We start from the raw sequence: 141,602 nt of genomic DNA, 5'->3' as shown, positions 1-141,602 counted from the left end.
CCATGCCCCCTGACACCCATAACCAGCCCAGCAATAATCACTGAGCCACCACAGTAAGTGCCGTGGGGTCCTAAGCTGGGGCAGTGGGGGGGGGGGCGAGGGCTTCAGCTACACCCACCTGACATCTGCACCCATCCCAGCAATGACTAGGACACTGCTGGAAGCTCTCTGATTTCCCCTGCAGGAATGAGGGGGGTGCCACAGGCTTGAAACCCACCTCTCCTTCTTCCTTCTTCCACCCTGTTTCCTTCCCCTGTCCTTCATCCCCCTCCCCCAAATGCTCCAAAACACTATCAAAGAATTTTTTAAAATATTAATAAATAAACCATAAAAAGAACAAAGTTTTGATCAATTTGAAAAGGGTTTGATTTATGATATTACTTACAAAGAGTTTCTATTATAAATTTTGTGATATAAAATAAGAGAACATAATGGCCTATAAATGGTTATTGTTGTAGATAATTATTTAAGTAAAATACTCCTTCTCAAACATGCTCTCACATATTCAATCATTTCTAAAAATAGAGTCCTCAAGTTCAAGTTTTATTACTTCTTAATCTGATTCCTTAATTTCTGGGTCACCTATTTAGTGCCCACTCTCCTGATTTCTGGGTTTGCATTAGCCCATTTTTCTGTTGCTATAACAGGATACCTGAGACTCAGTAATTTATAGGGAAAAGAGGTTTACTTGACTCACGAATCTGGGACAGCTGCATCTAGTGTGGGCCTCAGGCTACTTCTTCTCATAGCAGAAAGTGTCAGGGCAGCCAGTGGGTGCAAGATCACATACTGAGAGGAAGCAAGAGAGAAAGATAGGGGAGGTGCCAGTGTCCTTTAAACAACCACCTGTCATGGGAATTAATAGAGTGAAAACTCACTCATAAGCCCCCCTCCCATGGAGGGTATTAATCTATTCATGAGGGATCCACACCCCATGACCCAAAGCACTCCCAACACTGCCAAGTTGAGGATCAGATTTTGACATGAGACTTGTGGCAGGACAACATATCCAAACTCTATCATTCCACCCCTGGCTCCCCAAAACTCATGTCCCCCTCACATACAATATACAACCATTCCATCCCAATAGTCCCAAAAGTCTTAGTTTGTTCCAGCACCAAATTAAAAGTCTAAAGCTTAATCTTAGACTAAAGGCAAAACTACTTTCAGCTGTGAAACTGTAAAAATCAAAAGCAAATTTATCTACTCTCAAGATATAATCGTGGAACAAACATTGGGTACAAATTCTCATTCCAAAAGGGAGGAATAGGCCAGAAGAAAAGAGAAACAGGCCCTAAATAAGTCTGAAACCCATCAGGGCAGACATTAAATCTTAAAGCTCTAAAATAATCTCCTTTGACTCCAGTTTCTGCATCCTGGGCATTGTGGAGGGTTTAGACCTCCAAAACACCAGCAGTCCTGTCCCTATGGCCCTGCTGGGAGCCTCTCACTGGGCTGCACTGGTGCCTGTGGATTTTCCAGGCAGGCATTGCATGTTGCTAGTGACCCTACAGTTCTGAGGTTCTGGTGGTTGTCCCACTCCTTTGGCTCTACTAGACATTGCCCTAGTAGGGGCTCACTGTGGGGGCTCCAACTCCACATTTCTGTTCTGCATTGCTCTAGTAGATGCCCTCTGTGGTGGATCCACCCCTGTATCAGGCCTCTGTCTGGGCTCCCAGGCCTTTCCATACATCCTCCAAAATCTGTGTGGAGGCTGCCACACCTCCACCACTCTTGTATTCTGCTGGCCTGCAGACAACACCACATGGACGCCACCAAGGCTTTTGTTTTGTGCTCTCCAGAGCTGCAGCACAAACCACACTTAGTGCTGTTTGAGGCAAGGCTGCTCCAGCCTGAGTGGCCAGGATTCAGGGAGCATCTTTCCAAGACAGGGAAAATGGGGAAATTGGACAGTGGAGCCCCACATCTGTCCTCCAGAGCAGCTCAGTCCTCCTAAGGCCCTGGGTATGTGATGGGAGGAGCACCCTTGGAGACTTCTGAAATGCCTTTGTGGTCTTTCTCTCATTTTCTTGGCTATTAGAAGCCAGCTGCTTCATAGCCATCCTGATTCCTTTAGTAATCAGTCCCCTCTGCTGCACCATTAGATTTTTCTCCTGCAAATTCTCTCTCATTCTCTCCCACATGGCCAGGTTGCAAGTTTTCCAAATATTTATTCTCTGCTTCTCTTTTAATGATAAGTTCTGGCTTTATGTCATGCCTTTGCTGCCACAGCTAAGCATAGGCTGTTACCAGTAGCCATGCAGCTTCCAGAATGTTTTGCTACTTAGAAATTTCTTCTGCCAGATATTCTGGTTCACAACTCTTAAGTACTGCCTTCCACAAAGTCCTAGGGCATGGGAACAATGCAGCCAAGTTTCTTGCTAAGGTGTAGCAAGGGTGATCTTTTGTCCAATTCCCAATAAGTTCCTCATTTCTATCTGGGACCTCACTAGCACAGACTTTATTGTCCATATTTTTATCAGCAGTCTGGTCACAACCCTTTAACCAATCTCTAAGATGTTTCAAACTTTCTCTCATATTTTTGTTTTTTTCTGAGTCCTCCAAACTCCTCCAACATTTGCCTATTACCCAGTTCCAAAGACACTCCCACATTTTCAGGTATCTGTATAGAACATCTCACTCCTGGTACCAATATTCTGTATTAGTATGATTTTTGTTGCTATAACAGAATACCTAAGTCTGGGTAATTCATAAGGAAAAGAGGTTTCTTTGACTCACAATTCTGAGACTGCCACATTTGCTGCTTCTACTCATGTTGGAAAGTGGCAGGGAAGCTAGTGGGTGCAAGGCCATGTGGCAAGAAGTAAGTAAGAGAAAGAGTGGGAGGTGCTATGGTCTTTTGAACAATCAGCTCTCGTGGGAACTAATAGAGTGAGAACTCACTCATTACCCTCCACCTCAGGGAGGGCATTAATTCATTCATGAAGGATCTGTCCCCCAGGACCAAACCACTCCCAACATTGCCAAGTTGGCAATCAGATTTCAACATGAGCTTTTTGGGGAACAACATATTCAAACTCTGTCAGGGTCCAAAGGCATTCATCCAAAGTATGTTCCATACTTTCCCTCATCTCCTTGAGTCCTCTAAACTCCTTCAACTTTGCCTGTTACCCAGTTCCAAAGCTGCTTCCACATTTTCAGGTATCTGTATAGCAACACCCCACTCCTCACTACCAATTTTCTGTATTAGTCCATTTTGTTTTGCTGTAACAGAATATCTGAGACTGGTTAATTTATAAAGAACGGAGGTTTATGTGGCTTATGATTCTGCAAGAGCTGCATCTGGTGCAGGCTTCAGGCTGATTCAACTCATGGCAGAAAGTGGCAGACACCCAGAAGGTACAAGTAGATCACATGGTGAGAGGAAGTGAGAGAGAGAGAGAGAGAGAGGTTCCAGGGTCTTTTAAACCCCAGATCTGGCAGGAACTAACAGAGTTAGAACTCACTCACTACCCCAACACCCAAGGGAGAGCATTAATCCATTCATGAGTGGCCCACCCCCATGACTCAGACAGCTCCCAACACTGCCACATTAAGTTTTGGGGGGGGAACAACACATCCAAACTCTATCAGGAAAATAACCTTATTTGGTAAAATTACACATTAAAAACCTTCAATAGACATTAACTTGATATAGGAAGTTTAAATATATTAACTTTAAGATTGAAAATAAGGTAAGGATGCCAACCATCACCTCTACAGTTTAACATCGTATGGTGGGTCCTAACCCTAATAATCAAATGGCAGAATGGCAGAGCAGAGAGTCAGCTAATTCCTCATTCCTTCTCCTTTTAAAGCCCTCAGAACAACATCCATGACCACCATTAAAACATCAATGGATTAATCCATTTTACTTGGGCATGGTCCTCACAATCTAATCATTTCTTCAAGGCCCCACTTTCCAATTACTATAATAAGATTTCCCACCCTCTTAACACTGTCACAGTAGGGATTAAGTTTCTAATACATGGATTTGGAGGACACAATTCAATCCAAGGCATTCTGCCCCTGACTCCCAAAGTTCATGTCCTTTTCACACACAAATCTTTACAATCTGCTTCCCTTTTAATTACAAATTCCAGATTTACATAATGCCTTTTCTGCCATAACTCAGTATAGGCTATTGCAAGTAGCCATGTGGCTTGTTGAATGCTTTTCTATTTAGAAATTTCTTCTGCCGGGAGCTTCTGGTCAAGATGGTGGAATAGACAATCCCCAGTGTCACTCCCTCCAACAAATCAACCAATTTATAACTATAAAAAAGCAACAACAGCCAAGCTGGGGCCGCTAGAGCTCAGGGGAAGAGGAGGGGAGACCTACAGAGTGCATGAAGGTGGGAGAAGCTGTGATGAGAGAAAGAAAAAACTGCTCTGACCATTTTGTGCTGTGGCTGCTTTAAGGCTGGAGCTGCTGAGTGCACAGAGCAGGAGCTGGCAAAAGCCACAGCTGTGCCCTTCAGATGGAGCTGCATGGAGGTGGCAGGGGAGAAGAGGGCCTTAGTGGCCCCCAGGCCAGCGAGACTACTAATAGTGTTCCTGTGGACCCATATAGGAATGAGGAGATGCAACAATTGAAAAAAAGGAGCCACTCAGAGGCTGGTGAGTCATCACAAGGAACCAGTGCATGGCCTATCCCATGGGATGTGTTTGCAGCATAGGCAGTGGGGGAGACAGGCCCACCGGGGGAACCCTGGGGCATGGCAAAGACAACTGACCAGCACCCCAAATCAGTACAGGACCACTCAATGGATACTGGTCAGGAGTACAGAACTGCAAGGGGTGCAGTTTGATGAAAAGACTCAGGCCCAGAGCAGAGTTTCTAAACAACCCAGGTGCACTGGGTCTCTGGAGAGCCAGAAGTACCTATAAGGTCAACCATTAAAACCTAAGCTGCACAAAAAGCCTTCCTTAGGGAATCAGCAGCAAAGCATCAATTTAGCTAAACCACACAGCTCAAGTACTGGTCCCCACAGGAAGTTCCCCCATTTTAGAAGTAAGCAAAGACAAAAAATTGCTTCCTACCCCGGCATACCACCAGCACCTCAGGGCCCACCCAGGGACCAGAGGTATTGAGCCAGGCACCAGACCCCCCCCCCCACAACCAGGCACACTGCCAGCACCTTGGGGCCTGCCTGGGTCCTGAGGCATGCAGCCAGGGACCAGACACCCCACACACAACCAAGCACACTGCCAGCACCAAGGAGCATGCCAAAAACATCACCTCCATGTGGGTGGCCCACCACAGCCACCACAATAACCATGGCTGCTGCAAAAGTGGCCAGACATCACAACCACCATGCAGATGGCCCGCCATCCACTGGAGTGCATTGACACAAGGAGTGTCACCAACAGAGACCAAAGAAAAGAAGAGGATGTCTCTCTCCATAAAGCCCATTCCAGAGTGACAGAAGAAGTATCTGCTCTACGATAATATTGAGGGACCTGAACACACCTCTCAGCATTGGACAGATCATCTCAGTAACAAATCAACAGAGTAACCATTACTCTTTCAGAAGGAGAGAAGAAATCTAGGGTTATCAGAGGAGTGGGGAGGGAGAGGGGGATACGGAGAGATTGAACAAGGGGCATAAAAAATAAGTATGATTTGTAACTATACATGCTAGTAATATTGATTTGACCAACATATGTCAACATTGAACCCCCAAAATATGTATAATTAATTATGATTCAATAAAAAATGTTTTTTAAAAAGAAAATATAACAATAGTACTCTCAAAAAAAGAAAAAGACATTTCTTCTGCCAAATACCCTGGTTCATAACTTCAAAGTTCTACATTACATAAAACTGTTGGTCATGAACAGAATGCAGCCAAGTTCCTTGACAGTGCATATTAAGGGTGATCTTTTCCCCAGTTTCAATAAGTACTTTCTCATTTATATCTGCGATCTTCTCAAAATGGCCTTTACTGTCCTTATTTCTATCTCCATTGTGTTCATCACCATTTAACCAGTCTCTAAGAAGTTCTAAACTTTCCCTTGTCTTTTTTTCTTCTGAGCCCTCCAAATTCCTCCAACCTTTGTCCAACACCCAGTTCCAATGCCGCTTCCACATTTTCAAGTATTTGTTATAAGTCACTTCTCACTTCTCTGGTACCAGTTTTCTGTCTTAGTTTGTTTCTGTTGCTTATATCTAAATACCTGGAACTGAGTAATTTGTAAAGAAAATGAAATTTATTGCTTACAGTAGGAGGCTGGGCATACTACAGGCATTAAGAGATTACATACTAAGTAGACTACTGCCCAAGTTCAAGAATGACCACTGAGTGGCACACTTGCAGGCCTGTTGCAAATTGCACTACAATCACACTGGAAACTGAACAACTTTAGAGCCATATCCTAGAGAAAGCAGGTTAAAACTTGAGTCCTAAACCTAACCTGGTCAATTGCCTACTAAAATAAAACAAATGAAAAAAACACAAAAATCCTACAACATTCTCCTCATGAAAAAGATGAGATCCATATTCTTATAACATTCAAAGCATCCAGGATAAAATTCAAAATCATGTGGCATATGAAGAAACAAGAAATTCTCAAATCACAAGGGAAAATGCAATCAATAGACACGGAGTCCAAAGATGACTCAGCTGTTGGAATTATCAAAGATATTAAAGCAGAAATTATAACTGTGCTGTAGGAATTAAGAATGAACACTATTGAAGTGAATGAAAAGTTCCAACAGAGAAATAGAGATATAAAGAAGAACTAAATGAATACCTGTAGTGGATTGAATTATGTTCCCCCAAAGCTCACTGCAACTTTCACTGCATCTCCCAAGTTTTATGTATTGGTGGCTTGGCCCCAACTGTGACTGTTATGAGGGTGGGAAATCCTATTATGGACGTGGAGCCTTGAAGGTGTGATTCAATAGTAGGACCATGAAGTAGTGAATGGATTAAAAATGGTGGTCAGGGGCATGGTTCTGGGGGCTTTAAAAGAAGAGGAGAGTCTGTCTTTCTCTCTCTGCTCTCTTTGCTTCCACCATCCTGCAATGTGAGACCTTTGGATGGACTCTGGACTTCCCAGCCTCCAAAAGTGTAAGCAATAAATTTCGTTTTCTTTACAAATCACCCAGTTCAGTGTATTTTGTTATAAGCCACAGAAATGGACTAATACAAAACATTACAGATGAAAAATATAATTACCAAAATTTAAAATTCACTCGATAGGCTCTACAGTGGAATGGAAATGACAGAAAAAAGAGTCAGTGAACTTGGAGATAGATCAAGAGAAATTATACAATCTGAACAACAGAACCATGCTCCTGACCACCATTTTTAGTCAATTCATTATTGCATGGTCCTACAATCTAATCACCTCTTCAAGACTCCACCTTTCAATTACCATAATAGGATTTCCCACCCTCCTAAGAGTCACAGGGGGAGCCACGCCTCCAATACATAACACTTGGGGGATGCAATTCAAGCTTCTTTTTTTTTTTTTTTTTTTTTTGTTATTTTATTTTATTTTATTTATTTATTTATTTTTTTTTTTTAAATTTTATTTTGTCGATATACATTGTAGCTGATTAATGCTCCCCATCACCAAAACCTCCCTCCCTTCTCCCTCCCCCCCTCCCCCCCAACCACGTCCTTTCTGTTTGTTTGTTGTATCAACTTCAAATAATTGTGCTTGTTATATCTTCTCCCCCCCCCCCGGTCTGTGTGTGTATGTGTGTATGTGTGTGTGAATTTATATATTAATTTTTAGCTCCCTCCAATAAGTGAGAACATGTGGTATTTCTCTTTCTGTGCCTGACTTGTTTCACTTAATATAATTCTCTCGAGGTCCATCCATGTTGTTGCAAATGGCAGTATTTCATTCGTTTTTATAGCTGAGTAGTATTCCATTGTGTAGATGTACCACATTTTCCGTATCCACTCATCTGATGATGGGCATTTGGGCTGGTTCCAACTCTTGGCTATTGTAAAGAGTGCTGCGATGAACATTGGGGAACAGGTATACCTTCGACTTGATGATTTCCATTCCTCTGGGTATATTCCCAACAGTGGGATGGCTGGGTCGTATGGTAGATCTATTTGCAATTGTTTAAGGAACCTCCATACCATTTTCCATAGAGGCTGCACCATTTTGCAGTCCCACCAACAATGTATGAGAGTTCCTTTTTCTCCGCAGCCTCGCCAGCATTTATCGTTCATAGTCTTTTGGATTTTAGCCATCCTAACTGGGGTTAGATGGTATCTCAATGTGGTTTTGATTTGCATTTCCCGGATGCTGAGTGATGTTGAGCAGTTTTTCATATGTCTGTTGGCCATTTGGATATCTTCCTTAGAGAAATGCCTACTTAGCTCTTTTGCCCATTTTTTAATTGGGTTGCTTGTTTTCTTCTTGTAAAGTTGTTTGAGTTCCTTATATATTCTGGATATTAATCCTTTGTCAGATGTATATTTTGCAAATATTTTCTCCCACTCTGTTGGTTGTCTTTTAACTCTTTTAATTGTTTCTTTTGCTGTGCAGAAGCTTTTTAGTTTGATATAATCCCATTTGTTTATTTTTCCTTTGGTTGCCCGTGCTTTTGGGGTCGTATTCATGAAGTCTGTGCCCAGTCCTATTTCCTGAAGTGTTTCCCCTATGTTTTCTTTAAGAAGTTTTATTGTCTCAGGGTGTATATTTAAATCCTTAATCCATTTTGAGTTGATTTTAGTATACGGTGAGAGGTATGGATCTAGTTTCATTCTCCTGCATATCGATATCCAGTTATCCCAGCACCACTTGCTGAAGAGGCAGTCCCTTCCCCAGTGAATAGGCTTGGTGCCTTTGTCAAAGATCAGATGGCAGTAAGTGTGTGGGTTGATTTCTGGATTCTCTATTCTATTCCATTGGTCAGTTTGTCTGTTTTTATGCCAGTACCATACTGTTTTGGTTATTATAGCTTTGTAGTATAGCTTAAAGTCAGGTAGTGTTATGCCTCCAGCTTTATTTTTTTTGCTGAGCATTGCTTTGGTTATTCGTGGTCTTTTATTGTTCCATATAAATGTCTGAATAGTTTTTTCCATTTCTGAGAAAAATGTCTTTGGAATTTTGATGGGGATTGCATTGAATTTGTATATCACTTTGGGTAGTATGGACATTTTCAGTATGTTGATTCTTCCAATCCAAGAGCATGGAATATCTTTCCATCTTCTTGTATCCTCTCTAATTTCTCTCAGCAGTGGTTTGTAGTTCTCATTATAGAGATTTTTCACCTCCTTGGTTAACTCAATTCCTAAGTATTTTATTTTTTTGGTGGCTATTGTGAATGGGCAGGCTTTCTTGATTTCTCCTTCTGCATGTTCACTATTGGAGAAAAGAAATGCTACTGATTTTTGTGTGTTGATTTTGTATCCTGCTACTGTGCTGAAATCATTTATCAATTCCAACAGTTTTTTTGTAGAGGTTTTAGGCTGTTCGATATATAGGATCATGTCATCTGCAAACAGGGACAGTTTGACTTCATCTTTTCCAATCTGGATGCCCTTTATTTCCTTCTCTTCTCTGATTGCTCTGGTTAGTACTTCCAACACTATGTTGAATAGGAGTGGTGAGAGTGGGCATCCTTGTCTAGTGCCTGTTCTTAAAGGAAAAGCTTTCAGCTTTTCCCCATTCAGGATGATATTGGCAGTGGGTTTGTCATATATGGCTTTAATTATGTTGAGATACTTTCCCTCTATACCTAACTTATAGAGGGTCTTTGTCATGAACGAGTGCTGAACTTTATCAAATGCTTTTTCAGCATCTATAGAGATGATCATATGGTCCTTGTGTTTGAGTTTATTAATATGGTGTATCACATTTATTGATTTGCGTATGTTGAACCAACCTTGCATCCCTGGGATGAATCCCACTTGATCGTGATGAATAATTTTTCTTATGTGTTGCTGTATTCTGTTTGCTAGTATTTTAGTGAGGATTTTTGCATCTATATTCATCAAGGATATCGGCCTGTAGTTTTCTTTTTTGGTTATATCTTTACCTGGTTTTGGTATCAGGATGATGTTTGCTTCATAGAATGAGTTTGGGAGATTTGCGTCCGTTTCAATCTTTTGGAATAGTTTGTAAAGAATCGGTGTCAATTCCTCTTTGAATGTTTGGTAAAATTCTGCTGTGAATCCATCTGGACCTGGGCTTTTCTTTGTTGGGAGCCTTCTGATAACAGCTTCAATCTCCTTTATTGTTATTGGTCTGTTCAAATTTTCTACGTCTTCACGGTTCAGTTTTGGGAGCTTGTGTGTGTCCAGAAATTTATCCATTTCCTCCAGATTTTCAAATTTGTTGGCGTATAGTTGTTTATAGTAGTCTCGAATGATTCCTTGTATTTCACATGAATCAGTTGTAATATCGCCTTTTTCATTTCTAATTTTTGTTATTTGAGTCTTCTCTCTTCTTTTTTTTGTTAGCCATGCTAATGGTTTGTCAATTTTATTTATCTTTTCAAAAAACCAACTTTTTGATTCGTTGATCTTTTGAATTGTTTTTTGGTTTTCAATTTCATTCAGTTCTGCTCTGATCTTAATGATTTCTTTCCGTCTGCTAACTTTAGGATTGGATTGTTCTTGTTTTTCTACTTCTTTAAGGTGAAGTGTTAGGTTGTTCACTTGCCATCTTTCCATTCTTCTGAAGTGAGCATTTAATGCAATAAATTTTCCCCTCAATACTGCCTTTGCAGTATCCCACAGGTTTTGGTATGATGTATCATTGTTTTCATTAGTTTCAATAAACTTTTTGATTTCCTGCTTGATTTCTTCTTGGACCCATATGTCATTAAGTAGAATGCTGTTTAATTTCCATGTGTTTGTATAGTTTCCAGAGTTTTGTTTGTTATTAATTTCTAGTTTTAATCCATTGTGGTCTGAGAAGATACATGGGATAATTCCAATTTTTTTGAATTTATTGAGACTTGATTTGTGACCTAATATGTGATCTATCCTGGAGAATGATCCATGTGCTGATGAGAAGAATGAATATTCTGAGGTTGTTGGGTGGAATGTTCTGTAGATATCTGCCAATTCCAATTGGTCTAGAGTCTTGTTTAGATCTTGTGTTTCTCTACTGATTCTTTGCCTAGATGATCTGTCTAATATTGACAGTGGAGTGTTCAGGTCCCCTGCTATTATGGTATTAGTGTCTATTTCCTTCTTTAGGTCTAATAGAGTTTGTTTTATAAATCTGGCTGCTCCAACATTGGGTGCGTACATATTTATGATTGTTATGTCTTCTTGATGGATCAGTCCTTTTATCATTAAGTAGTGTCCCTCATTGTCTCTTTTTATGGTTTTTAGTTTAAAGTCTATTTTGTCAGATATAAGAATAGCCACTCCAGCTCGTTTTTCTTTTCTGTTTGCATGGTAAATCTTTTTCCAGCCTTTCACTCTTAGTCTGTGTGAATCTTTATGGGTGAGGTGGGTCTCTTGTAGGCAGCATATAGTTGGGTCCTGCTTTTTGATCCAGTCAGCCAGTCTGTGTCTTTTAATTGGGGAATTTAAGCCTTTAACATTAAGAGTTGTTATTGAAAGGTGTTGATTTATTCCTAGCATTTTATTGGTTGTTTGGTTGTCTTAGGTGTCTTTTGTTCCTTGCTTTCTGATTTACTGTTTGGTTTCTTTGTTTGTTGGTTCCTTAGGTTGTAGATAGTGTTTTTGTTAGCTTGTTTTCTCTTCATGAATGCCATTTTTATTGTACTAGCGGGTTTAGATTTTTCTTAGGTTTTTATGGCAGTGGTAGTTATTTTTCAGGAACCAAACCCAGTACTCCCTTGAGGATTTCTTGTAAGGGTGGTCTTGTGGTAGTGAACTCCCGCAGTTTTTGTTTGTCTGAGAAATATACTATTTGCCCCTCATTTCGGAAGGATAGCCTTGCAGGGTAGAGTATTCTTGGCTGGCAATCTTTGTCTTTTAGTATTTTGAAAATATCATCCCATTCCTTTCTAGCTTTTAGGGTTTGTGATGAAAAGTCTGATGTTAACCTGATTGGGGCTCCCTTATAGGTGATTTGACGCTTCTCTCTTGCAGCTTTTAAGATTCTCTCTTTGTCTCTGAGTTTTGCCAATTTGACTATGACATGTCTTGGAGAAGGCCTTTTTGGGTTGAATACGTTTGGAGATCGTTGAGCTTCCTGGATCTGAAGATCTGTGATTTTTCCTATACCTGGGAAGTTTTCTGCCACTATTTTGTTGAATATGTTTTCAATGGAATCTCCATTTTCCTCCCCTTCTGGAATACCCATGACTCGGATATTTGAGCGCTTGAGGTTGTCTGATATCTCTCTCAGATTTTCTTCCCTGTCCTTGATTCTTTTTTCTTTCTTTTTGTCTGCTTGTGTTATTTCAAACAGCCCATCTTCAAGTTCAGAGGTTCTCTCTTCAACTTCCACAAGCCTGCTGGTTAAACTCTCCGTTGTGTTTTTTATTTCGCTGAATAACTTCTTCAGTTCAGCAAGTTCTGCTACATTTTTTTTCAGAACATTGATTTCCTTGTATATTTCCTCTTTCAGATCCTGTATACTTTTCCTCATTTCATCATGATGTCTAGCTGAGTTTTCTTGTATCTCATTCAGTTTCCTTAGAATTATCACTCGAAATTCCTTGTCAGTTATTTCAAGGGCTTCTTGTTCTATAGGATCTAGAGTATGAGATTTATTAACTTTTGGTGGTGTACTTTCTTGATTTTTTGTATTTCTGGTGTCTTTTTTTTGGTGTTTATTCATTGTGGCAGGGGGTTTCACAGTCCACTGGTTTAAGACTAATGACTAACTAGGATGTTGCTGTGGTTGCCAATTTGGTATGGCTCCCGCCGTGACTGCTCAGTTGGCCTCTAGTGTCTTGTGTGTGTGGTTGCCTCGGGTCTTGGGCTTCTCCGGGGATCCACCTTTCTAGTCAGCTTGTACTCTGCTGGGCTGGTGGATCACGTACCACAGGGTGTGTGATCTCTGTTGAGCTTTCACTTTCTGTACAGGACTTCTCCCCGTTCCGTGTGCTCTGGCCCAGGCTGTTAGATCGTGCAGTGGCGACCCCACTGGGTGTGTGGTTTCTGTCGAGTCTCCGCCTCCCTGGCCGCACGTCTCCCCCCTCTGTGCACACTGTGCTGGGCTGGGGCGTGTCTGCTGCACCCCTCCTCTATCAGCTGGGCCTTCAAGACCCTGCTCAGCACCGCCTCGCCCAGGAAGTCTACCAGGTTTCTGCTAGGCACAGACGACCGGTCTCTCTGGGTGCCTTTGTAGCATTGTGTAGATCTTTCTCGGGTCTTGTTCACCTTTGTATCCCCCCCGGTATAAACGAGTCTAGTGCCTGCCTGCAGCCTGGTCTCCGGCAGGTTCAAGCGGACCCGGGAACTCTCCTACCACACTATTCCCAACCAGAAATTCGTTAGGCTTTTTTCCAAACTGGTGGTCGCAGAGATGGTATCTGCCTCCCAGTAACAGGAAGTTTACCGGGGCGGAGTCCAGGGTGTGGTGGAGTGACAGTCGGCCCGCCCGTACTTCCTAGCCCTCCCAAAACTGGTCGGGACGCCCCACACCCCCAGCCCTGCCAGAGAACCGCGGAGGGAGTGGGAGAGGAGGTCGGCCCACAGGGTCCGGAAAGCCCCGCGCCAGGCCAAGCAAATGGGCTCAGTGATGGCCGCGCAGGGCGGAGCTGCCCGCACCTGGGAAAATGGAGGCAGCACCGTGGCAGTGAGTGGCCTGGTGGTGCAGGCGGGAGCCGCGTGGGCATCCACCCCCCGAACAGAGCTGTGCCAGGGATCACTCACAGTGCTGTGCCAGGTCGGGCGCTCGCTCTGTCTCTGGTTTGTTGCCTTCCGTGTTCTCGGCGCTGCCGCCTCGGGCTGTTCAGTCGCGGCGCCGCTCGGGCGCTCCCAGGAATCTTCTTTAATGCCGGCCTGAAACCTCGAATCCTGAATAGGGCAGCTGGCCGCCTTCAGTGCGGCCCCAGCCTCCGGGATCCTGGCTGCATCCACAGCAGCCCTGGCGCCGTGTTCCCTGTTTCAAGACTCACTTTTGCAGCTAAGAATCAGTTCTTTTCCTGCTCCACACTTCAAAGCTGTTGCCTGTAAGTGAGGCAGCCTCTCCTGCCGGGAGCAAAGTGGCGTTGAGCCCCCACGACCGGCCAGCAGCAGCAGTCCTCCCTTAAGAAATGGCCAGAGGAAGGTCCACAAGTTTCCCGGCTGCCTGAGGCCCAGTGGCCACCTTTTCCACCTCAGCTACTCCGCGCCAGCCGCAGCAGCCGCCGCCATCTTGAAACCGCAATTCAAGCTTCAATGAGTTTGGGGGGACATAATTCAATCCACCACACCAATCTTAGTTGCTATGGCATAGCACCACGTTGAAAGTCAACCCACAGCTACAGCGCATTCTGCCCTAGGGGCCAGTGGAAACTGACTCTTTCCATTCCGAGGCCCCACCTTCATTCTGTCATGTGTACATGGCACTGGCAGAACCACAAACCCTGCTGCCTAAAGCCTAGGCCAAACAGAAAAACCAAGACCCCAGGGTCTGGATCCACACAGCACCTCCTCCCCCTTAGGAGAACAGGCAGACCTGCTCAGAGGGGAAGCTGCCAATAAGTGGCTGATCCACCACATTTGTGTGCATCCACCCTGCACAACCCACTGGCCTGCTGAGCCCACAGTACCCATGCCGACCTGACAGCCAGTCTGACATAGCTCTGTCTCTCCCTGGTGGCCCTCCACACAGCTGTCAGGCCCCGATGCACTAGAATACACCTGCTAACTGACTGACAGCAATCAGACAGCAGCTTTGCCTCCCCATGGCAGACCTTTATAGAGCTGCTGGGCCCAGTTGCACCAGTGCATGCCTCCTCCCAGCTGGACAGTGGATCAAGTAACAGCATTGCCTCACCCCAGCAGGCATCTACAGAGCTCTCAAGCCCTGCTGCACCCACAGGCCTGCTCGATTCTACAGCTGATCCAGTGGCCCTCCACAGAGCTGCTGAGCCCTGATGCATTGGTCCACTCCTACCCCTTGCCTGACAGCAGACTAGACAACAGCTTTGCCTCTACAGAGATGCTGAGCACTGTTGCACTCTTGCCAGCCTACTCCAGGCTAGAAAGCTGATTCAGTGGCCCTCCATGGAGCTGCTAGGCCCTACTCTGGTGGTATACATCTGCTTTCTGCTTGACAGTGAATCAAATGGTGTTTCTGCCTCCACCTGGCAGCCCTCCACAGAGCTGCTAGGCCCTGCGGCACCTGTGCATGCCTGCTCCCTGATTGACAGTGGATCAAGTGTTGGCTTTGTCTCCTCTGGTAGGTCTCTATAGAGCCATCTGGCCCTGCTGCACCCACACATGCAGCTCCGGCCCAAATAGTGGCATCCTGTCTTCTGGCATGCCTTGGAAGAGCCACTTGACTACTCTACCCTGCACCCAGGCTCACATGTTTCCAGAACAAAAGTTGATCAGGCAGTGAACCACATCCTGAGAGAGACAACCTCAGAGCTGCATACTGGCCTGACCGTTGGGAAGAAACTCTGCACTTCAGAGAGACCACCAAACAGTTGGTTGGCCCTCTGTGCTTGCACACACCTGGCCCAAAAACCAGCCTGGAGTCTTTAACACGGCAAAACAGCCCGTGTTGGCACAAACTCCTGCATTCCAGGCCACCGAGGCTTTCAAAAACATCACTGAAGAGAATACAACAAAAGAAACTGCACAGGGACTATGCTACTGAGTCCACCCAAAAGCAGTCAATGCAACACATCCAACAGACACCTTAGGACTCACATACGGGAAAAAGTCATTTCTTTGTAATCTACTCCATAAAGTTGGGAAAAGCAACTACTCCTTCAGATGCACAGATATCAACATAGGGACAAAAGAAACATGAGCAAGGAAACATGACACCCCCAAAGGAACAAAATAAGTCTCCAATAACAGATGCCAAAAAATAAAAGGACAGTTACAAAATGCTTGTAAAGGGATTTCAAATGACAATCTTAAGGAAACTCAATGAGAATACAAAAGAACACAGACAATTTAATGAAATTAGGAAAACATTCATGATCCGTATGAGAAATTTAACAAAGATATAGTTGTTATAAAAAGGGACCAAACAGAAATCTTGGAGCTGAAGAATTCAATGAATGAAATAAAAAGTACATTGAGAGCTTCAACAACAGACTAGATCTAGAAGAAGAGAGACTTTCTGAACTTGAAGACAGATCTTTTAAAATTGCCCAGTCAGAGTATTAAAAAGAAATAAGAATGAAGAGGGCTGGCTGGATAGCTCAGTTGGTTAGAGTGAGGTGTTGATAATACCAAGGTCAAGGGTTTTGATGCCAATCTGGCCATCCACCAAAAAAAAGAAAAGAAAAGAAAAGAAGAGGAAGAGGAGAAGGAAAAAAGAAAATTAAAAAGAATGAAGAACGCCTACAAGGAATATTGGACACCAGTTCATAAAATGTTCAAATAATAGGTGTTCCAGATGGGGAAGAGATGGAGAAGGGCACAGAAACTCTATTTCATGAAATAATAGCTGAAAACTTCCCAAGAATTTGGACAGATATGGACATTCAGAGTCAGGAAACTCAAAGGTCCCCAATTGGACTTGACCCAAAAAGATCTTCTCCAAGGCACATCATAATAAAACTACCAAAAGTCAAAGACAAGGAGAGAATTCTAAAAGCTGCAAGAGAAGTGTCAAGTCACATATAAGGGAACCCCCATTAAACTATCATCAGATTTCTCAAAAGAAACCTTGCAGGCCAGGAAAGAATGGAACGATATATTCAAAGTGCTGAAAGAAAAAAATAATACTAACAGCAAAGAATACTTTATCCAGCAAAGCTATCTTTCAAAATGAAGGAGAAATAAAGACTTTCCCAGACAAGCAAAAGATGAGGGAATTCATCACTGCTAAACAAGCTTTTCAAGAAATGGCTAAGGGATTGCTACAATAGGAAATGAAAAAATGATAATTACTATCATGAAAATATGAAAAAGTGAAAAATTTATTTGTAAAGGTAAATTCATAATTCAAATTAAGAAAATCCCAGTGAGGTAATGATGCTATGTAAATCCTTCAATCTTCTAGTATAAAGGCTGATAGTCAAAAGAGTCAAAAAAAACAACAGCTACAATTGGTGGCTAAGGAAAATACAATCAATACTGTGATGTTTAGGTGTCAACTTGATTAGATTAAGGACTACTGAGAAACCTGATAAAGATATATTTTTAGTTGTGTCCATGAGGGGGTTCCCAGAAGAGATTAGCATGAAAGCCTGAGTGGACAGGGTGGGAAAGATCCACCTTCCATATGGGTGGAAACTATTCAATTCACTGGGGGCCTAGAGAGAAAAAAAATGGAAAGAAAAGTTGAATCTCTCTCTGTCTCTCTCTATGCACTGTGGCTGGGATACACTGCTCTCTTGTTTGTGAGCATCAGAGCTCAAGACACTTCAGCTTTTGGGTTCCAGGACTTACACCAAGGACTTACATCAGCTTCCCTGGTTCTGAGGCCTTTGAACTTGGACTGAGCCATGATACCAGCATCCAGTTTGCAGACAGCCTATAGTCAGACTTCTGTCCACAACTAAATGAGCCAATTCCCCTAATAAATCCCTTATCATATATTTACAAACATATCCTATAGGTTCTATCTCTCTGGAGAACCCTGACTGATACAGATACAAAGGTAAATTAAAGCAACACAACTATAACTTCTGTATGTGGGGGGGGGGAGGAATCTGAAGAATTTTAATGTGACCAAAGTTAAGTTTCTGTCAGTTTAAAATGGTTTATTGTAACTACAAAACATTTTATGTTAGCCCCAAGGTAACTACAAAAAATGAAAATAACAGCAGATACACAAATGATAAAGTGAAAGAAAACAAGACTTAGCACCACAAAAAACCACCAATCCACTGAGATAAATAACAAGAGAAAAAGAAAGGAACTAAGGACCTAAAAATAACCAGAAAACAATTAGCAAAATGGCAGGAATAAGTTCTGAGATATCAGTAATAACCTTGAATGTAAGTGGATTAAACTCTCCAACTACGAGTTCCAGTATTTGATCCCTGTACCAGCCAACCACCAAAAAAAAACAACAAAACTCTCCAATTAATATAGAATGACTGCATGGATAAAAAAAAGAAAAACCCAGGGCTGTCCCCGTGGCTCACTTAGGAGAGTGCAGTGCTGTTAGCGACAAGGCCATGGGTTCAAATACTATATAGGGATGACCAGTGCACTCACTGGCTGAGCATGGCACAGACAACACCATGCCAATGGTTGCAATCCCCTTACTGGTCCAAAAAAAAAAAGGCAATGATATGCTCCCTGCAACAGATTCACCTTTTAAAGACAAGCATAGAATGAATGTGAAGGGCAGGAAAAAGATATTCCATGCAAATGGAAACCAAAAGCAATCAGGGGTAGCCATACTTACATCAGATAAAACAGACTTTAATCCAGAATTTGAAAAAAGAGACAAAGAAGGTCATTATATAATGATAAAGGGCTCAATTCAACAAGAGGATATAACAATTATTAATGTGTATACACCCAACATTACAGCACCCAAATAAATAAAGTAAGCATTATTAGACCTAAGAGGAGAAATAAATTGCAATTCAATAATTGTAGGGGACTTTAACACCCTGCTTTCAACAATGGATAGATCATCTAGACAGAAAGTAAACAAAGAAACATCTGGCTTAAACTGCAACATAAACCAAATGGTCCTTACAGACATTTGCAGAACATTCCCTCCAATAGCTGTAGAATATGTATTTTTCTCAACTGCACATGGAACATTCTCAAGGATAGATCATAGGCTAGGCAGAAAAAAAAAACAAGTGTACACAAATTTTAAAACATACAGATAATATCAGGTATCTCTTCTGACCACAATGAAACAAAGCTAGAAATTAACAAGAAAATCTTTGGAAATGTTACAAATACATGGAAATTATAGAACATGCTCCTAAATAAACAACAGGTTAATGAAAAAATGAAAACGGAAATTAAAAAATTCCTTGAGACAAGTAAAAATGAAAACACACCATACCCAAACCTATGGAATATGGCAAAAGCATTTATTCTTTTTTTAAAATAAATTTTATTTTATTTTATTTTATTTTGTCAATATACAACGTGGTTGATTATCGTGGCCTGTTACCAAAACCCCCCTCCCCCTCCCCCTCCACCTTCCCTCACAAAAACCTCATATCTGTTTGCTTATCATATCAACTTCAAGGAAGTGTAATTGTTGTGTCTTCTTCCCTCCCCCACCCCAGTTTATTTGTGTATTTATTTATTTATTTTTAGCTCTCACAAATAAGCCAGAACATGTGATATTTCTCTTTCTGTGCCTGACTCATTTCACTTAATCTAATTCTCTCTAGGTCCATCCATGTTGTTGCAAATGGCAGTATTTCATTCTTTTTTTACAGTAGAGTAGTATTCCATTGTGTAGATATACCACATTTTCCATATCCACTCGTATGGTGATGGACATTTGGGCTGGTTCCAACTCTTAGCTATTGTAAAGAGTGATGCAATGAACATTGGAGAAGAGGTATACCTTCGACTTGATGGTTTCCATTCCTCTGGGTATATTCCCAGCAGTGGGATAGCTGGTTCATATGGTAGATCTATCTGCAATTGTTTGAGGAACCTCCATACCATTTTCCATAGAGGCTGCACCATTTTGTAGTCCCACCAACAATGTATGAGAGTTCCTTTTTCTCTGCAATCTCACCAGCATTTATCATTCAGTCTTTTGGATATTAGCCATCCTAACAGGGGTGAGATGGTATCTCAGTGTGGTTTTGATTTGCATTTCCCGGATGCTGAGTGATGTTGAGCATTTTTTCATGTGTCTGTTGGCCATTCGTATATCTTCCTTTGAGAAATGCCTATTTAGCTCTTTTGCCCATTTTTTAATTGTGTTACTTGTATTTTTTGTTGTAAAGTTGTTTCAGATCCTTGTATATTCTGGATATTAATCCTTTGTCACGTACATATTCTGCAAATATTTTCTCCCACTCTGTTGGTTGTCTTTTAACTCTGTTAATTGTATCTTTTGCTGTGCAGAAGCTCTTTAGTTTGATATAATCCCATTTGTTTATTTTTCCTTTGGTTGCCCGTGTTTTGGGGGTCATATTCATGAAGTCTGTGCCCAGTACTACTTCTTGATGTGTTTCTCCTATGTTTTCTTTAAGGAGTTTTATTGTTTCAGGGTGTATATTTAATTCTTTAATCCATTTTGAGTTGATTTTAGTATACGGTGAGACATATGGGTCTAGTTTCATTCTCCTGTACATAGATATCCAGTTATCCCAGGACCATTTGCTGAAGAGGCAGTCTTCCCCGGTGTACAGGCTTGGTGTCTTTGTCAAAGATCAGATGGCTGTAGGTGGGTGGGTTGATTTCTGGATTCTCTATTCTAGTCCATTGATCAGTTTGTCTGGTTTTTTTGCCAGTACTATGCTGTTTTGGTTATTATAGCTTTGTAGTATACTTTAAAGTCAGGTAGTGTTATGCCTCCAGGTTTATTTTATTTATATATTTGTTTGTTTGTTTGTTTGCTTGTTTGTTTGTTTGTTTGTTTGTTTGTTTCTCAGAATTGCTTTGGCTATGCATGGTCTATTTTTATTCTATATAAATGTCTGGATAGTTTTTTCCATCTCTGAGAAAAATGTCAGTGGAATTTTGATGGGGATTGCATTGAATTTGTATATCACTTTGGGTAGTATGGACATTTTCACTATGTTGATTCTTCCAATCCAAGAGCATGGGATATCTTTCCATTTTCTTGTATCCTCTCTAATTTCTCTCAGCAGTGGTTTGTAGTTCTCGTTATAGAGATTTTTCACATCCTTGGTTAACTCAGTTCCTAGGTATTTTATTTTTTTGGTGGCTATTGTAAATGGGCAGGCTTTCTTGATTTCTCTTACTGCATGTTCACTATTGGAGAATAGAAATGCTACTGATTTTTGTGTGTTGATTTTGTATCCTGCTACTGTGCTGAAATCATTTATCACCTCCAAGTGTTTTTTTGTAGAAGCTTTAGGCTGTTCAATATATAGGATCATGTCATCTGCAGTCAGGGGCAATTTGACTTCATCTTTTCCAATCTGGATGCCCTTTATTTCCTTCTCTTCTCTGATTGCTCTGGCTACTACTTCCAACACTATGTTGAATAGGAGTGGTGAGAGTGGGCATCCTTGCCTAGTTCCTGTTCTTAAAGGAAAAGCTTTCAGCTTTTCTCCATTCAGGGTGATATTGGCAGTGGGTTTATCATATATGGCTTTAATTATGTTGAAATACTTTCCATGTATACCTAACTTGTAGAGAGTCTTTACCATGAACGAGTGCTGAATTTTATCAAATGCTTTTTCAGCATCTATGGAGATGATCATATGGTCCTTGTGTTTGATTTCATTAATATGGTGTATCACATTTATTGATTTGCATATGTTGAACCAACCTTGCATCCCTGGGATGAATCCCACTTGATCATGGTGTATAATTTTGTGTATGTGTTGCTGTATTCTGTCAGCTAGTATTTTTTTTTAAAGATGACCAGTAAGGGGATCTTAACTCTTGACTTGGTGTTATCAGCACCATGCTCTCCAAAGTGAGCTAACCGGCCATCGCTATAGGGATCTGAATCTGTGGCCTTGCTGTTATCAGCACCGCACTCTCCCAAGTGAGCCACAGGCTGGCCCTATGTTAGCTAGTATTTTATTGAGGATTTTTGCATCTATATTCATCAAGGATATTGGCCTGTAGTTTTCTTTTTTTGTTGTTGTATCTTTATCTGACTTTGCTGTCAGGGTGATATTTGCTTCATAGAATGAGTTTGGGAGAATTGCCTCTGTTTCAATCTTTTGGAATAGTTTGTAGAGAATTGGTGTCAATTCCTCTTTGAATGTTTGGTAGAAATCTGCTGTGAATCCATCTGGTCCTGGGCGTTTCTTTGTTGGGAGCCTTCTGTTAACAGCTTCAATCTCTTTTATTATTATTGGTCTGTTCAGATTTTCTACATCATCTTGGCTTGGTTTTGGTAGTTTGTGTGTGTCCAGAAAGTTATCCATTTACTCGAGATTTTCAAATTTGTTGGCATATAGTGGTTTATTGTAGTCTTTAATGATTCCTTGTATTTCAGAGATATCAGTTGTAATATCACCTTTTTCATTTCTAATTTTTGTTATTTGTGTCTTCTGTCTTCTTTTTTTAGTTAGCCATGCTAATGGCTTGTCAATTTTATTTATCTTTTCAAAAAACCAAATTTTGATACATTGATCTTTTGTATCATTTTTGGGGTTTCAATTTCATTAAGTTCTGCTCTGATATTAATGATTTCTTTCCGTCTGCTAAGTTTGGGTGTACTTGTTTTTTAAGATTGTAGTTCTTTAAAGTGAAGTCTTAGGTTGTTCACTTGCCATCTTTCCATTCTTCTGAAGTAAGCATTTAATGTGATAAATTTCTCCCTTACTACTGTTTTTGCAGTATCCCACAGGTTTTGGTGTGATGTATCATTGTTTTCATTAGTTTCAATAAACGTTTTGATTTCCTGTTTGATTTCTTCTAAGATCCATATGTCATTAAGTAGAATGCTGTTTAATTTTCATGTGTTTGTATAGTTTCCAGAGTTTCGTTTGTTATTAATTTCTAGTTTTAATCCATTGTGGTCTGAGAAGATACATGGGATAATTCCAATTTTTTTGAATTTGTTGAGACTTGATTTGTGACCTAACATGTGATCTATCCTGGAGAATGATCCATGTGCTGATGAGAAGAATGAATATTCTGAGGTTGTTGGATGGAATGTTCTGTAGATATCTGCCAAGTGCAATTGGTCTAAAGTTTAGTTTAGATCTTGTGTTTCTCTGCTGTTTCTTTGCCTAGATGATATGTCCAATATTGATAGTGGGGTGTTCAGGTTCCCTGCTATTATAGTATTAGTATCTATTTCCTTCTTCAGATCTAATAGAGTTTGCTTTATAAATCTGGCTGCTCTGACATTGGGTGCATATATATTTATGATTGTTATGTCTTCCTGATGGATGACTCCTTTTATCATTATGTAGTGTCCCTCATTATCTCTTTTTATGGTTTTTAGTTTAAAGTCTATTTTATCAGATATAAGAATAGCTACTCCAGCTCATTTCTCATTTCTGTTTGCATGGTAAATCTTTTTCCATCCTTTCACTCAGTCTATGCAAGTCTTTATAGGTAAGGTGGGTCTCTTGAAGGCAGCATACAGTTGGGTCCTCCTTTTTAATCCAGAGAGCCAGTCTGTCTTTTGATTGGGAAATTTAATCCTTTTACATTAAGAGTTGTTATTGAAAAGTGTTGATTTACTCCTCGCATTTTATTGGTTTTTTGTTTGGATGTCTTAAATGTCATTTGTTCCTTTCTTTCTGGTTTACTGCTTGTCTTCTGTATTTGTTGGTTTCTTGGGTTGTAGATAAACTTTTTTGCTTTCTCTTCATTGTTAGCATTTTTATTTTACCAATGGGTTTTGATTTTTCTTGAGTTTTTATGGCAGTGATACTTATTTTTCTGGTACCAAACCCAGTACTCCTGAGAATTTCTTGTAAGGGTGGTTGTGTGGTAGTGAACTTCTGCAGTTTTTGTTTGTCTGAAAAATATACTATTTGCCCTTCATTTTGGAAGGATAGCCTTGTGGGGTAAAGTATTCTTGAATGGCAATCTCTGTCTTTTAGTATTTTGAATATATTGTCTCATTCCTTTCTGGCTTTTAGGGTTTGTGATGAAAAGTCTGATGTTAGTGTGATTTGGGCTCCCTTATAGGTGACTTGACACTTCTCTCTTGCAGCTTTTAAGATTACCTTTGTCTTTGAGTTTTGCCAATTTGACTATAACATGTTTGGAGAAGACCTTTTTGGGTTGAATACAGTTGGGGATCGTTGAGCTTCCTGAATCAAAAGATCTGTTTTTTCCTACACCTGGGATGTTTTCTGCCACTATTTTGTTGAATGTTTTCAATGCAATCTCCTTTTTCCTCACCTTCTGGAATACCCATGACTTGGATATTTGAGCAGTTAATGTTGTCTGATAGCTCTCTTAGATTTTCTTCAATGTTTTTAATTCTTTTTTCTTTCTTTCTTTCTGGGTTTTTTTTTTTTTTTTTTTTTGTCTGCCTGTGTTATTTCAAACAGTCCATCTTCAAGGTCAGAAGTTCTCTCTTCTGCTTCTGCAAGTCTGCTTGTTAAACTCTCTGAAGGAAATGGTTAATGGACATCTGTGGTCAGCACCCAAGGTGTGTTCACTTGGTGAACTTGCATACGAGTAAACAACCAAGAAATATCAAGGATTGCAAACAATCCTTGAGAACATTTGAAATTGTGAGAACACTTTCTTGGGATACTCCCAGGAGGCGCATTATGGATAACCAAGTGCTTGAGAAAGGAGGTAATGGCCTTCCGCTCTTGAGAAAAATATAACAGAATTTATGCATTAATGCTTATCTCACATGCACAAGCTTGCTAAATGTAATAAATGCTGTAACAGTGGTTGGGTCGGGACTACTCACCTGAGAGAGCAGTGGCCCTCCGCCCTTCACCTGCATCTCGTCTGCTGTGTCTTCCTTCGCGTCTCCAATCATTTTAATCTACAATTCTCTGTTGTGTTTTTTATTTCATTGAATGAATTCTTCAGCTCGGCCAGCTCTGCTACATTCTATTTCAGGGCATTGATTTCCTTGTACATTTCTTCTTTCAGGTCCTATATACATTTCCTCATTTCATTATGCTGTCTAGCTGAGTTTTTTGTATCTCATTTTGTTTTGTTAGAATTATCACTCAAAATTCCTTGTCAGACATTTCAAGGGCTTCTTCTTCTATAGGATCTAGATCTTGGGAGTTATTACCCTTTGGTGGTGTACTTTCTTGATTTTTCATATTTCTGGTATCTTTCCTTTGATGTTTAGTCATTGTGACAAGGGATTTCATGGTCCACTGGTTTGACACTATTGTCTGGTTAGGATGCTGCTGGGGCTGCCAATTTGGTACGGCTGCCTCAGTGTCTGCTCGGTCACCTGCTGGTACCTTGGGCACATGGTCGCCTCGGATCTTGGGCCTCTCAGGGGAGGCGCCTCTCTGGTCAGTGCACACTTGGCCGGGCTGGGAATGGGGTCTGGCCCTGGTGAGGCCTTCCTGCTAGGTCACGTGCTGGTGCCACAGAGTACGTGGTCTCCATGGGACTCAAGCCTCTCTGGGGGGGCATCTCTCTGGTCAGTGTGCACTCGGCCTGGCTGGGCCAAAAGTATTTTTAAAAAGAAAGTTTATAGCAATTAATGTCAATACCAAAAAAGAAGAAATATTTCTAATAAACAACCTAAAGATGCACCTAAATTAACTAGAAAAATAACAGCCAGCTAAACCCAAAATTTGCAGGAGGAAAGAAATAATAAATCTTGGAGCAGAAATAAATGAAATAGAAACTGAAAAAAAAATGAAAATACTGGCAAAATGAGGAGTTGAAAAGATAAACATAATTGATCACCATTTAGCTAAGCTAGCCAAGAAAAAGAGAGTAGACTCAAATAAATAATATTAGAAATGAAAAAGAAGACATTACAACTGTTACCACAGAAATACAAAGAATCACAACACAATTATGAACATCTCTATGCCAACAAATTCAATAACATAGAAGAAATGGACAAATTCCTAGACAAATACAATCTACCAAGATTAAATTATGAACTAATAAGAACTCTGAGCAGACCAATAACAAGTGAGGAAACGGAATCAGTAATACAAAGTCTTCCATTAAAAAGAAGCTTGGGACTTGATGGCTTCACTGCTGCATTCTACCAAGCCTTTACAGAAGAATTAATACTAATTCACTTGAGATTATTTCAAAAAGTGGAGGAGGGGGAAATGCTTTCCATTTCATTTTATGAGACTAGCATTACTCTGATTCCAAAACTAGACAAGGACACAGCCAAAAATGAAAATTACAAGTCAATATCCCCGATGAACATAGATGCAAAAATTCTAAACAAGATACTAGGAAACCAAATTCAACAGTACATTAAGAAGATCATTCACTATGACCAAGTGGAATCTATCCAAGGGATTCAAGAATGGTTTAACATATGCAAATCAATAAATATGATACACCATATTAACAGAAATAAAGACCAAAACTCTATGATCATTCCAATTAATGCAGAAAAAGCTTTTGATGAAATTCAGTATTCCTTCATGATAAGAACTCTTAGCAAACTAGGTATAGAAGTATGCACCTCAATAAAATAAAGGCCATATATGACAAACATACAGGTAACATCGTATTGAATGTGGAAATGCTGAAAACTTTTCCTCTTAGATCAAGAACAAAACAATGGTGCCCACTTTCACCACTTCTATTCAATATAGTACTGGAAGTCTATATTGCTCTAGCCAGAGAAATTAGATGAGAGAAAAGAATAAAAGGCATTCAAATTGGAAAGGAGGAAGTCAAACTGTCTTTGTTTGCAGATGATGTGATCTTATACAGAGAAAACCCTAAAGACACTATCAAAAAAAATTTTTAAGCTGTTAGGACTAATAAACAAGTCCAGTAAAGTTACAGGATACAAAATCAACATACAAAAGTCAGAAGCATTTCTATATACCAATAGCAAACTATGTGAAAAAGAAATTCAAGAAAACAATCTTCCCCCACCTTTTTTTCATGGCTGGATGAAGAAAGTAATTCCTTCTGCAATAATTACCAAAAAAAAAAAAAAAATCCTAAGAATAAACTTAATGAAGGAGGTGAAATATGTCTACAATAAAAACTATAAAACTTTAAAGAAAGAAATTGAAGAGGATGCAAATAAATGGAAGGATATTCTTTGTCCATGGATTGAAAGAATTAATATTGTTAAAATGGCTATGCTACCTAAAGTGATCTACAGATTTAATGTAATTCTGTTCAAAATACAAATGCCATTCCTCACTAGGATTTATATCTGCTGCAGGTTGAATGTCCCTCCAGAGCTCATTGAAACTTAATCCCCCCATGATGGCTGAGAGGGTGGGAAATCCTATTTTGGTAGTTGAAAGGTGGAGCCTTGAAGAGGTGATTAGATTGTGAGGACTATGCCCTTGTGAATGGATTAATCTATTCATGGTGTAATGGGCATGTTTCTGATGGCTTTAAAAGGAGAGCTAGTAAGAAGCTTAGCTCTCTCTTTTGCTCAACCATTTCCCCTGTGTGATACCCTGTGTCAATGTGAAGATTCCCCACCCACCAAAAAGGCCCTCACCAGATGTGTTCCCTGGACATTGGACTTCCCAGCCTCTGAAACTGTAAGGAATAAATTTAAGTTTTTAAAAATTACCCAGTTTCAGGTATTTTGTTATAAGCAACAGAAATAGACTAATATAATACCTTTTATCCATTTTCTGCTGGGTTGCTTATTATTATCATAAATTTTTAGCAAGTGTTAATATACAGCTATTATAAATTCTCTGTCTTTAGAGATATTGCCTTTGGTGACTAAAATATTGTTTATATGGTCAAAGAAACCCCCAAATATTGAAGGATAGTGAGGAAATTCTCCCAGATTTTTTTTTTACCAGACTCCACCATATGATAAATCAGGTTCCAACCCAGAGCATTTAAGATGCCATTGAGATAGTGCCTTAAAAATATGAGCAGCTCCTTTCTTTCCATGCTTTTCATATCCTTTCTGAGGGCAACTCAAGAAGACCTGTGTCTTTTTTATTGCTCTGAGCCTCTAAGCCTGAGCTCCTCATCGCTCCAACACTCTACCTTGAGCTCCTTCTGTGGCTCAAAATCCAGAATGGACACTGCCTTCTCATCTTTTTCTCACTGAATGCTGTTCTCAAAACCATAAAGGAGATTAGGATTCATGTATTTTTGACAGGAGGAATGGTATTCACTATAATTTGTAATGGTAAATAAGTTATAGACATGGTTGGATCTTCCCAATTTGCAGAGTAGTTTGATAGGTGTAGGAGGCATCATAGAATCTTTCTGGGTCTGCTTGATTTGTGACAGCAGAGACTTGAGGAGAGTCTCCGTGGATAGACTGTTTTGCTACCGAAAGTGTTGTTGTCAGGCCAGTAGACTTGGTTTCACTGGGGAGCTTATTAAAAATGTGGAATCTTGGGCTCTACCCCAGCCTACTCAATTGAATCTGCATTTTAACAAGATTCTCAGGTGAATCAGCTGTCCATTAAAATTTCAGAAGTACTTCTGTAATGGTAAAAAGCAAGACTATAGAGCCAGTGGTTTCAAATACTAGTGCCACTCTTCACTTGCTGTTTAACCTGGGGCAATTTACTTCTCTGTGCCTCAATTTCCTCTTCTACAATATGAGACAAATAATAATACTATAATAATACTATATCTATTTTAGAGGTTGGTTATTTGTGTTAATACATGTAGTATTAAGAACAATGTACGGCAAATAATAAGTCCTATAATTGTTAGAGTTTATTAACGTTAACTATTTCCTTAGCTCTGCTAACCTAACTCCACCCACTCAACAAAACTTTCCCAAGCATTTCCTAGAGAGAGCTAGACGTAGTGATAAATTCCAGAGTCAAGGTCACCCCAGTGTTCCAGATTTCCACAGCCCTGGATTCAAGACATCCCACTAGACTTTCTTCCCCACATCTTCTGGTCTATTGCCTTACTCTTACTTCTTTAGGCAAACCCTGTTCAGAGATCCCTGTCTTTTCAGACCCTCCTCATCTCCACCCATAATGTTAATCTGGGTTCTCTATGAAAAAAAACCACCAATATGGAATTAAATGTGCAAGAATTATATTAGGGAAAATACCTATGAGAGAAAATACCAAAAAAATAGTAAAGTCTGGGAGGAGAGCTATGAGACCATAATCCAAGCCTGATCCTGATGAGGGGGTCACTGGGTAGGAAGGTTGGGTGGAAGCATTCGATATTCTCCTGCTGTCTAAGGAAGATTCATTAAGATGGTAGAAAGATCTGTTAAACCAAAGTTGGCTACAGATAGCCTCATGTCTCGCAGGAAGAGACCAGCTGTAGTACCCTTGCTTGGCTCAGTTCTTGGCCAGTAACAGACTGTGAGAAGCATGGCTTCTACCTGAAAATTTTGTGATGGATTTAGGACAATAGCTTGGTCAATTACTCCCCTTGCATTTGGAGATCCAAGAGCACATTCTCATAGTTGACACAATCTATAACCCATTATCTCAGAGGAGATAGTATAAGTGCCTCCCAGATTTGGAAATACTACAAGAAAAAGTTGTGCATTCTTATGATCACGTTTTCAAAGGAGGTGGCTAGCACTCTGTCAAAGGTTATAATGATTCTATGCTCTAGCAAAGAAGTAGGGAGTGATATCATTGGCTTAGCCATTCATAGACCCAACAGAGAGGTTCTCATTAGAGTTTAGAGAAAAATTCCAGCAGGGGTCCTCTATTACTTCTCTACCATTCTATTTCAGTGCTTATGTTGCACCAGGCACAGTGCTGGGTTCTAAGGAATCACAGAGAGAAAAAGAGAACAAATACCTGCACTACAGATCCCTCTTCAAATTGTTCTGAATTACATAAATAGATAAACTTCCAAATTCATTATTTGAAGAAAGTATAAAAAGACAGGATAGCAACAGCAGCAACAAAGAGACTTTCAGTTTCTGCTCTGACATGTACAAAGCTTAGAATTCATCACACTCACCCTGACAATAAGAATAAAATGGAATAAACTGAGAACCAAATCTTCTTATGTCTACCAGAGAATTCAGGTCACAGGTCAAGCTGCTGTACCAAAAACTGGATAGAGAGTTGGATACAGAGAATCACAGCATATCTGGAGCAAAAGCCAAGGAGTAAAAGCCCTCTGTTAGAGCTGGTAGCAGTAGAAACACTTAAATTGTAACTAATGAATTACTGGAGGCTCAATAACTTGAGAGTTAAAACTCTGGAGGGCCCAGCCTTAGAGGAATCCCCACAATTTCCTGAATTTTATCTCCAGGAGCCCCACCAGGCTCTTATTGTGAAGACTGGAGGGAAATCCCCTAATACTTCCAGAAGAAGGAGAAAAGTAATAATTTTAAAGTACAGCTTTTAAAAATAGAACAGAACCTTTTAAATAAAAGAGTTCTGCTCTCTTTAATAAATGGCTGCCCTGAAAAGAAACTATGTTACCAGAACATAACCAACATAGGTTCTACCAGATCTTAACCAACATGAAGAAAGGAAATACACAATTTCAGCCTCCTTTAGTCTTTGACATGGGGTAAGGGAATTACCAAATCCAACTCCCACTAGCCTTCTTGTTTTGCCTAAGATGGGGAATAGACAGGTGGGGAGAAACTGAGAAGGACATGTGAGAGTCACAGCCCAGGGGCATAGGCTCACTAAAACACTGGCATGTAATCAGGATCATAAACACATCCCCTTTGGTGGCAACCGGAATGAGACACCCACAGAACCCGTTATTATCGACAGGAAAAGGGTGACGTTTCTCCTTCTGGCTACTTCCTGCTGTAGTCTATTTAGTGGCGACAGCGGCAGCAGGGGGGAAGCGGCAGCAGCAGGAGCGACACCCTGTGGTACCGCCCCGTCACCCAGCAGCCCGGCAAAGTCCAAGCTGACCACAGAGGTGGCTCCCCCGAGAGGCCCAAGACCTGAGGCAACCACACACACAAGGAACTAGTGGCCAACTGAGTAGTCACTGAGGTAGCCATACCAAATTGGCAACCACAGCATCATCTTAGCCAGTCAATAGTGTCAAACCTGTGGACTGTGAAACCCCCTGCCACAATGAATAAACATCAAAGAAAAGATACCAGAAATACGAAAAATCAAGAAAGTACACCACCCAAAGATAATAAATCTCAAGCTCTAGATCCTAAAGAACAAGAAGCCCTTGAAATAACTGATAAGGAATTTCGAGTGATAATTCTAAGGAAACTGAATGAGATACAAGAAAACTCAGCTAGACATCATGATGAAATGAGGAAAAGTATACAGGACCTGAAAGAGGAAATGTACAAGGAAATCAATGCCCTGAAAAACAATGTAGCAGAACTTGCCGAACTTAAGAAGTTATTCAGCAAAATAAAAAATGCAATGGAGAGTTTAACCAGCAGGCTTGTGGAAGTTGAAGAGAGAACCTCTGAACTTGAAGATGGGCTGTTTGAAATAACATAAGCAGACAAAAAAAGAAAAAGAAAAAAGAATCAAAGGCATTGAAGAAAATCTGAGAGATATCAGACAACCTTAAGTGCTCAAATATCTGAGTCATGGGTATTCCAGAAGGGGAGGAAACAGGAGATTGCATTGAAAACATATTCAACAAAATAGAGGCAGAAAACTTCCCAGGTATAGGAAAAAACACAGATCTTCAGATCCAGGAAGCTCAACGATCTCCAAATGTATTCAACCCAAAAAGGTCTTCTCCAAGACATGTTATAGTCAAAGTATCAAAACTCAAAGACAAAGAGAGAATCTTAAAGCTGCAAGAGAGAAGTGTCAAATCACCTATAAGGGAGCCCCAATCAGGCTAATATCGGACTTTTCATCACAAACCCTAAAAGCCAGAAAGGAATGAGATGATATATTCAAAATACTAAAAGACAGAGATTGTCAGCCAAGAATACTCTACCTTGCAAGGCTATCCTTCCAAAATGAAGGGCAAATAGTATATTTCTCAGACAAACAAAAACTGCGGGAGTTCACCACCACACGACCACTCTTACAAGAAATTCTCAAGGGAGTACTGGGTTTGGTTCCTGAAAAATAACTACCACTGCCATAAAAACCCAAGAAAAATCTAAACCCACTAGTACAACAAAAATGGCATTCATGAAGAGAAAACAAACAAACAAAAAGGCTATCTACAACCTAAGGAACCAACAATCACAGAAAACAAACAGTAAATCAGAAACAAGGAACAAAACACACCTAAGACAACCAAACAACAATCAATAAAATGCTAGGAATAAATCAACACTTTTCAATAACAACTCTTAATGTAAAAGGCTTAAATTCCCCAATCAAAAGACACAGACTGGCTGACTGGATTAAAAAAGAGGACCCAACTATATGCTGCCTTCAAGAGATCCACCTCACCCATAAAGACTCACATAGACTAAGAGTGAAAGGATGGAAAAAGATTTACCATGCAAACAGAAAAGAAAAACGGGCTGGAGAAGCTATTCTTATATCTGACAAAGTAGACTTGAAAGTAAAACCATAAAAAAGAGATAATGAGGGACACTACATAATGATAAAGGGACTGATCCATCAAGACGACATAACAATCATAAATATGTACACACCCAATGTTGGAGCAGCCAGATTTATAAAACAAACTCTATTAGACCTAAAGAAGGAAATAGACACTAATACCATAATAGCAGGGGACCTGAACACCCCACTATCAATATTGGACAGATCATCTAGGCAAAGAATCAGCAGAGAAACACAAGATTTAACAATACTCTAGACCAATTGGAATTGGCAGATATCTACAGAACATTCCATCCAACAACCTCAGAATATTCATTCTTCTCATCAGCACATGGATCATTCTCCAGGATAGATCACATGTTAGGTCACAAATCAAGTCTCAACAAATACAAAAAAAATTGGAATTATCCCATGGATTTTCTAAGACCATAATGGATTAAAACTAGAAATCAATAACAAATGAAATTCTGGAAAATATACAAACACATGGAAATTAAACAGCATTCTACTTAATGACATATGGGTCCAAGAAGAAATCAAGCAGGAAATCAAAAAATTTATTGAAACTAATGAAAATAATGATACATCATACCAAAACCTGTGGGATACTGCAAAGGCAGTATTAAGGGGGAAATTTATTGCATTAAATGCTCACCTCAGAAGAATGGAAAGATGGCAAGTGAACAACCAAACCCTTCACCTTAAAGATCTAGAAAAACAAGAACAATCCAAACCTAAAGTTAGCAGACAAAAAGAAATCATTAAAATCAGAGCAGAACTTAATGAAATTGAAACCCAAAAAACAATACAAAAGATCAATGAATCAAAACGTTGGTTTTTTGAAAAGATAAATAAAATTGACAAACCATTAGCATGGCTAACAAAAAAAGAAGAGAGAAGATTCAAATAACAAAAATTAGAAATGAAAAAGGTGATATTACAACTGATTCATCTGAAATACAAGGAATCATTCGAGACTACTATAAACAACTATACGCCAACAAGTTTGAAAATATGGAGGAAATGGATAAATTTCTGGACACACACAAGCTCCCAAAACTGAGCCATGAAGATGTAGAAAATCTGAACAGACCAATAACAATAAAGGAGATTGAAGCTGTTATCAGAAAGCTCCCAACAAAGAAAAGCCCAGGACCGGATGGATTCACAGCAGAATTTTACCAAACATTCAAAGAGGAATTGACACCGATTCTTTACAAACTATTCCAAAAGATTGAAACAGACGCAAATCTCCCAAACTCATTCTATGAAGCAAACATCATCCTGATACCAAAACCAGGTAAAGATATAACCAAAAAAGAAAACTACAGGCCGATATCCTTGATGAATATAGAGGCAAAAATCCTCAATAAAATACTAGCAAACAGAATACAGCAACACATACGTAAAATTATTCACCACAATCAAGTGGGATTCATCCCAGGGATGCAAGGTTGGTTCAACATACGCAAATCAATAAATGTCGTACACCATATTAATCAAATCAAACACAAGGACCATATGATCATCTCTATAGATGCCGAAAAAGCATTTGATAAAATTCAACACTCATTCATGACAAAGACCCTCTACAAGTTAGGTATAGAGGGAAAGTATCTCAACATAATCAAAGCCATGTATCATAAACCCACTGCCAATATCACCCTGAATGGGGAAAAGCTGAAAGCTTTTCCTTTAAGAACAGGAACTAGGCAAGGATGCCCACTCTCACCACTCCTATTCAACATAGTGTTGGAAGTAGTAGCCAGAGCAATCAGAGAAGAGAAGGAAATAAAGGGCATCCAGATTGGAAAAGATGAAGTCAAATTGCCCCTGATTGCAGATGACATGATCCTATATATTGAACAGCCTAAAGCTTCTACAAAAAAACACTTGGAGGTGATAAATGATTTCAGCACAGTAGCAGGATACAAAATCAACACACAAAAATCAGTAGCATTTCTATTCTCCAATAGTGAACATGCAGTAAGAGAAATCAAGAAAGCCTGCACATTTACAATAGCCACCAAAAAAATAAAATACCTAGGAATTGAGTTAACCAAGGATGTGAAAAATCTCTATAATGAGAACTACAAACCACTGCTGAGAGAAATTAGAGAGGACACAAGAAGATGGAAAGTTATCCCATGCTCTTGGATTGGAAGAATCAACATAGTGAAAATGTCCATACTACCCAAAGTCATATACAAATTCACTGCAATCCCCATCAAAATTCCAGTGTCATTTTTCTCAGAAATGGAAAGAACTATCCAGACATTTATATGGAATAACAAAAGACCACGCATAGCCAAAGCAATGCTGAGCAAAAAAAATAAAGCTGGAGGCATAACACTACCTGACTTTAAACTACACTACAAAGCTATAATAACCAAAACAATATGGTACTGGCATAAAAACAGACACACTGATCAATGCAATAGAACAGAGAATCCAGAAATCAACCCACACACCTACAGCCATCTGGTCTTTGACAAAGGCACCAAGCCTATACACTGGGGGAGAGAATGCCTCTTTAGCAAATGATGCTGGGAGAACTGGATATCAATACGCAGGAGAATGAAACTAGACCCATGTGTTTCACCATACACTAAAGTCAACTGAAAATGGATTAAAGAATTAAATATACACCCTGAAACAATAAAACTTCTTAAAGAAAACATAGGAGAGACACTTCAGGAAATAGGATTGGACACAGACTTCATCAATATGACCCCAAAAGCACAGGCAACCAAAGGAAAAATAAACAAATGGGATTATATCAAACTAAAGTGCTTCTGCACACCAAAAGAAACAATTAACAGAGTTAAAAGACAACCAACAGAGTGGGAGAAAATATTTGCAAAATATACATCTGACAAAGGATTAATATCCAGAATATACAAGGAACTCAAACAACTTTACAAGAAAAAAACAAGCAACCCAATTAAAAAATTCGCAAAACAGCTAAGCAGGCATTTCTCCAAGGAAGATATACAAAAGGCCAGCAGACATATGAAAAAATGCTCAACATCACTCAGCATCCAGGAAATGCAAATCAAAACTACACTGATATACCATCTCACCCCAGTTAGGATGGCTAAAATCCAAAAGACTCTGAACGATAAATGCTGGCGAGGTTGTGGAGAATAAGGAACTGTCATACATTGTTGGTGGGACTGCAAAATGGTGCAGCCTCTATGGAAAATGGTATGGAGGTTCCTCAAACAATTGCAGATAGATCTGCCATATGACCCAGCTATCCCACTGCTGGGAATATACCCAGAGGAATGGAAATCATCAAGTCAAAGGTATACCTGTTCCCCAATGTTCATTGCAGTACTCTTTACAATAGCCAAGAGTTGGAACCAACCCAAATGTCCATCATCGGAAGAGTGGATACGGAAAGTGTGGTATATCTACACAATGGAATACTACTCAGCTATAAAAACAAATGAAATACTGCCATTTGCAACTACATGGATGGACCTAGAGAGAATTATATTAAGTGAAACAAGTCAGGCACAGAAAGAGAAATACCACATGTTCTCACTTATTGGTGGGAGCTAAAAATAAATAAATAAATTCACACACACACACACAAAAAAAAAAAAAAACCCGGGGGGGTGGGGAAGAAGACATAACAACTACAATTCCTTGAAGTTGATAGGACAAGCAAACAGAAAGGACATTGTTGGGTCGGAGGAGGGAGAGGGAGGAGGGAGGGGGGTTTCGGTAAAGGGCCACAATAATCAGCCACATTGCATATCAGCAAAATAAAATTAAGAAAATAAATAAATAAATAAATAAAGTAAACACATCCCCTTTCCCCATACTTTATCATCACATCAGTAGGGTTCCTGTATAATAATAAGGGGTTACAACCAAGTGAACTGCATGTCCCAGCCCTTATTTAAGAGAAAATCTCTAGGGAAACCCAAAGACAGCAAGGAAAACAAAAATGAGAACATCAGAGGAAATTCTAGCAGCTGACACCTATCTCAAGGTGTAAATACAGCTTCTAGGTAAATCAAGCAGCAAAAACAGCTTAACTCTTAGCCAAATAAAAATAAGCTTCACACAAAGGTCTATTTATCTCATTTCTTTTTATCCAGTGCACGTCCAGCTCTCAAGAAAAAATTACAAGGTATGCTAAAAGGTAAAAGACACAGTGGAAAGAGACAGAGTAAGCATCAGAACCAGAAATGATAGGGATGTTGGGATTATAAGGGTCAGAAGTTTAAATAATTATGATCAGTATGCTAAGGGTTCCAATGGAAGAAGTGAACACCATGCGGGAACAGATAGGCATATAAGCAAAGAGATTAAAAAAGAGAAAAACTCTAAGGAAGACTCAAAAAAATGCTAAGAAATGGATCCCAAATCAAATATATATGGGTTTTTGGTTCTTTTCTTTTACTGTTGTTGTTTTAAGCAAAAATCAAAACAACAAAACTTTCCTCCAGTTCTCCCAGGAAAATTTGCTTCCAGAATAGTGGCCATTGCAACTGCTGCAGTACAATCAGCTCAAATTAGTGTCTTTCATTAATTTGAAGATGTGATGGAAGAAAGGTGGCACAAGCAATGTGTAGCTTTAAGGGAAATCTGAAATTAGGAATTTGAGACCCAAAGGCCTCTTTCCCTGATGGACAAAATCTTTTTCCAAGTCATCTTTGTAAAAAGTTCTAGACTTGCAATGATCTATTGTGAGTATGTAACATGATCTGGTACTTTTTCTTCTTCTGCAATCAGTTTGGGAATTATTTAAGATGATAGATTTAACCTTCAACATTTCTTGAAGAAAAGTCTGATGATTCATTCTGCCATTTGAAACTCTTGTTTCATAAGGAGGTGAGCCAGGATGACTGTTATAAGGGTTGGAATTTCCAAAGTTGAGTAGGGTTCGTGTGATCACCACATATAATGTCATGCTGAAATTGTGTTTCATCTCTTGCTTGGGTTAAGAATGTAAACAACCTTGAAATCGTGCTTTGAGGGAAAGAAATCTTTGGAAGTGTTTAAAATATTTTAAATATGGATTTTAAAAGGCAAATAAATGTTCTAATTGACAAAAAAGGAAATCCTAGTAATAAAAACACTGTAATAGAAATGAAGAATGCCCTTGATGGGCTCATCAGTAAACTGGACACAGCTGAAGAATCAGTGAGCTTAAAGATACATCAATAGAAACTTCCAAAACTGAAAAGAAATGAGCAAAAAAAACCCAGAACAGATTACCCAAGAACTGTGCGACAATTACAAAAGCTGTAACATACACAAAATGAGAATACCTGAAGGAGAAGCAAGAAAGGGACTGAAGAAATACTTGAAGTAATAGTGGCTGAGAATTTTCCAAAATTATTGACAGACACCAAATCAGAAATCCACAAATCTCAAATAACACCACATAATATAAATATCTAAATCTCTACCCAGATATATCTTATTCAAACTTCTGAAAATCTACAACAAAGAGAAAATCTTGAAACAAGCCTGGGGCAAGGGAAGGAAAGACCTTACCTACAGAAGAACAAGGATAAGAATTACATCAGACTTCTATTCAGAAGTCATGTGTAGTAGTTAGGGATCTCCAGAGAACATAACCATGGGTTGTGTATGTGTGTTTGTGTGGGGGGGTATGCTTTTATTTTAAGAAACCAGATCATGTGATCATGAAGGCTAGCAAGTCCAAAACCTTCAGGGTGGGCTGTCAGGCTAGAGACCAGGAAAGAGCCAATGTTACAGTTCAAGTCTGAAGGCTATCTGCTAGCAGAATTCCCTCTTACTGGGGAAGGGCAGTCTTTTGTTCTACTCAGGCCCTCAACTGATTGGATGAGGCTGATCCATATGATGGAGGGTAACCTGCCTTAAACATGAAGCCTACTGATTCAAATATTAATCTCATCCAAAAACACCCTCATGGAAACATCCAAAATAATGTTTGACCACATATCTGGGTACGTGTCCCAGCAAAGTTAACACAAAAAATTAACCATCACATCATGCAAACAAAAGTAAAGTAAAGTGAAATATCTAAGGTGTTGAAATAAAAAAGAAATCAACTTGCAATTCTGTATCCAGTGAAATTTTTCTTCAAAAGTGAAGGAGAAAGAAAGACTTTCTCAGACAAACTAAAGATTTAGGGAATTTATTACTAATAGACCTGCCTTAGAAGAAATGTTAAAAAGTTATTCAAAGAAAAGGAAAATAATACAGGTCAGAAAATTAGATCTACATCAAAAAAGGAAGAGCATTTGAAAAGGAATAAATGAAAGTAAAATAAAAATTTTAAATGTTCCTTTTTCTTTTGTACTGGACAAAGGCCAAAAAAATGGCAGAAATATTTTTTATTCTTACTTGACCTATTAGATAAGTTTGTTGAAAATAATAATAGAGACTTCTGGTCAAGATGTCAGAATAGATGGTCCCCAGCATCACTCTCTCCCACATATCAACCAATTTACAATTAAAAGGCAATGACAGCCAAGCTGGAGCCGCTCGAGATCAGGAGAAGAGGAAGAGAAACCTATGGAGTGTCTGAAGGTGGGAGAAGCCATGACAAGAGAAAAAAATAAATGCTCTGACTGTTTTGAGCCCCAGCTACTTCAAGTCTGGCCCTGGTGAGTGCTTGGAGCAGAAGCTGGCAAAAGCCACAGGTGTGACATTTGGATGAAGTTGCTTGGAGGCTGCAAGGGAGAAGAGGGCCTTGGTGGCCCCCAGGCCAGCAAGACCACTTAATAGGGTTCCCATGGATCCACATAGGACCAAGGAGCCACAACAACTAAAATAATGAGCCACTTACAGTCTGGTGAGGCATCACAAGAGACCTGCACATGGCCTGTCCCATGGGAATTGTTTGGCACACAGATGGTAGGGGAGACAGGCCCACTGGGAGAAAATTGGGGCACAACAGTGACAGCTGATCTGCCCCCCCATCAGCATAGGATCACTCAGTGGAGACTGGTCGGGAATATAGAACTGCAGGGGGTGCAGTTTGCTGAAAAGACTCAGGCCAGAGTCTCTACACAACACAGGAGTACCAAATCTCATGAGACCCAGAAGTACCTATAAAGTCAACCATTAAAATCTGAGCAACACAAAAAGCCTTCCCCAGGGAATCAGCAGCAAAGCAACAATTTAGAACAGAGCTCAAGTACTGGTCCCCACAGGAAGTTTCCCCGTTTTAGAAGTAAGCAAAGGACAATTTAGGTCCAGTGCAGAGTTTAAATAGTAGGAACAGCAAATAATCCAACATAGAACCGAAAGAAAAAACAAAATACCCACAGACCAGAGACAAAGTTTGATATTAGTTAGTAAAGGTCTCACATCATCAAAGAACACCTATGAAACCTAGAAGGAACAGAAGTCACCTGGGCTACCAAGCCAGGGAAAGGGTAGGGATGGGGGCCTCAGCCATGCCCCCCAACACCCACAACAAATCCCAAGGGTGGGGCACCAAGAACCTCAGCCATGCCCCATTGACACCCACAACCAGCCAGCAATGACCACCGAGCTACCACAGGAAGCTCCCCAAGCTCTCCTGAGCTGGGGTGGGGGGGCAAAATGCCTTGGCCATGCCCCCTCGACACCCACAACCAGCCCAGTGATGACCACCAAGCCACTTGCAGGAAGTGCCCAAAGCTCTCCTGAGCTGGGGTGGTCGATGGCCAAGGACTTCAGCCACATACCCCCAACACCCACAAACAGCCCAGTGGCAACTACCAAGATGCCACAGGAAGCGCCCTGGGCTCTCAAGCTGGGGGGGGGGGTCTAGGGCTTCAGCCACACCCCTCTGACATCTGCACCCAACTCAGCAATGACCAGGCCACCACTGGAAGTCCCCTGGTCTCCCACACAGGAATGATGGGGGTGCTACAGGCCTCATCTCTGCCCTTTCTCCTTCCACTTTCTCCCAACCGATTTCCTTCCCCTTCCCCCCTCAGCTTCCCTGCAACATCATAGAATGTAATATATATATATATATACATAAACATAAAGGAAAATAACAATAGCAATAGTATGTTAAATAATTACAGTTTATGGATAAGTTAAATGAATGACAGAAGTGTTATAAGGGATGAAAGGAAAGAATTGGGAATGCTCTGTCATAAGATACCTGTACTACCAATGAAGTGGTATGGTGTTATCTGAAAGTGGATGTAGATTAGTTGTAAATATGTATTGCAAATTCTAGAACAACTGAATTCCTTAAAAAAAAGAGTAAATTCCAATAAAAATCTGAAATTTGAAAAAGAATAATAGATATTCTAAGAGAGAACAGAAACTAAAATCACATAGAATGCTCAATTAAAACTGAAAAAGGCAGGAAAAGATTAAAGAACCAAAAAGGAAATAAAGAACAAAAGCAACAACTAGAAGACAATCACAAACATGGCAGATATTAATTCAACTATATCAACAATTGCTTTAAACACAAATAGTGTAAATACACCAATTAAAAGAAAGACTAGCAGAGTGAATTTTTTTTAAAAGACAAACTATTTTTGTCCATGAGAAACCTACTTTAAATATGAAGACACAGATATATTAAAAGTAAATAAATGGAAAAATGTATATCACAATAACACTAATCAAAAGAAAGCTGGAATAGCTATTTTAATTTCAGACAAAAGATTTTAGAGCAAGGAAAATTATCAGGGATAAATACAGGCATTACATAATGAAAAAGGGGTCGATTCTACTAGACGTAATAATCCTGAATGTGTATGCTCCTAACAACAGAGCATCAAAATACATGAGACAAAAACTGAGAAATTCAAGGGAAAATAGCAAATGCACTATTATAGTTGGAGACTTCGACACCCCTCAATAAGTAATTGACAGATCCAGAAGGCAGAATATCAGTGAAGATACAGTTGAACTGAACAACCCATAAATAAACCAGATCTAACTGAAATTTATAGGACACAGAATTCAACAGCAACACATTCAATACAAATTCTTCAAAACACATTCTTCTCAAGATCATATGGAATATTCACCAAGATAGACAATATCTGGGGCCATAAAACACACCTTAACAAATTCAAGATAATAGAAATCATATAAAATAAGGTCTCAGGCCACAACGGAATTAAACTAAAAATCAGTAACAGAAAGAGAGCAAAAAATCCCAAAATATTTGTGCATCAAACAACACACCTCTAAATAGTATATGAGTTAAAGAAAAAGTCTCAAAAGAATTTTTAAGGTGTTTTAAACTAAATAAAAATGAAAATACCACTTATCAAAAATTGTGGAATGCAGCAAAAGCAGTGCTTAGAGGATAATCTATAGCATGAATGCATATATTAAAAAAGGAAGAAAGGTATAAAATCAATAATCTGAGCTTCTATCTTAGGAAAGTAGACAGAGAGGACTAAATTAAACCCCAAATAAGCAGCAGAAAACGTAATTATAATTAAAGTAGAAGTCAATAAAAATTTAAAGAAGACAATAGAAAAAATTCAGTGAAGCCAAAACCTGTTTTCTTTGAAAATATAAATAAAAGTGACAAACTTCTAGCTAGACTAGTTGAGAAAAAAAGAGAGAAGACACAAATTACTAATATTGGAAATGAAAGAGGAGCTATCCCTACTGATCCTATGGACATTAAAAGAATATTTAAAGAATACTACAAACAAGTTTATACCCATGAATTTGATATAACATAAAATGAGCCAATTTTTCTGAAAGACACAATCTACAAATATACACACTAAGAAAAATAGATAATCTGAATGAGCCTTTATTTATTAAAGAAATTGAATCAACAATTAATAACTTTCCAAAATAGAAAGTAACAGGCCCAAATGATTTCAAATCTACCATATGCTTAAAAAGAAAATGATAGCATTTCTGTACAATCTCCTCCAGAAAATACAAGCAGAGGGAGCACTTTATAACTCATTTTATGATGCCAGAATTATCCTAATACCAAAACCAAAGATATTTCAAAAAAAGAAAAAATTATAGATAAATATATCTAATGAACACAGGTGCCAAGACTTCAACAAAATATTGGTATTCTCATCCATTTTCTGTTGCTTATAGCAGAATACCTGAAACTAGATATTTATAAAGGAGTAAACTTATTTCTTACAGTTTTGGAGGCTGGGAACTTGTTTTTTCTATTTCCGTGAAGAATGTCATTGGTATTTTGATAGAAATTGTGTTAAATCTGTAGATTACTTTGGGTAATATGAACATATTGATGATATTAATTCTTCCAATCCATGAACACAGGATATCATTCTATTTATTTGTGTCTTCTTCAGTTTCCTTCACCAATGTTTGAAGTTTTCATTGTAGAGATCTTTCACCTCTTTGGTTAGATTTACTCCTAGGTGTTTCATTTTTTGATGGCTATTGCGAATGAGATTGCTTTCTTGATTTCTTCTTCAGATATTGTGTTATTGGCATATGGGAACACTACCGATTTTTGTATATTGATTTTGTATCCTGCTACTTTACTGAATTTATTTATTAGTTCTACTAATTTTTGGTGAAGTGTATAGTGTTTTCTATGTATATGATCATATCATCTGCTAATAGGGGTAGTTTGACTTTCTCTTTTCCAATTTGGAAGCCTTCTATTGTTTTCTCTTGCCTTATTGCACTGGCTAGAACTTCCAGTATTGTGCTGAACAAGAGTGGGGAAGATGGATATCCTGGTCTTCTTCCAGATCTTTTAAAAAAAGCCTTCAACTTTTGTCTATTCACTGATATTAGCTGTTGGTGTGTCATATATGACATTTATTGCAGAAGTACATTCTTTCTACACCTAATTTGTTGAGTGTTTTTAATCACGAAGTGGTGTTGAATTCTATCAAATGCTTTTTCTTCATCTATTAAAATCATCCTATTTTTTCCTTCATGCTGTTGATGTGATGTATCACATTTATTGCATTGCATATGTTGAACCATCCTTGCATCCCATGGACAAATCCAACTTGATCATGGTGAATGATCTTTTAAATGTGCTGTTGGATTTTGTGCATAAGCATTTTGTTGAGGGTTTCATATCTCTGTTCATTAGGGATATTGGTCTGTAGTGCGCTTTTTTGTGTGTGTCTTTTTCCATTTTTGGTATGAGGGTAATGCTGGCCTCATAGATTGAGTGTGGAAGTATTTCTTCCTCTTCAATTTTTTGGAGAATTTTAAGAAGAATTGATATTAGTTCTTCTTTACATGTTTGGTAGAATTTGGGCTTCTAGTCAAGGTTGAGGAATAGACAGTCCCCAGCATCACTCTCTCCCACAAATCAACCAATTTACAACTACTAAAAAGCAATGATATCCAAGCTGGGGCTGCTAGAACTCACAGGAAAAGGAGGAGAGACCTACAGAGTACAGGAAGGCAGAAGACACAATGGGAGAAAGGACTGCTCCTACCATTTTGAATCCCAGCCATTTCAAGGCTGGAACTGGTGAGTGCATGGAGCAGGAGCTGGCAAAAGCCACTACTATGCCCTTCGTATGAAGTTGCTTGGAGGTGGTAGAGGAGAAGAGGGCCTTAGTGGCCCTTGGGCCAGCAAGACCACTAACAGGGTTCCCATGGATCAACATAGGAGTGAGGAGCCACAACAATTGAAAAAAGGAGCCACTCAGAGGCCAGTGAGTCATCACAAGGGACTAGCACAAGGCCCATCCCATGGGAAGTGTTTGGAGTGCAGGCGGTGGGGGAGATGAGCCCACTGGGGGAACACTGGGGCACAGCAAGAACAGCTGATTTGCCCTCCAATCAGCACAGGCCCACTCTGTGTAGACTGGTCGGGAATATAGAACTTCAGGGGGAACAGTTTGCTGAAAAGACTCAGGTCCAGACCAGAGAATCTACACAACCCAGGTGCACTGGATCTCATGAGATGCAGAAGTACATACAAAGTCAACCATTTAAACCTGAGCTGGACAAAAAGCCTTCCTAAGAGAATCAGCAGCAAAGCAGTAATTTAGCTCAACAACAGGGCTCAAGTTCTGGTCCCCACAGGACGTTCCCACATTTTAGAAGCAAGCGAAGGACAACAAATTAGTATCAGTGCAGAATGTAAGCAGTGGAAACAGTTAATAATTTAATACAGGACCATGCCCCCTGACACCCATAACCAGCCCAACAATGACCAGTGAGCCACCACAGGAAGCACCCTGGGCTCCAAAGCTGGGGCAGTGGGGGGCCAAGGGCTTCAGCCACACACCCCTGACATCTGCATTCAGCCCAACAATGACCAAGCCACCAATTGAAGCCCCCTCATCTCCCCTGCAGGAATTAGGAGGGTGACACAGGTCTAAACAATGCTCCCCCTCTGTCCTCTTTCTCCCACCCTATTTCCTTCTGCCTTCCCCTCCCCCCTCCCACCCAACTGCTCTGCAACAATATCTTAGAACGTAAAAGCAGATGGAGACAGGGACTGACCCCTCCTCCCACAACCAGGCATGCTGCCACTGCCACGGGGCCTACCCCAGGTCCTGAGGTATGGAACCAGGGACCAACCCCTCCTCCCACATCCAGGCAAGGAGCATGCCAAGAACACAAACTTCCATGTGTGTGGCCCACCACAGCCATCATAATAGCCAGAACTGCCACAAAAGTGGCTAGATGCCACAACCACTGTGCAGATAGCCCACCAGCCACTCAAGTGCATTGACACAAGGAGAGTCACCAGCCAAGACCAAAGAAAAGAAGAGGATGTCTCTCTTCACAAAGCCCATTCCAGAGTGATAGAAGAAGCATCTGCTCTATGATAATACTGGGGGACCTGAACACATCTCTCTCAGAACTGGACAAATCATCTAGGCAACAAATCAGCAGAGTAACCATTACTCTTTCAGAAGGAGAGAAGAGATCTAGGGTTATCAGAGGTGGGGGGGGAGGGGGATGGGGAGAGATTGGATAAGGGGCATAAGGAATAAGTATGATTTGTAATAATGTGTATGCTAATAATTAAAAAAATAAAATTAAGAAAATGTACAAAAAAGGAAAGAAAGAATAAAGAAAATCCATATGTAGTAAAAATATAATAAATGTTTGGTAGAATTTGGCAATGAAGCCATGTGGTCCTGGGGTTTTCTTTGTTTGGGAGAGTTTAATTACTGCTTTAATCTCATTATTCCTTATTGTTCTGTTTAGGTTTTCTATTTCTCCATGATTTAACCTTCGTAAATTGTATGTGTCCAGAAATTCATCAATTTCTTCTAGTTCTTCCAGGTTGTTAGCATATAGTTGTTTGTAATAGTCTTTTATGATCCTTTGCATTTCTGTAGTATCAGTGGTAGTGTCTCTTTTTTCATTTCTGATTTTATTTATTTGTAACTTCTCTTTTTTTCTTCATTTGTCTAGCTAAAGGTTTATCAATTTTGGTTATCTTTTTGAAAAAACAACTCTTTGTTTCATTGATCTTTTGTATTTTTTTGAATCTCTAACTCATTTATTCCTGCTCTTATCATTATTATCTCTCTCCTTCTACTGATTTTGGGTTTGGTTTGTTCTTGTTTTTCAGTTCCTTGAGGTTTAACCTTAGGTTGTTTATTTGAAGTCTTTCTTCTTCTGTGATATAGGTATTTATTGCTATTAACTTCCCTCTCAGAACTGCTTTTGCTCTGTCACATAGGTTCTGGTATGTTGTGTTTTTATTTTCATTTATCTCCAGGAATTTTTAAAATTCTTTTTAAATTTCTTCTTTGACCCATTCATTGTTTAGGGCCATGTTGTTTCATTTCCATGTGTTTGTAGTTTCCAATATCCCTTCTGTTATGGATTTCTAGTTTTATTCCATTGTGGTCAGAAAAGATAGTTGGTATGATTTTGATTTTCTTAAATTTTTTGAGACTTGTTTTGTGACATAACGTATGGTCTATTCTAGAGAATGCTCCATGTGCTGCTGAGAAAATTGTGTATTCTGCAGCTGTTGGATGAAATGTTCTGTAAATGTCTGTTAAATCCACTCAGCCTAGATTGGAGATTAATGTTTCCTGGTTAATTTTCTTTCTGAAAGGTCTGTCCTTTGTTGAAAGTGGGGTGGTAACATCCCCAGCTGTTATTATGCTGGAGTCTATCCCTCCCTTTAGGTCAATTAGTATTTGCTCAATATATGGATGTCCTGGTGTTGAGTTTGTATATATTTAGAAGTGTTATATCCTCTTGTTGAATTGATCTCTTTATCACTATATTATAACCTTTCTTGCCTTTTTTCTTTTACATTCCATGACTTGAAGTCAATTTTATCTGATTTAAATACAGCTACACCTGTTCTCTTTTGGTTTCCATTTGCATGAAATATCTCTTTCCATACAGTTACCTTCAGTCAATGTGTCATTATAGGGGAAGTGAGTTTCTTGCAGGCAGTAAATTGTTGGTTCTTGTTTTATGATCCACTCAGCCACTCTGTGTCTTTTAATTGGGGAATTTAATCCATTTACACTTACAATTATTATTGATATATAGGGATTGTTACTGCCACTTTTGATACTTTTTTTCTTGCTGTTTTGCATTTTTTTTCTTGTCTTACTGTCTTCCTCTATGATTAAATGATTTTTGTCTTGTGGTATATTTTGATTTCTCACTATTTTTAGTATATCTATTATAGGTTTTTGTGTTATGGTTACCATGAGGATTACAAAAAGACATGTTATAGTTATAACAGATTATTTTCAACTAGTAACAATTAAACTTTGACTGATAAGAAGAAAGAAAAAACAAAGTCAAGTCTACACTTTGACATTTCCCCCCACTTCTTTTGTTGTTTCAAGTTATATATTTTAATATTGCCTGTATCATATATGATTGCTGTATTTGCTTTTATCTTAATAGGTTTGTCCTTTAGTCTTCATATTAAGGGTATAAGCGGTTTATTCACCATGCTTACAAAGTTGGAGTGTCCTGAGTTTATCTGTAACTTTCCTTTACTAGTGAGTTTTATGCCTTCAAATATTTTCTTCTTATATTTTAGAATTGTCTTCTTTCAGATGAAAGAACTCCATTTAGCATTTCTTTTAAGGCAGTTCTAGTGTTGATGAATTCCCCGAGATTTTTTTTTTTTTTTTTTGTCTGGGAAAGATGTTATTTCTCCTTTTATTTGAAGGTTAGTTTTGCTGGATACAGAATTCTTGATTGACAGTCTTTTTTCTTCAGCACTTTAAATACATCATTCCACTCTCTCCTGGCCTGTAGGGTTTGTATTGAAAAGTCTGCTGAAAGCTGAATTGGGGCTCTGTTGAATGCTATGTGTTTCTTTTCTTTTGCTGTATTCAATAGCCTTTCTTTGTCTTTCATTTTTGATAATTTAATTATGATGTGCCTTGGGGTATTCCTCCTGGGACTGAATTTGATTGGTAACCTCTGAACTTTCTGTACCTGTATGCTATCATATTTCTCCACACTTGAGAAATTTTCAGCGATTATTTACTTAAATTTGCTTTCTAGGTCTCCATTTATCATCTCCTTCAGGCATGCCAATTATACAAAGATTTCACTTGAAGGTGTCCCATAATTACTGCAATTCTGTTTCCTTTTTTTTCTTTTCACTCCTCTAATTAGAGTCTTCTCTCTCTCTCTCTCTCTCTTTTCAGTTGATGGAGTTTGGATGTGTTGTCACCTCCAAAATTCATGTGGAAACCTGATCCCCAGTGAGGCAGTGCTGGAAGCTGTTTCGGTCATGGAGGAAGATTGCTCATAAATGGATTAGTGCTTTCCCTGGGGGAGGAGGGGTAGTGAATGAGTTCTCACTCTATTAGTTCCCATGAGAGTTTATTGTTTAAAAGACCCTGGTGCCACATTTCTCTGTCTCTGGCTTCCTCTCTCTTGTTTCCTCTCACCATGTGATCTGCTTGTACCTGCCAGCTGCCTGCCACTTTTCACCATGAGTAGAAGCAGCCTGAGACCCATGCCAGATGCAGCTGTCCCAGAATTATAAGCCAAATAAACCTCTTTCCTTATAAATTACCCAGTCTCAGGTACTTCTGTTATAGCAACACAAAACAGACTAACACAGAAAATTGGTACCAGAAGTGGGGTGTTGTTATACAGACACCTGAAAATGTGGATGCAGTTTTGGAACTGGGTAATGGGCAAAGATTGGAGGAGTTTGGAGGACTTAGAAGAAGACAAAAAGATAAGAGAAAGTTTGGAATGTCTTAGAGATTTATGTGGTGGTGAGCAGAATGCTGATAGAAATGTGGACAGTAAAGGCCATGCAGATGATGAGGTCTCAGATAGAAATGAGGAACTTATCAGGAACTGGACAAAAGATAACACTTGCTACACCATAGCAAGGAATTTGGCTCATTGTGTCTATGCCCTTGGACTTTGAGGAAGGTGGGACTTAAGAGGTGTGAACCAGAGCATTTGGCTGAAGAAATTTGAAGTAGCAAAGCACTAAAGAAGCTACATGGTTATTTGTAACAGCCTACTCTGAGTTATGGTGGCAAAGGCATGATATAAAGCCAGAATTTAAAAGAGAAGCAGAGTGCAAAGATTTGGAAAATTTGCAGCCTGGCCATGCAGTAGAGAAGCAGAGAGCAGGAGAAAAACCCAAGGGTGAAGCAGATAAACTGTTTGCTAAAGACATTAGTTTGGTGATGAGGCAGCCAGATACTAATAACCAGGACAATGGGGGAAAAGCCCTAAGGGCATTTGAGAAGTCTGGAACGGTGCCCCACCCATCACAAGCCCAGAGGCCTAGAAGGACTGAGTTGTCCTGGAGGACAAGACCTGGGGCACAGCTGCCCTCAAGAACCTGCTCCCTGCATCCCAGCTGCTCTGGCATACAGGAACAGAATGTAGCCTGATATATGGCAATCCAGATAAGTTTCCAGGGGCCATAGTTCATATAGATGGCTATGGAGGACATACTATTGAGGTCAAAGCCGTGTCACTGCCATTGGACATAGGACAATTGCCTCCTCATGTATACTGTATATATATCCCCAGTAGCTGAATACATATGGGGTATGGATGTAATTTATGGTTTGCAACTGCAAACAACAGTTGGAGATGTTTGACTGCAAATATGGACAGTAAAGCCTGTCTCATGGGGATATGCTAAACATGACCCACAGGTGTTACCCAAGCCAAGACATGTAGTTAATGTAAAGCAATATCACCTACCAGGAGGACATGCAGAGATAGGTGCCACTATATTGGTGTTAGAGAAAGTTGACATTATTCATCCAGCTCATAGCCCATTTAATGCTCCAGTACGGTCAGTGAAAAAAACTAATGGTACCTGGAGAATGACTGTAGATTATTGAGAACTAAACAAAGTAGTGCCTCTTTTGCATGCAGCCGTGCCTTCAGTTCACAACTTGATGGATCAACTGATGACTCAGCTGGGAACTTTTCATTATGTATTAGACCTTGCAAATGCTTTTTTCTCTAGTCCAATCTTGGCTGATAGCCAAGATCAGTTTGCCTTCACCTGGGAAGGGAGGCAGTGGGCCTTTCAAGTATTGCCCTGAGGTTATCTGCATAGCCCAAAAATCTGTCATGGTTTAGTGGCTGGGTACCTAGCCAAGTGGACTAGGCCCAGCACGGTTACAATGTTTCACTACATTGATGATGTGTTACTAACCTCTGATTCTATTACAGATTTAACCCATGCAGCTCCAATGCTGCTAAGTCATTTGGAACAACGTGGGTGGGCTGTGAACACAGCCAAAGTGCAAGGACCTGGGCTGTCAGTCCAATTCCTAGGAGTGGTCTGGTCGGGTGAGATGAGAGTCATCCCAGATGCTATTGTAAACAAGATACAACTTTAGCTCAGCTACAGACATATTTTGGACTTCTGGGGTATTGAAGAGTTTTTGTACCCCATATGGCCCAAATGGCACACCCACTGTATGCATTAACAAAGAAAGGATCCCTCTGGGATTGGACTGAGGAAGTAGAACAGGCTTACAAGAACCAAGCTACAAAAGGGGCAATACAGCAAGTACAGGCTTTACAAGTGGCTGATCACACTAAGCCTTTTGAATTAGATGAGCATATAACCCAAGAGGGGTTAGGATGGGGTTTGTGGCAGAGACAAGACTGATTCTGAACACCTGTAGGATTCTGGTCTCAGCTCTGGAAGGGCACTGAAGTGCATTATTCTCTAATAGAAAAACAGTTAGCAGCTGTGTATTCTGCCTTGATGGCCACTGAAGCTATCACAGAAACTGCCAAAGTCCTAGTAAGGATGACATATCCCATACTAGGTTGGCTGCACATGTGGGCAACCAACCCTAAAATGGGCATAGCTCAGACTCTCACTCTGTCTAAAAGGGCAGCATATATAGAACAAAGAAGCACAGTGTCAAAGAGTCTTCTGTCCAAAGAGTTGCAAACTGTGTTCAGACCAGTAGAGGATGTAGAGGAAACTTTGACACAACCCTTACCCATGGAGGTGGAGGCTACACCTTTCCATGAGGGACAGGGCCCTATCACAGAGCAAGCTTGGTGTGCTGATGGCTCTAGCATGGGACCCTCAGCATCATGAACAGCTGTTGCTGTCCAGCCCTTAACAGATACTATGTGGTATGAAAATGGCACAGGACAAAGCAGTCAATGGCCTGAATTGAGAGCAGTGATAAAAAATGAGCCTGGGCCATTAACCATCTGTACTGACAGCTGGGCTGTGTACAAAAGTTTAACCCTTTGGATCTCTACTTGGAAGTATTAATGGTGGATGGTAGGCCACCAATCCCTGTGGGGAAAAGCCACGTGGCAAGAGTTATGGGAATTGGGGCATGAGAAAGAAGTAACTCTTTTCCATGTCACAGGACACTTCCCCTTATCCCGTCCAGGAAATGATGAAGCTGATGCCTTGGTTAAGGTAAGATGGCTGGAGAGATCCCCAGCTACTGATGTAGTCCAGTGGTTACATCAACAAATGCAGCATGCTGGCAGCAAAACCATGTGGATGGCAGCTCAAAGATGGGCCCTGCCTATAAAATGGGAAGATGTAGTGAATGCCTGTCGTGCTTGTCCAGTATGTGCTTAACAGAGGCCACACCCCCAGCAGTTGCCCCATACAGATGGGCAAATAACTCGAGGAAAGGTTTCCCTGACTTGATGGCAAGTGGACTTTGTCAGATCACTGCCAAGGTCAGAGAATTTCAGATAAATCTTCACTGCTGTTGATACAGCTACTGGTCTTCTGTTTGTATGACCTTGTAAGGCCCCAGACCAGGTAAACACTGTGAAGGCATTGAATAGCCTTATGGTATATATGGCCAGCCTATAATCATAGAGAGTGATAATGGAACCCACTTTACTGGACATGCAGTTCAGAGGTGGGCCTCCCAGTTGTCTATTCAGTTGAAGTTACATGTGCCATATCATCCCCAGGCAGCAGGAATGATTGAATAGTACAATGGTCTTTTAAAAGGGGGACTAAGGCTATCTGCCCCACCCCCATCCCTGAAGGTGTGGCTGACAGTCAGGATTCTAAATGAGAAACCCCACAAGGGCAGACCCTCTCCATTGGAAGCTCTGTTGCATAGGGCTGCAGCACCTATACAACTGCAAGTCACTACTAAAGATAAGCTTTTGAAGCCAGGATATGGCAAGAATGGAAATATTCTCTCACTGGCCCCAACCTTTTTGCAACAGGGACAGACAGTACAATGGGAATGTCCTTGGAGAATAGAACCCCCCCCCATATATGCTGGGTAGGCTTATTAGGGCCTTAAGGGAAAGGATTAGAAGAAAACTTGCAAGTTTCACCTTGGGTGACAGGTATCTGGCCTCGAGTAAAGGTAACATGGCCTGGAACAGAAAAGCACACTATTCCAAAGGGCACATTTGTATTATCATTATGGCCAATTATGAGTTCCCCTATACTCTTACATGCAGAACCTACAGATCCAACAGTGTTAATGGATAAAGTATGGTATCATAAACCAGGTAAGATACCTATTCCTGCAAACATCCTTTCTCAGGATGGCAAACTGGCATGTATCTTACCAGAGGGGTAAAAACTTCCCCTATTGGTACCAATAGCCCTTCTGTCTTTTCACCCATAGTATTCTGGCTGCAGGCACCACACCAGAGTCACATGGTCAATATGTCAGCCTACTGAATATGCATTGAACTTCCCATCAGTATAACTACAGGAGTCTCATGGAAAATCACACCAATGATGACTACTAATTGGACATGAGTGGCTAATAGTTGAAAAGACAGAACTACAGGACAAGCCTTAAGGCATATTAACCAGACAATAGGTTATATGAATGTAAGGGTTATTTATCATAGCTAAGGGAACATCACAGAAGATTCTGAACACATAGATTGTACAGCGAGGGACCCTGAAGCAGTGGATTCTTGGGAAAATATAAGGAAAATGGTCAGGGCTCCTCGGATGTTCAGAGTCTTGCCAAGCATCTCAGGTGGGCACACACATGCACATGGGTGTTCCTTGTTATTGTCTAATGTGATTGTGCATGTATATCTGGGTTTTTCTTTTTTTTGGATTATGGACTTGAGTAAAAAGGACTAATGGTACAGATGCACAAAGCTTCTAGAGGACGCTCTGGGAAGCCATATTAGGTTGACTGCTCCTAGCTCTGAATAATGCCTATTATTTCTTCACCCATGGCTCCAAGGACCTTTTCCTATTACCTAGCTCGTAGACCTGCATGTGAAACGTTTGTATCCCAGTCTGGACAATGGGCTCAAGGGGTCTGTGAGAACTAGCCCTAGCTCTACAGCTTTAAAGACACATACAGGCTGAAAGTAAAAGAATGGAGAAACACATTCCATGCAAATGATTACCAACAGACAGTAGGGGTAATGATACTCTATGAGGTAAAATAGTATGTAAGGAAAAAATTGTCAAAAGAGGCAAAGAAGGTTAACATATAATGATAAAGAAGTCAGTTCATCAAGAGGATATAACCCTTGTAGGCATATGTATGCATCCAACATCAGAGCACCTAAATATATAAGGCAAATATTAACAGAACTGACGAGAAAAAATAAACAGCAACATAACAATATTAGGAGACTTTTATATATATTTTCAATAATACACAGATCATCGATACAGAAAATCAATAAAGAAACCACAGAATTGAACAATACAATAGACCGAATGGATCCAACAAACATATATAGAACATTCCATCCAACAGCAGAGGAATGCATATACTTTTCAGGCGCACACAGAAATAACTCCAGGATAATTTATATGAGTATGTTTGACTACGAAACAAGTCTTAATAAATTAAAGATTATTGAAATTATATCAAGTATTTTTTCCAACAACAACTAGATATCAATAAATGAAAAAAAAATTGGAAAATTCAGAAATATGTGGAAATTTAAAAATATAATTTTGAATGACAGTGAGACAAAGGAGAAATCAAAAGGGAAATCAAAACATATCTTATGACAATGAAATGAAAATACAACATAACAAAACTTATGGGATGCAGCAAAAGCAGTTCTAAGAGGGAAATTTATGTCAATAGATGCCAACATTAAGAAAAAAGAAAGATTCCAAACAAACAACTAAACTTTACACCTCAAGGAACTATGAAAAGAAAAATAAACTAAGCCCAAAGACAGCAGAAGAACGTAGATAAAAATCTGAGCAGAGATAAATGAAATAGAGTCTAGAAAAAAATAGAAAAGATCAATGAATACAAGCAGTTTTTTAAATCAAAATTGAAAAACCTTTATGTAGACAAAGAAAAAAGAGAGAACTCAAATAAATAAAGTTATAAAAGAGGAGACATTACAACTGATACCATGGATAGAAAGTGTCATAAGAGACTACTCTGAAAAACTGTATACCAAATACTTGGATAACCTAGAAAAATAAATTTCTAGAAACATACAACCTACCAAGACTGAATCATGAAGAAATAGAAAATCTGAACAGACCAATAAGAGTAAGAAGATTGAATCAGTAATCAAAAACCTCCAAAAGAAAAGCTCAGGACGGATGGCTTTACTGGTGTATTCTACCAAACACTTAACACCAATCCTTCTCAAACTCTTCCAAAAAACTGAAGAGGATAGAACACTTCCAAACTCATTCTATGAAGCCAGCTAATGCTTTTTTTTTTTTTTTTTTTGAAATTTTCACAAGAGTGGAAACTGTTTAATAAACTTAGGAAGGTGAGATTATTAAAATATATCATATTTACAGCCATAATTCATCAACCACAAACACAATAAGGTGTTTGCATGGCATGCTACAACAGAAGCTTTATTCAATTCATTCACATACCATTGGCAAAATAAATTTCAGTTGCAAATTCAGATACAAGCTTCAAAGTATAAAGTTGTACAAACAAAAAATACAGATAAAGATTATAACAATAACTTACAGATACAAACTAATGATAAACTACAATTTCACAAAATATTGCAAACATTTTGCATACTTCTCAGTCCTTTCCTTTAGGCAAAGTGCTCTTTTGATGACAAATAAATTAAAGATACATGCTAGAGTGAACTATTTCCAGACAATACAAAAAAAAAAAAGGTTTGATTTGTTTTCTTCTTCTAAACATAAGTTTCATAAAAAATTAAGAATCAATAAAAGTGTCTTGCAGGCCAACTGACACCAAAGCCAGGCAGGGAGACTAAAAGGAAAGAAAATCACAGGTTAATATCCCTTATGAACATTGATGCAAAAATCCTCAACAAAATACTACCAAACCAAATTCAGTAGCAAATTACAAGAATTATATACATCATGACCAAGTTCGATTTATTTCTGGAATGCAAGGATGGCTCAAAATATGAAAATCAATCATGTAATATACTAAATTAACATAATGAAGGGAGAAAAAACACATGATCATCTCAATTGATGCATAATAAGCATTTGAAAGCATCCAACATCCTTTAAAAAAAAACTATCAACAAATTAGGTATAGAAGGAATGTACCTCAACATAGTAAAGATCATATATGACAAGCTCACAGCTAACATTATACTCAACAGTGAACAGCTGAAAGTGTTTCTCCTTAAATCAGAAACAAGACAAGGATGCCCACTCTTACCACTTTTATTCAATACAGTAGTAGAAATTCTATCCAGGGCAATTAGGCAAGAAAAATAAAGCATACAACTTGGACAGGAATAAGTAAAATTGTCTCTGTTCACAGATGAGATGATCTTATATATTAAAAACCTCTACAGATTCCATTAGAAACTGTTAGAACTAATAAACAAATTTAGTAACATTGGAGGATATAAAATTGACATACGAAAATCAGTTCTATTTCTATACACGAAAAAAAAATCTCATTTACAATAATATAAAAATGTAAAACACTTAGGAATAAATTTAACTAAGGAGGTAAAATACCTGTGTACTAAAATATATAAAACACTGGTGAAAGAAATTGAAGACATAAATGAATGGAAAGATATCCCATGTTCATGAATTAGAAGGACTAATATTGTTAAAACATCCATATTATCCAAAGTGATCTACAGATTCAGTGCAACCAATATCAAAATTCCAATGAAGTCTGGCCAGTTGGTTCAGTTAGTTAGAATGTGGTGTTATAACACCAAGGTCAAGGGTTCAGATCTCTGTACTGGCTAGCTACAAAAAAAAAAAATTCCAATGGCATTTTTTCACACAAATAGAAAAACAATAGAAACTAAAATTCATATAGAATTACAAAAAAGAAAAAAAATAGCTAAAGCAATCATGAGTGAGAAGAATAAATCTGGAGGCATTACACTACCTGATCTCAAAGTATACTACAAAGCTATAGCAATCAAAACAGTATGGTACTGGCATAAAAACAGACATATAGGCCAGTGGAACAGAATACAGGGCCCAGAAATAATCCGCACATTTACCGTCAATTGATTTTTGAAAAAGATGCCAGAAACACACCATAGGGAAAGGAGAGCCTCTTTAAAAAGTGGTTTTGGAAAAACTGAATATTCACATGCAGAAAAATGAAATTGGACCCTTATTTCACACCATGTACAAAAATCAACTCAAAATGGATTAAATACTTAAATGTAAGATCTGAAACTGTAAAACTACTAGAAGAAAACAGAGATAATGCTTCTTGACATTGGTCTGATAAAAGATTTCTTGCATATGACCCAAAAGTACAGGCAACAAAAGCAAAAATAAACAAATGGGATTGCATCAAACTAAAAAGTTTCTGACAGCAAAGGAAACAGAGTGAAGAGACAACCTACAGAATAGAAAAAATGTTTGCAAACCATACATCTGATAAGAGGTTAATATCCAAAATATATAAAAGCCTCAAAAACTCAATAGCAAGAAAACAAATAACCTGATTTTTAAAATAGGCAGTGGTTCTGAATAGACATTTCTCAAAAGAAGACATACAAATAGCCAACACGTATATGAAAATGCTCAATATCACTAACTATCCGGGAAATGAAAATCAAAACCCCAATGAGGTATCACCTCACACCTATTAGAACGCCTATTCTAAAAGACAAAAGATAACAAGTGCTGGTGAGGATATGGGAAAAAAGGGAACTCTTGTACACTGTTAGTGGAATGTAAATTGGTACAGCCATTAGAGAAAACAGTATGGAGAGTTCTCAAAAAATTAAAAATAGAACTACCAGATTATCTAGTAATCCCACTACTGGGTATATATCCAAAGGAAATGAAATCAGTATCTTGAAGAGATATCTGCACTCCCATGTTCATTGCAGAATTATTCACAGTAGCCAAGATATGGAATCAATCTAAGTGTCCATTAATGGATGAATGAAAAAAGAAAATATGATTTATATGTGTCACATTAAAGACACACACACACACACACACACACAATGGAGTATTATTCAGACTTAAAAAATAAGGAAATGCTGTCATTTGTGACAACATGGATGAACCTGAAGGACATCATGTTAAAATAAGTCGGACACAGAAATACAAATACTGCATGACCTCACTGTATGTGGAATCTAAAAAAAGTCAAATTCATAGAAGCAGAGAATAGAATGGTAGTTGCCAGAGGCTGGGGAGTGGGAGAAGTGGGGTGATATTGGTCAAAGGATACAATGTTTCTGTTATGTAAGATGAATAAGCTCTGGAAAGCTAATGTACTACGTGACATTATACGTACTCATGACTACGGCTCATAATATTGTATTGTATACTTGAAATTTGCTAAAAGAGTAGATCTTACATAGTCTCACCCCAAAATAAATGGTAACTATGTGAGGGGATGGATATGTTTTTTAAAAAAAGAAAAGAAATGAACTATCAAGCCATGAAAAAATATGGAGGAAGTTTAAATGCATATTGCTAACTGAAAAAGTCAGTCTGAAAAAACTATGCACTGTACAAATTCAATTTTGTGACATTCTGAGAAGGGCAAAACTATGAAGACAATAAAAAGATCAGTGGTTACCACAGGTTCAGGGGGAGAGAGGGATAAATAGGTGCAGCACAGGGCACGTTTTAGAGAAATGAAACTATTTTGTAAAATACTGTAATGATGGACACATGACATTATGCATTTGTCAAAACCCATAGAACTATAAAACAAATAAATCCTAATGTAAACTATGTTAGTAACGATATATCAAAACTGAGTCATCAATTGTGACAAATATACCATACTAATGCAAGATGTTAACAATAGAGGAAGCTGTGGGAGGGGAAGAAAGTGTATATGAGTACTCTATATTTTCTATATTTTTCTGTAAGCCTAAAACTGTTCTAAAAATAAAGTCTGTTAAAAATAGCATCAACAATATAACTTCAAATTAACCTCAATTATTAATATAGAAACAAAAATTTTTAAGTAAAATATTAGCAAACAAAATCCAACCACACATTATAAAAATAAGACATCATGACCGAGTTGGATTTATCCCAGATATGCAGGAATGAAATATTAGAAATTGCACTAGTATAATTCACTATATCAACAGATCTAAGAAGAAAACTCATGATTATTTCTAAATGTGCTAAGAGTATTCAGTAGTATTCAACACACATTTCAGATTTTTTAAAATACTCAAAATATGAATTAATGGATATATTTCTAACCTAATTATGTGTGTATATCATATCAGATATTCCATCATATATATTACATACATTATATATAATCATGTTAGGGATGCATTTTACTTAATGGGGAAACACTGGAGTAATTCCAATGAAGGTCAGAAACAAGGTAAGCATTCTTTCTATTTCTCTTATTAACATTAATTGGAGGAATTATCCAATGCAATCAGACAAAGAAAACAAGTAGGAGCTGGCTGGTTAGCTCAGTTGGTTAGAACACAGCCTTGTAACACCAAGTTCAGGGGTTCAGATTCCCATACCGGCTAGCCACCAAAAAAAAAAAAAAAAAATACAAGTATATAAGTTGGAAAAGAAGTATAATGATCTCTATTTATACACGATATAATACACCAAGAAAATCCAAGGATTCAATGACAACACTAATACAAACAATAAATCAATTTCATAAGGTGTCAGGACATAAAATTTACATATAAAAATCGACAATATTTATAAACATAAATAATAATAACCTATAAGGTATTAAGAAAGATAAGACCATATTTATAAATAAAAAATTATTATTACTCAAAAGTAAACCTATTCAAGAAGTGTGTAAAACTTCACGTGGAGAAATTTAATGCTCTTTTAAAAGAAATAAAAGGGGACTTGAACTAGTAGAAAATATCCCTTGTTATTAGATTAAGTACTTTGGATTTAATATCAGAAGGATGTCAATTGTCTCCAAATTAATAGATAAATTAAAATAATCCCAATAAAAATACCAACAATATTTGGACATGGACAAACTGGAAAAATAAACATGCAAGAACAGAGAGAAACCACTTCACACCCATTAGAATGACTACTTTAAAAAAATAAATAAATAACAGTGTTGGTGAGGATGTGGAGAAATTGGAACCCTTGTACATTGCTGGTAGTAATACAAAATGGTGCTGCTACTGTGGGAAACAGTGTGGCAGTTCCTCAGAAAATTAAATATAGAATTACCATATTATCCAGCAATTCCACTTCTGCGTATATACCCAAAGGAATTGAAAGCAGGATCTCAAAGAGATATTTCTCACCCATCTTCATAGCAGCATTATTCACAATAGCCAAGAGTGGAAGCAACCCAAATGTCCATAGATGGATTAATGAATAAATAAAATGTGGTATACACATACAATGAAATATTACTCTGCCTTAAAAAGGAAGGAAATTCTGACACATGCTACAACATGGATAAACTGTAAGGACATTATGCTAAGTCAATAAGCTAGCGACGAAAAGACAAATACTCTATGATTCCACTGATATGAGGTACCTAGAGTAGTCAAATTCATAACAGAAAGTATAATGGTGGTTGTCAAGGACTGGGGGAAGGGAGAAATGGAAAGTTGTTTAATGGGTACATAGTTTCGGTTTTGCAAGATGAAAAGAGTTCTGGAGATTGGTTGCCCAGCCATGTGGATGTACTTAACCCTGAACTGTACACTTAAAATGGTTAAGGTGGTAAAGTTTATGTTATGGGTTTTTACCACAATTTTTAAAAATTATTTAAAAACTGACTATGCCAAGAAAGGAAAAATGTCAGGCGAGATTGTTCTAGATTAAAGGAGACTAAAGAGACATGACAACCAAATGTAGTGCATAATCTTTAATTGGTTTGTAAATTTTTAAAAAATATATATGTATATGTGTGTGTCCAAATGTCCAAACAAGTAATGAATGTTATTCTCCATTTCTTGTAGGCACTTGTAGTCTCCACAGAAGAAAGAGTCTATTGGAGCCTCCTTCATCACGTGGCTCCCTGGATGAAAGGAAAAGGTCTCAAACTGTGACAACCTCTCCCCAACCCACTGCCAAGGATTTTGACAACTCTCCCTTTCCTTAGTCTTCTTCTACACGTTGGGAGTTTTGGGAGGTGAGGGGGTGATATGGTAATTGGTTATCAGAAAGCTAGCTTAGCAGGCCAGTCGGATCAGTTGGTTAGAGCATGGTGCTGACGAGGTCTGGGATTCAATCCCTGTACTGGCCAGCAAAAAAAAAAAAAAAAAAAAATAGTAAGCTGTATTAGCCACCAACTCTTGGCAGTCACTTAGAAGCTAGTCTTTTCCCCTTTTTTTTTTTTTTTTTTCTTTTTCAGGCTGCTCAAATATCTGTTCATTTGCTCTTCTCTGTATATGGACGTAGGAGAATGGCTCTGACATGTAGCCCTGCCAGATTTGCATGTATCTGCACAAGCCACATAGGCAAGGCTTAGCCACAGTTAATCTAAGTCTTGGCAGAACATCCTGTGACCATCCTGGAACAGGTGAACATGGGAAGCTTGTGAGGAACTTCTACAAGCCCATTTACCACTCACCTCCTTATCTTCCTTGAAGACCGTCATGAGGCAGTTCTCATCACTTCCCAGGTTCTGATAAGCTATGAGGCTTTCTGCCTCATCTCCCTTAGACCTGCAAGCTTTAAGCCTGCTTAGTTGCAGATGGACTCAGCTCCCCATCAACAAGGTGTCTCATCACTCATGCTGCAGCCATGCCCTTTAGTATTGATCCCATCCTGTGGGGCAAAGGATGTAGGGAGCTGGTAACTTTGCTCATCTTCCTTTTGTGTCTATTTAAGTAATGAACTGTTGGAATCAGACAAGAGCTGTTGTTTCTTTACTGGCCAAAACAGTCAGGATTTGTTGGAGAATCGGATCTTATCTTTCCTTGAAGTTCTACTTTGAAATAAAGTTTCTTTTTCAAACTTTGTAAACCTGTCTTGGCAGCTAGGGATTTAGGTCACACCTGGGAGAAAGGGTAGTAGAAAGAAGCTGCTTAGAGGGACCACGACAAGCTGAAAACTCTAAGGAGGGCAGATTTATCCAGAAAGTCTCAAAAGACCATCCCCAAACCTGACTTCCCTACTTTCTGTCCCAACCTTAAACCTCTTCAACTCCTCACCCAGCTAATTTGCTCAGGGATTCATGCCATTTTAGGCCTCTCTTTGAAAAGGCTCTCTCCCAATCTCCAAGGAAATGGTAAGCTGGGTGGTGATGTACATAGAGGACTAAAGAGAGCCCATGGGTATCAAACATGCCCACAAAATGTAGATTGGAAGAAGAAGCATGCAAAGAACCACTGAGATAGTGCAACCCGGAAAGTGGATTGAATTTGAAGTTCCTTGGCAAGTTAGAGACATGTGTCATTGGTATCCTTGGCTGTGGAGTCAGTGTAGGCCTGACTGGTTCAGTGACAATGCCGAGTTTGAAGGTTCCTTCCACTCACCTCGACTCTCAAACCAAAACACACAAACCTGGGAAGTGCTCATCTGGGACACACATCACCAATGGAAACCCATGTCTTCCCTTCCCCAGAGAGTTGTCCCCCCACTGTGTACTGTCGGAAGCCATGCGTCCATGGACTCCGGTGTGGGAATGTAAGGAGAACGGTTCTCCATTCAGCAGAGCTGCCGAGAATCTCTGTATGTGTGGCAAGGGGTCCCGTGGAAGTTTTCCCAAAACTCCGTATTCCGGTGTTCTCTGGATTGCGTGTACTCATCAACCTACCCGGAAATAATTGTATGTTTTATGGGAATGTTTATGCTCTTGTGCATCTGGTGTGAGGTAGCAGTTGTACCCTTTAATAATGATACAAATGAAATTACATTTTTCTTGGTTAACGAAACTGGCTTTTTGGAAAACTTCTCAGTTAATAAAAACAAGTTTGATTTGATTAATGAAACCCAGGCAAAAATGTTAAAAAGTACACCTGGGTCTGTGATTTGTTCCAACCATTGTTCCAAAAAACAGGTTCAGACAAGCCAAGAAGCCTTTCTGTACAGATGAATGGATGGGGCGGTGAGATAAAGTAAAATAACAATAAGTTTCCTGTAAATTTACCCGAGGTACAAGTTGCCCGGGTCATTATTTTACCATGCATGGGTTTGGCTTTCACTGTCAGAGATGACAATTGTTTGGTTAAATATTAAAAGTCTGGTGGGCTCTTGGAGGAAAAAATGGCATGCTACATGTAGGAGCTGATAGACCCCCCTCTTTCTTATACAGGGCCATATATAGAGGACAAATATATGATATGATAAGATTAAATATGAGCAAAACATTTAAGGTTTTGTTTATGAAAAAATCAGTTAGGTCTGGGCTTTTAAGTTGTTCAAAAAATTTTAAATAAAAAATTGTTTTACACAAATAGTTAAATCATATTATAAAAGGATGTGCCTTTTTTAATAATTGTTGCTTTTAGTTGATTAAGATAAAAAATTAAAATCAAAATAGGTGATGGATATATAAAAATCATATGTTGTAAGGGTTAAATGTTTTATTCAAAAACCTCATGTGCTGCCAACCATGAGGTCTCTGGCCACTGGCCACAGACCTCAGTTTGAAACTTTTGCTTGCTGGTTAAGTTTGTTTCACTTTAAGGAATGATATGTACTTTTCTGGGAGATTGGGATTTGTGACTGGTTGGGAACAATCGGTTGAGATGACTCATTACCTTTTTTAATTTGAAGAATAATATGTACTTTCCTAAAGATTATGATTTATAAGTAATGACATGTAGTTCCTTAAAAACTTATGATTCAGTATGATCAAAAGAAAAAGATTTAAGTATTGTATTGATCAATTTTATGTTCATAGTTTAATACTAACCTGATGAAAAATGCTTGCTTTGTGTAATTGGAGGATAGACATGATATAAATAAAGGAAAACAGCTTTTGTCCGTTGTCCACTGATGCACTAGACATCATTGGTCCGTCTTTTTCTTTCTTTCTTTTTTTTTTTTTTTCTCACCGACTCCACACATCCTTCTCGGGCTCTAAGAACCAGCTGGAGCTGGACTCCAGCAGTGTACAGACCTCACTCTCTCTCCAACCACTCAGTGCTTCACCTCCTACCACCTCCTGCCACCTACCACAAGTCTCCGTATGACTCTTTCCAGCCTCAACACTTCCCAGAAGACAAAACAGGGGTTATATTTTTGCTAAAGTCAACTTTCACAGCCAGTTCCTGGAATACTCACAAACTGTCAAATTCCAGCCTTGGATCTTTAGAGCTACCAGAGCTTCATTGTTAACTGGTCACTCGGTGATAACCCACAACCACTCCCGCCCTGGATTTGGGTCTAGACCTTTTGGTATCTTATAGTCCTTTTGTATTAATTCTTTTTCTGATTACCTGATAGGACATACCACCACATAGAAAACTGTACCAAGAGAGTTTTTGAAGAATGTGCAAAGAATTAGCAAGAGGTCCAGAGAAAACTAGGCACACAAAGAAATGGCAATTATAGACGATCCTTCACTTACAATGGTTTGACATAGGATTTTTTAAAAACTTTATAATGGGTTTATCGGGATGTAAAATCCCACAATAAGTTGAAGAGGATCTATAATAACTTCAGGAAAAATAGAAAGAAAAAGAGGAAACAATCATAGTATACTGTCATGTTCAGATGGGAACACTTGCAAAGGCATAACAGTTTAAATGAATATTCATCTAACTAAAAAATTGTTAGACAACTAATTTGAGCAAATGGGAGAAGGGAAGCCAAGGGGATAGCAGTGTTTAAAGTTAACTTCACATCTACCATAATAAAGACATACATAATGTCTCAAACAGATATCAAAATATTCCAGACAAACTTGGTGTGTATTTACATAGTCAGGGTGGGTCAGATAACCTCGATCCATGAACTTCTTCTGAAGTAGTCCGCAACTGATAGCATCCCACCGGCCTGAAAGATACAATGCAATGCCTCTCTGGAGGTGGGTACATTTATCGCAGGCCTTGGGGAATCACATAAATAGTTTGAAAGGTCATGAACCACAAGCAGTGAAGGATAACAACAAGTCAAATAACAAAAATGAAAAATTAGAAGCAGGAAAGGACAGAAACAGACTTGCACAGACTTCAGCTAGTAGAATTACCACATGCGTAATTTACAGCACCTTTTTTCCTTTATTGAAAAGCTAAGAGACAACTTGAAAATACCTGAATATAACAGGACGTTATAAAAAAAATGGCATTGTAGTATGAAAAAGAACCAAACAGAACATCTAGAAAAAATTAAAATAACAACCAAAATTAAAAATTCAAGGAAGAGCCAAAATTTCATTCATTTACACTCCTGACAACTGTTTCACCTGAGCTGACCAATCTGGAAAACAAGACTATTCTTCGGTGTACAAATTCTACCCATTCTGGCTATACATTAGGTAATTCACACAACTACCTTATGAAGTAGATACAATACATTTTTACAGCAGAGGAAACAAAAGTTTTAGTGTCATTAATTTGTACTAGTACATACAGCAAATTGGTGAAGCCAAGTTTGTCTCTCTGTAGACAAATTTGTACAGAGAATAGATATAAAATTGAACAATCAATTTCTAAGTTGATGTCATGTGCCACATGACACTTTGGTCAACCACGTACCACACAGACGGTGGTCCCATAAGATTATAATACAGCTGAAAATTTTCTATCGCCTAGTGACATCATAGCCATGTAATGTCGTAGCACAATGCATTACTCATGTAGGAGAAATGGCTATACCATATAGCCTAGGTGTGCAGTAGGCTATACCATGTAGGTTTATGTAAGTATGCTCTATGATGTTCACACAACTACAAAATTACCTAACAATGCATTTCTCAGAATGTATCCTCATTAAATGACACATAACTGTGTGTGGGAGTAAATACATATACATGTGTGTGTATGTGTATATGTATACATATATCACTGTATTAGTTTCCTATGGCTGCTGTAACAAATTACCACAGATTAGGTGATTTAAAGGAAGACATTTATTCTCTCACAGTTCTGAAGACCAGAAGTCCAAAATCAGTATCACTGTGCCAAAATCAAGGTATTGGCAAGGCCACACTCCCTCCAGAGACTCTAGGGGAAAATCTGTTCCTTGCCTCTTCCAGCTTCTGGTGGCTGCCAGCATTCTGTTGCCAATCTTCAAAGGCCAGCATCTTCGAATCTCTCTCTGCTCTCTCTTCATATCACCTTCTCCTCTGTGTTTATGAATTCTCCCTCCACCTCTCTCTTATAAGATACATTGATTGCATTTAGGGTCTACCTCGATAATGCAGGATCAGCTTACCATCTCAAACACTTTAACTTCATTACATCTGCAAAGACACCCCCTTCCCTCCCCCCACCCCGATTTTGCCCTATAAGGTAACATTCACAGGTTCCAGGGATTAAGACATAGATATCTTCTGGGGGCCATTTTTTCAGCCTGCCACAGCCACTGGCATGTATATTGCATTTTACAGTTTATAAATGTTTTCAGAAGCTTCAAGTTCTTGCTTTATCACAACAAATTTATAAGGCAGTTAAGACAAATATTCCCAAATCCTCCACCAAGTTTATTATCACCAGTGGTAAGTCATGTTGATAGCCTGTATCCCTGACTTGATAAAAAGGGTACCTCACCTCTGTTGGATTTGTCCCAAAACCCCATAATCTCAGTCATCAGACAAACCCAAATTGAGAAACATTCTACAAAATGCCTGATCAGTATTCTTCAAAACTGTTAAAGTCATGAAAAACAAGGAAAGACTGAGAACCTGTCAGAGACTAGAGGAGGCTAAGGAGACATGACAACTCAATGCAATGTGGATCCTGATGGGATCTTGAAACAAAAAAAAAAAGAAATTTGTGAAAACATTAGTGAAATTCAAATAAAGTCTGGAGTTCAGTTAACTTTAATGTAGCAATGTTGTTTCCTAGCTGTGACAAATAAGAGGGGACTTCAAAAAAGTTCTTGGAAAAATGGAAATAAGAGATATAAATAATATTACAAACTTTATTTCTCAATATAAACTCCATCAAGTTCAAGACACTTTTGTAAACGATGATACCAGCCATTCAGTCCGTCCCTAAAGACCTGAGGGTCTTGGGAACTTAACCATGTCCATGCAGTCTTTTTTACATTATTAACTGAAGAAAAACGGGTGCCCTTTAAAGATTCTTTTTAAATTAGGAAACAAAAAGATGTCAGAAGGAGCCAAATCAGGACTGTAAGGTGTATGCCTAATGATTTCCCATTGAAACACTGGCAAAATTACCTTGTTTGATGAAAGAAATGAGCAGGAACATTGTTGTTCGCGGTGGAGAAGGACAGGACTCTATGGCTACATTTTCCTGGGTGTTTTTCTGCTGAAGCTAACTTTCTCAAAACACTCTAGCAGATGTTATTGTTCTTTGGCCCTCCAGAAAGTCAACAAGCAAAATGCAGTCTGGCCAGTTAGCTCTGATGGTTACAGCATGGTGTTGTAACATCAAGGTCAAAGGTTCAGATCCCCATACCAGCCAGCTGCGAAAAAAAAAATTAAATTAAAATTAAAAAATAAAATAAGCAAAATGCCTTTAGCACTCAAAAACACTGTTATCATGACCTTTGCTCTTGACTGGTCCACTTTTGCTTTGACTGGACAATTTCCATCTATTGGTAGCCATGGCTTTGACTGTGCTTTGTCTTCACGACCGCACTAGAAAAGCCATGTTTCATCTCCTGTTACAATTCTTTAAAGAAATGCTCAGGATCTTGGTCCCACTTGTTTAAAATTTCCACTGAAAGCTCTGCTCTTGTTTGCAGCTGATCTGGGCACAACAGTTTGGGTACATAAGTGGAAAGTTCACTCAACTTTTTCAATCAGAATTGGGTAAGTTGAACCAATTGAAATGTCTATAATGTGGGCTACTGTTGCCGCTGTTAATCATTGATCCTCTTCAATTAGGGTATGAACAATATTAATTTTTTCCTTGCAAATTGATGTGGATGGTCTGCCGCTGCTGGCTTTACCTTCAACATCATCGAGTCCCTTCTTAAAACGACTTATCCACTTGAAAACTGCTGATTTGGGGGGGCATTGTTCTCATAAATTTTTCATTAAGCCTCAGTGATTTCACCATTCTTCCACCTAACCTTCACCATAAATTGCATGCTCATTCTTGCTTCAATTCTAGCAGAATTCATGCTTCTCTGATAGGGGATGTTTTCAACTGATGTCTTATCCTTCTTTGTACCTCAAATTAGATCCTGTTCAGACATGTTATAACAAGTTGGTACGAGATTATTTTGGTGCAAAAAAAATCGAAGTCCACATATAGTTTTTTCATAATATACATTTTCCATGAACTTTTTGAAGACCCCTCCTATATCACAGTAATTTAAGATATTAACAATGGGAGAAACTAGGTGAGGGGTATATGGGAACTCACTGTACTATCTTTGCAACTTTTCTGCAAATCTAAAATTATTCTAAAATTAAAAGTCTATTTGGAAAAATATACATGCATGCACGCATATATACTTACATACACATGTATATAAAATATAAAGACTTTGTCACTTCAGTTAAGAGACAGATTGTCAGACAATAATTTTTATAAAATCCAACTACATACTGCATAAATGAAATGTATCCAAAACATGAGTATATAGAAAGATTGAAAGTACAAACATGGAGAAGAATGCACTAACCAAATACTAACCAAGAGAAAGCTGTGAGGCTATAATAATAACAGATAAAGATGTTTTAAAACCAAAATCACTACCAGAAATAAAGAGGGTCATTTCAAAATTTAAAAAAGTTCATTTCACCCGGAAAATATAATAATTTAACATTTTTATCACCTAACAATATAGCTTCAAGATATGTAAAGCAAGAAATTAAAGAACAAAAAGAAAATAGCTTCAAAATATATAAAACAAAAAATTAAACAAAAAGGAAAAATTAAAGAACAAAAAGAAAAAAAAAACAGCTTCAAAATATGACATCCTTTGCAGTAACTGATAAAAAAAAAGCAGATAAAAATATCAATGCAGATTCAGTAGAATACATATATAGCTTTAAAAGGCTCAAAATTACACTAAGCTTTCATTTCAAAAGTTATTAAAAGAAAAGCAACACAAAACCAAGGAAAACAGAAGGAAAGAAATGTTAAAGAAAAGTAGAAATTGATGAAATATAAAATTAGCATTCAATAGAACTGACAAAATCAAAAGTTTGTTTTTTGAAAACACTAAAAAAATTGACAAATTCTTTAGTGAGATACATAAAAAAAGAAATGGCATAAGTAGCTAATATAAGGAGTGAAAAAGAAAATCACTACATGCATTGCATGTATTAAACAGATCATGTATTAAACACATGGTAATACAATTGAAAAGTTAAATAAAATGGCTAAATTCTTATAAGAAAACATATTTTACCCAACTGACTTAATAAATAGAAAACATAATGGATTTAAAATTAAGAAAGAAATTGAATCAGTAGTGAAAATATCTTCTGCAAAGAAAACTCAACTCCAAATGGCCATACTGGTGAGTTCTGTCAAACATTAAGAAAATAATTTCAATCATATACAAATTCTTTCAAATAATAGAAATAGAAGGAACACTTCCTAAGTATTTTCTTAACGTTTTGTTTGTTTGGTTGGTTTTCAGATTTTTTTTGGTGGCTAGCGAGTATGGAGATCCAAACCCTTGACTTTGGTATTATAATGCACTCTAATCAACTGAGCTAACTGGCCAGCCCCTAAATATTTTCCAATGCTAGAATAAGATTCATAGTGAATCCCAATTTTAAAAAAATACATACACGAAAGGAAAAGCCCAGTCTAATGTCATTAACGAGTAAAAAAATTTTATACTAATTATCAGCAAAGTAGCACATAACAAAATAATAATACAGCATAGGTAGGATTCCCAGGGATATGGGGTTGACCTATCATTACAAAAGTAAACAATGGTTATAACACCAAGGCCAAGGGTTCAGATCCCTGTACCGGCCAGCTGCCAAAACAAATGAACAAACAAAAAATAAGTAATGTATGTGCAATATTAACGAATTAAGGGGAAAATTATATGACTGTCTACATGCCGAAAAGTATCTGATAAAATTCAACATCCTTTCATGATTTGAAAATAATCTTAATTAATCTTAAGATCTTTTATAGATCTTAGCTGTATTTCCAGGAACAGAAGAGAACATTTTTTAACTTGATTAAGGGTATCCAGGAAAAAAGAAAAAAAGCCAAAGTAAACATTATACTTAATGGTGAAAATAAATATTAAATTGGTGGTGAGAGAATAACACAAAAATTATTCGATAACAGCAAATGTAATTATAAAGGCCCATGCGTAGAAGTCAGGTTGAAAGGTAACGGTTCTGCAGTGGAGGTGATCACAGTGGTAACTCTGAGAAGCCACAATGTCATTCTAAAAAGAATGAGTACAACTCAGAAACATATTTAGAGACAATTTACGAAAAAACAGAAGGTAAAACATCTGGTATTTAATCACCCGTAGGTAATCATAGAGAAGAATGAAAGGAAGGGAGGGAAAGAGGCATCAGGAGAATTGTTACGAAGGGAAATCTATGCTGTGTTGTATTTTCTGTTTGTTCTGATCTTCACCTCTGTTTTATTTTTCCTGTCTTCATGTTACTTCAACATTTTTTAGAATTCTATTTTGAGTTATTTACCTTGTTTTTGAGTACATCTTTTTGTATAGCTTTTTTAGTGGTTGCACTATACATAATTCATCACAGTCTCCTGATGTCATTCTACCAGTTCAAGTGAAGCAAAAAACTTTCTCTCTCTTTATGTCCCTTTATTCTCTCTGATTTATAATTGTGTTAATTTCCTCTAGATACATTTAGAACCACTTCAGACAATGTTATAATTTTTTCTTCAACCATCAAACACAATTGAGAAAAGTCAAAAAAAGAAAAAGCCCATTTTATTTACCCATATTTTTACTGACTGTTTTTTTGTTTTTGTTTTTGTTTTTTCTTGCTGGTGTTCCAAGGTTCCTTCTTTTGTCATTTTCTTTCTGTAAAGAATGTCTTTAGCCATTCTTTTAGGACAGGTCTGCTGGCAATAAATGGGGTTTTTGTTGTTGTTGTTGTTGTTGTTTTTCCTTCACCAGAGGATCTATTGATTTCCCCTTAATTCCCAAAAGATAATTGGCAGTAAAGGAGCCTGGGTTGACAATTCTTTTCTTTTAGCACCTGTGCCACTTCCTTCCAGTCTCCATGGTTTCTGAGGAAAAATCCACTGTCATTTTAATCCTTTTTCTCCTTTATGTAAGTTGTCATTTTGCTCTGACGGTTTTCAGGAATTTTTCTTTGTCTTCAGTTTTCAGAATTTTAGCATGGGTTTCTTTGGGTTTATCCTGTTTGGAGTTTGCTTAGCTTCTTGAATCTGTAGGTTTATTTTTCTTGCCAAAGTTGGGAAATTTTCAGCCATTATTTCACCAACTACTTTTTCAGCCCTGCTCTCTCTTTTCCTTCTAGAACTCTGATAACGTGAATGTTAGATGTTTTGTTATAGTCCTAAAGATCCCTGAGGTTCTTCTGCTCATTTCTTTTTCAGTCCATTTTCTCTTTGTTGTTTAGGTTGGGTAATTTTTTTTTATTTTAATTTATCAATATACAATGCAGGTGATTTTCATGTCCCTTTACCAATTCCTCCTTTTCCTCCCTCCTTCTCCCCTCTCCCTCCCCCATCAACATCATCTGTTCTTAACAAAATCAAGGGGACTGGGTAATTTTTATTATTCTTTTTTTTTTTTTTTAATTTAGAGCTCCCTTTGAAAGAGAAGGTAATTTCTATTACTCTGTCTTCCAGTTCATTCATTCTTTCCTCTGTTCCCTCCATTCTGCTGTTGAGCCCACACACTGAGTTTTTTTATTTCAGTTATTGAATTTTTCAGTTCTAAAATTTCCATTTAGTTCTTCTTTCTTTCATCTGTTGCTTTGCTTACAGTTTCAAATTTTTCACTTGTTTCAAGCGTGTTTATACTTGCTTGTTGAAGCATTTTTGCAATGGCTGCTTTAAATCTTTTTCAGATAATTCTAATATCTCTGTCATCTTAATGTTGGCATCTATTGATCATCTTTTTTTCATTCAGTTTCAGATCTTCTGGGTACAATGAGTGACTTTTCATTGAAACCTGGACATTTTCATATTATTTTCTGAGACTCTGGATATTGTTTACACCTTCTGTTTTAGTTGCCTTTCTCTGATACCATTCAGGCAGGGGAAGGGGGAGCAGGGGAAGAAGGGGATACCACCTCATTACCGCCAGGTGCAGGTAGAGGTCCAAGTTCCCCACAGAGCCTCCATTGCCACCTAAAGGAGGGAGCTCATTGTTACTGCTAAGTGTGGGAGTGCTGGCTCCCCTGACACCAAAATGGCAATGACCTCGTTACCACTAGGTAAAGGTAGCAGTCCAGTCTTCCCACATGCTCTCCACTGATGAGGAGAGGATAAAGGGGGAACTTCATTATTGTTCAGCAGGGATGAAAATCCTGGCCCACTATTTGGCCTTCTCTAACACCACCCTTGCAGAGTGTTGGGGTAACTTGTTATAGCCTCCTGAGGGTGGAAGTCTCAGGTTCCAACTCAGACTTTGCTGAAGCAGCTGGGGCCACAGTTTTTTCTGTGGTGTTTGGCTGGCATAGAGCAGTTACTGTTTAAAAATTTTCTGTCTTAAGGGCCGGCCCGTGGCTCACTCGGGAGAGTGCGGTGCTGATAACACCAAGGCCGTGGGTTCGGATCCCTATATAAGGATGGCGGGTTCGCTCACTGGCTGAACGTGGTGCTGACAACACCAAGCTCAGGGTTAAGATCCCCTTACCAGTTATCTTTTAAAAAATAGATAGATAGATAGATAGATAGATAGATAGATAGATAGATAGATAGATAGATAGATAGATAGATAGATAGATAGATTAGATAGATAAAAATTTTCTGTCTTGTTAGGATGTCCCTTTCCTGGTCCTATGACTAGAGAGAGCAGGATTTTGCTGGGGCATTTTAAAATCTGTGCCCATGGGATTTCCAGGTTGCCAGCTTCCTCAGCTCTAAGTCTGAGATACGTAAGGCAAAAAAGAAAATACAAGGAATTTATCACTGTGTTGTACCTTGGTCCCAAGATCCTACCTGGTCTGACTTTACTTTTCAGAATCGTATATTTCTTTCACACATAATGCCCAGGGTTTTCTGTTGTACTTTAACAGGATGAATAGGGAATATTATGTTTACTCATCTTCCTGGAAGTGGAAGTCTGTGCAATACTTTAAATAAATACCACAAACTATTCCAAGTGTCCGTAAAATACACAATTTCTCATTCACCAGTCTAAATGGCTTGATTCACCATTATAAAACTGTACATAAGTAAACAAAGTTATGTTTAGAAAAATTCAAACAAAAGTCAAAAGGGAGCTTCTCAAATGTAAAGATATTTGCCTGCAAATATAAGGAGTGCAGTTAGCACTTTCTGTGTTCCAACCCTCTTGGTAAGCATAGTGGTGACTCTTATAACCTATACTATATTGAGGAAATCAAACTGCTTTCCATACAGCAATGAAAATAAACAACTGCTGCATGCAATAAAATAGATGAATCTAGGAACATAATGAGTACTTTGAAAATCAGTCATCTATTATTGCATTAATGCAAAATTGAAAAACAAAACTAAACATAGTATTAGAAGTCACCTTAAGGTTTTCCTCTGGAGATGAGTATGGGCAAAGTGACCAGAAAAAGTTCTAGGAGGGCTTTACCAAACAGTTCTACTTACAGACTGTGTGGTGGTTACATGGGTTTGTTCACTTTGTATTAATTCATAAAGCTGTGACTTTATTATTTGAGTGCTGTTTTTGAAAATATATTATGTTTTATTAAAAAGTTTATGTTAAAAAAAGATGCAACCTATTCAGCACTCATGGTTAAATAATAAGGAAATATATTATCTAAATGTATTCTATACACTTTAAATGAATATTTTATCTTTTTCTCATGAAAAGAAAACACAATGAAGTACCACATTACAGCCATAAAACTAGCAAAACCTTTTTAAGTTGTATAATTCCAAATATTGGGGATAGTGTGGAGTAATAGAAACTCTGATACACTGCTAGTAGAAGTATTAATTGGTAGAAGTACATTAGGAAACCATCTAGCAGGAACCAGTGAAATTGAAGATATGCATCCACTAAATACGCAGCAATTTCACCCCTAGATATGTACCCTAGAGAAATGTACGCTAAAATGCAGAAGAATGCATGTACAAGACATGGACAATTATGGTTTTTTCTGGGTTTTGGTTATTATGAACAACTAACCAAAAACTGGAAAAGCCATAAATGTCCATCAATATTAAAATGAATAAATAAACTGTGCTATATTCATTAAATGGAATACTAAACAGCAACAAAAACAAATTAACTATAGCTACACAACACAAAATGAATAAATTTTACAAATATATTCTTGAACAAAAGAAGCAAAACAACACATACATTCAACATAATTCCATTTATGAAAAAAAATCAAAATAGGAAAACTAAATTATAGAGCTCAGGAATTCATATATAAGTGGTAAAGATACAAAGTGAGAAAGTTGTGATCATAAAAATCAGGCAAGTGGTTAATTCTAAAAGAAAGTGAAGGAGTTATGTGATCATCAAAAGAGAGTTAGAGGGAGTTGGCTGGTTAGCTCAGTTGGTTAGAGAGCAGCCTTATAACACCAAGGTCATGAGTTTGGATCCCTGCACGAGTCAGCCACAAAATAAATAAATAAATAAATAAATAAATAAATAAGGAGAGAGAGAGCAAGAGAGGACTTCTGGAATGTTGGCAATGTTTTATTTCTTGACCTTAGTAGTGGTTATTCACTTTATAAGTATTTCTTTAAATATACATATACGCTTTACAAACTTTCTGTGTGTATGTTATGTCTCATAGCTTTACAATGTTTAATTAATAAACAGTAGAAAATTGATATAATCATTATAAGCATACATCACCTACAATACAATCTTGACCTACATCAAATAAATAGAAAAAAATACATAAATCAACAATTGTGGTTGGAAATGTTTTAACATGCATCTCTAAGAAATGTAGACCAAGTAGACATGAAAATAATATGGATATGAATGAGATGAAAACAATTTTAAAATATATTTATGTACAAAATAAACACATTCTTTATGAACATACACGGACCATTTACAATAAGCCACGTATTAGTCCATAAAGAAAGCTTCAATAAATCCCAAAGATTCAGTCTCATTCAGACAATGTTCTCCTACTGTAACGCAATCATGAAATTAGCTTTTTTAAAAAGACAACTAAAATAAAATCCCACATGTTTAGAAACTAAATATTACCAAATAACATTCACCTTAAAAAATAAATAGAACTGAATAAAACACTACATGATAGAATTTGTGTAATATGGCTAAAGCAGTATTTAAAAGCAAATTTACAATTTTAAATACACTAATGAACTAGAAAGATTTTTTAAAAAATGAGCTGCCACAGGAAACACCACCCACATCCTTTAAGATAGCTACTATCAAAGTACACACACACACACACACACACACACAGAGAAAATAACAAGTGTTGTCAAGGATGTGGAAAAATTGGTGTGAATGTAAAATGATGTATCTGCTATGAAAAGCAGCATGGCAGTTCCTTAAATAATTAAAAATAGAATTACTATATGATCCAGCAATTCCACTTCTAGGTACATACCCAAAGTAACTGAAAGCTGAAGCTCAAACAGATATTTGTACACCCATGTTGACAGCAACATTACTCACAATAGCCAAAAAGTGAAAACAACCCAAATGTCCATCAATGGGTGAATGATTAAACAAAATGTACTACAAGGGGTTTTCAAAAAGTTCGTGCAAATATTCATATTATCTTTTAATTTTATTTTTTCATGAACTTTTTGAAGTACCTTCATATATACTTACAATGGAATATTACTTAGCCTTTTTAAAAGGAAGGTCTTACTCAAGCTACAACATAGATGAACCTTGAGGACATTATGCTAAGTGAAATAAGCCAGTCACGAAAAAGACTGTATGAATCCACTTCTATGAGATACCTAGAGTACTCAAACTTATAGACAGAAAGAATCGTGGTTGCCAGGCACTGGGGAGCACGGAAAATGGGACGTTACTATTTAACAGGTACAGAGTTTCCGTTTTTGCAAAATGAAAAGAATTCTGGAGATCTATGGTGGTGATGGTTGCATAACAATGTGAATGTACCTACCACCACTGAATTGAATACTTAAAAATAGTTAAGATGGTAAATGTCACGTTCTGTGTATTTTACCACAATTAAAATTTTTTTAAAGAAAATAAAAACAAATGAGCTGGCTTCCAGATTCCCATAAAATAATGTCAGCCACCTGAATGTGAATTTCTTCCTAGAAACAAACAAGGAGAGCAAATAAAAACCACCTATGGCTACAGTATTAACTTAGAAACAGAGAAAATTATAAACCGCATATTACATATAAGCAGGTAAATATACATCCAAAATCAGCAGATCCAGTTACAGAGCCATGCTACAAAAGAGAAGCCAAGATGGCACAGAAAAGACTAGAAAGCAGTAGCGACCTAGCAATGGCAGAAAACAGATAAAATCGCCACCAGAAAAAGATAGTCCCATCTTGAGTGGAGAAATATTGACGATAGGTCTGAGGCCTGGTGGATTAAAGGAACTCAGGAATATAAAAGAAGGTCTTAAAAGTGTTTGAGACTAGAGATGGCAATCTTGGGAAGGCATTGCTTCTGGAGGAAAAAAGTGACTTGAAGGAGAGGTGCCCCTTGAGGGCTTGATGATGAAGAGAAAGAAAGAAGCAAGCAGTGAAAATTAAGAGTACTACAGAAATGAAAGAGAATCAGAAAATCTGAAGACCTGGGCTCCACTCAAAAAAAAGGCGGGGGGTGGGGGGGGCATGGGGAGGGATGTTGCATTTTTGTTCTGCCAACACAAGAGGGCATTCTTGAACTAAGAAACCTGGTAAAGCACCCAAACTCCTGCCTCATTTGCAATTGCTAAAACTGGAAAATAAAACATTTCAAAATGCTCAGCAAATAATGCTCAGCAGGCATACTATTATATAAAGAAAATTAAAGATGAAAATCAGTACTTTTTTAAAAAACCTAACCATGAAACAGGAAAACTGAAACACAATACCCCAACCTAAATTAAACAACCCCAGTCATTTTTTTTTTTTTTTCCTGACCGGTAAGGGGATCGCAACCCTCTCTGCGCCACGCTCAGCCAGTGAGCGCACGGGCCGTCCCTATACAGGCCATCCTATACAGGATCCGAACCCTCGGCCTCAGCGCTACCAGCGCCGCACTCTCCTGAGTGAATCACGGGCCGGCCCAACAAGCCCAATCAATTAGTGACATGAAAAAATGCCGTGAATCAGAAAAATAACAGAACAGAAACGGACACGGAACAAAAAGATTAAGAAGAAAGTTAGTGAAAAGCAAGAGATATTGAAAAAACAAAATAAAACAAATCATCTCGGGGGCGAGGGGGACTAAATTATAAGATGTCCAAAGGGGAAGAGATTTTACTTAAAATATAATTGGTACTGAGGAAAGAAATTAGCCAAGAAAATCAAAAAAATCAAGAAAGCAGTAAGAAGGATCAGCGAGAAAGTGGTAGATACAGAGGCATCTGTATCAGATATAACACACACACACACACACACACACACACACACACACACACACACACACACACACACACACACACACACACACACACACACACACACACACACACACACACACACACACACACACACACACACACACACACACACACACACACACACACACACACCACAAACATCAGCTATAACACATATATTGAACCACCGCCGCGGGGGAAGTTCCCAGTTGGCTCTTTGTCGAAGGAACCGCTGAGCTAGAGCCATCTCAGAAACTGGCGCCAGATTATATAGTTTTGACTGGTAAGAAAGACGTGCGTCACAAAGAGTCAAGATAAATGCTCCAGGATATCTCAGCGTCCGAGACTGTCCAATCCGCCCCCATCTCCACAAACTTGGAGAGTGCCCATTTGAGGACTCAGGATCCCCCCTACCCTCTGGGGAGCTCTTCTGCAGTTGTGTCCCGGCTTATTCTCTCCTACGGTGCGGCGGTCACCTGGTCCACCACAAGTCTCTGGACGCCCCCTCCAGTCTCCGCGTACCCTAGCAACCATACAGCGTCACTCTGCGTGGCGAACTTTCGCAGCCAGTGCCAGAATCAGCGTAGTGGAATCTTTCACAAAGTGCAATTTGTATTTCAGGCCTTACCTTGAAACTTTGCTGCTAAACCAAATGAACCCCTAGCCCTCTAACAGGTGTGATATAGTTCTTACGTTACTTCCTGTTACTATTTTTAAAAATTAATTTTGAACGCCACACGTATTCCTTTCTGTACAGTCAACAGGTAAACTTTCTCTTCCCAAAATTCCTACTTTTCTGCAGTTAACTACTGTTAATATTTCCGTGTGTATCCTTCTAGTCCATTTCCTCAACCTATACATGTAAACTGTACACACGATATAGTTCACTGGGGGGCTTTTTGTTTTGCTTTTTTGGCTTGCTGGGAATCCGTTTGTTAGATATTTTTGTTTACTTAACAGTATGTCTTGTCGGTACATAGAGATCTAATTCATCATATACATTGTAATGACTACATTGTTCAAGTATAAATGTACTAATTTTATGTTTCACTATCATAAACAAAGCTGCAGTAAACTTCCTTGTCCATATATGTACACATACACAAGTACGCTTATGAGTATAATTGCTGGATTAAAGAATCTGCACATGTAAATTTTTGGAGCAGGTTATGGGAGAAATGCAAGACTCCCTGAGGGTGCCTGAAGCCACAAGATCATGTTTTTTCCCTAAGTACTTTAAAAGCAATTTTACCAGAATGCAAATTCCATGACATCTGAGACCTTGATGCCTTTTTCCAGAAGACACTACCAGTGCCTATAATATGCTCACCTACTAAGCACTTACTGAATAAATAAATACATGTAGGCCAATCACAGGCATATTCTTCAACCAGAATGCAAAATTTCCATGGATTTTAGAAAGACTTCAAACATCAAAGAAGCCTCTCACATCCAGAGATTTCTGAGTTACCTGAGATTGCTCTGGGCTCCTGACTTTCCATTCCATCTCCTTTCTCCCCTTTTCCAAGCCACCACCTTGAGCCCTTCCAAACACCTGTGACCTAGACACACCCCTTCAAGACTCAAACCATTTACCCAATCCCAAGAAAAAACCTGAAAATTCAGTTGCTTTTTAGTAGAAGTGACCAGAGTTAAGATCCCACTATATCAAATGGAGAAAAATAATTTGAAGCTAACTTGAATTAGATGGTTTTCTAATGAATATTGAACCATGAAGTTCACCTCACTAAAACCTTCTAAAGCCTGCCTTGAAAGGGGTAACAAAAAGACACAGTCAACTAAAGTAGACTCTTGCCCAAGGACCTAGAGCACACATATTCCTGCCAAGGAAAGCACCCACTAATATGTCCCCAATTGGCCAACAAATATTTACTGTATCTAAAACTTTCAGCCAAGCCTTGGGCCAATAGATGGAGACATATTCATGTAAGTGTTCTCAGTGGCAAGATTCAGCATCAGAAATTAATTAGGCAAAAAGCATGCCTGACAACAAGGGAATTTTGCACAAAAGTTCAAAGGGAAGAGTATGGTGCTTTGTGGGACCCACAGTGGTTTAGATGTCACAAAAAGGTTATGTGAAGAGCTAGATGGGGCAGAGAAAGAAAACTAGCCATATGGTAGCAGCTTTGTTAACCCATTTTTTCAGGGTATAGAACCAATAAAAGTAGTTATAGAATTCATTTGCTTAAGTTTGACTATTATTCTTTGTGCATATGTGACTTTTTTTTCCCTCCATATCCCCTGGACCCAGCATAGTAACCGCCCCAAGGTATAAAAAACCACAGGGATTTTTGTTTCGTTTTTATTTCACCAGTCTGTGCCATCTAATTCCTAAGTTAGTCCCTGATATGGAAGGCACCTTCTTCTCAGTGGTTCTCAAAAGGGAGTAGGGAGAGAGGATTTTGCCCCCCTCCCAGAGGACACAGACATCTTTAGTTGTCACAACTGGGGGAGGGGGTGCTACTGGCATCTAGTGGGTAGAGGTCAGGGATGCTGATAAACATCCTACAATGCACAGCAGTGCCCCCATAAAATGTTAATACTGTCAAGACTGAGTAAGGCACATAAGAAAAACACTAAGTTCAACCCTGAGCTCTGCTGTTCCAAAAAAAAGAAGTTCAACGGAGGCTGAAATTATAGGAATAGTTTTGTCCAGGCTCCTCTGGACACAGATCCCGTATCAGAGGAAAATACAACTCATGGTGAACGAACCTAGGCAAACATAAAATAAACTAGTGACAGGGTCAAATGAAGGAAGAAGAAAGAAAAAGCTCAATATGAAAATCCTCAGTATGGGAAGGAAAAACAAATATACACAGGTAAGAATATGGAATGTTCCCACCAAATGTGAAACAGGCCCAGTCAATGCCATTTATTATACAGGTTGAACAGCCTCTGAGACCCAAGGTCTCCCATATCGAGGTTTTGAGTTTGTTTTGGGGTTTGTTTTTTTTTTTTGCATCAAACAGGTCCTTTCAAGAGCCTGCTCACAAGGAAGACAAAAACAGAGAAATCCTCAGTAAAATGAAACAAACTAGAGAAGCTGAAAACAGTCTACATTTGAACAACTTTAAAAAACTCACCAGACACAAACCACACCAAACACTCATCCCATTTAATTTCCTGTTACATGCTCTGAGGAAGCCAAGAACATCAGGCCCCAGGGCAGCAATGTTCTGAGATTCTAGCTCAGGCCCCCTCTATATGATGGATTCATGCACACACATCCGCACACACCATTAACTCAGGCAGAAGTACACATGCATGCACAGGGCAGGATGGGAGGAGGGAGCTGGTCAAGGATATGTCACCAGCTGGAAACGGGGCCCTAAAGCACCCTCTCCTCTGCTGGAGGCTAAACAAGAGTAAAAATTAAAACAAGGCAGATCATAGGATAAAGGTAGGATGCTCAGACAAGAAGCTGGATAGATGAAGAGGTAAAGATGGAGGGGGAATTTTGGGAAAGCAGCCTCAGAAGGGGAGGTTTTTCTTTACTGGGAACTCAGATGGGCAGAGGTCTTGTGACTCCAGTGATATACTGAGGCTGAAGGAATATGCCACAGAATTACCTCTGTATCCTGTGCCCTCTCCCACAGTAGAGGGAAACCACAAACACTCACCCTTTAGCCCTCCCCATTGACACTCTTAAGGACTTTCCCCAGTACCCAAAAAGAAATAACCCCTCCCACACACAAAGTTAGGTCCAGCATAGGCCAAAGTTAGGCCAAGTATAGAAAGCCTCAGTAACTCTTCTTGGTGGAACCAAAGCCAGAGAAGCCCATCACAGCTGCCATCTCATCATCTTCCTCAAATGTCAAGTCCTCCTCAGCTCTCCTTTTCTTCTCCTTCTGTTTCTCTTTCTTGTACGCTTTGGCTTTTTCCTCCTAGAAGGGGAAAATCACTCAGAATCAGTTCAGACTCCTAAGTCAAATGAGGAAAGAGACATGTAAGCTTCAAGATTCCTTTCTACATTTAGGAAAAAATAATTAAAGACACATAAAATCTCAAGGGCAGAGTAAAAGCCACTGTAAAGATTATAAGAAAGAAGTTTTAGCCTCTGGAGAGTACTTATCAATCCTACGCTCCAGTTCATCTCTAGTTCTTAACAGGATTACAGAAGTAAAACCATACAACTAACATCCTGGGGCATGTAGTACATGCCAGAAACTATTCTGAGTACTTAATGTATATTATACTAAGATCTCTAATATGGGGAAACTGAGGCACAGAGCGATTATGTAACTTGCCAAAGAATCACAGCCAGTAAGTGGAGGAAACAAAATTCTGACCCAGTCAGCCTGGTTCCACAGGCCTCTGGTGGACTAGGTGTATTTAGTTAATCCCTCCTATAGTGTTAAAAAAAAAAAATTATGGGGGTGGATATGGATGTATCGGGGTAGGGGGTAAATGGGAAATCTCTGTACCTTCCTTTCAATTTTGCTGTGTATCTAAAACCACTCTAAAAAAGTTAAGTGTTTAATCAACCCAAAAAAGTATGGCCCAGAAAGTCCAGGAGAAAATGGTAAGTTTGAAGCATTTTCCTTCAGATCATGAGTGTCCCAAACAAAGGCAATAAAAATTTCCCCTATTATACAGAAATTCAGCAGATGCAACTCTGAGGGTGAGAGTGGAACGAGGAAGAGGTCCTTCCATGATTCACAACATAAAACTCAAAGCTGGGGGGTGTAGGAGGTGGGGAGTGGGGGAAGAGAAGGATAGAACAGCCCTACCTCTTCTCTGAGCTCCTTCATCCTTTCCTCAAAATCATAATCCTTCTGCTTCTCTTCCATTTTTTTCTTGTTAACTTCAAAACGTTTCTTCACCTGGTCCAGAGTGGAACGTTCCACACGCATAGACATGCCCAGGTTTCGCTGATCTGGGTGGGATCAACAGTGAAGAAGGAAAGGTATTAAAACAGCCTCAGCCCCTCAAAAAGTCTCCTCCTGGTTAGCTTAGTTGGTTAGAGCACGGTACTAATAACACCAAGGTCCAGGGTTGGATCCCTGTACCAGTCAGCAGCCCAAAAAAAAAAAAAATCTTCTCATAAAACTCAGCCAAAATAATTATGACTAAAATAAACTCCCTTGTCCTCACTTGTTCCAAGAAGCAGCAGTCCCAGATAAGATGCAAGTGGCATTCACCTGCCCTTACTGAGGAGATGAGCATCAGTAGGGCCAGCTGGGCCAAGGAGAACATGGTTTGGGCTTGCTGAGGGCCTAGAACAGTATCTTACCTCAGAGCCTCCAGAAATATTAGACTATGAAGTAAAAAATGGCCTGTGCTGAAGCCACTGGAGAGTTCCCCAGGCACCAAAAAAGCACCCAATGAAAACCACCTTTATCCTCTATCCCCACCTCTAAAATACAGTCCCAGCCCCAGTTACAAACTACTCCAAGCCTTACGTTTCTTTCCATTAATGTGATCCAGAAAATTGATGGAGTCCTTCACCACACAGTCACAGACATTGCAGTAATATCTAACAAACAGGAAGAAACAGCACATGCATCAAATCTGGTTTTAAGGATCTTATCATTTTCAACAAAGAAAGTCAAACTTTTAGGCAAACTTTCCTTTTAGAAGTTTTAAGGCTTCATTTCCATAAAGCCTTAGCTCTTGGAAAAGTGTGGTAGCCATCTTCCAAGACAGCCCCCACAATAAGCCCTGCCCTCCTGGAATTCCTACCCTGTGTAGTCTCCTCCCCATTTGTACCAGGGGTGGTCTGTGTGATCAATACAGTATGTCAAAAGTGATGGTATGTCCCTTCCAAAATTAGGTAATAAAAAGCCATGGCTTCTGGGCCGGCCCCATGGCTCACTCGGGTGAGTGCGGTGCTGTTAGCACCGAGTCCGCGGGTTCAGATCCTATATAGGGATGGCCAGTGCGCTCACTGGCTGAGCGTGGTGCAGACAACACCAAGCTGAGGGTTGCAATCCCCTTACCGGTCAAAAAAAAAAAAAAAGCCATGGCTTCTGTCTTTGTTTGTGTGGATCACTTGCTCTGGGGACATCAGTTGCTTTGTTGTGAGCAAATTCATGGAAAGACCCATGGGGTGAAGAACTTAGGCCTCCAAACCACATACATGTGAGAGAGCCTGGAAGCAGATCCTCCAGCCCCACCTAAACCTCGAATGAATGCAGACCTAGCAGATTCTTTGATTACAGCTTCATGAGAGACCCTGAGCCAGAACCACGTACATAAGCCACTCTCGGGTTCCTTACCTGAAGAAATGGTGAGCTATTTGTTGTTTTATCCTGCTAAACTGTGGATTAATCTTAATTTACATGGCAACAGATAACTAATACAGAGAGAAGTCACAACAGTGAATTTACTAAGCAGCTCAGAAAAGTGTCACTCATTGCTATCTGTGTTGTCCTCCTGTCAGAAAACCTAACTGGACAGAGAAGTAGTAGTGGGCAAGAGGGTGTCAAGTTCTTGTGGGACCCTTCTTCCTACAGGTTATAGTTTTGGCCTGGGAAGAAGCTACATAACTAGGCAATCCAAAACAACTACAACCTTTGCAACCAGTCTGGAACTTCAACCCCCTTTCTTCACTATTAACAACTCCCAGGCTCCATTCTAGCTCCATCTAATTTCCCCCCTAGAAATCTTCCCAGTAGTCCCTTCCTTTATTTGTTTCTCTGACAGAACAAATAATCCCTTTTAAGATATTAAGGAGTAGTTACACTATTAATATGAAGTCCAAAGTCACCCCTCCAAGAGGCACTATAGGCAACAAGGTTGTTATCCTGGGGCTGAGGACCCTCCTCAACACTTCCAAAAACCAACATAAGTAGTTTATTAGACCCACTCTTGGTCGTACAGAAAAATGAAAAGCCACTCACCCTCCCATCTCAGACTGTGGGGTGGTCTTGGTAATGACAATTGTCTTCCCAAGCTTGGATTCCAGGTCCACCTTGTAGTCCCTGTGCCGCAGGAGCTCCCGCTTGACTGGCTGCACTGGTTTTCCTGAAACATAAGGGTGGAAGGAAGTCACTTCAATGTTACAGTTCCTCAAACAGAAAGGAAAAGAAATGCACGAAACCCAAAATTCAGAGGTCTACTTCCATTTCTTTTTCGATTCGTGAAAGACCGGACACAACAGGCACTTCAAGCAGCAGCTAGGGAGAATCTGAATACAGGAAAAAATGACAAGCGATCCCTAACTCTCTAAAGCTTTCCCCCACCTTAAAGCCAGCAAGTTTAAAAGCAGTACGTTTTCTACTCATTGATTAACTTAATCGAGGGGAGGAGTTCTGAATATTCACTAGAATCAACCTTCTCAAAAGAAGCAGATATCCTGAGTATAAAAGAGAAAGGACCCAGCTGAAAGCTGGATCAAATTTTTAAAAGGGGACCAACAGTTAGGAACTAAGTGTTATGTGCCAAGCACTATTTATTATACATGTTATGTAAAAACTAAAAAGGTTAGTATGCAAGGTGTGAAAGTAAAGCGGAAGAATACAGTTTGAAAACAGATGCAAAAATAAGACATTTGTTCTTGTAAAGTGGAATCTATCTAAGCAAGGAGCACCAACTCCCTGACACTGTACAAAGCACCGAGAAACAGCACTAAGCACTAGCTGAAACAATCACATGTTCCTGTTGAGTATCCCCGCTTTTCTCAGACTATATGGGAAGGTCTTGATTGGGCGAGGAATGTTCTCCTCCCCCTCAAGAAATTTCAAGGGAAAGAGGAGTCCTCGACAGCAGTACTGCACAGCAGCAAAATACACCACTTAACTTCTCATCACTACTAAGAAGTCCACTCTTCTCTCTGTACTTCAAGGAAAGTACTGATTGAGCCAAGCAAAGGGAGGTCAAGGAAGTAGAAGACTAAAGAGCTGAAGAGCACCTCAAAACCACTACAGTCCACCTCTTCGCTCTCATTTTATATATATAAGAACCGAGGACCAAAAAGGCAACACTCTACCAGAGATTACACCGGGTAGGAGGGCAGCGCATTTCAACTCCCCACCCACTCTCCAGCCACTGTGATACCCTTAGCCCTTGATGCAGCAGGCACCTACCATCCTTCTTTTCTCTCTCTTCGGTGAGCCTCTTCTCGGCGAGCTTCTCGTATTCATCTTTGTCCCACTTCCGGCGAAAGTCCAAGTTTTTTGTCTGTGGAAGGAAAAAGGCGCTCAAGATCCGACGCTAATCGTATCCTGATCCCTAGAGAAACTGAGAAAACCGTGTCCTCACCGCCAAGGCGGCCCCAGGACCTTCCGAAAGCGAAGCCTCTCTGGACAGAACCTGAAGGCTGAGGTGGCCTCAGGACCCTAACCCTCAGGACCTCCACGATTCCAAGGACCCTGTGCCAGGGCCTTACGGGGGATTTCTCGAACCCGGTCCCTGGGATCGTGAGGAGGTGTCGGGAAGCCAGTCGGGTATCGGAGTCTGTCTATTCAGAGCTGAGCAGCCACCCTCACCCCTCAAACCTCCTCCTCACACACAACACCTACCCCACTGCCCGACGCCATCTTCACAACGAAGTGAATGGAAAGCCGGAAAATGCCGTAAAAAGCGGCCCGGAGCCGTAAGGCAAGATAGCGCTCCAATAAGCTTAGAGTCTCGTGCTCTAAACGAGCGAAGGACTGGAGGGCTTCTAAAACAGGTTGGCCCCGCCTCTGCTCCAAGGAGATGGCGCAGGCGCAAAGGGAATATGAAGTAACGCGGAAGTAAGGGCGCCTGAAAATGTTTCTGGCCCTTTCAAAATGTTTCTGGCCCTACCAGCATTGAAGGGCTGGTAGATTTTAGTCAACTTGTCTCTTACAAACTAGGAAACGAGGTTCGGAAACAGTGCCCTCTGATCTAGTCTAGTCAACTTTGCATGACTTGTCAAGAGTTTCTAAACCTTCCTTAAGGCTGAAGCACTATTAGGGGTTCTAGTTTCCCCACTCACTCTCACGCACTAGGGATATGGCCGGAAGCTACACCGAAGCTTGCGAGGCTGCGTCCTTTGTCAACGCACGAATGGAAGTAAGTACTTTTTGCAGTTGCGCTCTTTTTCTTGAAACAATGCTATCACCCTTTGGTTAACTCATTTTTCCTTCAACTGGGGAAGGTTATAGTCATTCAATCTGTAGGGCACAATCTAATCAACATGATTGGACTTGAGAAGGCCAGACATGGATGCTACACCCTAGAGAGCACTCTAGCAGATGATTTTTAGCGACGTGACTGTATCTTCAAATTGGGGGAGGAAGTGTGTGACTGTCACTGAATACAGAAGCATCACCCCAGGGAGATTACTTCTAGCTCACAGAATTCTCCAGTGTACACTCAAGCATTTTCTATGGCCTATGCAAAACAATTCCTTGACAACAAATTACCCAAACTACTACACTTAATATTTTATTTAACATATTAACCAACCACTTCTAGAACAGCCTCCATAGCAGGGCATAGAACAGTCGAAGCAGTGATTCCAGCATAGGAATCTATAATTTCAAAAGATCAGATCTCCATCTTGTCAATTCACCTATTCAGTGTTCAAGATGACTAAACAGGCAGCCCCATCCTGCTAATAGTGGATGGACTAGAGAGATGCCAGAACAATATGGGCACGGCCATGCTCTTGGTATAGCATCTCTGTCCTCAAACAAAGGAGAAAGCAGCCATTGCCCCTCTTTGCTTCCCCCCGCAACTCCCTGGACAGACCAAGAGCTAGTTGTGGACAAATTCGCAGAAACTGGTTCCAAAGCTATAGTGGAAGGCTTAGTATGTGGCTTCTGATCTCAGTGGTTCAGAATCTTCAGCCTGAGGTGACTCTCCCAGAGCCTTGCTCACAGCAACCATCTCAGCACCTCTTGGCAGCATTCAGCGGCACTTCAAATTTGCCTCTGTAGCTAAAGCATGTCTCTTTCACATACCAGCCATCTGCACCCATGCAGAATAGCTGCTTACACTAGCCCTGGAGTCCTCAGGGCCTTTTATAGTTCTGTACCCAGAAAGGATGGAGGAAGCAGAAAATACTTGTCACGTATCGTGGCCAGCGGTTGTGAAGTCCATTAGGAACTCAGTCCTAGGTGAAACCTTTTCTCCAAAGAGCAGTGGATGGCAATCAGGCAAGGATCAAGACTCAGACAGTCGCTTCTGAATTTCAGCCACAAGATTTTCCCGTTTAATGACCACCTGAAACATAAGGGAACCTTCATGTGACAAACTAGAAAGTGATAGTACTAGTTCCTTAGCCACTGTTTTTCCAGATTCATTTTATCTCGATTTGCTCCCACTATTCATACAACCAGGAGGGAGTAGTGTGGGCTTCAAGCTGACTTGGAGAATGTATAGTCTTAAGACTAAAGGGAATCAAACACCTGATCTATGTCTATTTTGTTGATTACTCACAAAACACCCATTCAGATTTCACTTTTCCTTCTTCTGCCCACCCAGCCAACACTCATTGGCTGCAATGGTTATTTGAGGTGGATCTTCATTCATTTCTATCACTATTAACCGTGAAGATAATTTCTCAGCCAAAAAAATATATTTTTCTTAAAGACTCTGGGAAAGGTAGAAAAACTTAGTCCCTTCTATTTCTGCCTGCCCCCACTCACCTCCTCTCTGCTGGCCACTGAACGGAGTTTGATGACCCCTTCCTTCAGTTCTTGCTCACCAATAATGACCACCAGTGGAATGCCCATGTTCTCACAATAGTGTAGTTGGGTTAATAGTTTAGGGTTGTTCTTGTATAGCATCTCTGTCTGAAAAGGGTCAAGAGAGAATAGGGGACTTAGAAGTGACCACAGCACACAAACCCCAGGAACATGTATTTCCAAGGAAGCAAGAAATAAGTGGGTAGCCCTCATACCCTAAGAAGCCACTTTAGTGGCTAGATGAAAAAGGTTTTGCATTCTACCCTAGGCACAGGGAGAAATGGGCCTGGCTTCTGAATTCCACATATACCCAGATGACTTAGATATCAGCTCCACTATACCTTGATCCCAGCATCCCAAAGCTCTGCAATTAGCTTCAACCGTTCTTGGAGAAAGTTCTTCTGTGGTGTGGCCACAAATACTTGGGTCTCTGTGGTTCGTACCTTCTCACCAAAAGACTAATAAATTGAGAGAGAATAAAGTAAAACTAATAAAAAAGTCCTTTGCATCAGCAATTCCAAAAAGCAAGACAAAAAGAAGCATCAGAAACTGTCCAACTGCATCCCAGAAACAGGAGTGTTTTTAGACCTCCAGTCCCACCTCACCCCTATTTAGGACCTACCTTCATCCTCTGCTCCACAATGTAGAAGATTCGCTCTACTCCAATGCTGAGCCCCACACATGGTACCTTGTGGCCCTTTGGGTCAAACATGCCCACCAGCCCGTCATAGCGTCCACCAGCAGCCACACTGCCCACGCTCAGAGGCTGCTCTCCTCCAGCCTGAACTGGGGTCTGTAGCAGCACTGCTTCATAGATTACTCCTGTATAGTAGTTTAGGCCCCGAGCCAGGCTTAGGTCAAAGGAGACCTGAGGGAATAAGGCTATAGTTAATCTCAGACTAGACTCAGAACCCAGACAACCCCAGAATAGAGCTTGATGACCTCAGCAGGAGGTCCACTCCCAACTCAGCTTACCTTCTCAGCGATTCCTAATAAAGTCAGGTATTCAAATAGCAGCTTCAGGTCCTCCAAGCCCTCTAGGGCCTTCTTGTTCTGGGATAGTCTGGGATCCTGGAACATTTGCTCTACCAGAGACACCCCACCTGTGGAGAACAGTAGGGAAAAATAAGGTCTGTAATGTTCATCCAGATGTGTTTCATCCAAATTTATTCCTAATGTGCTCTAGTTAGTCATCCTCATTTTCTTAAAAAAAAGATGATGATCCTGTCTCATATGACCAGACCCTCCTCCTCTGCCTCTACCTCTGCCATATGAAGCCACAAAGTGGTTACACTAAGTAAACGGAAAATTAAATTCAGGTCAGGCTGTGGAGCTTAGCACATCTACAGAAGGGAGCTGTTTCAGAGATATAAGTTGAACACGTCACCCTCAGCCTGGTTCTATCACAGCTCTGAAAACCCCCTTACCATGACATTGGACATAGTCCCCAATTCGATCAGCCACCTCAGGAGCCAGGCCTTTCTTTGCCACCATCTCATGTCTCACATCTTTCCAACACATCTGCATAAACACCCAAACATTAGTCCAGCCCCAAGATCTTTCTTCCTCTAACTGGAAAAGGACATTTCGCTTTCATTCAGTATGTATGTCACAAGTAGCTAATAATATACTGAGTCAAGTCAGAGGCAGCTTAAGAAATCCAGCCACAATCCCCACTGTACAACACAACTTAGATCTTGCTTCAGAATGTATCCTTACCTTGCTCCCATAAATAGATCATTTCCAGCCACCATCTCCTTATCTCTAGTGGTATGGATTTGAGGGCAAGGTAGAAAACCAGATAGGGTCTACTAAAGCATTTCTTCTTTGTTACCTTGTCTAGTTTGTCTATCGAGGAGCAGATGGCATGGAAGTTGCTTTCAGGAACACCACAAATGGCAAAAATTCCATCCACAATCCGCCGGTCATTAACCTGTGAACTCAATGTAAGCAACCCAAGTGCTCTGTCAATGCCCTTTCCCTCAATAGCAGTCCCTATTCTCCTGACTCATAAAAGGGATAGAAAGGAAATCTCACAGGAATTATAAATCTATTCACATATGTATGTGTGTGTGTGTGTGTATATATATACATAATGTACATATGAAATGTAATAGCTGTGCTAAGGAAGTTCTAGAGCTGCAGGCTTAAAGGCTAGAGTCACCTATGTTTGGGGATTTGTATAAACAGCATCAGGCCAAAGCTAGACTTCTCCCCCAGTCCTCAGCCCTGGCCTCACCTTAATGAGAAAGTCCCCCAGCTGCAACCCACTTAGAATTTCACACATGATCTTCAAACATTCTGCATCAGGGATCATAGGGTCAAACTGACCAGCAATGTCAAAATCCTATAGCAAAAAAAAAGACAAGAAAAAAAACCTCCACCTATCAGCCAATTCGCAGGTTGTAGCCCCTAGAACTATCAAACTGTGCTGCCCCCCATCAGGTCACTTACACACTGGCAGAACTCCCTGTAGCGCCCTTGGACTATGGTTGGGCTCTCCCTCCGCCACACCTTTCCAACATGGTAGCGTTTCATCTTCTTCACTTTATTCATGGCCAGATAGCGAGCAAAAGGGACCTCACATAAATAGGTTAAGAAAGAAGGATACTGCATCCAAAGCTTAGGCCCAGTATTAGGCATAAGCCTAATATTACTATCAGACATTAATATTAATTTAATATTAATGAATAATTGGTAATGATTATTCATTAATATTAATATTAAACATTAGGGAGAACTGGGCCTCTATCAATTGGATCTCATCCACTAGGATGAGAACTAGGACCTTCTCTGTCTTGTATCCCACTATCCCCTAGACCTAGCAGTACTTGCCATTCAATATATATTGAATGGTATCAAGTGAAGGAATTTCACCTAGCAAAACTGAAAGTTCAGGAAAAAGCAAAGGAAGCAGAGAAAGAAATGCCCAAGAACTTCAGGTTTGGGCCATTCTCTCCCACTCAGGTCAATTCCCAACCGTCTCAAAATAGTCAAGCTTCAGAACCTAGATTTGCTTACAACTTCTAAGCCATTGTTTCTGATACTGTAGGACAAGGGCCACATGCATCTTACTTACCTAGGATACCTGTTTAAAATGCAGATTGTTGAACTCCACTCCAGCTACAGAATTAAGAATTTCTGGGGCTAGGGCCAGGAATCTGTGTTTCTGCAAGCTTCCCCAAGGAATTCTGATACACATTAAAATGACAGGGCTCCAGACTACGCTCTGCTGGCAGAATTGCCTTCTAGGAAAAACTAGAAGTAAAGGCTGCTGCCAGTGGACTCATAGGGTCCCAGAGTCACTCTCCTCCCTTTTGTCAGAAAAAGCCCTCTGAATTTGGAAAGAGACAGGTTAGGCTCCAGTACTAAGAAGGATACAGTAAGGTCATAGCGAAGAGACAACAGCTCTCCACCTTGATCCTTCAGTTCATAGATGAGCCCAGACTCCTCTCCATACTTCTCAGCAAGCATTTCCTATAGTGGTAAAACAGAAGGAGCCACAGTTCAAAGAATGACTCCAGAACAAAGACAAGAAGCCCTCTGGGACACTAAAGGCAGGTGAAGAAATGGGAGTTCTAGGACACTCTTTCTTCTTCCCCTACCTTTAGTTCAAATGCTGGGGTATCCAACCTCTTTGCTCCATGACGTTTAAAGCAGCTGACAACCACATCAAGAATTTTCTCCCTCACAACCATCTGCTGGGGACTAAGATCCCTAGTGCCCTGGAAACCAAAAACAGCCACAGTGAAAACAAAAACAAAAACAAGCCCATTTAAAACAGAGCATTAAACTACACCTATAATCTAAGGTCTGGAGCTGAAATTTCTTGAGTTCAGACAACTGAGCCTCACCCAGTATCTCAACAGTAGAAAAGTTTTGGTTTTGTTTTTTAATTTAGTTTAAGAGGACATTAAAGGGGTCAGAGAGTCAAGAAAAGCAGAGATCAGTCCCCCAAGGCACTCTAATGGAACAGTGGGCAAAGAGCATTACCTTTGGGGTCTTGATAATAAAATTTGGTTTCTCTGGATGAGATTTCATTTGGGATGTTAACACTGCCTCCACAACCTGGCAAAAGAAGAAATGTGATATGTAGCTCCTCTGGACACTGGCCATACCTGTGGCATCTTTGACGTTGTGGACCACCAACCTGCAAACACCCTTGATTTTGAACAAAGGAAGCCTGAGCATCATTTTACCTACTGCAGTCTCAGCCCCTCACCCCAAGAACCCATGTTGTATCTACAATTGTACATGTAATATATACGATGTCAGGTGTTCACCACACAAGCTTTTTCACTGTATTTGGAATTTTTAAATGTCTGAAAATGTTTAAGCACCTGAGAACAATGAAGGCACAGAACAAGCCACCACTACCAACCATCTAGGGGTAAAGACTAGTATGATCTTCTCTACTTCTCAATTCCTACTCAAATGGTGAAAATAAGAATTTTTAATAAGGTAGCACTGGTTATCACACTTGGAGACAGGAAAACTGTAACTTGAAGACAGAAGAAAATCAGCCCCCAAACATGAAAGCCTCTGTAATAAAAAGGAATGGACAGATCCCCGGATCAGCCAGCCACCAAAAAAAAAAAAAAAAAGGAATGGATTTCATTATCAAACTAATAAACCCAGACTGGTAGGATGCTGAAAATTAATAAAAGATCTAAGCCCTGCTATAAGAGGATATTAGGATCTTTCTGAACCAGGGCAAAACAGAATCATTGACTTTATTACCAGCAGGCTGTATACCCTTCCAGAAATAGATGTGCGATTATGGCATACTATGGCTATTCTTTCCCCCAAGAGAAGTCCAAGTTTAAGTCCACAATCACTCATCTGCTATTCGAAAATCCAAAAATCTCTGAAAACTGAAAATGTTTTTTGAGATTCACTTTGAGGCAAATCCTAATGTGAACTCATGGTCTTTAGTCTACTTATGGTCTTTAGTCATCTCATTCAGTGGGAATATGCATATATTTTGCTTAAGAAATATTACTGTATTTGACTCCAAGAGTTTCAGATAAAAGAGTGTGCATCTGTATTAAAATACTCCCTTACTTTGTATCCACAGAAGTCCTTGAACCTTGCAGCCTCCGTTTTCTCAACTGTAAAATGGAAATTAAAACCCCAAGATTGCTCTAAGGATTGAAAGACAAAGGATTCAAGACGCTTAGTTCAGTGCCGGTATATAGGGGGAACTCAAATGAAAACAGACTGTAATACTACTATAATACTACAGACCACGAGTCCATGCTTTGAGACCTAGAGGCCCTGCCCCGACAGACCGGAGCTATCTCAGTCTGGCTCACCTGGCTATGACAACTGACAGCCCCAGTGCACGCAGCGCGGGGAGGTCGCAGGAGTTGGCTGAGCAGCGCAGCCCAGGTCCTCCTGGGCAGAAGTCCGAGCTGGGGCATTGTGCGGCAGGACGCCGGCTTTCCGTGATAGGTGTCAAAGGCCTGGGAACGAGGCAGGCCCGACCCCAAGAAGGATGCAAGGAGCCGTGGAGGCAAAGCCCGAGCCCCACGAAAGTACTGAGCGTTTATACACCTCAGAAGTCCTGTAGGCTATGCTCCGGTCCTGCCAGGCTCCCTTAGCAGCCGGGTTTGACACTTCCGGTAGGGCCCGGAAGTGACGTTTGTGCTCCGAGGAGACTCTCTAGGCATCCTGGCCAGCGACTCGATAGCCGGAAGTATTCCGAGCTGGGGCTGAGGACGCTAAGGCAGCTTTAGACAGTTCTCATCTCCAGTTGGCAGCGGGATGGCTGAGCGTGCTGCGCTGGAGGAGCTGGTGCGACTTCAGGGAGAGCGTGTGCGGGGCCTCAAACAGCAGAAGGCTAGCGCAGAGCAGGTGCGACTTAGGCGGCAGGGGAGGAGCCAAGGGAAAGCCAGAGAGGACATAAAGGGCTGGTGGAGAGGAAGATGGGCTGGGTGGGGAGATAGTCGGGTTGAGTCCGGAGAGAAGCAAAGCTAGGCCTGGGCAGAGAGATCTGCCCCAGAACCTGATGAGGGAGTGATATTGAATGAATGGCGGGGGAGGGAGAAAAAGTGACTGATTGATAGCCCAGCGCCTTCTTTCTCTCCACAGATCGAGGAGGAGGTGGCAAAACTCCTGAAATTGAAAACACAGCTGGGCCCTGATGAAAGCAAACAGAAGTTTGTGCTTAAAACCCCCAAGGTAATAGTATTTCTTTAAGGAGCCTCTGAGAAGGTCCCTAATTCCACTCGCAAGGGCGCATATGAGTGCTTCCTCGAACCAGGTCATTGAGGCGGTTCTGGAATGCCGCAGAGGACGCGACAGTTACTCTGGGCGCTGAGCTGGATTGGAATCTACCTGAGTCATTCTGGGATGGTAAAGTGTTGGCAGAAACTAGGCCAGCTGAGCGCTCAGGGCAGTCAGCCTACTGCTGCTACTCCTTTCATTCAGTAAATATTGAGTACTTGCTATGGCCCTAGCACTGTACCAAGCACTGAGTATACCATGGTGGACAATATGGCCTGCTCTCATGGAGCTGTTCCACTGAAGGAGACAGACTTAGGACAAATAATCCCACACAAGAATATGTAATTACAAATTGTGATAAGCGATATAAATAAATTAACAAGGATGCTCAGGAGAACTGGGGAGTCTGAGAAAGCCTCACTTTCTCAGAAATGAGAAAGATGTAGAAGTAATATACTAACTGGTGAGTGGGAGATAGCTGGGGTAAAAGTGTGAGAAAGATAGGTCCAGGCGGAGTATGGAAAGAAACCCTGAAGCAGGAAAGAACTTTGGTAGTTTCCAGTAACTAGAAAAAGACATACATGACTAGAACCAAATGGAGAGGGAGAGTAGAGTGGAATGAGATTGGAGATTCTTAGCTCATCCTCCAGGATTTCAGGTCAAATGCCACACTTTCTGTAAGTTTTATAAACAAAACTATTTGGCCCTTCATCTGGGTTCCCTTGGCACTACATACATATTCCTGTTAGTGAACCGACTTGTGTTAGTTATTCATGTGGTTTATTTACCCTAAGAAGCTGAGACTGGGTGCCTGGAAACGAATAGGTAGAGCTGGCTCTCCATATCAGCGTGTTCTGTATCCACAGATCAACCAACCGAGGTTCGAAAATATTCAGGAAAAAAAAATACGACAATAATAAATAATACAAATATAAAATACAGTGTGATAACTATTTACATAGTACTTACATAGTATTTGGTATTATAAGTAATCTAGAGATGATTTAACGTATATGGGAGGATATGTGTAGGTAATATGCAAATACTATGCCATTTTATATAAGGGACTTTTAAAAACTCTTTATGTGTTAGAGAATCATACTGAAGTATTTATGGATTAAATGATATGATATCTGGGATTTATTTTAAAATACTGCAGATAAAATGTCAAGGTTTCAATGAAATAAGAATAGCAAACATTAATGGTTGTTGATGTGGGGTAATGGATACATGGTGATCTATAATACTGTTCTCTATATTGTGTCTTTGAAAATTTCCATAACATGTGCTGGCCCATGGCTCTCTTGGGAGAGTGTGATGTTGATAACACCAAGGCCATAGATTTGGATCCCTATATAGGGATGGCTGGTTAGCTCATTTGAGAGAGCGTGGTGTTGACTACACCAAGTCAAGAGTTAAGATCCCCTTGCCAGTCATCTTTAAAAAATAAAAATTAAAATAAAGAAAATTTCCATAACATAGTGTTAAAAGAAAATAAGCTTATGTTGAAGAGTTAATATCCACTTTTGTTTGTTGAAACACATTTTTTCACATGTGATTCATATTATCAGAAAACGCAGTATGGTAGGTACAAGATTCTTTCAATGGGTCTTGCTGGTCAAAATCATTTTTGTAATAATACTAAGACCTTATTTGTCTTTTCACTGTGTCAACATTTGCACTGAGGGTGCAAAAGCACTGCTGATTAGAATTGCTGACGCCTTAGCTCGAATCAAAACAGTGGCACTGAACTGTACTAATAGCCAGTATGTTCTATACTACCATGCACTCACAGTAAAAAAATAATAATAATAATAATCAGTTTCACTTAATATCCTTGATAAAACAGTAAAAATTATTGATTTTATTGAGTCTCAACCCTTGCATACACTCTTTTTTAATATTCGCTACGATGAAAAAGAAAGTACACATAAAGCACTTCTGCTGCATTCCGAGGTAGAGAAAATGCTTATGCCATTGTTTGAGTTGAGCTGAATAGCTACTTTTCTCACAGAACACCTTTTTAATTTGAAAGAACTGAAAGACAAATTATGGTTTTTCAGACTTGGATATTTGGCAGACATTTTCTCAAAAATGAACAAAGTGGGTCTTGTCACCTCAAGGAAAACATCTGATAGCACTTGTTGCCAGTTATAAAATTCAAGTGTTTTCAAGTGAAAATTAGAATTTTAGAAGTCTTGTATCTTCTACCATGAGCTTCACAGCTTCCCAATACTTAAAGACTTCCCTGATGAGATCTGTGGTGATACTGACAAATACAGTTTTCTGATACTGTATAATGAAGTGTGTTGACATTTGGAAGATCTGTATAACTGTTATCAATGATTATTTTCAAAATGATCACTGTTTGAAGTTATAAAATCACACATGGGTAAAAGATCCTTTCAAAGTACAAGATACAGTAATGGATTTTTTTTTTATTGTGGTAAAATATATATTAACAAAATTTACCATTTTAATGATTTTTAAGTGTACAGTTCAGGAGCATGAAATACATTCATCCTGTTGTATAGCCATCATACTGTCCATCCCCAGAACTTTTTCATCATCCCAAACTGAAATTCTGTACAATAACTCCTCACTCTGCCCTCCCGCTAGCCCTGGTGACTACTATCCTTCTTTCTGTCTCTATGAATTCGACTATTCTATGTACCTTACATAAGTGAGAGACTAAAGGATTTTAATCAACAGTATGAAAAGTTCATTGATGGCTTTCAGATTACACATTGCAACCAATCTTTAAGAATTACTACTTGTTCGATATGGTGTATTATCAAAGAATATCCACAGTTAGCTGAAAAGCATATTAAAATACTCTTCCTTTCACAACTATATATTTGTGTAGGTTTAGATTTTATTCATATACTTCAGCACAACATATCACAACAAATTGAATACAAAATGCTATCTTCTATTAAGCCAGACATTAAAGATTTGCAAAGATGTAAATCAATGCCACTCTCCTAAGGTTTTTTGTTTTGGAGATTAGTTACATTTTCCTAAAATATTTGTGTTAACATGTAATGGATTTATTATTATTTGTTAAATAAATTAGTAAATATTTTAATTTTTTTGCAGTTTTAGTTTCTAATACAGTATGTATTGATAGGTATAATCCACTTTGGGGTCCTTAATACATAGTAAGAGTGGAAAGAGGTCCTGAGACCAACTGCTACTTTGGAGTAGGGTGTAAAAGCCCAGACTAGAAGCTCTGACCTGGAAGGAGAACAGAGTTCTAGTCCCAATTGCCACAAACTAGCTGAATGGCCTTAAGTAATGAATTAATTTATCAACATCTTGTAATTCATCTATAAAATGTATCTTCCCAGCCTACATCATAGGGCTGTTACCAGAAAGAAATTAGAGAACAAATAGTACTAATAAGGATTTGAAAGTAAAATTATATTGGAAGAGAAGAGTTGTTTGTAAAATTTGGAATTCAATTAGTTGAGCTGGTTTGAGTTGGTTATGTGCCTGTCATCAGGTAGGTGTTCTTTTATTCAGCAGGGAAATGTTCTGTTTTCCCAGAAAGAGGTTTTAGAAAAACTGCTTCAGAATTCTAGAAAATAGAACCAAGCTAAAAATGGAATGGAATTTAGAAAGGCTGATAGCAAAGGGTATGAGAATTAATAGGGAGTTGTTTGTACTCATTTTACAACTCAGTGGCCTGTAGGAAAATCTAAGTTTGGGGCAGGATTTGCTTTTCTCATTGTTGAGATCATCCTTTTATATTTCCAGAATTTATTGTACTTTGATTTTAAATCTCATCCCTGATTCTTTGGCTGATTTTGACTCAAAGGGCACAAGAGACTACAGTCCCCGGCAGATGGCAGTTCGGGAGAAGGTGTTTGATGTAATCATCCGTTGCTTTAAGCGCCATGGTGCAGAAGTAATTGATACACCAGTGTTTGAACTAAAGGTGAGGGATGGGTAAGGAAGAACATACACATTTGCATGGTGGAAGAGTGGGTATATGAATAACAAAGAGGTTGACAAGAGAGTGAGGGCCCAAAGGCCCCGGTCATATTGTGGACACAGGCCAGTATTTTCTCTAATGAGAAGGGGGACAGGACTGGCTTGGAGGGAGAGGCACTGCCTTTTATTTATCTTGATTGTGGCCGGCAGCTTCCAGACGAGACCCCTTAGGAGTGGAAGTTGTTCTGGATCCTGTCTACATTGAATTGCATGGCACCTGTACTTGAGATATTTTCTAGATATGTGCAAACCATGTGTATATAAAGTATAAATATGCAACCAGTCTTCTACTGATAGACATTGAGGTTGTTCTAGTTCTTTGCTATTAAAAACCAAATTGCATCACTCCCTGCTTAAAACCCAGTGATTCCCATTGCACTTATAATACAATCCAAACTCTTTATTCAGGTCTACAAAGCTCTAGATGATCTGGCCACTGCCTTTCTCACCTCATCCCATGCTATTCTTCCTCTTACTCACTGTGTTACTCTGTTCATCTTTTTATTCCTGGAACATATTAAATATGTTTCTACATCACAGCTTTTGTTCTTGCTCTTCTCTTTTCCTGAACTCCCTTTTCCCCAGCTCTTTGCATTTTAGATTAAATTAGAGACTGCAGATTTTAATTTTGGATCTCAGCTAAAAATGTTATTCCTCAAATAATCCTCTCCAGCTACCTTGAGTAATGTAGCCCTTGTCCTTCTATCACATCACCATTTTATCTCCCTTAAAGTAGCTATGATTATCTAAACTTATCTGTTAATTTGTTTTCTTGCATTAATGTAGTACCTGTTTCTTCTCATTATTGTAGAAAATCCTTGTGGGCATGGACTGCCTTTGTCTTGTTCACTGATGTATACTCAATGCTTAGAACGATGTCTACTAATTGTGGGCTTTTATCTGCAGGGTAAATTCATGTAAATAGAATTGCTGTGTTAAAAGATTGTACCCATTTATATTTTTACCAGCTGTGTTAGTTTTGCTAAGGTTGCCATAACGAAGTACCATAGACTGGGTGGCCTAACAACAGAAATTTATTTTCTCATAGTTCTGGGGGCTAGAAGTCTGAGATAAGGTATTGACAGGGACAGTTCCTTCTGAGGGCCACGAGGGAAGCATCTGTTCCAGGCCTCTCTCCATGACTTGTAGATGACCATCTTCTCCCATTGTCTTTACATCATCTTCTCTCTGTCTGTGTCCAAATTTTCTCTTCTTATAAGGACACCAGTTATATTGGATTAGGGCCCATCCAGTTGAACTCATTTTAGCTTAATTACCTCTTTAAAAACCATATCTCCAAGTATAGTCTCATTCTGAGGTTACAAGGGGTTAGGACTTCAATGTATGGATTTGGGGGGGGGGGAGAGACACAATTCAGCCCATAATACCAACCAGTGTATGAGAGTTTTCTGATTCTACACACTGGAAATTTTCAGGCTTTTTAATCTTTGCCAATCTGGTAAGTGAAATATGTTATCACCTGTTAAAGACATCACAGGGCAAGGATGGCTATGAAAGCCTTAAGACATTCTGTTTCGGCTTTTGACATTGTTCAAAACTCTGGTCTAATAACCCACTGCTAGGAGTTTATCCTCGAGAAAAATATTCAAAAAAAGAAAAAGCTATGTACCCAAATATTCTTATTGGAATGTTACAGAAATTTTTTTTTTAATTGGAATAACTTAAACATCTAGCAATATAACACTAGGAAGGAAGTCAATACAGAGCTTCTCACTGGAATATTATACAGCTCTTAAAAATAATACTTCAGCTCTGTCACAAAATGAAAATGTGATAAGCAGAAAATCAACACAAAATTGGTATTTTCTTTTGATTATAACAACATCAAACACATAAACATTAGGATAAAGAGCAGAGGGAAATGTAAACAAGTTGAAATCAGTCATGTTAGAGTGGTGGGTTTTTGTTTTCAAAAATTCCTTTTAAGTTATTAGATTTATTGTTGTGACCACATTTCTTTTTGTTTTCTCCAGGAAACACTGACTGGAAAGTATGGGGAAGACTCTAAGCTTATCTATGACCTGAAGGACCAGGGCGGAGAGTTGCTGTCCCTTCGCTATGACCTCACTGTATCTTTCTAAACTTGGGCTCTTGAGACTTTGGATGGATTGGCCCTCACTGGGCTGGGACTATGTTTACCCTCAGGTTTAGGGACAGGCATACTTAGGTAGATCAACTATGAGGCCTTTGGCAATTAGGGAACTTAACTTCTCTAAACCAGGAGTGGGACTTTGGCTTAATAGAGCACAGCCTCAGAAATCTTCTGAATCCTAAGTGACACCTCAGCCCATCTCTACAACAATCCCATGGCTCCAGAATATCTCTCCCCTAACCTGTCCAGTGGACAAAGTTCTCCTTAATTGACCAACTTCACATTTCCTTTATCTCCATGCTACACAGAGAATCATCTTCTTAGAGATACCACATGAGGCCCTTTTTCTGTTCCTTGGCCAATCTGTCCAGCCCCCTATCATGCCCAGCATAGTCCAGAAAAGAAACTACCAAAGAGAATTGAGCTTTAATCTTTTTGAGACTTCAGCTGCCCCTTTTGGTAGCACATTTAATTCATTCTGATGTTTAGAAATACTGTAAATTTTATGAGTGGTGGTTTTATGCACACAGGGTGGGTTTAGATGCCAGCTTCTGTTGGTGGTGATAATCAACTTCCAGACAGTGACAGGAAGGGCATTCTCCTTAACTCTTTGTCATCAGGTTCCTTTTGCTCGATATTTGGCAATGAATAAACTAACCAACATTAAACGCTACCACATAGCAAAGGTGTACCGGCGGGATAACCCAGCCATGACCCGTGGCCGATATCGGGAATTCTACCAGTGTGTAAGTGTTAGGAAACTAAGTGGCTGGATGGGTAACTCAAATACTCCATCCAGCCAGTAGAATCTGTTGAGTACTAATGGTGTCCTGAGCAAACTGGATATCCCAGATAAGTTTAAGGTTTCTGTGGTATCAGATTTCACAATGGCCATACGTGGAGGAGAGGGATTAATCTCCCCATTTTACATATGGGTAAACTTGATAGCAGATGAAGAGATCACAGGGATAAGAAAGGCAAAGTCTGGACTAGAACCCTTGTTCAGTGTTCTTCATGTTAAACCAGTGATAGGATCACAGAAGAGGATGAGGAAATTAGATTTGAGATACCAAATCATCCAGATTGATGGCAGGGCTTCTGGATGAATAGAGAAAATGGCTAAGGATTAAGGCCATATAATTGCCTCACATCAATAGGAGGAATTAAGGAAGATGATGAAGTAAGTTATGAAGGAATAGCCTAATAGATGGAAAGAAAACCAGGACTAGTGAGAGGCCCAAGAATGCTGGGGTCTTCCTCTGAGCTGATGATCAGACATAGAGAATGAAGGAGAAGATCTGTGCTTCTGTGCAAACAGGCCGTCACAGAGAGAGCAGAGATCCCAGGAGTCCCCTCTTAAGAAGGTTGGACCCCTGAGAACCTCTGGCTATCCCTCTGCCTGCAGGATTTTGACATTGCTGGGCAATTTGATCCCATGATCCCTGATGCAGAGTGCCTGAAGATCATGTGCGAGATCCTGAGTTCACTTCAGATAGGTGACTTCCTGGTCAAGGTAAAAGCTGAATGGGGTTGGAAAGGCAAAGGTGGGCCTGGCCTCTCACAGGAGAAGGTCTTTATGCAGAGAGACCAGTACCCTAAGTGACCAAGGAGAGTCATGTAAAAGAAAGGGAATCCCTCCTCACTATGCCTTGGGTCCCCACAGGTAAATGATCGGCGAATTCTAGATGGAATGTTTGCCATCTGTGGTGTTCCTGATAGCAAGTTCCGTACCATCTGCTCCTCAGTGGACAAGCTAGACAAGGTAACGACCCAATCACCTGACTCTTCTTTTCCGAGATCCCACCCCGCCTTGAGCAATGGAAAACAAGATTAGGAGAGCGAGGTGCCTGCCTCTGTACCCACCAGAGGAAGATTAGCTCCAGGATGTAGGTTGAAAGGCAGCTACTGCTCCAAAACTGCTCCCCAAGGAGAGTTCACACTTGCTGTGTTGTGCTGAAGCTGCCCAGGGTTCCCTGACTGGTGTCTGTCTGCCCAGGTGTCCTGGGAGGAAGTGAAGAGTGAGATGGTGGGAGAGAAAGGCCTTGCACCCGAGGTGGCTGACCACATTGGGGACTACGTCCAGCAGCATGGTAAGGAGCAGATCCCAGCATCCCCAGCAGCCATCCCAACATGTGTACATGCAGTTAGAGTCCAAGCAAAAAGTGGACCCCCTCCTTTTTTCTCCTGGTCAGTCTCACTCACTCACAAATCTGTCTCCCCAGGTGGGGTGTCCCTGGTGGAACAGCTGCTCCAAGACCCTAAACTTTCCCAAAATAAGCAGGCCTTGGAGGGGCTAGGAGACCTGAAGCTGCTATTTGAGTACCTGACCCTGTTTGGCATTGATGACAAGGTGAGTCAAGTTGGGGATGAGAGCCCTGGCTGAGCTCTGGGGCTTCAGGTCCCTGATCCTAATCTGGTGCTGACCATGTCCTTGTCTCCACAGATCTCCTTTGACCTGAGCCTTGCTCGAGGGCTGGACTACTATACTGGAGTGATCTATGAAGCAGTGCTGCTACAGACCCCTGCCCAGGCCGGGGAAGAGCCCCTGGGTGTGGGCAGTGTGGCCGCTGGAGGGCGCTATGATGGGCTGGTGGGCATGTTTGACCCCAAAGGGCGCAAGGTGCCATGCGTGGGGCTCAGTATTGGGGTAGAGCGGATCTTCTCCATAGTGGAGCAGAGACTGGAGGTAGGTCCTAGGGGGTGGGTAGAAGGCAGTCTGGGCAGGTGGTGGTACCCAAGCTATCTTTGATATCCAAGGGAGCAAGAGCTGCTTTGGGCAAGGAGCACCTCAGTGAAACGGAGAAAAGATCGTTGTCCTTCACAGATTCCTACCCAACATTATAGGCCAGTTTTATGGATCTTTGATCTGTCTTTTGCCACTAAATCTCTGCTCTGGGCCCCTACTTTCCCCCGGGGCTGTCAGAAATCAAGGCTTGTGTATCCAAAACCCAGATCTTCCTCACAATATAGAATACTTAACATTTTACTGCCATATGCCAGGCACTATGCTTGGTGCTTTCATGCATTATCTAATATATCTCTTGCAACAGCTCTCTGAGAGTAGATACTTTTATTATTTGCATTTTTCAGATGAGGGCACTAGAGCATTATAGATCAAATAATTTGCTCAAGGTCATGAAACATGGAAGTGGCAGAATCAAAAATTTGAATGCAGGCAATCTAACTCCAAACTCTTGCTCCTAACCACCCTGTAATATTGTCTCTAAGTGAGAAGCATGTGTCCAAGGCCCTGGGATCACTCAGATGGCTGGCTGCCTTGACCCTAGCACCTAGAGTAACACCAAGGAAGTTCCTCATGGCCGTAAGCCCTCCTTTGTTTCTGCTGCTCTTAAATGGGTGGTTGCATTTCATCCTCTGGGGAATGCTCTGGCAACCTTCCCACTGCTCCTATCCCTTTTCTCTAGGGTGGAAACCATCCATGCTTCCCAGTTGAAGTCATTGTTCCAATAGGTATCTTATGTTGTAAGAACTATGAAAATAGTTTTTCAGGGCTGGCCGGTTAGCTCAGTTGGTTAGAGCATGGTGTTATAACACCAAGATCAAGGGTTCAAGATCCCTATACCAGCCAGCCGCCAAAAAATATTTTTTTTGAATAGTTTTTAAGAAAAACACAAGGGGCAGCAGTAGCATTCTCACTAACCCCGACCCCCACCCCCAATCCACACATATTCTGGGTTGTGCCCTGTATCTGAAGTATGAAAGGCATAGTCTCATGAACAGACAGATAATAAGTAAGGACTAGAACTGCCAGAGGTGATTTGATTGCCTGGGGTGGGTTTATAGTACAGGTTGAGTATCCCTTATCTGAAATGCTTGGGACCAGAAGCATTTCAGATTTCGTTTTTCAGATTTGGGAATATTTTCAGAATACATATTGGTTGAGCATCATGTCGGCACTCAAAAAGCTTCAGATTTTGGAGCATTTTGGATTTCAGATTTTTGGATTAGGGATGCTTAATCTATACGACTTCTGTGTGGATGTTCTCATGGCCCCTTAGATGGTGATAAACCTGAAGTTACTGTAAATAAACTACCTTTGCCCTTGTTCTAGGTTATTTATTCTGGCAAGTCATGTGTACATTTCTTATACAGTATATTCTAAGAGCTACCTTATGCCCTGTTGCTAGATGGGAAGACTGGGCCCCTGCCCTGGTGGAGCTCACTGAGTTGGGCCTGGTCTCTCAAAATCCTGACTAGAGCTTGCTCTGTTTGTTCCTTGAAGTTGTTAGCCCAGCTCTCTGACTCCTATCTGCCCCTTCTCCAGGCTTTGGAAGAGAAGATAAGAACCACAGAAACACAGGTGCTTGTGGCATCTGCACAGAAGAAGCTGCTGGAGGAGAGACTGAAGCTTGTCTCAGAGCTGTGGGATGCTGGGATCAAGGTACAGGAGGCACACCCCAGGGTGGCAGCTAACTTGGGAGTTCTGGGCACAAACTAAATAAAAGCTCACCCATAGTGATTCCTGCCATTACTTTTTGGGGTGGAACTAAGAATAAAGAGCCAGCTTGGGCTCCCAGGAGGTTGTCCCTGAGGACAGGAGAAGCCAGCCTTCATCTTCTGCCCTGGTCCCCTGCAGGCCGAGCTGCTCTACAAGAAGAACCCAAAGTTACTGAACCAGTTGCAGTACTGTGAGGAGGCAGGCATCCCACTGGTGGCCATCATCGGCGAGCAGGAGCTCAAGGACGGTGTCATCAAGCTCCGTTCAGTGGCTAGCAGGGAAGAGGTGAGGGGGCATGCAGGAAGGCTAAGGGACAAGGAATATATGCCATGTAGGCAAGCCCGTGCCCATTTAAGACCTGAGCAAACCCCTGGCATTCATATTAGTACCAACTTGTAAAGGACATAGGGCATAAAGGTTTTTTTAGTATATGTGCTGCAGAAGCGAGCACAAGCTATAAGGGTTACTGTGGTCATGGTAGGGTAAGATCTCCATCCCCACATATACCCTGTGTCTTTCTGGCTTCCCTAAGAGGCACTATCTATCCTGAGGAGTATGATTGAGTTCCTGCTGCCATCTGAGCCAAGCCTGATGACTAGAGGAAGGAGTAGGCACTCGGGGAGCAGTGGAGTAGAAGCTGCTCATACCATCTTCTTCCTCCATCCTGGCCAGGTGGACGTCCGAAGAGAAGACCTTGTGGAGGAAATCAAAAGGAGAACAAGCCTAGCCTCTCTACATCTGCTGAACTGAGCAAACTGTCAGGAAAGAAAGTGGGACTGGCACTATTTGAGGCTAAGACAGAGAACTCTGCATATGTTCTTCAACAGCGTTGTGCCTTCCTGTTTCAGCAGGCCGACCTGAAAAGTGGTCAGAACAGAGACTTTTATTATTATGATTTGTTATTGGTTCACTGGCAAAAATGGCCAGGTACTACTCTATTTCCCATAGGAGGCCCTAGGGGCTTAGTCCCGTCTGTGCCTCTGGGCTACAGGGACCGGACCCCAGATGGAACAGATGCCTCCCCAAAACCAATCGCCAAAGGTCCAATAAAATGCCTCAACCACTGGAGCCTGCCTGTGTCACTAATGCCTAGTCCTACCTTCCTGTCAGAGCCTGAGCCTCCCATTCAGACCATTTTAGGGATGGAAAGGGAGAAAGACTTACAGTATGCCCCACGGACCTTTCCTCATAGTGAGGAACCTCCCTGAAGTTCATGAGCCACTCGGGAGGCTGCCAGCGTACTCGCCGCTAGACTACTTGTAGTTTTCACCTGAGAGTCCGACGCCGCGCGGCGCACGTGCGGTGGATAGCTCCACCCCCTCGGGGGGCGGGGTCGTGCTCAGAGCCAACGAGAGCTTGCTGGGTGGAGGGGTAGGGAAGTTTCCAGACTGCGGATAGGGAGGAAGTTATAAAAGGGGGTGCAGGCAGCCAGCGGGAGAGCCATGCAGTCCAAGCGGGAGTGTGAGGTAAGTGGCTGGCTTTTTGGCCCCCACCCGCGCGGGGGGGGGGGGGCGCTGCTACATGGACTACAACACCACAGGAGAGGTTGGGGAGGGCTCGGTGATCCGCCATTCCAACCTGCCTTTTCCCTCTCAGCTATGGTGTGAGAAGGTGAATCCAGAGAACAAGGCGGCGTTGGAGGCGTGGGTCAGGGAGACGGGCATCCGCCTGGTACAGGTGAACGGGCAGAGGAAGTATGGCGGGCCACCCCCAGGTACGGTAGCCCCAGTCCCCACGCCTGCCTACTCTATCCTTGACGGCCTCGCAAACCTCCCTTGGGGGGAGGGGCCTGCCCCCGGCGCCACAGTCTGAAACCTCGAACTACCCGGATTTACACCCCCAAGCAGGAAATCTGTCTGTGGTTCCCATCCGCCCGCCCCATCGAGGAATGGAGCCAGTCTTAAGGTGCCCCTACTGACTCTGCCAGCCCCGTTGTTAGTTCAGTCACCTAGATATCCAATGTCCCGAGGTGCGGGTGCTGTAACCATTTCACAGACGTTTGCTCACAGGGTGCTCTCCCGCGTTGAGTTCCTTGGGCCCCAAACTCGGAACCATCGGGGTGGATGACGGTTCCCCTCCTTACCCTATCCACCAGGCTGGGTAGGCAGCCCGCCGCCAGCCGGCTCGGAGGTGTTTATCGGGCGGCTGCCCCAGGACGTCTACGAGCACCAGCTGATCCCACTGTTCCAGCGCGTGGGCCGCCTCTACGAGTTCCGCCTGATGATGACCTTCAGTGGCCTAAACCGCGGCTTCGCCTACGCCCGCTACAGCTCGCGGCGCGGCGCGCAGGCCGCCATCGCCACGCTGCACAACCACCCGCTGCGGCCCTCCTGCCCGCTGCTCGTGTGCCGCAGCACCGAGAAGAGCGAGCTGAGCGTGGATGGGTTGCCGCCGGACGTGAGCCGCCGTGCGCTGTTGCTCGCGCTGCAGCCTCTGGGCCCTGACCTGCAGGAGGCGCTGCTGCTGCCCAGCCCCGGGCCGGTGCCCGCGCAGATCGCGCTGCTCAAGTTCAGCTCGCACCGCGCCGCCGCCATGGCCAAAAAGGCCCTGGTGGAAGGTAGGGTGGAAGCTGCGGGGGGCGGCTGGTTGGGGCCAAACACGTTCTGCCAGGCACTTTACATAGGCGTTAAAGTCACAAAATCTTAGGACCAAGCATGCCTGAGTTTCCGACCTTACACTATTTGTGCTGAGAGCCACTTACCTAAACTTAACTCTTAGCGTGCATTATTTCCTGCCTTAATCCTCAACATTCCAATGAAAAATAGAGATGAGCATATTGTAAGAAAAACTGACTTGGCCAAGGAAGTCCAACTCAGCCTACCTGTTATCTACCATAGAACCTGCTTTCTCAAGACAGCTGTGAGAAGTAACATAATGGGTTTAGGGCATTTAGCACATTTCATGATTCTTAGCAGGTATTCACAGTAAAGATCAGCTATTGTGATGGTTATGAAGTTGACAAAGCCTGCAATGACCAGTACTCTACAAGGAAACTTATGAAGGTAGCAGTTATTACCCCCCCTTTACAAATAAAGACAATGAAGCCTTATCTAGGCTTCCTAGTCTTACCCAAGGTCACACCACCATGAAATGGGAGGCTATAAATTAAACAGGCCTGTGTAACTACAAAGGGATCAGAGTCTTGGAGGCTTGGGCCCAGGGCTTAGACCTGCTCTTATCTCTTTTTTCCTGCAGGGCAGTCACGCCTCTGTGGAGAGCAGGTGGCTGTGGAGTGGCTCAAGCCAGACCTGAAGCAGCGACTCCGCCAGCACCTTGTGGGTCCCTCACTGCGGTGCCTACAGCCGCAGGGCAGCCGATTGGCCTGGGCTAGGGACAGGCTAGGGTCACAAGGGGCTCGGGCTGCCCTCCAGCTGCTGTGCCAACAAATGAAGCTGGGCAGCCCGGTGTTCCTCACCAAGTGTTTGGGCACAGGACCTGCTGGCTGGCACCACTTCTGGTACCAGGTGGTGATCCCTGGTCATCCAGTGCCTTTCAGCGGCCTTATCTGGGTTGTGCTGGCCCCAGATGGGCAGGATGGGCATGAGGTAGCCAAGGATGCGGTGTCCGCACAGCTGCTGGAGGCACTGAGTGAGTCTGGGGCCAGCTTCTTGTGGTCTGCTGGGGCTGAGGCAGGTACCTTCGTTAAGCAGTGACCCCACCCTCTCTCCACAGGCAGCCTAATAAACAAGTAGGCAGAGCCTGTGTCAGTTTCCAGCCCAGCAGGCCTGGGTGGCCACTATCTGATCCCATTGGGGGAGGGGCAGGGGTCCTGCTGCATGTCTGACACAGCCCCCCTGCTCGGGCAGGGCCTCCTAGCACCTGGGGCAGCTCAGGTTTGGCTTATGTTGTGGTGAAGGACCTTGCCCTCCCCCTCCCAGCCCAGGGTCAGACCTGACCCCATGGTGACACCCATACCTACCTTTGTCCCCTCACCCCTCTTCCTCCCACAGCTTAGTATGAATCGTGGTTATTTTCTTGATTTCTTTTGGTTGGATTTTATTTGGAGGGTCAGGTGAACCAAAGGGTCAGAAATTCTGCCTTTATCCCCACTTCTTGGCATTTGGTTTTGGTTTATGTATAGTTTTGAGTTTTTCTATGCTGGTTGTATTTATATTAAACCCCTGGTTGGTGTACACATGTCTGTGCTGTCCTGCGCCAACTTAGGGTTTGTCTTACACTGGTAGAGTGAGCAGCCGCTACAGGTGCTCTCATCAGTGCCCGGAGTCCTGGGCTTGTCTGCATCTTCTTAAGCTGCACAATAGAGTGTTATAAATTCATATTCTCTCTGGTGATCCATCCCAGGAAGCAAGACTCATGCCTGGTGAGGAGCTGTCCTGACTCAGCTCATCCCTTCAGTCACTGTCATCCTCACTCTCCTCCTCTTCCTCCCGAGCTGTGGAGTCCTCACCCTCCTCCCTCAGTCCTGAGAAGAAGTCATCATTGCTCCAGGCTTTGCTGCTCAGAGCCCGCAGTGGTCCTCCCTTCTTCTTGCGCCGTCGGTAATCATCCACCACCACAGCTCGCAGCTGGGCCATTTCCCAAAACTTGAGGCGCTGGTCATGGCCACTACTGGCCAGGAAGCGGCCACAGTGGGAGAGGGCCAGCTCTTCCACTGGCTGCCCAGCATGCTGGCCCACACTGCCCACCACACGGTTTGGCAGGATGTTCACAGCCCTGGACAGGGAAAGAACAGTGTTGGAGTACTGGCTAGCTGGGCCTCCCCTTCCTATGACCTGAGGGCTGTCTTGACTTCCCTCACCTGATGACTCCATCAGTGGAGCCAGTGCACAGCAGACTCTCAGTGACTGGAACCATGCAGTCAATGGATTCAGCTCTCAGGGCAAAGCGGTCACTTGTGGCCCCAAAGCCATTCCAGTTGAAGAGGTAGATGGTAGCTTCACTGGAGCCACAGGCCACCTTCTTCCCACACTGCCGGGAAGGGAAGGCAAACTATATCTTTGAGGCCACCTAGACCAAGCCTTTAGCACACACACCCCGCCATGCCACTATACTCAGCTGTACTTTCATGAGGGTGACAGTGGTCAGGTCCCCAGACTGAGGCTCTGAAAGTAGCTCGAACTGGCGTCGCTTGATGTTGAAGACGCCAAGGCAGCCATCCCCACTGTAGAAATGAGAGCAGCAGGCTTAGCTGGAAGCTAACTTAGAGGAAGACATTTCACACAGGGAGGGGTAGGGAAGGGAGGCAACTTGAGATTCTACCTGGCTGTCAGCAGCAGCTTCTTGGCTGGGTCCAGAGCCATGTCGGCGATGTACTCCTCATGCTGACGCATATCCATTAAGGGGCCCTCCTTCCGCTGATCCCAGAGCCGGACACCACCTGTGTCATCCCCAGTGGCCAGAACATTCTCATCCACCAGCAGCACACTGTTGATGGGGGCACTGGAGACACACACGCGTTGATTACTTTTTGGAGTATCTTTGTTGTCCCAGTAGCCCCAGTCCTTACCCCTCACCTCTGTGCACATACACACAACTGGCTCCCCTTACCCATGAGCCTTGGAAATACGTCTTTCCAGTCGGCCTTGCTCCACATCTAGAAAGTGGATGGCTTTGTCCTTGGAGACAGTAACAAGTTCTGGAGGAAAAGGTGCTCAGGTCATGGTGCTACTCACTGCTCCCTTTCCATCACCACACTGCTGGCTGCCTTCCCCAGTACTCACTCTGCCCATCTTCAGAGAAGACCACAGCTCGGCAGGACTTGAGGTGGTGACCTGAGGACCAGAGCTCCTTGGTTTCTCCTTCCTGGCAAGAGTAGGAAAAACTGGGGAGAGAGGGAGGAGAGTGAATAACTCCAGACACCACCTGGGATGCATGGAGTGCAGAGACCACATAGATAAGACCAAACTTCTCACCTACCTAGGAGTTCCTGCTTACACTTGCACATCTCTAACCCCAAAGATTTTACCATCCCATTTCTCCACTTTCAGTGTACTTCAAGTGTTACGGCTTATTTTCATTCAATATACATTAATTCAAGGTACATTTGCTCAGAACTTTTGTTACCTCACTCCACCCTGCCCCTCTTCACCATCCTTGAAAGCCCCAGACTAGGGAAAAATTGGGTCTGGACCACTGCGGAGGCACAGAAATATCTGTTAAATCAATGACATTAGATCAGCCCCAGAAGTTGGGAATGTAAAAAATCACCAAGGCAGGGCTCTTGCCCTCCAGATCTGCAGAAGTTAGAGAAAGCCACAATTAATTACAGCACATTGTGACCACATGCTGAAAAAGAGGTAGGATCAAAATGGAGGTGGTGCAGAGGGACCAGCCTGTAAACTCGGCTTTTTTTTTTTTTTTTTTTTTTTTTTTTGCTGCTAGCCAGTACAGGGATAGAACCCTGGACCTTGGTGTTATCAGCACCATGCTCTAAGCAAGTGAGCTAACCAACCAGCCATGTAAACAGCTTTGAGGCAAGTACCAGTCTGGAGAATATCCCCAATGCCTACCTCAGAGAAGATCCTCAAAAAGGGCTGAATGAATAAATGCTTAACTGTCAGTGAGTTGCAGGCGGGCAGAACTGGGTCTACTCATTGCTTTCTCAGTGCCTAGCATGAAAAAGTTGTTTAATATTCACAGATTGAATACTTGGGAAGGAAGGAGGAGAGCCCTGGAAAACTAACTAAAGTGATGACATGTGAGTTGGATCATAAGGAATAAGTAAGAGCTCACTTGGCGGAGAACAAGGGGTAGAGATACTGGAGGCAGACATTGATGTCCCTTCTAGAGCAGAGACAAGGAATGAGGAGGGTTCAAGTGGCAAGAGAGGGGCATTGCTGAATCTGGAAAGATGGGCTGAACTGGGCTTGAGACTATGTAGGCCAAGCACAAGTCTCAACCTAATCTGGGAAAAGGAACCTCTCTGGAATGGTCATAGGAGAAGTCAGAGGCCCACCAGAAGGCAGTGGCTGTGGAAGGGGAATGGGGAGACCCAAGGGGTGCCCTCCAGAATCTTTTCTGAGACTGAAACAGAAACTGATGACAAACCAAAGCAATGGGGGTTTGGAGGTGTATAGAAAAGTGGAGGTCTAGGTGACTCCCAAGTGTCTGGCACTGTAAATATGGACAGTATAGAAAGTAACCTATATTTGTTTAACTGCTCAGGCACTGTACTAAACACTGTCCCCCCTGCATGGTAGGTATTATTATTCCCATTTTCAAAGATGAAAATGAATAACACCAAAGTCAAGGGTTCAGATCCCTTTACCCACCAGCAGCCCTCTCCCCGCCCCCCCACAAAAAAGATGAAAATGCAGAAGTTAACTTGCCTAAGGCCATTACAGTTAATGAGTGATTAAATTTTAAAGTCATCAAGTAAATCTGATAGCACAATTCTCCTGGTTAAAACCTTTAGTGGCTTTGCAATGCTTCCTGCCTCCATTATTTTTTCAAAATCAAACATGTATTGGGCACCTACCCTGGACTAGAGGAAGGAGATAAACCAGGGAATAAAACAGACTACAGATTACGCTCCAGAACAGTGTTCTTCAAATTCCAGTCATAATCCATTAGAAAGTTGCAATCTGCACTGTGCATATGCATATGGGAATGATAGAATAAAATAAACCAGAAATTATCAGAGGGCATCACAAATAACATAAGAGGTATTTTTACTGTGGAGCAAGGTAAAAAATCTGAAAAACGTTTCTTTAATGGAAGAGGCAAGCATTCGAATAATTACACAAACGGATGTGTGGTTACAAACCATTATACCAGTGAAGTTTATGAAGGAAAAGTACCATGCTACCTAGAGCCATGGCAGTATCCAACAGGTAACCTAATTTAGTCTGGGGCATGGAGGAAGAGGGAAGAGATGCTGAGAACTCAGGATAGTAGGTAAAAGGGAGAAAGAGTTTTCAAGGAATAAGGAATGGGGTGTGCAAAGGAATTGAGGCTTCAAGATACATTTAAAAGATAAGGATGAGTGAGCACAGAAAGCAAAAGGAAGAACAGACAAGGGCCAGATGGTAAGGACTTAAAAGCCGGATTAAGGAGATTTTACTAAATTCTAAAAGTAGGCCATTGGAGGGTTTTAATCAATGAAGGGACTGGTTGGATTCGTGTTTTTGAAAGATCGATTAAAGGGGCAAGAAGCAAAAGCAATAGGCCCGTTGAGACTGTTTCAGGTTCAATATAATAATTCAGTGGGAAATAACGGGGCCTTAGACGCCTTCTTGTCTCCTAATGTCGCTGGGCTCCGTCACGACAATGCCAGCTACTTTGTCCTCCTTTCAGTTCGTTCAACAGGTTTGTGTGGTGACTTGTTGAAAGCCTAATGTTACTGGACGAACAGCGAGTCTTGCAAAATTCGTCTCCCTGCAACTTTCTCTCCTCCTTCCTCGTCCCAGCTCCATCCCTGGGGAGATTCCAGACCAGGAGCTCCGACGCCCCCACTCTCACCACGCCGCCGGCCCTGCCCCGCACTCACACGAACACGTCCCCGTCCACGTCCCCTGCTGCCAGGATGTCGCGGGCCGGATGGAGCGCCAGCCCACTGGCCGGCGCTTCCAGCAAGATGTCTTCGGGGGTGTCCCGGATCCGCGCCGGGGCTGCCATGGGGTCAGGGTCCTCCTCGTCACTCCCATCCTCTGCGGGCCTCTCCTCACACTTGCGGTCCATGCCAGGGAGGATTCCGAGGCGAGCTGCTGAAGGGCCGGCAGCCCGGGAACGAGTCACACGCTGGAGTGGCCCAGCACGCAGCTTCCGCGTCGCGGGGCGGAGCCGGAAATGTCGTCGGCATTCTCTATCTCCCAGAAGAGGTGGGCGGGCCACCGCGGTTGCGGCTGGAGAGGACTCGGGAGGTTGCGGTTCCGCGGTCCACCGCTTCCTTGTCCACCTGTGCCCAGTGCTTGAGCTAGCTTGAGCTAGCTTGACAGTGCGCTGTCAATCCCCTCCCTCCGTAGTCACTTCACGTGAAGTTGGGAACTGTGTAAAGTCCTTTCCCCTCATCCTGACCCATCCTGACAGTTTGGTGTTCCCTCCTACAACCAGGAGGACTTAATGACCTCGGGATAGGTGAGAGGGACGCCAGTCGTTCGTGGCTTGGTAAAACCCAAGATCATGGCAAGCGACAGCCAGAGCGGTCGGAAACAGCAAAAGCTCACGCCGTGAGATGACATACTGGGGGGTCACGGACAGTGGGCAGCCAGGGCACACACTCAAGCCGCTGCCGTCTACGCCCAAAGTCTTCGTGGCCAAACGAACAGCGCCCTGCGCCCGTTCCTACAGTTTGGCTCCAGACCCTCAGCGGGCTGGACCGGCTGTGCTCAGATCTACTAAGAAATTGCCAAACAGGAAAGTGGCACGACTGCTGACGTTCTGGACATCGCTGTTACGAGACTCCACAAAGAGGGAGGGCTCTTCATGGCGCAGCAGATGAGGAGTAGGTGCTCCTCTGGCTGAAGAGAACCTGCTCACATCTCTGTAGTACTAAGCTTTCTAAGGTATCTCATATGCTGATGCCCAACACCCCTAAAGAGGTGAAAAAAGTGAGGTTAGAGAGGCTCTGTGTCCCGTTGGCTGAGTGACTGGAAAATTTGCTGTGTGGTGTTGAGTTCTTGTCACTATGTGGCCAACCAGGCGGTCTTGGTCACTTCCATGGGGGTTGGTGGTCTTGCAGAAACAATTTTAAACTGGTAGTCAATGCCCAGGTCTTGCTCTTAGTGATCCTCCAGGTATTTCCCTCTGAGACATGTCTCTGTGACCTTTTTCCCAATTGGGACTGCTGCCTAAAACCGTGGGACCAGCGCATCATTTGTCTGAAACTAGCCACCCTAGCTGCTGTTGCAGGCAGGGCCCAATTTCAGCCCCTTAAGTGCCATGCACAAAGCTGGCTTCCTCAAAAAGCTCTGTCCTATCAAGGTAGAAATGATCAAATACAAGGGAATGGCCAAGGTGACTTTCTAGCTGTCCTTGGATCTGGTGAGTCCCTAAGTCATGGACTTAGGGTAGGCATAGCAGCTTTGTATCTAGCCAGAAAGTAGTGACCTCTAATGATGAGCACCAGACCAAAGTGCTGACAATGAGCAGAGAGGCAGAAATGGATGGGGGATGGAGTGATTTGAAAGTCAGAGGCAGGCTCACCCTGGCCTTGGCTTTCCAGGGCGTTGAAGGATACCAAACCCTTCTGGTCAGGATAGTGATTTCTGTACCTGCAGGGCCAGTCTGCACCTGTTGGGGGTATCCAAGGCACTTCTTCAAGGTTATCCCTTCAGCCAACAAGGCAATGATCTGTACTCAGCATTACTACATCTCCTAGGAGGGAAAAAACTCATAAAAGGTTTTTGTTCGCACAAGTGATTTTCATCAGATGCCTTCACCCAGAGCCCAATCCTGCGCAGCCCTGGGATCAGATTGACAGCCCAGCAGGCTGACCTTAATCTTCAGGGAATCTCTTTCCTGGGACTAGCCCCCAGATGGGCCTGACTGAGTCACATTTAAGACCAATAATCCTTACATTCTTCCTGCCCATCAGCGACAGTCATTATTCCCTTCTCCACTGGGCACACTAGCTAGTAAACATTCTTACTAAGAATCTAGAACCACAGCTCAGGAAAAAACTAAAATGACTTTCTGCAAGTGATTTTATACAACCAGTGGAATTAGCCTGTTTGGTGTTCCTGAGACCCTAGGGGGGGATGCTCAATATAGAAAAGATAAGACAGCAGGTTAATCAATTTTAATGGAACCAAATGATTATACAATAAAATTGTATATACATTCACAAAAAAAAAAAACATCTTGCAACCTTTTGGGGAACTGTAGAAAGAAAGCAGTGGGGATCACATCTTTGTGGAGATTCTCCAGTTGGAACTAGAGATTAGTATTTTGGTCTCTTCACTTCAACCCTGCAATGGAAAGAGAAATGGGTCAGCATAAGATCAATCCATTAAGAAATTCCCACCAGTCCCGCAGAGAAAGAATGCTGCTGCTCACCCATCAGCTTCCATCTTCTTCCTCTTCTCAATGATCTGCAAAAAGAACAAGTAATAGTCTATACTGCAGTCACACTGCCAGTCTAGGCTCACCTGAGGCCCAAGGCTGACCTCTCTCTCACTTCTGTGGCTCTCCAACTTCATGCCTACTCCTGGATCTGTGGGCCCATGTCTACTCCCAACTGAAACCTCCCATCCAAGGGGCAGTCCGACTTACTGCACTAATTTTCTTCCACTGGCGATCAAGCTCTGCCTTGTCATTGGTTTCCTTGAAGCGCCTAGTTTTCCGCCCTTCAGACATCTTGATACCATACTGGAATGCAGCCCTGAGGACAAAAAAGACAATTGGGGGAAGAAGGCAACAGAACCTTGCATAGCAGTAGCAGGGTTTTCCCAGAAGACCCTGTGGGCAGAGACCTCTTTAAGAATATCTCAGCCAGACCACACCCTCTAACCTGGTGTGGGCTAGTCCACAAAATCTCCATACCCCTCTTTACTCCCTGCCCACATTCAATACCAACTCACTTGGGCAAAGCCTCTTTGTTGTTCATATACTCGCTGTATTCCTCCTGGGTATCAAAGTCCCAGCGACCTAAGGGGCCCTTCTTATTACCCTATTACAGGACAGAAGGGGGGGGGCAGGGAAGGAAGAGATGTCAGTGAAAATGGAATTTCTGCCCTTGAGTAAAACCAGACTCTCCCACAATCCCAGGTTTCACCATTCATAAATCCTACCCTAATAAATAATAAATGCTTACTACATACTTACTGTGCCAGGCATTATTCTGAACAGCAGACACATCTTATTTAATTTTTACAGAAAGTCCATGAAGAGGAACTATATTTCTCTCCATTATCCTGATGAGGAAACTGAGGCATAAGCAGTAAAAAAAAAAAAAATCTTGGCAAGGTCATAAAACTAATAAATGGCCATGGCAGGATTAAACAAGGCTCCAAGATTAAACCATGCTCTTAACCACTGCAGTACACAGACAATAAGGGAAATGTAGATGAGATTTCTTCACCATCAATGGTGTTAGTGGTGGTTTGTTTTGTTTTTTAACTTTAAGATGTAGAGAAAAAGTTCAATCCTGGATAGAATAAAATTCAGTTATTTTCTTTCTTTTTTTTTTTGTCTTTTTTTTTTTTTTTTTTCGTGACCGGCACTCAGCCAGTGAGTGCACCGGTCAGTCCTATATAGGATCCGAACCCGCGGCGGGAGCGTCGCCGCGCTGCCAGCGCAGCACTCTACCAAGTGCGCCACGGGCTCGGCCCTAAATTCAGTTATTTTCTAAAGACTAGCAATTCCTTCTGTCCTTTCTGCTTATGCGTTAATACTTGCTTACTGCCTAGGATGGGAATCAAAGCCTGGCACAACAATTGTAGGAAATAAGAAATAGATTATTGGCTCTCTTTCATGTGATTTTATGCAAAACAGTTAAGCTGCTTGTGACCCACAATGCTGCTGCTTCTATTGCTGCCACTGAAGGAGGGTAGGGCCCAGTAAATGAGAGACAGAATTTCTGGAAGTGGAAAAGAAGATATGTGCTAAAGAGTAACAGCCCAAAGGTCCCCACCATCCTTCTAACTACACACCTGGTCCATTTTGCTATAATCCACCTCCTCGTCACTATCCACAGCCATGTCATCCATCCTAAAGAGAAGCAACAGTTAAACAAATGCTGCAGACCCAGATCCTTATGCTTCATCCAGAAACTAACTCACCTAAGAGACTATCTGCCTGGGAATGACCACCCCAGACCTCCCAACTCAGAGTCCAACAGAATAATTCATTTAAGTAAGAAGTACTCCTGGGTTCCAGCAAATTTCCACCTCAGCCCCTAACTTGTTCTCCAACCATCCCAGCCTCCCTTAACAGGGTCTCACTTACGTAGCTGGGTAGCACTCTGCATAACTGTTGGACATGCCAAAGAAATCTCCCAGCTGCTTTTTGTCTTCTGGCTTCTTTAGCATATGCTATGTTAAAGAAAATACTAGATAGAATTTCTCCTATCACAGAAAAGCTTCAGGCAGGAGGGGCCAAGGAATAGAAGCTCCAACATGAAAATTTTAAGGAAAGGGCTGTGAGCTTCAGTGGATACTCTGTGGAAGGACCAAAGCATTTCACATCTGTCAAAAAACTCAACACAAAAGGGAAGGAGCGGATTGAGGGGTATGAGGGAGCAGGAAGGCAGGTGGAGTTGGAATGAAAAGAGAACAGTTCTCTGGAACCCAGGAACATATTAAAATAAAGGATATGATTCAGTGCCTTCCCAGCTAGCAGACCCAGCAAACTTTTCATTGATGGACTTGATCAACTCCTTGGCAGACCCAGGTCCTAGGGGAAAAAGAGAACTCTGCTCAGATTTTGAACTGAGGCTCTCAAAACCTCCTCTCCACAACATACTTCCCACCTGTAGCTTTCACAAAAACATTTTTTCAGACAACAGAGCTCTTTTACCTAACAAAATTTTAACCAAACTCCAACTAATAATGAGCTACTCTGGTTGAAATGTGGGTAAGGTACCCAGAACATTTCACTCTCAACCTCTGCCTCACCTCCTCAGAACCCCAGGCCTGGAAGAATTATATCTAAGAGCAAATATGCCTTGCCATTGCCCAGGAAGGTGGAGGGAACTCCAGACTCACTCATCCTCTGTCTATTCCATAAAGCAAGACCTGATGCTTATGAAGACTCAGAACCAGGAAGCATCCCAATCCCACCTTCGCTGGCTCTGCACTCTAGGTCAGACTCTCAACCCAGGGGAAAGAAGGACTGCTAGAGCCAATGTAAGATGCTGTGGCTGCAACCCACCTTTGTCAACGTCCGTGGGCTAAAAGAAAACAAAAACTGAGATGAGTGTCACTATGAGGAATTCCTACTCATCCCTCCCAGAAGTATGAATCAATTCCTCACCCCACCTTGCCCCAATTTCCAGGATGGTTCCTATCCTGGGTTAGCTGCTGCTGCAGAGCCATGAGACACCTATAAAATAGGAGGGTCCTGTACCTGGCTAGGCAGGCAGAGAGGGGCAGCTCCTCCATTTGGTATGAAGGGCCCACATCTCACCTCATCGTCCACTTTTGGCTTCTCAAAGTAGCTGTGCCTCTTCTTTTCCTCCTCTCTCTCTCGGTCCCGCTCTCGCTCACGCTCCCGATCTCGTTCTCGCTCCCGCTCTCGGTCACGATCTCTGTCTCTCTCTCGGTCACGCTCCCTTTCCCGATATCTCTCCCGCTCCTTGTCCCGGGGTGTCTTGGTGGTGGAAGGGACATAATCCCCAATGTCTTCAAAAATGCTAGGAAAACAGAGATCGCTAGCTGCCTACACACACCTCCACTTCCCCTGTCCTTTCCTCCACCAAGGCCTCCCCAAAATACCAAAGACAAGAAATGCAGAGCCCCCTCCCTCTAATCAGATGCCAGGGACTAGAATACATACTTCATGTCAGCCTCAGGAGGTTTCTTCTCTTCCAGCTTTCCTGAAATGTAAAGAGGAATAAGGAATACACTCCTTTGTTAATTCCCACACAGCCTCACTATCCTCTCCAATTCCCAATAACCTTTTAAACATCTGTTTAAAACATGGGAACAAGTTACCCATTCTCCCTCCTCATGCTTCAAACCTGACCATTGCTCTGGGTGGGTCAAGCAGATAGAACCTGGACATAATCATCTCCTTACCAATGCTCCATTGCTCCCATTTTTCTCTGTTCCCTAGGAGCCTCCCAATGTCCTGGAAACAGAAGGCTCCAGAAGACCTTGGTTCCATCCCCAAATGCCCCTCCAGGAATAAGGTTTCTCTCCCTAACCCCCCAGGTACCTTTATCCTTCTTCTTGAGCTTCTTGTTGCGGGTACCCTGCCTTAGGTATGAAAGAATCTGGGTGAGCTTGCTGATGACAATGTCATTTGTGGTCAGTGTAGTCTGGGCCTGAAAACCCCAAGAAACAAGAATGTTATCCCATCAAGCAGAAATCTCTTCATTTATTCATTCATTCACTTAACAAACTGAAGGAGTTACAATTAACTAAGTAGACAGGGAAAAGAGATGTTGTGGAAGGACATTCCATACAGATGAAACAACATGCACAAAGGCCCTGGGTGAAAAGCAAATCTACAATCTACAACATTCAAGGAAGCAAGGATGGCTGGAGAACAAAGAACAAGGAGGCATGGTGAAAAGAGGCTAGAAAGCCAGATATTACAGGGGCTCACAGGCCACGGTAAAGATTTTGCTCTCTATCCTAGAAACAACAAGAAACCACTGAAAGCTTCTGAACTATAATGAGTCAGAAATTTATGTTTTAAAAAGATCAGCCTGGCCATGTGTTAAAACCATAATGGGATGAAGAGATATGCAGGGGCAGGGTGAAGGCTAATTTCCTTTTGGAGTGATGAAAATGTTCTAAAATTGATTGTGGTAAAGGTTATATACAACTCTGAGAATACACTAAAAAACCACTGAATTGTACACTTTAAAAGGGTGAATTACCCCATAATGGCCAGCTACCAAAAAAACAAAAACAAACAGAAAAGAAGGATGAATTATATGGCACATGAATAACATCTCAATAAAAAGAAATAACATATCGGAAGGAAACCAGAGTGGAAGTAGAGAAACTAGTTAGAAGCCTCTTTTAACAGTTCCAGCAAGAGATTATGACTTAGACAAGAATATTATTGGTGGAAATGGAGAACGGATTCAGTTGAGATTTAGGAGGTAAAAAGTGAACAGGACTTGGTGATGTGATAGATAATGGATAGGAGAGAGGCAAGGCTGATTCCCAGGTTTGAGGCCCATGTGAAGGGCTCTCAGGACTCAGTCACTAACCTCCATGGTGGGGCAATCAGCCTTGCTGCGGATAAGAGTGGTGGGGATATCTGTGTCAGCATACTCGTCATCCAGGTCTACCACGTAGGCCATGCGGCCTGGCAGGAACAACTCATTCCGGTCATATGCTTTGCTCTTGAAAAGCATACGGTAAACATTGCGGCCTACAAAAAGTGGAAGAGCACAAGTAGCCAATGAGAATTTTCTATAGTGACAGCTGCCATTTATGAAGTGCTTGCCAGCCATCATGCCCAGTGCTATACATGTTTTGCTTCATTCAGTCTTCACAACAGCCCTGGGAGGTACGCATTATTATCCTCTTTTTACTGATGAAAATACTAAGGCTGACAATTAAATGATTTACCTAAAGTTATATAGCTATCAAGTAACACAGCAAAGAATGGGACCCAGGGAGTCTAACTCCAGAGCCTGGGTTCCTATCCACTCTTCCACATTGCCTTCTCAAGGGCACTATGTGCCCATATTGTATTAAGCCCTATGAGGAAGAAGGATGAGGTTTAAGGTAATATTGATGATGCTGGAAAAAACAGCTTTACTTCATGCTCAATATGATAGGCATTTTGTATATTTTATTTTTTTCATACCTAAATTATCCCATTAGGTAAACATTAACCCAATTTTTACAGATAAACAAAAGGAAGAAAAACCAGTTGCCTAAAATCAGTGTGGTTTCATCTGACTCCAAATTCTGAGCTTTTAATCACTAAGCATACTACCTGCATTCTAAAGCATAAGTCCCAACCTGGAAAGAGCAACCAATCTAACTGACGAGACATAAATAACACATGAAATAACTAAGTCCATGTCTGAGTTCTATTAGATTATTTTATGATAATTAGCTGGATTTATGAGAATTAGCTGGGCAAGAAAGAGGAAAGGAGGTTGGAGGAAAAGGTAAGCATATCCTGCCCAGAGCATTAAATTCCCTACAATTCACCTAGAATGGACAGGCATTATTATAGAAACGCTGTACTCACCCAGACGTGTTTTAAATTCAATTTTATTTTCCGGATCCTCATCTTTCCTGAAAAGACAAAACAACAATTTTTTTGCTAAATATGTTTCTACTTTTTTTTTTTAAAGATGAACAATAAGGGGATCTTAACCCTTGACTTGGTGTTGTCAGCACCACACTCTCCCAAGTGAGCTAACCGGCCATCCCTATATAGGGATCTGAACCCTTGGCCTTCGTGTTATCAGCACCACACTCTCCCAAGTGAGCCACAGGCCGGCCCATATGTTTCTACTTTAAGTCCACCTTTCTGAACTCTCAAGCCTTCCCTAATATTTACTTACTTGGTCTCCTTCTGGGGCTTTTCCATCAGTTCTTCCTCCTCTTTCTCTTTGCTGGCAATCTCAGCTCGTACCTAACAGGAAAGCAAGTAGGATTTAGACATTCATTCACTTTACATATATTTACTGAATGTCTACTATACCACACTGTGCCAGGAACTAAGAACACGATATTAAACAAGACAGATACTGTCCTCTAATACAGCTTACAACAGGAGAGACAGACAAGTAATTTTGACAAAGTGCAATATCTGCTATAAGTGAAATAGAAGGAATATGCAAAGGTGCAGGAAATAGGAAGTGAAGGGTAGGAAACTTAGTCAAACCTGGCTGATCAGGGATGGCTTCCTCAAGGAAATAAAATTTAGACTGATACCTGAAGGATGACTAGCAATTATTCCTACAGAGGGGCCACCCTTAGCTCTTATTCTAGGTGGTCTAAACTATCAGGCATCTCCCTCCTCATCCTTCAAGGCCCATACAAAAGCATTCAGCACTCTAGTACTCCCCACCTGCCCATCAGGACTCACCTTTTGAAGGAGAGCAAAATCCAGGCCTTTCACCAAATGGGTGTGTTCCATGTCACCACCCAAGAATTTGGACTCCTGGATCAACTGTCTTCTCTTCTCTGCAGCTGATTTGTCCCTATATAATGAAAGATGCCACATTAGAACAGTCTTTTGTGGGTGACAAATGCCTCTTGAAATGGCTTAGTGTGGGCTCCAGAGCAGGGAAAGTATGAGGAAGAGTTCATACCATGACTGTCTCTGGATGCTGAGGGAACCACACCCTGGTCCCCTCGGTACTCACGCCTCAGCAGTGGGGCCCACCGCCCTGTAGTTAGCTGTGGTGCTGATCAGCTCGGTTTCCTCATAATCTTTGTTGACGCCATCTCTCCGTTCCTTGGCACGGTCCCGGTACTTCTCTGCCAGCTCTCTCTCTCTCTCAATTTCTTGTTGGCGTAGCTTGGCATAATAACTGGGACAACAGAAAGGCAAACGTGTAAGGCCCACCAGCTGCTACCTTAGGGTCAACAGAACCATTGCTGCCTGTTTCCCTACATCTTCATCCTGTTCTATATGGTGAAAGCTCATATATGTTCTGATAGAACTGCTGGCCACCTCCTGATAGTCCTCAAAATCAGAGCTACAGCTTATTTCAGTTCACAGACATACTGTTCCAATGCCACCTTGGGACACTTTATCTGTCACTTCAGAACTCTATTTAATGTCACCCAACTCTAATGATTCTTTATAGGTACAGGAGACTTTTCCACACAGCAATCAGAAAATCCTCTGAATTTCTGAATTCAGAAAATCCTCTGAATTTTTATCTTCCAATTTCAGCTAAAAACAACTCATTCCTTGCTGGTCCACCCCAGAAAAGAGGGAAAGCAAAGTACCAGGTCCAGAAAGTTTAGTACCATATAAATAATAATAATGATGATGATGGCAGTCAAGATTTATCGGGTGGTAACAAAATGCCAGGCACTAGTGCTATGTGCTTAAATGCACTATGACAGCTGATCCTCATAACAACCTGATAAAAGCTATTATCACTACCTCCATTCCATCCACAGATTAGGGAAGTTAAGCAAAATGCCCAAGGTTATCCAGGTAGAAATTGGTGAAGACAAAATTAAAATACAGGCTGACTCCAAAGCCCTGTACTGCCACTCTACCACTCCTCTCCATTAAGAAAAGCGGAAAGTGTACCCAACAAAAACCAATATAAATAAAATTGAAAAAAAAGTAAGCAGAGAACTTCAAAACAACAAAACTCAGTATCCAGCCTCATAACTATCCCCTACTCCTTTCTCCTCAAACACTATCCACCTTAACACCTAACACCCCTCCACCCTTCCTTCACATTTTCTTTTTTTATTTTTTTTTTGTTGGGGGCTTGGTTTTGCCACCAATTCCTTCACCTTTTCTTTTTCCTCCTTCGTGCAGCTGGGTCTTCATCCTCATTGTACTCCCTTGGCATCCTAAAAAAAAAAAAAGAAAGAAATTCACTGATAGTAAAATATTGACACAGCCCCAGAAACCCCGAGAAGTAGCCTTGAGGACTAAAGAAAGGCCTATAAAACCGGCCAAAGCAACAGTTTCAATCAGGCAGAAATCCATGTCGATATTTATAGGTGAGCAGTTCTCAAACTTCAGAAAACACAACAAATACCTGAGGGACTATTAAAATTATATATCCCCAATTATCTGTCCCAGAGAGTCTGAGTCGGTGGGGCTGGAATAGGCCCAGATATCTGTCTATTTGCACCATCAAGGACTCTAATGCAACAGTCCATGAAACATACTCTGAGAAACAATGAGATACCAGGGCATACCTGTAATCACTGGAACTTCAATCTCAACAGGGAGAAAATCAGAACCATAGGATTCATAAAGGACTAGCCTTCCAGCTCCTAAGACAATCTGGTAAAAAGAGATAAGTAGGAGCAAGGAAGATGGGAGACAGGTTGGATCACCAGAAGACTTACTCATGGTGACGTGACTTAGAGGGTGGAGCAGAAGTAGGTGCAGCCCTTGGGGTCATGAGAAGTTTCCTGAAGTCTTCATTAGTAAGTTTTGATCTAGAAGAAAAGGTAAAGATTTCAAAAATTAGTACCCAATAAGAAATGGAAAAGGAACATGTAAAAACACACAGTTAACTTTACTAGAAATCAGAGAAATACAAATGAAAACAAAGACATGCATTAAAGACTTTTAATGCATCAGAGTGTTAACTACCAAAAAATTTGATAAATTGAGTATGAGTGATAATTCAGAAAGAGAATACTCTCATATACTGCTGATGGGGATGTAAATGAGTATAAACATTTTGGAGGGCAATTTGGCAGTATTTCTTAAAACTGAAGCGCATATATACCCCATGATCCAGCAACTCCATTTATCTATATTTAGCCTTTCCAATTACTGGCATTTGTATATAAGAAGGCCTGTAAAAGAAGTTCAATTATAGCCTTGAAAATTACAAAAAGGTTGAACAACCTCTATGTCCATTAACCTGAGAATAAAGTGTTTCCCAAATGTGGAACAGATAGCACTGAGAGTACAAGAGATAACATTAATTGGTACACTGACAAAGACTCCCTCCTTGACCAAAATATAGTCAGACTCTTTTGAGCCCTCTTCTGACTAGGGCTCTTTCTCGGTCTGCTGACCCAGTTTTAAAAAAGAATCCTGCTAAGCCAGTTTATAAAGAATCCCCCCACTCTTCATAATCAATCAAGCTCCCCTTCCCCCACCCATGATAACTAATCTAGTTCCTCTTCCTCCCAAGGAAGACTTTATTGAAGAGTACTGCAATAGGAGCCAAGACTGTTGTAACAACGGAGAGAGATTGAATTTAACTCCAAATACAACAGAGACAAGTGGGGATTTAGAGAAGCTTACTAAGAGAAACTTGGGGGGGGATGGGGGCTTGATTCTTTGCTAAAACTGAACTCAGCAGACCAAGGACAAGGCCTACTCAAAAACAGAACTCTTGGAGGAACCTGACTAAAGTTTAGTCAAGGAGGGTGTCCTCATCACTGCCCTGAAAATAATCTCTAAGATATTGAGTGGGGTTAAAAAAAAAAAAAAAAAGCAAGTTACAAAATGGTATACATGGTATATACAGAATAATGCCATTTAACTTAATATTTTAACTTACAAAGCAATATTTTCCTCAAATACGCATGTATGTATATAAATACATATACATACATTTTTCTCTTAAAAAAGAGAAAAAGATACACATAAAAAAGATAAAAGTGAGACTGCAATTGGGAATGTTATCAAAGATGGCTTTACTCTTATTTCTGATGTTTTAATTTTCTACAGGAAGAATTAATTCCTATATAGTGTGTAATTAAACAACATAGTAAAAAAACTAGCACCTTCCCTGCCAGAATTTCCCCTGTAACACTGTTATGCAATTGGCCTGATCCAATTAAGGTTCACAGAGATACAGGGCCAAGTGGTACGATTTTTTGACCATCCTTGCTGACATAACATTCAGATTTTTTTTTTTTTTTTTTTTTTTTTTTTTTTTTTGCTGGCCAGTACAGGGATCAAGCCCTGGAACTTGGTGTTATCAGCACCACGCTCTAACCAACTGAGCTAACCGGCCAGAGACATTCAGAATGTTTTCACCATCAACATCACCACTCTACTCATTCCCAGCTCATTCCCATGGTCCTACGATAAAATACTCACTGGTGGAAGGAGTGAGGATCATCCACATCGTGGCCATCTGGGGCCAAAGGGTTGGAGAACGGCTCACCTAACAAAAAGAATTGGCATTAATTTAGTCAAGAGCGGCAGTGACAGTACAATGTGATAAGTGCTGAAACGGGAAAATACAAGGAGCTGTGGGTGTACAGAGGGCCCCTAAACCTGCCCGAACATCACATCTAAAATATTAAGTGAAAGATGAACAGGCGCAATTCAGTATTAACTAAAGGGACGGGAGAATCCACAGACAAAAGCCGCACGACGTCACTTGGGGCAGGAACGAGGATTGATAAGAGTCTGGAGCTATCCGGCCTCACTTGGGGCAGAACGGCTTCTGCGGGATCCAGTCGTGTCTCTCTGTCTCTGTCTCTCTCACTCACACACACACCGCTTAAACTCAAAAGCTAAAGTAACACGCCAAATGCCCCGAGTCCCACGCCGAAGAAAGCGAAGATGACCCGAGCCTTACTATCTCGCTCCGGCATTTTGTCCGCTGTCTTTGAACGCCAGCAAGGACCAAGGCTCCAACAACACTGCGGCGACAATCCTTTTCCCACAGTGCACCTCAGAAGTCAACCCACAGTGCTTTGCGTACCGAGCCTTTCCGCTTCCTACCTCTCCCGTCTGTCCTAGCCTGTGCGCGGAGAAATTAGAGGAAGACCGCCCCATTACCCTACAATTCTTTAATGTCATTGGCTAAACTTTTCCCCGCCCCCTTACGTCAGTCATGGCGGAGGCCGGCGTGTCCGCTATTGGTCCGACTGGAGAACTTGGCCCGAATACTTGGAATTGGGGACTTCAGTGCTAGCGAAGATGGCGGCGGCCGCAGCGAGTCGAGGGGTCGGAGCAAAGCTGGGCCTGCGTGAGATTCGCATCCATTTGTGCCAGCGCTCTCCCAGCAGCCAGGGCGTCAGGTAGGCGAGGCGTGGTGACACGGGTGGGATTCGGGACGCCGGGGTCACGACCTCGACCTCCCCGGTGTTTGGGGAAACTCGCGCCCACAGCACGCGCGGCGCTTTCTCCGACCCCGCAGGGACTTCATCGAGAAACGCTATGTGGAGCTGAAGAAGGCGAACCCCGATCTTCCCATCCTAATCCGCGAATGCTCTGATGTGCAGCCCAAATTGTGGGCCCGCTACGGTGAGCGCGGGACGCCAGGGGTCTGAGACTTCTGTGGGGGAACAAGGGTTCAAGAGAAGGAGCCGCCCGAAATCACGCAAAAGCCTGTGGAGAGACTAGAACTTGGCCTTGTTGTTGACCTTATTGCCAATGAAGAAATTTATATTCACAAGGTTATATGGTGTTCTGTATCCCGGGCAACATCTACGTGGAGGCTGGCCAGGTCCTGCGTGGAGACCAGGAGCTGTCGTTTTTGTATTTCAGAATGGGTTTCAGATAGGAAAGAAGAGATGCTAGTCAATTCCTGTCGGTGTAGGTCAAACTAAGTGTAGCTAGTGCCATTCCAGGTAGCATGTGAGAATCTCAATAATGTTGAGCACTTAATACTAGACTCTTTCCTGAGTACTTTCTTGCCTAAATATCATTTAATCTCCGTTAATCATGAGAGTGGATCCTTTTTTCGTTGTAGAGATTAGAAAACTCAATCAAAATTTTATGGAGCATACCTAGAGTTATGCACCTAGGACATAATAGGATTGAGTCTTTACATCTGTTCCCCTTTCCTAGAATGCACTTCTCCCAGACTTTCATGGCTCACTCCTTGTTATTATTCAGGTTATTATTTGAGTATCCTGTATAATAAATTTATACAGTATATTATCGACTCAAAAAAGCATTCCCAGACCAGTTAAGTAACATTTGCCTCTAGCCCATTTTTATCATATCATCCTATTCTAATTTATCACAATCTGAAAATTTCTTATCAATAAGTATTTATACATATTGAATAGTGGAATTTTTTTTTTTTTTTTTTTTGACCGGTAAGGGGATCGCACCCCTCAGCATGGTGTGGTCTGCACCACGCTCAGCCCTTGAGCGCACCGGCCATCCCTATATAGGATCCGAACTCGCGGCCTCGGCGCTACCAGCGCCACATTCTCCCAAGTGAGCCACGGGGCCGGCCCTTGAATAGTGGAATTTTAATCATGGCTTTTTATACCATGCCCAAGGAATGTCTGGAGGTGGGGAAAAGAGTCACACCTAAAAAATATTGGTTCAAACAGTGGACATCTGTAATGTGCCATGCACTAATAATTGTTTGCAGGAGGAAAAAAGGTTCTCTTTCCAAAAGCCAGTAGACTAGAGGTGGGAAACAGACACGAGTAACTTTGGTGTATTGTGCTAGCTTAGTAGTATGCTAGATGGACTATGGGAGCCCAGAGAATGGGCACCCAGCCAAGGCTAGGTCCATGCAATATACTGCCCAAGGTGGTTAATAATAAATGCCTATAGTACCCCTTAAAGCCTCCCTACAACACCTCATTGGGGCCACCCAGAATCAGCCAACTAGAATTCCAGATGTGCTTCTTAGATATGTTTGAGACCCACTGGATTAATTTTGGGCATACCAAATCCACTTGGTCATATCTCTTTACTACCTTTCCCATCCTAACAAGACTAAGATAAAGACAAAGACCTTTTATATTTTAGTAGCTCCCACACTGCAGAGCAGATACTTAGTCACCTCCTTCTCTCCTCAGCATTTGGCCAAGAGAAGAGTGTCTCTTTGAACAACTTCAGTACTGATCAGGTAACCAGAGCGTTGGAGAATGTGCTAAGTGGCAAAGCCTAAAGCCTCCACTGAGGATTAAGAACAACAGCCCCAGAGCCTGGGCTCTGCTGGACTGAGTACAATGTGGAAAAATGTGTTCTCCCATTCCTTATAAAGCTTGTACTGTCAAATGCTGTTTCAGGATATTCTTATCTTCATTCTATCCTCTGTCCCTTAGTGTGCAATCACTGAGGCAAAGGAGTTTAATATAAAAATAAAACTTTATTCTGTCTCATCGAAAACTACCACCTGCTAAAGCAAAAAAAAAAAAAAAAAAAAAAAAAGGAGCGGGGGAAGATTCCAGGGCCCCAGAATAGCTAGCCCACACACTGAGTTCCCTTTGGTCCTCCTCCCTGAACAGTGCTGGGTGAAAGAGGAGCTGGGGTCCAAAGGTCTTGGATTAGGCTTAGGTGTGGAAGCAGAGAGCATGGGACCTCATTATGGTTCTAAACCCCCAAAGGCTCCAACGTCTCCTAAGAGAAAATGGCCAAAGAAGCTGTGGGGAGTGGGAGGCAAGGTGATGGGAGGAGGGGAATTAGTAATGTTAAGAAGCCAGGTCATTGAAGAGCTGTCTGCCGGAGAGCATGCACACGATCCTGGAGCTGTGCCTCCTCCTGATGCCTTTCCAGGGCCTGCAGCCCTGATTGCTGCAGGAAGGCCTGAGTGGCCTGGGGGCAGGGAAGAAAAAGATTTAACACCTGGGTCTCTGGGCTTTAAGACTCAATTCCCACAGCCTCATGGGTCAGCCCACTTCTTGGAAGAGGTGCATTCCCAACAAGACAATAAAGGTTCTGACCTGGAGTCTACACAGGCTAGCCAGGCCTAGAGAAGCAACTATAATTAGGACTGAAAGGGAAGGAGGGCCATAGTGAGACTGGAGGTTTCAGAGCAGGGTGGATTGGGGACCAAGGCCAGGAACCTACTACCTCCGGCTGATAAAGGAACAGCAGCTGCAGCAACTCCAAACTCTGGCCTACTACTTCAGTGTCAGAGAAAGCCAGTGTGTTCAGCAAGGAGGGGAGCAGGTGACCTGGCCACATCCGCTGGCAGTAAGCAGGACCCTTCTCTGCAATGTTGCATAGAACCGTGAGCACCTGCAGATAGACATATATATGGTCTCCACAAAAGATGAAAGCCAAAAATCATAGTGATAACTAAAACACGTGGAGTGCTGACTACATTCTCAGACACTGTGCTAAGCTCTTTACATGCATGTTCTATAATCCCCACAACTGCCCTGTGAGGTAGGATTATCCCCAATTACAAGTGAGACTGAAGTCTAAGGTGGTTTGTTGATTTGCCCAAGGATAGTAATAGTAACTAGTAATCCACAGTTTAGGGACTCAACACCTAGACTGGTCTGGCCCTGAAGCCACACACCACCTGCCGCTCTCAGTTAAGGGTTTTCTAAGGGCTTAGGACGGCTTCCCTGTTTACACTTAGACCACTAGGTCTTGGACTCAAGTGACCCCAATACATACCATTACGCTCACTACATTAGATACTGGCAGCAGCTGCAAGAGAGGCTCAATCAGATCCAGGGACAGCAAAGAAGTACAGAAACTAGGACTGTCTGCTAGAAGGGAAAATATGAAGTATCTTAAACTGAGGCCCGAACCACTGTGCTCCTCTCCCCCTCATCCTATCCACCTCAGTGTAGGCCATGAGAAAATATCCCCAGTATCTAAAGGTCCAGGCCTGGGTTGATTATGGTGCATACCAGTGAGGTTGTTGAGGAACCAGAGGCCCTCAGGAAGCAGGCCAGGCTGTTTTTGGAGGAAGAACTGCAGAAGGATAAATAAGGCTGCCACAATACGCTCATCTCCCAGCTGCAAAGGCCCTCCCACAGCCTCCTCTGCTGGCTCCGTTAGCAGGTTGCTTAGACACCGAAGCACAGGGCATGCCAGCTGCAAAGACAAATTGGTGGTCACTTGTAAGGAGGAAGGTGTTACCTACACACCAGAGGAAGGGCAGAGTATGAAGAAAAATCTCCCAAGAGTTTAACCTGTCCTCTTCACCCACCAGCTCCAGTCCTGCATCCTCAGTTCTCTGGACAGCCCCAGCCAAGTCCAACAGCAGCAGCCCCAGAGTGGACAGAACCCCATGGGTGATAAGCAGGGCATTGTTCACCTGGCTGGGCAACAGGACGCAGTCACTATCCAATCAATCCCACCTTTAAGCTGAAAAACAGCCTATGTCTCCTGGGCTCTAAGAGAGGGCCATGGAGAGATGAAACCTCTACAACAGTTCCACAAACTGAAGTTCAAAGACCTAAGTGTCATGGAAGGGAGCCCCAGGGAAGGTCTATGGCACTTTCCCAACTGGTCTGTGTTACCTGCAGGTGATGTAGTGAAGACACCAGGCAAACTCCACAGCAACCCCAAGGTTCAGCTTCGGGCCAGGTTGCAACAATCGCAGCATGTGCTGGGGGAGAGTGGAGCCCAGGATGGAACTGCCAGCAGAAGCCGGGCTGTGAGTAGGAATCTTCAAAGATGCCAGTGTCTCTTCCCACACCCTGATAGCAGGTGGGACACTATCCAAACCAAAGCCCTTCCTAGCCAGACACATGGAGTTAAAATGTGCAACAGCTTTGGAAATCAGACTTGATCAGGTATCAGGGGCTATACTACTGAGTGAGTCACCTCTGTCTGCACATCTACAGACACAATTTTACTTACGGAATGATCTTCTCTGGAGCCTCTTTAGCCTGTAGAAGTTGGGACAAGGCATATCCAAGGGCTTCCAACACAGCCACATGGGGTGACTAAAAGTAAACAGTGTAATAATGATCTGACTCTGGAAGCTGGGTCATAAGGTTTCCTGAGACTTTCAGCCCCTTGGCACAGGGCTGTAGCTACCTAACCAAAGGAGGCAGGACATGTGGAAAGAAACTAGGGGAAGATTGCCCAGGGAGGGAGAAAGGAGGCACTCACCAGGATGCAGGCAGCCAAGGCTGGAACAATGCCCTGTGGCAGGAGCTGCCTTCTCACAGCCTCACTCTCCACAATCAGGTTACCCAATGTATATAGACACAGCTCCTGAGAGCAGGCAACAAAAGCACTGGGCTTGGCCCACCTCACACCAGGCCTGGCCCATCTCACACCAGGCCAGGGGTGAATGGGGAGGATGGAGTGCCCCAGTCCTTGAGGCTCACAAGAGGGTGGGAGATGATAGGGGTATGCAAGGCTGTGGGCATTAGGGGAAACAGGTTTTCTTCTTCCCCCTACTTGCCAGCTCAAACTGGACCCAAAAGCAGAGTTTTTTAACCTAAGCCAAGAACAAGATAGGAAGGGACAGGGCTTACTATGAAGTCTGAGCTGTGACCGGAGAGGTAGGTGAGGAGGTAGGAAGTGGCTGGCAAGCAGGCCTCAGCCACCGCAGACTGCTCAGAATGAGACAGCTCATGAAGGCACCGAGCCGCCTCAAGCTGCAGCAGGGCCTGGTTGCTGGTCAGAAGCCCGACCAGGGTCCGCATGCTGCCCTCCAACCTACACAAATGAGCACCAAAGGCTTGCTCAGCCTGTGGTCCCTTCCTCAGAGGCCCAGCCACCTACTCACACAACCCACACTGACCGGATGAAAGTTTGCTGCGTTTCAGGGTGCTGCAAGCCTCGACGAAGGCTAACCAGAGCCTTCTCTCTCTCCTTTTCCTCTGTCCCCCGCTGGGCTAGCTGCAGGAACTGCTGGACCTGGGACCCAGAATGGAGGAGAACACATAGTTGACAAGAAGCAAGTCCAGAATCCCACTTTGCCCACTTCACCTGTGAGCCCTCCAATATCACCCTATCCCCCAAAATTATCATTCACACTAATACAGCTAATAAGCATCAACCTTGCAGTGGAGTTAACAGAGAAAATCAAAACTAAGTTCTAGTCTGCATCCAGCCCAGTGACAACAGAGCCATCGGAAGCGCTCCAGCTCCCAGGGTGGGGCCCCCGACCCAGGGCCTCAGCCACGCTCCCCCAAAGTCCCCATTGAGCCCAGCCACGACCCAGCCGCCACTGAAGCCCCCTGGGCTCCCCTGCTGGAACGACCCAGACTCGACCACGCCCCCTTCCTCTTCCTCCCACCCTTTCCCCTTCCTGCCAACTGCTCCACAACATCTTAGAATGTAAAAATAATAATAATTACTTAACTTAAAAAAAAAAAACTAATACCAGCCTAATACCAGCCCTGCCACTTACTTCACATGGGATCCGAACCTAAGTTTCCTCACATAAAAAATGAGAATAACCGTATCTACCCTACCCTCTTACAGGTTTATCTCAAGGATAGCATTTAAACCTCTCAGCCTGGCAAAACCTACCCTTCCAGCCATTCACCCCATGCAACCTACATTCCAACAACACCTAGCGTAACAGTTGTTTTTTAATGCTTCCAAGCTTTGGCACATGCTATTCCTTCTGCCTGGAATACCTTCTCCAGATTCCTACTCTCCTCAAATTTTTGCTCTTTATTGCCTCTGAGAAGTCAGCTCTTTTTGGCTTCCTTTGGCCAACTTAGGAATTTCTCTTGTGCCTCATTTTTCCTTCTGTTATGTCAGATGGCCACAGGCACATCTGTTTCCTTCACTGGGCTGTGAGCACTTAAAGGGACTCTTATCTTTTCATCTTTGTGTATCTCACTGCCTAGCACAGTGTCCTGTCATGAAGCAAACACAAAATGAACAAATAGTATAACCTAAGCCTAAGTGCGTTGTAAACTATACATGTAAACATAGAAAATACAAACACAGGATATCCAATGCTTGCTGAATGAACAAATCCTTTCATTCACTCAGTCAATAAATACTGGTCATCTACTATATGCCAGCTACTGTGCAGGCATCTGGGTTTTCAATTATGACAAATAAGACAGGGTTTAGGTTCTTGTTGATTTAAAGTCTAGTTGGAGAAACGATAATAAACAAGCAATTAGATAATGACTAATATTCGGCAAGAAACTAACAGGCTGCCAAGACAGAACACCAAAAGTGACCCATTTTAGATGTAGCGACTGCAAAGTCCTTGAGACAGGAAAGAGCCTGGCATACTGTTCCAGGAACTGAAAAGGGCACAGTGGCTGGGATGAGTAAGCTGATGAGGTTGGAGGTAGGCAGAGGCTAGACCATGCTGGGCCTTCCAGGTCACAGAAAGAATTTTAGTCCCCGGTTTTTAAAAGACGCACTGAGGACGGCAAGTGTAGATACAGAGCAAACTTTCAGGAGGCTGCTGTAGCATCCAGAGAAGAGTTGGTGGTGGCAGTTGCGATGGGGAGGCATGTAAAGACTCCCGAGTCTTTAGGAGGTAAAAAACAGCTAGGACTTGTTGATGGATTGATGTGGGGATGAGCACAGAGTCGGGGAGGATGATTTCCCTATTTCCGGCTTGACCTACTGGATGGATGGAGGTGTAGAGTGGACCGCGTTCAGACTTGGGGCGGGCCAGGAATACTCGCGGGAGCGTGGCATCGGCAAGCGTGGACTGCAGCTCGCACCCCGCCCTGCCCCCTCACCTCGGCTTCCCCGAGGATCTCCGCCACACATCCCCCTCCGGCTTCCTCCTGGGAGTCGTCTCTCAGAAGCCTCTTGCTGACCAGCTGCTGCTCCCTTCGCGCCTTCCGCAGTGCTGGGGGCAGAAGAGCCGGCTGAGTGTGGGAAGGACACCCAGAACCAGCAGGTCCGAGCCGGTGTCTCTTCATACTGTCTCCGACCGCCATAACCCTATTCTCCCTTGCTCCCTCATCCGCCCACACCTGCCTCCCGCTCCCGCTGGCGGCGCCGTAGCTCCTCCATCCCACAGACGGACGGCCTAAGGCGGCCCTGCCGTAGCCTCCACATGTTAGAGCTGGAGGAAACTCTCAAGGTGCTCCTCCGCCACGAAGCCGCTCAACGCTTGGAAGATGGCACGGAGTGCGCAGGCCCGAAAGGAGTGTGACGCACGAGAGGGCGGGGCGCGGCGAGGGGCAGGGGAGGGGCGTGGGCAAGGTGAGGGGGCGGGGCGGAGCGGAAGCTAGAGGTGGAGCGGGACTAGCCCTGGGCGTAAAGCAACGGCTCAGCAGCCCCCACTTTCCCTCCGATTGGTTTCTCTCCTTCCTAATTCTAGGAAAGTAACTCCTCCCCGACCCTGGCCGCCCAGGCCAGCAGTGACAACATCCACTCAGTGAACGTAACTTCCTCACCCTCAACACACTCTAGACAACCATTCAAAACAACCCCGAGCTCTGGGAAGAACCCCATGCCATTTCACCAATAACGCGGCTCCCACTGATGAGTATTGCCTAAATGGTTGAAGCGTCATTGAATGTTCACCACGTTTATTGATGAGGAAAGTAAGGAAAATATTATTTCACTGCTCTTCATAAAAGAGAGTTCCCATTATTTTTCGGATAAAATAATTCTTTCACCAAATGTTGAGTGCCTCTACTCTACCACTACTGGGGCAACACTGATGAATAAAATACCGAATTCCTCACCCTCAAAATCCGACTTGTGGCAAACCAAGCCTTACATGGTCTATCCCTGTATATCTCTCCAGTCTTGGCTGCAATAGCGCCTCCCCTTACTTATCTCTTCTGGGATCTTATCTTTGTTCCCTAAACCAGCCCTGTTCTTTTCCTCCCCCAGGCTTTTGCTCAAGCTGTTTCCTCTGCCTGGAGCTCTATCTCTGCCCTCTGTCAGCACGCTTCCCTTAACATCATCCTCAAGATCTCAATTCCAATGTCACCCACCCAGAACCACTGGACCAGTGCCCCTATTATGTGAGTGCATAGCACCATGTACTTCATAAACCTTTTCACAACTGTCATTAAGTTATAGTGTAGTTGTTTAACGTCTCCTCCCATGCCCCCTTCACAGCTCCAAGAGAGTAGAGTCCTGATGGCACTTAATCTTTAAGGGAGGGCTCTAATTTTTACAAAGCTATTACTTAGGCAAGGTGTGGGGAAAATAGGACAATTTTGTCAGGCTCCATAGACATTGCTAGTAAACAAGTTGTGTGTGGGTGGAGTTAGTGCGCATGTGCACCCATGTATCTTTTTAGTTAATTGCTTTTGGGTGTTCTTCAGTTTGTGAAGCAGAGCTGGCCTTAGAGCTCACGTCTAAAAATAGAACATCTCGGCGAACCCGTGGGGCACTGGGGAGAGTGCAGCGTTGGGAGCGCGGTGACACTCCCGCCGCAGGTTCGGATCCTATATAGGAGTGGCCGGTACACTCACTGGCTGAGAGCTGGTCACGAAAAAGACAAAAAAAAAATAAAAATAAAAAAATAAAAATAGAACATCTTTACTCTGCCGGCAGCTGCTCAGTTTTTCTTTGGACTTTGCCAGTAGCAATTGAGTTTCTGAGTTTCTCTGTGGACTGCTTAGCTCATAGTGTTGTGTGAGCTGAATAAAGACTATTCCTTCTTCAACCAAGGCTCCAAGGACCTTTTTGCCGGTTACCTAGCTCATAGACCTGCGTGTGAAGGGTTTGTTAAGGGGCCGGAAGGGTCTGTGAGATCCAGACCCTAGCCCTACATAAGGGTACTAGTAAGGACAAATCCAGGAAAGAGATTGTTCTTCAAATCAACTTTCTTCCCTCTAATTTAATTTTACCCCTTGAGTCAATCAATGATGTCTGCATTCTCTTCCATAAAACAGTTAAATTTCTACAGACCATCATCCTGTCCTCCACATCTCTCCAGGCCCAATGTCCATCGAGCCCCTGGACAGCTATTTGCTGAGCACATGCTGTACACCGTGCTCTGGCTTGGTCTTAACCTCTTCCTTATGGAGCAGATTGGCTTCTGAAACCTACATCTTATTTATGGTGGGAAAGATGAGACAAGTTCACAGATAGAAACTATGTTCTGCCCAGAGTGTCTGCTCAGACAGTTACAGCTGCCCACACTGACTTTCTGTACCTACCTACCTGACAACACTGTTAAAACCTGTAAGAACAACCCCCATGTCCTGTCTTCTACAGAGATGGCTGTTCCTTTCTGCAGACCCCCACAAGCCCTTAGTTTTTCCTCTGTAAGCGTATTCTTCGCTGTGGACTGCAGTTCTGAGTCTGTGTTTCCTTCCCCCACCTACTAGAGTGTAACTACTGGAAGTATGTAAGGGACTGTGTCTTTGTCATATCTGCATCCCAGGGCTTCCCACCAACCCTGGCACTTGGTAGACAAATGATAGATATTTGTCGAATCAAGGCGTGAGTTGGGGATCTTTGAAGAACCAATTGCCCCTTTCAGCTTAGACCACCCCACCCAGAGTGCCTCCCCTAAGGTGGCAGGCTTTGCTGAGGAGCCAGACTTCAGTGGCCTGAGTCCTCTGAGTACAGAGACTCTGAAGAAGAAGAATAACAGTCAAGGCTACCGTCAACAGATGTGGCTCTGTGCTAGGGACTTTACTCACAGACAGATAATACTATTATCTCCATTTTGAACAGGGGGAGCCCAGACACTTATCCAAGTCTCACAACCTCAGTGACAGAGCTGGATTCCAAGCCTGGCTGTCTGACTTCAGAGTCAGTGTATTTAAAACCAGACTATACATAATTACATCTTGGTCCTCAGGGATGTCACAGTGACCTGCCTGGCCATGGGACATTGCTTCTGAAATTAGAGTGAGTTCAAGAGACACAGAGGGACAATGTGGTCTGATGAGGCCTCCTTGTTTGGGTTGGGGGCATATGTACAGTCGCTCTTCAATTAAAGGAGAAGTGAGAATTTTAAAGTTTTTCATGTAGTTCTTTCCCCAGAAGTCAGGGGTGTGGACCTGTGAGGGCTGTTATAAATGGATAGCCCCTACCCTCACCCTCTGGGACACTTGCTTTTTTTCTTGGCAACACAGCTAAGTTATTAATATATTCTCATTCGACATAAGTCTAACCCTTCCTTCCTAGGACACAGGAATTGTATCGAGGGGAGAGCAAGGTGCAAGTGGGAAAATTATGTTGGAATATCTTTGTTCCCAATTTCAGGACAGGAAATGGAAACTGTAAGTGATCGAGCAACTTGGCCAATGTGTCTCTGTTAAACACCTCTACGTTTAAGAAAGTTATTACTTAAAGGAATAAGTAAGAAAAAAAAAAGAAAAGAAAAGGAAGGGGAGTTGTTCTTTGGACCAAATTTCTTCTCTTGAACCTAATTCTCCCCCCTTGGAGTCAATAGATGAGGTTTGCAATCTGTTCCCCAAAACATCCAGTTAAATATCTGAGGATAGTTAGGGGCTTGGATTTGGGAGGCAGGATGTTAACAGTAACCAAGACTAAGGAAAAGTTGAAGAAAACTAATCAAGCTGAGTCACTAGAATATAAACAGGACGGGGGGTGGGGGGGTGGACAGGGTACAATACTGGCCTAAGTCACTGAGGATCGTCCTTTCCCGTACCCACCAGACAAGCCTAGGGCACCTGAGTCATCAGGCACTGCCCTGGGGTGCGTGAGTCATCAGGACACTGCCTGGGACAGAGGGCCCTAGATGCCCTCCAGGACCCTTCCTGTTGCTGTCCTCCCCCTTCGTTGCAACACTTCCCAGAAGGGAAGTAAGGAGGGCGGATAGGAGGAAGAGAGTTGGGGAGGTGTCCGGCGTTCACAAAGGAGGGAACAGAGGGACATCCCAGGGTTATATAAACTCTTAGAGGCCGCCAAGGATTAGGACAGAAACGCTCCTGCAGTCTGGAAGCCGGCGGGTGCTGCTGTACAGAAAAGAAGCCACAGCCCTTCCAGAAGGTCTTGAGGACTTATCGACCATGGTGAGTGTAAAGTCTTGGGGCGAACGGAGGCCACTGGGGAACCCCAGAAACGGGCCGGGGCCTCCCTGATCTCTGCTCTCTCCGCAGGAGCGTGCACCCTGCTTGTTGCTACTGCTACTGCCACTGATGCTTGTCTCCGCGGCCACGCCAGAGCCCTGCGAGCTGGACGATGACGATATACGCTGCGTCTGCAACTTCTCGGGTCCGCAGCCCAACTGGTCCAGCGCCTTGCAGTGCACGGTTGCCATCGAGGTGGAGATCCACGGCGGCGGCCGCAGACTAGAGCAATTTCTAAAACACGATAATATCAACGCCGACCCGAGGCAGTTTGCTGACATGGCCAAGGCTCTGCGCTTGCGGCGGCTCACGGTGGGAGGTGCACAAGTTCCCGCTCTGCTCCTGGTCGGCCTCCTACGTGTGCTAGGGTACTCCCGCCTCAAGGAACTGACCCTCGAGGACCTAGAGATAACCGGCACCATTTCATCGCCGCCTCTGGAAGCCACGGGGCTTGCGCTATCCACCTTGCGCCTCCGCAACGTGTCGTGGGCGACAAGGGGTGCCTGGCTCGCCGAGCTGCAGCAGTGGCTCAAGCCGGGCCTCAAGGTACTGAACATTGCCCAAGCACATTCGCTTGCCTTTTCCTGCGAACAGGTCCGCGCCTTCCCGGCACTCACTACCCTCGACCTGTCTGACAACCCTGGACTGGGAGAGCGCGGACTGATCGCGGCTCTCTGTCCACACAAGTTCCCTGCCCTGCAGAATCTAGCGCTACGCAATGCGGGGATGGAGACGCCCAACGGCGTGTGCGCTGCGCTGGCGGCGGCCGGTGTGCAGCCCCAGAGCCTAGACCTCAGCCACAACTCGCTACGCCCCACTGCACACGCCGGCGCTTCCGGGTGCGTCTGGCCGCGAGCGCTAAACTCCCTCAGTCTGTCGTTCGCTGGACTAGAGCAGGTGCCTAAAGGACTGCCGGCGGAGCTCCGAATGCTCGATCTCAGTGGCAACAGGCTGAATAGGGCGCCGCGGCCAGACGAGCTGCCCAAGGTGGGTAACCTGACACTGGACGGGAATCCCTTCTTGGTCGCTGGAGCCTCCAGACTCCAAGAGGACTCGACGAACTCCGGCGTGGTCCCAGCCTGTGCGTGTTCGCCCCTGGCAGTGGGGATGTCAGGAACCCTGGCGCTGCTCCAGGGGGTCCGAGGCTTTCCCTAAGGCCCAGGGAAGAAGAGCGAATGGGCTCAAATCGCCCCTGCTTCGGGGTACTCAGGTCAGGACATTCAGGACTTCTTGACCAACCAACTCTCTGCCCCACTTTTATTAAAATTTTAAACAACGGAAAATGAAAAAGAAAAAAAGTTTTTCTTTTAACAACTAGTCCTTGTCATCCACTCAACAGACCTTTATTGAGTGTCTGCTATGTACTGGGCACAGTGCTGGATGGGGAATCCATCATACTCAAACTTGGACTTTCTTCATCTTAACTCCCTAGAAACCATACTTGCCCTCCTCGAGAAAAAAAACTGCAGGTGCAGAAGGGACAGGGAAATGTCGCCTAGCTAGGGCTGTCATGGGAGAAAAAATGAGTGTCTGTGCAGGCAGGGATTTCTGAGCAGATTAATGGCATCTGGGTTAAAGGATGTTTGAATGGTAAACATACGTTGGAAGATACAGAATGTTTCCTCTTCCATGCACTTTCCAAGATCCAGCCATTCCCTTTCAAATGTAATAAAACCCAAAGCCATTTGCTTGTCCTCTCTCTCTCCCTCTCTCCCACCCCCGAGGGAGGAGGCGCAGAGGTGCCTTCTGTCCTACATAAGCTCTGAGTTTCATAATTTCAGGGTTCCTCTACTATGGTGTAAAACCACTTTGCACCCACAGGTACAATGTCTTTCACTGTGTCACTCCACCACATAATGAGGAATTGGGGCATGGGGAACTAATGCAAGATACAGTATGTCGCTGAACAAGAGATCTTGTGTTCTGCTAGTCCATATGTGGATAACTGTTTCGGGCTGACTCTTTGATTTGCAAATAGGATAACGTCTGAGACCCTTCACAACTTTGGAATGAACAGGATGTGCTGACTAAACCACATTAACTCAGAGACCCAGGACATCAGCCATCAAGTGGTGTTCCTCTGTTCCTTCTGTGTCCTTTTTTCATTACGATGAGGAGGCAGCCACATCCATCAAAGAGCTAGACACCTGCCTAAAAGGGGACAGGGAGAGGGGTGGAGGAGGCATATAAGACCAGCACTCCTACCTGCCTCTGGCCAGTGCCACACAGATAGGAGTGGGGAATGGAGATTAACATTGATGGGAGTGTTACAGAGGTCACCAGAACCAGACTTCAAGAATGGCAGAAGACAGTTAAATTAGCTGGACAACCACTGGAGTGTCCCCAAGGGGCCTGCCATCAACCTGTTGGAAGTTTTCTAGTATCAAAGAATTAATCACATCAAGGCAATTTCTTACATTTGAATAGCTCTGGTCACACTTCATCAAACAGTTGCAGGGCCCCTGTTCCACCTCAGACCCTATACTAAAGGCTGGTATACGAACATACATCAGAAACATCCATGCCCTCAGAGAATTCTCAATCCAGTAAGGGAGGCAGACACATACAAGACAGTTGTGATTCAGTGAGAGGGAGGAATCATCTTATAAAAGGAGAGGTTGTTCTAGGAATGCTTTGCAGAAGATGAAACTTTTAATCTGGGCCTTGAGATATGAATATCATTTCCTCAGGAAGAACATCCCAAAGCAAAAATGGTCAGCATGTTCAAAAGCTCAGACACCTGAAAACAGATGGTCAGACCTGGGAACTGTAAGTGGCTAGGTAGAGCTGGAGATCATGGTGATGAAAGCTGGAAACATTCATTCATTCAAGTGCCTATTATGTGTCAGGCACTGTATTAAACCCTGGGAATATAGCAGGAGTAAAGCAGAAGTTCCTGCTCATATGGAGTTCAGATTCCAGTTGGATGGTGGGTGTTATGGACTGAATGTTTTTGTCCCCTCAAAATTCATGTTGTTCTGATGTTAAATGCCGGGACAAAAGAAAAAAAAATCATATGTCGAAGCTCCAACTCCCAGTGTGGCAGTATTTGGAGATGGGCCCACTAAGGAAATAATTAAAGCTAAATTAGGTCATAAGGGCGGGGCCCTGATTCAAATGTTCTTATAAGAAGAGACACCAGCGAGTTCACACATGCTCTCTCCCCGTCCCTGAACATGCACGAAGGAAAGGCCATGTGAGGACACAGTGAGAAGACAGCCAGGAAAAGAGCCCACCATAAACCAACCATGCTAGCACCTTGACCTTGGACTTCTAGCATCCAGAACTGTGAGAAAATAAATTTCTATTGTTTAAGCAACCCAGTCTAGGGTATTTTGTTATCGTAGCCTGAGCTGACTAAGATAGTGGTGGTGATATAATATTTTGGATTGTGATAAATGCTATGAAGACAAATGAAACAGAGAAAGAGGGCAGATAGTGTTGAGGATTGATACATGTTAACACACAAAAAAAGAGAAAATTAACAGGTCAGAGGCAAATGAAGCATTGAATCAGGAATAGGAGTTGTAGCCCATGTAGCAATCAGAGACTGTACCACTCAAGAGAGGAAAGGAGGCTTACATTTACAGAAAATTTATTTAGATTACATAAATT

The 141,602-nt window shown here is 41.9% G+C and overlaps 9 protein-coding genes and 1 long non-coding RNA gene across 17 annotated transcripts; 5 read left to right on the top strand and 5 right to left on the bottom strand.

Moving 5' to 3' along the window:
• Positions 1 to 79,702: 79,702 nt before the first annotated feature.
• ZMAT2 (zinc finger matrin-type 2) lies at positions 79,703 to 85,253 on the bottom strand. The gene is made up of 6 exons (XM_063086777.1): positions 85,223 to 85,253; positions 84,788 to 84,881; positions 83,603 to 83,726; positions 82,163 to 82,236; positions 81,491 to 81,636; positions 79,703 to 80,644 (listed from the first exon to the last, which is right to left on the bottom strand). Exons 1-6 carry the CDS (start codon positions 85,238 to 85,240, stop codon positions 80,501 to 80,503), a joined length of 600 nt encoding a protein of 199 aa, XP_062942847.1. The 5' UTR covers positions 85,241 to 85,253; the 3' UTR covers positions 79,703 to 80,500.
• An 835-nt stretch (positions 85,254 to 86,088) lies between these two features.
• LOC134369303 (histidine--tRNA ligase, mitochondrial) lies at positions 86,089 to 92,953 on the bottom strand. 2 transcript variants are annotated; one of them, XM_063085659.1, is made up of 13 exons: positions 92,674 to 92,953; positions 91,352 to 91,426; positions 90,964 to 91,083; positions 90,740 to 90,835; positions 89,813 to 89,938; positions 89,598 to 89,705; positions 89,193 to 89,291; positions 88,786 to 88,879; positions 88,334 to 88,461; positions 87,981 to 88,226; positions 87,700 to 87,816; positions 87,320 to 87,466; positions 86,089 to 86,894 (listed from the first exon to the last, which is right to left on the bottom strand). In XM_063085659.1, exons 1-13 carry the CDS (start codon positions 92,779 to 92,781, stop codon positions 86,835 to 86,837), a joined length of 1,524 nt encoding a protein of 507 aa, XP_062941729.1. In that variant the 5' UTR covers positions 92,782 to 92,953; the 3' UTR covers positions 86,089 to 86,834. The 2 variants fall into 2 exon arrangements, with proteins under 2 accessions (XP_062941729.1, XP_062941730.1); XM_063085660.1 differs by lacking the exon at positions 89,193 to 89,291.
• Positions 92,954 to 93,050: 97 nt separating this feature from the next.
• HARS1 (histidyl-tRNA synthetase 1) lies at positions 93,051 to 105,222 on the top strand. 3 transcript variants are annotated; one of them, XM_063085571.1, is made up of 13 exons: positions 93,051 to 93,154; positions 93,452 to 93,541; positions 97,407 to 97,526; positions 99,577 to 99,672; positions 100,316 to 100,441; positions 101,101 to 101,208; positions 101,359 to 101,457; positions 101,692 to 101,785; positions 101,918 to 102,045; positions 102,139 to 102,381; positions 103,981 to 104,097; positions 104,293 to 104,439; positions 104,827 to 105,222. In XM_063085571.1, exons 1-13 carry the CDS (start codon positions 93,125 to 93,127, stop codon positions 104,902 to 104,904), a joined length of 1,476 nt encoding a protein of 491 aa, XP_062941641.1. In that variant the 5' UTR covers positions 93,051 to 93,124; the 3' UTR covers positions 104,905 to 105,222. The 3 variants fall into 3 exon arrangements, with proteins under 3 accessions (XP_062941641.1, XP_062941640.1, XP_062941642.1); XM_063085570.1 differs by having other exon boundaries at positions 93,051 to 93,214; XM_063085572.1 differs by lacking the exon at positions 97,407 to 97,526 and having other exon boundaries at positions 93,051 to 93,214.
• Positions 105,223 to 105,555: 333 nt separating this feature from the next.
• Positions 105,556 to 108,284, top strand: DND1 (DND microRNA-mediated repression inhibitor 1). The gene is made up of 4 exons (XM_063086673.1): positions 105,556 to 105,620; positions 105,751 to 105,868; positions 106,250 to 106,711; positions 107,350 to 108,284. Exons 1-4 carry the CDS (start codon positions 105,597 to 105,599, stop codon positions 107,805 to 107,807), a joined length of 1,062 nt encoding a protein of 353 aa, XP_062942743.1. The 5' UTR covers positions 105,556 to 105,596; the 3' UTR covers positions 107,808 to 108,284.
• WDR55 (WD repeat domain 55) lies at positions 108,131 to 112,873 on the bottom strand. Its single transcript, XM_063086672.1, has 7 exons — positions 112,604 to 112,873; positions 109,836 to 109,936; positions 109,663 to 109,750; positions 109,375 to 109,554; positions 109,177 to 109,276; positions 108,914 to 109,083; positions 108,131 to 108,828 (listed from the first exon to the last, which is right to left on the bottom strand). The coding sequence occupies exons 1-7, from the start codon at positions 112,792 to 112,794 to the stop codon at positions 108,507 to 108,509; spliced, it is 1,152 nt and encodes a 383-aa protein (XP_062942742.1). The 5' UTR covers positions 112,795 to 112,873; the 3' UTR covers positions 108,131 to 108,506.
• Positions 112,874 to 114,844: 1,971 nt separating this feature from the next.
• On the bottom strand, positions 114,845 to 126,097 carry IK (IK cytokine). The gene is made up of 20 exons (XM_063085546.1): positions 125,954 to 126,097; positions 125,467 to 125,533; positions 123,747 to 123,839; positions 123,180 to 123,239; positions 122,063 to 122,230; positions 121,783 to 121,897; positions 121,256 to 121,326; positions 120,937 to 120,983; positions 119,939 to 120,102; positions 118,930 to 119,038; positions 118,549 to 118,588; positions 118,180 to 118,405; positions 117,925 to 117,943; positions 117,369 to 117,447; positions 117,001 to 117,081; positions 116,706 to 116,763; positions 115,635 to 115,723; positions 115,327 to 115,435; positions 115,111 to 115,145; positions 114,845 to 115,022 (listed from the first exon to the last, which is right to left on the bottom strand). Exons 1-20 carry the CDS (start codon positions 125,967 to 125,969, stop codon positions 114,995 to 114,997), a joined length of 1,674 nt encoding a protein of 557 aa, XP_062941616.1. The 5' UTR covers positions 125,970 to 126,097; the 3' UTR covers positions 114,845 to 114,994.
• A 163-nt stretch (positions 126,098 to 126,260) lies between these two features.
• NDUFA2 (NADH:ubiquinone oxidoreductase subunit A2) lies at positions 126,261 to 128,346 on the top strand. The gene is made up of 3 exons (XM_063085552.1): positions 126,261 to 126,398; positions 126,518 to 126,624; positions 128,145 to 128,346. Exons 1-3 carry the CDS (start codon positions 126,298 to 126,300, stop codon positions 128,234 to 128,236), a joined length of 300 nt encoding a protein of 99 aa, XP_062941622.1. The 5' UTR covers positions 126,261 to 126,297; the 3' UTR covers positions 128,237 to 128,346.
• Positions 128,347 to 128,450: 104 nt separating this feature from the next.
• Positions 128,451 to 134,107, bottom strand: TMCO6 (transmembrane and coiled-coil domains 6). 5 transcript variants are annotated; one of them, XM_063085548.1, is made up of 12 exons: positions 133,950 to 134,107; positions 133,710 to 133,822; positions 131,789 to 131,904; positions 131,520 to 131,703; positions 131,149 to 131,253; positions 130,894 to 130,979; positions 130,551 to 130,769; positions 130,238 to 130,349; positions 129,936 to 130,122; positions 129,697 to 129,791; positions 129,142 to 129,309; positions 128,451 to 128,883 (listed from the first exon to the last, which is right to left on the bottom strand). In XM_063085548.1, the coding sequence occupies exons 1-12, from the start codon at positions 134,032 to 134,034 to the stop codon at positions 128,773 to 128,775; spliced, it is 1,581 nt and encodes a 526-aa protein (XP_062941618.1). In that variant the 5' UTR covers positions 134,035 to 134,107; the 3' UTR covers positions 128,451 to 128,772. The 5 variants fall into 5 exon arrangements, with proteins under 5 accessions (XP_062941618.1, XP_062941621.1, XP_062941617.1 ...); XM_063085551.1 differs by having other exon boundaries at positions 130,551 to 130,667; XM_063085547.1 differs by having other exon boundaries at positions 128,791 to 129,309.
• On the top strand, positions 130,570 to 132,046 carry LOC134369255 (uncharacterized). Its single transcript, XR_010022601.1, has 2 exons — positions 130,570 to 130,687; positions 131,887 to 132,046. It is a non-coding gene; the product is annotated as an uncharacterized LOC134369255 (long non-coding RNA).
• Positions 134,108 to 137,655: 3,548 nt separating the features above from the next.
• Positions 137,656 to 141,275, top strand: CD14 (CD14 molecule). The gene is made up of 2 exons (XM_063086209.1): positions 137,656 to 137,930; positions 138,018 to 141,275. The coding sequence occupies exons 1-2, from the start codon at positions 137,928 to 137,930 to the stop codon at positions 139,140 to 139,142; spliced, it is 1,128 nt and encodes a 375-aa protein (XP_062942279.1). The 5' UTR covers positions 137,656 to 137,927; the 3' UTR covers positions 139,143 to 141,275.
• Positions 141,276 to 141,602: the final 327 nt, after the last annotated feature.

This window comes from Cynocephalus volans, chromosome 2 (assembly GCF_027409185.1).
Source record: "Cynocephalus volans isolate mCynVol1 chromosome 2, mCynVol1.pri, whole genome shotgun sequence".
In the NCBI taxonomy this organism is placed as follows: Eukaryota; Metazoa; Chordata; class Mammalia; order Dermoptera; family Cynocephalidae; genus Cynocephalus; species Cynocephalus volans.
Note: the sequence above shows the minus strand (reverse complement) of the source record. Positions and strands in the feature narration are given on the sequence as shown.

Excerpts from the sequence above, each read along its gene's own strand:
- TMCO6 (XM_063085547.1), bottom strand. The coding sequence starts at position 134,034 with ATGTGGAGGCTACGGCAGGGCCGCCTTAGGCCGTCCGTCTGTGGGATG. Across the intron at positions 131,704-131,788 it reads ACGCAGCAAACTTTCATCCG|GTTGGAGGGCAGCATGCGGA; the intron begins GTCAGTGTGGGT and ends TCATTTGTGTAG. Across the intron at positions 129,792-129,935 it reads GTTCCTCAACAACCTCACTG|CAGACAGTCCTAGTTTCTGT; the intron begins GTATGCACCATA and ends TTTCCCTTCTAG.
- DND1 (XM_063086673.1), top strand. The coding sequence starts at position 105,597 with ATGCAGTCCAAGCGGGAGTGTGAG. Across the intron at positions 105,621-105,750 it reads AGTCCAAGCGGGAGTGTGAG|CTATGGTGTGAGAAGGTGAA; the intron begins GTAAGTGGCTGG and ends TTTCCCTCTCAG. Across the intron at positions 106,712-107,349 it reads CAAAAAGGCCCTGGTGGAAG|GGCAGTCACGCCTCTGTGGA; the intron begins GTAGGGTGGAAG and ends TTTTTCCTGCAG.
- ZMAT2 (XM_063086777.1), bottom strand. Across the intron at positions 83,727-84,787 it reads AGAGAGAGAAAAGAAGGATG|GAAAACCAGTGCAGCCAGTC; the intron begins GTAGGTGCCTGC and ends CTTATGTTTCAG. Across the intron at positions 82,237-83,602 it reads CCACAGTCTGAGATGGGAGG|ATATTACTGCAATGTCTGTG; the intron begins GTGAGTGGCTTT and ends CCTGTTTGTTAG.
- HARS1 (XM_063085570.1), top strand. The coding sequence starts at position 93,125 with ATGGCTGAGCGTGCTGCGCTGGAGGAGCTGGTGCGACTTCAGGGAGAG. Across the intron at positions 99,673-100,315 it reads CCCTTCGCTATGACCTCACT|GTTCCTTTTGCTCGATATTT; the intron begins GTATCTTTCTAA and ends CTTTGTCATCAG. Across the intron at positions 102,046-102,138 it reads TGTTTGGCATTGATGACAAG|ATCTCCTTTGACCTGAGCCT; the intron begins GTGAGTCAAGTT and ends TTGTCTCCACAG.
- IK (XM_063085546.1), bottom strand. Across the intron at positions 116,764-117,000 it reads GCAGAGTGCTACCCAGCTAC|GATGGATGACATGGCTGTGG; the intron begins GTAAGTGAGACC and ends GCTTCTCTTTAG. Across the intron at positions 115,724-116,705 it reads ATTATAGCAAAATGGACCAG|GGTAATAAGAAGGGCCCCTT; the intron begins GTGTGTAGTTAG and ends GTCCTGTAATAG.
- LOC134369303 (XM_063085659.1), bottom strand. The coding sequence starts at position 92,781 with ATGCCCCAGCTCGGACTTCTGCCCAGGAGGACCTGGGCTGCGCTGCTC. Across the intron at positions 87,817-87,980 it reads TTGTGGAGCAGAGGATGAAG|TCTTTTGGTGAGAAGGTACG; the intron begins GTAGGTCCTAAA and ends TCAATTTATTAG. Across the intron at positions 86,895-87,319 it reads CAGTGGCCAGCAGAGAGGAG|GTGGTCATTAAACGGGAAAA; the intron begins GTGAGTGGGGGC and ends CTTATGTTTCAG.
- NDUFA2 (XM_063085552.1), top strand. The coding sequence starts at position 126,298 with ATGGCGGCGGCCGCAGCGAGTCGAGGGGTCGGAGCAAAGCTGGGCCTG. Across the intron at positions 126,399-126,517 it reads CCCAGCAGCCAGGGCGTCAG|GGACTTCATCGAGAAACGCT; the intron begins GTAGGCGAGGCG and ends CCGACCCCGCAG. Across the intron at positions 126,625-128,144 it reads CAAATTGTGGGCCCGCTACG|CATTTGGCCAAGAGAAGAGT; the intron begins GTGAGCGCGGGA and ends TTCTCTCCTCAG.
- WDR55 (XM_063086672.1), bottom strand. The coding sequence starts at position 112,794 with ATGGACCGCAAGTGTGAGGAGAGGCCCGCAGAGGATGGGAGTGACGAG. Across the intron at positions 109,937-112,603 it reads GTGGACGGGGACGTGTTCGT|TTTTTCCTACTCTTGCCAGG; the intron begins GTGAGTGCGGGG and ends CTCTCTCCCCAG. Across the intron at positions 109,277-109,374 it reads AAGCTGCTGCTGACAGCCAG|TGGGGATGGCTGCCTTGGCG; the intron begins GTAGAATCTCAA and ends TCATTTCTACAG.